We start from the raw sequence: 144,179 nt of genomic DNA on the forward strand, positions 1-144,179 counted from the left end.
AGCCGTAGGGTGAGACTAACAACATCTGAATAGCAACCACAAAAGGTGAACAAGTCATTGGCGATGGAGGAGCTCTCCGATAACAGAAAAACAAAAAACGAAACAAAAATGCAGTGGTTGTATCAGTGTTTTTAGAAAGTGACGTTTTATTTTTTATTTATCAATGTTGTTGCTGTCTTTTGCTTCAGTTATTCATGTATGTGAAATATCTTGTGCATTTCAGCTTTAAATCTTCTCTGGGTAATTTCACACATTGATGGTTTCCAATTGCAGGCAGAATGAAATGGCCTGATGATTGTCAGGATAGCAATGAAGTTCTTGTAAACCAAAGTCTTAAGCTGAACATCTGTGACACCCAGCTTGTATGGATGGAGGTGATGAGAATGTTTTTGGGAGTGAAGCAGTTTTCAGTTTCAACTTTTGCTTCATGTGCGGTGTGTCCTTTCAGATTAATGACTACATCCAAAGCCAAAATAAAACATCAAAATTGAAACAGTACACCAAAACAAGGCACTTTAAGCTCACTGGTTCAGTCCTGTAATTTATAACTTTATTGCCATATTTAAACTTTAAAAAAAATCCTATTGGGGAGCAAAGTACATGTATGTATATTCTTGTATATTAGAAACAACTATTATCTGTCCCAACTGAGACTGATTGGACTTTTCATTTATGCTTAATTAAAACTCAGTATTGTGCAGTTAGCTATGTGAATGGGATTATTTAAGTATATGAAATTATATCAACATTTATGTGACTTTTTGTTTGTTAGGAAGATTTTTTTTCTCAGTCATTGCACATAATGTCCAGCTGGCATAAAGAATATTTATGCTTATTTCTTCTCTGCAAGTCATCTGAGGTGAACTCACAAACCGCTAAAATCAAGTGTTTTCATTGTAGTCTGTTTGGACAGGTTGTTTCATGGAGGTCCTATTCTGACCTGAGGATTCATCCATTTGTGATGCATGTTGGATCTTCTCCACACAACCAACAATTCAAGAATTTCATATTGTGGGAGTCAAAGAAGGCCCAAATCTGATGCAATAGGCCAATTTTGACACCAACACATAAAGATTGTGGATGTATTGCCAGAAACTTTGACATCTTCCAAATGGCAGCATGACACTTGCCACAGTTTAGTTTGCTGGAAATATTTAGCATTAATATCCATGATATGGAGAAAAAACAGCGTGAAAGTTTGAGGTGAGATGTGCACATGCAAATGGTCTGAATGAGATTCTCGGGAAGAGTTCTCAAGGGATACAAGAAGTGCACAAGAATATGACACAGAAGTGGAAATTGGCCAAATTCAAATTAGATTATTATTATTTTTTTAAATAGGTGGATATATTTTAAGATCCTACCTTGTATGATGGAACATCTTTTCAAGCACTTTTTGATAAATACTATGACTTCTTTGATGAGTATTTATACAGACAAAGAGTGCTTTATGTGCTGGTTTGTTTTATACACAGACATCGAGCCCTGGTGACAGTGTGTTTAGTAGTTTTGGTGAAAAAAAAGACTTTCACTTTTCAGGTTGTTGGCATTTGTTGGACAATAATAACATGTTTTTGTTTTTTTGTTTTTTTGCTTTTTTCACCAAAAACATCCTAATGCGAAGTTATAGACAGCCTGTCATTTTCACGCAGCCATTCATTTTTCTGCCAGCTAACTCATGTTTGGCATGATAAAGCCAATATGGCAAAAATATTGTTTTTCATTTGACACATATAATCAGCATCTGCTACTGTGGAGATATATCAGGTTTTTTTCTTTTTTCTTTTAGCACCAGTGAAAGACAGAACAATAGCTTTTGTTTTAAACTACAGGAAGATCTTGTCAGGGAAGAACAGCAAAAAATCCTCTAGGAGAAGGCAGTACAGGATGTTTTTTTTTTTTCTTTCTGTAGACTTCCATGTACCTTTCAGAAGTCTTGACAACGACTGACTACAGGCACATTTTCTTTGGCTGTTAATTTTATTCTGCTTTTAACAAGATTTTAACAAGACTTAACAAGTTACTATGAAAAAGAAGAAAACAATTTGTCAATTTAGACACCGTTTTTATTTGTGTTGTTTTTTAATTAATATATAATAGTTTACAAGTCATGTATATGCCAAAAATATCACAAAAACTGTTGATGATAATATTGCGTTACTTACTGTTACTGTTTTGTGATGTTTGCTTATGTCTCGTTACTGAACATTATTATTTTCACAGCAGTGTTTCCAAATTCAGAGCGATTAAGCAAAGTAGCTTTTGTAAAGAAAAATATAAAATATGAAATACAGAATCAAATCTGTATTTCCCAGAGAAGTTCCAGTGAATTCACTTGTCTTTTAAATTTGATCAGTTTAAGTTAGTGGCCACTCATGTAGCTCCAAGTAGTTCAACCAGTACAATAATGTGATCCTATCTGAACACTTTCAAACTCAACTTTCTCTAAAAGCTTTGACAAGTAAATCAATTAATGATATGTGGGAACAAACAAATGTCCTATGGTTTGTACTGTTCAGTTTTTGTTTTTTAAAGTTAAAGGTCTTGAAATTAAAGCTAATGTATATTTATGTATATTTTGCCCTAGGTTAAGCTGAAGAGGCTCTGTGTATGAATAGTGTCTGGTCTGAGGTGAGCACAGTGGGGAACGATGCCATGCACTCTTGTATAAGTGTACAAATGTCTTGGAAGAATTTCTTCTGCTTGACATTATATACACACACACGTATGTATTACAATTTTAAATACCGCTACACTGTGTTGTCGTCAGGCCTCAGTCATTGTCAAGGCACACTGCCAACACTAAATCATTTTATGGCTATATTTTTGCTGAAATAACCAACTCTGCTTTCACACTTTCAATTCTGTCACCTCACTATCAGTACAGTATCACTTCCCCAAAAGCATCACCCTTTTCAGCCAGCTGATTGAAGTTTTCACACATTTGTCATTGCAATTTTAAATCACTAAACGTGATCTTCAACAAAGATCACGTTTAGTCGTCTCAATTCCCAGCACGAAAACGGTTTCCTCATCTGCAGCAGACGCAGCGAGAAGTGTAGCGGATAACGAGCAGAAAAAGAGAGATTGACAGCCTGTCCAATATAACTAATCACAGAGTTGGCTGGAAAACCTTGAAAGGATGGGCTTTGACACAAGCTGGAGAGAGATCTGTCCCATTCAGTTTGATTAAATTTATCCCTCTCTGGGCATAAAATAAACACTCACTGCTGTCAAGCCCTTGAACTCTCAGAGGACTTAGATTTGCACATTCAGTTCCAGAGGATGACACTTTGTACAAAACATGATCGATCAGAGTAAGAAGCAGCTGATCAAATATTAATATACCTCCCATGTTTGATGCAAATAATTTCTAAGATATTGAAATGAACCCTTTTTCTCCTGCTCTTAAGTCTGTGGCTATAGAAGTAAAGTTTCAATGCATCAGCGTTATCTGATATTGTATTTGCTTGAACAAAATCTGGTTCTACCCTTTTTATTTATCAGACATCAGCTGTCAAGCCTTTTAGTCCACCTGAATATGAACTATTTCAAGGTATCATGCTAGACAATGAATTGGATTCTGCAAATGCCGGGTGTATACAGTGACATATTGGGTCTGTCTACTCAACTTAGTCTTCATTGTCGGACAAAACTGATGACACTCCTGTCTCTATTCTTTCATCTATTTGACAGAAACAAAGTTCAGCATATTTGACATTTTGCTGCATGATAGCAGGCAGTGAGTGCTATTCCTTATTTTTATGTGAAAGCTAAAGAAACAAAAAATGCATCAAGTACCGAAATGATGATGAGAGATGGGATGCATAAATACTACAGTTTTACAGAATTTCTATTGAAAGTCCCAACAAAAGAGAAATATATAGCAGGATCATCCCTGCTTCTCACTGTCAGATACCTGAATTGACTTTTTGTTTAAAAATGCTCCCAAAATAAATGAAATGAAACTGTATGAAAAAGAAATATATAAAATGAAAAAGAAAGGGAAAGTAGTGATACACAACACAGCACAAAAAGGTAAAGGAGGCAATGTAAATTTAAAATCTGCTTTGTATATTAAGAAATCTCATTATCTGTTCACGTGTATCTGAACCGAAACAATAAATTGACTATAACATATAATTTCCTGTATGCTTTATTTGTGATGCAATCGTCACTTTTCTGTTTAGACACTGACATGGCGCGATGTTGCTTTACTTTGACTTGACATAAAACTTTAAAAGTTATGGCACAAACCCGCTGAGGTCCAATTTGGCAAAATGCAAAGTAAGAAGATTGTTTCCCCCCCTCAGGGCCACCCACAGCAAGAAATGTGTGCATTCAAATATGAGACTTTTTGTGGAGTACTAAATTGCAAAGAGGAAGTCATTTAAGTAAACTAATTATAAGTCCTTCAGAATTTTTGTGACTAAAGTTGACTTCCCCAAGAAAGTAAAAGGTTTGCGGCATAGGCGCTATAACACAGCAATAGGCCCCGGGGCAGAAATTTTTGGGGGGGCCATTACCACCATGTTGTACTTGAGCAAGAACAACATCTGACATTTTCATTCTCTATCTATCACTGTCTCTCTCTGACACACACATACAAATACACACTGGAAGTGAAAAATCATAGCTTATACCAATAATCAATAATACCAATAGCATCATTCTAGCTTTTGAGCAGCACCATGGACAACAACCTGCTCATCCTGCTTCATAGAGTATAGAGCAGGATAAGCAGCTTTCTTGAGCTTCTCTTTTTTTTCTTTTTCCTGCAAAACATAATTTAAAAAGCTGATGCTTCTACTGATGTTTTCATAGTTGATGTCAACAAGTTTGTCGACCTTTGCAGTACATCTTTTGCGTCCTTTATACTATTCAAAGAAATGTCTGGTTTTTAAGGTTGGGGAATCTTTTGTTTTCACTTGAAAACACTTTGGGGGTTTCTTCTAATTTTACTGTTGTGAAATTTCAAATTTTCAGTAGCATAGAGACCTGAGTCTGACTGCACAATCTGACCAACCATCCATTCTTTTCTGCTTATCAGGGTTGTGGATGGGCTGGAGCCCATCCAGCTATCATAGGGTGAGAGATAGGTAGACCCTGGACAGGTCACCAGTTTATCACAGGGCTAACACATAGTGAAAGACAACCATCTGCACTCACAGTCACAGCTATGGACAATTTCATCAATTAACCTAACCCCATTAATTGCCTGTCTTTGGACTGTGGGAGAAAGCCGGAGTACCCAAAGAGAACCCCCACACACACAGGGAGGGAACATGCAAACTCCACACAGAAAGGTTCCAGCCAGATGTTGGAGTCGAACTCAGGACCTTCTTGCTGTATGGCAACGCGGCTAACCACCGACTTTGAAGTGAATTTCCTGAGATGTCCACATTACACATAATAGTTTAATTTTCGTGTGACTCTATATACATATATGCATTTAATGAGATATCGAATCTGGTGCTCCAGGCAGGAGGATGAAGTGACAATTGGTGACAACAGAGGATGCTAGGGATAGGGTGAAACACATGATGTGTAGTAGAGGCTGCTAATGGGAGCAGCTGAAAGAAGAAGAAAATATTGTCTATATATTGCATCAGTGTATTTCACAGAAATGTATTTTACATAATGATAACAGATAATGTCATTAGGCCTGTCTCTTCCCTCCTTTACCTACACTGTCTGCTCTGATTAGAGCAGCTTTGCTAAAGTTGTAATCATGCAGTCGGGAAGATAACTGTAGTGTCCCACTCCGATGCAGGATTACCTTGTCAAATATCTTTTGGACCTTATTTATCAACTCAAAACAAAACCTCTCAAGTAGATCAGTCTGTGTAGCTGCATCTGTATATGCTTTCAGCAGACCATTTTATAAGATTAAAGCTCAATATACAACTGTGGTGGAAAGCCTCCACATTTACATTTAATCCAAGTAGAAAAATACAATTTAGCATACAATGGGCAATTACAGCGTGTCACATATCAAAATAATCAGGTTCATGGTGGTCATGTGTTATATGGGCTGTTCATGCTCTAAGTCTATACTTTAATTTTCTCACAGAAATAGTTTATGACAAAATTCTTAATATGATTTTTGGAGACTCAGTTCAGTTCAATTCAATTCAATTTTATTTATACAGTGCCAAATCACAACAACAGTCACCTCAAGGCACTTTATATTGTAAAGTGGACCCTACAATAATACATACAGAGAAAAACCCAACAATCATATGACCCCCTATAAGCAAGCACTTTGGTGAGAGAAGGAAGGAAAAACTCCCTTTTAGCAGGAAGAAACCTCCGGCAGAACCAGTGGTCATCTGCCGTGACCGGTTGGGGTGAGAGTGGGAACAACAATTAAGCCCACAGTGTGTACTCTAATGTGGTGATATGGTACTATAAGGTCATTAAAATAAGCTAGGGCCTCATTATTTAAGACCTTGTATGTGAGGAGCAGGATTTTGAATTCAATTCAAACAGATTTAACAGAATGGCATTAGATTGCTAGGAACATTAAATAAAAATGCATTCGCACCAGCAAAGGAAAGCATGACAATATACCTCGATGACAATATACCACTAGAAGAGAACCCAATACAATTGGGACTAAGACTTAATCAAATAGAATTTGTGTTTTTCTGATGGACTGTTGAGGTCTGGATGTTTTTCACAGCAACCTTATTTTAATTTATCTTCTAAAACCAAATTTAATTACCAAATTTCCCCTTGTGGGACAATTAAAGGATTATTCTATTTATTCTAAAAGTCTTCATGTAAGCAGAGATTCTTTTAAATTTTTTCAAAATCATAGGAAAGAAACATTAAACAGGCCTAAGGCCAGACAATGTTGGACCATGCAATTTTGACTGATTAACATTAGGAACACTGAAAAAATACATAGCTTCATCTCATGTCTCTCTGAAAACAGTTGCATGCATTAGTGTACATACAACTATTAGCAGATTACTTTCTATGAAATGTAATCCACTCACACCAACACTGCAGTGTGTCCTATTTGCTAAGTGTTGGTAAATGATCCTGTCTTCCTTATAAGTTGGAGCCGTCTAACTTTCAGCCATTTGTATAGTGTGTCACATTTTGAAAAACGGATTCTGTATGCCACATATGCAAAGCTAGAATAACACCCCAAAGTAGTTGGTTCCATCTGGAGCATAATGAATGTTGCACAGCAAACAGAAACGTGATCAGAGACCTTAAACCAGAAAGACCATAAACCAGAACACCTTTTGTCAAGCAAAAAGTCCTTTAGAAGAAGGTGACACAAAGAATTAAAAAAAAAAAGACAAAACCAAAAACCCCATGAACTGAGAAATATTATTTTCCATATTGTCGTCAGATTTCGTCAAGCTGGAGTGGGATTGAGACCGCAAATGAAATGAAACGTCTCTACAATTCATCATCATTATCTGCCTTTCTGCACCTGTGAATGTGTCCTATTAACTGTGAAATCTTTTTGTCCTTTCCTTTGCATCACCTTTTCTCATTTGTAAAAACAGTTGTACTTTCGATTCAGCAAGTTTTTATAGATATTTCTTTGAATAAATAATTCGATGGCATGTAATTTACTGATAAGCTTAGTTGTTAAAAAACTGCAAGTTGTGGATGTCTTCAGTATCTTTTTTTAATCAAGACTTGACTGATTTATTAAAAGTTGTGACATCAAGGGTTTCAAATTCCATAATGTTTTACAACTTATAACAACATAACTTTTCACTTTGTTGCCAGATTCATTTAATAAACATCATTTCACTTATAATTTAATTGCACCCTTTGTGAATTTTTATAAGCAAAAAGTTTCATTATTTTTACATTATCTCTCAGTGAGCGTTGACCCAGTGCCACAGGTCACTGTGAAAAGATAAATGTACACCTGAAAACTCTACAGACTGGCACAATCACGACCATTTAACTATCTCCTTTAGGATTTTGAAAGGACACTAAAATATTCATTTTCTACCTGTGTTTATGTTTTGTTATAGGAAGCAACCATAGTCATACATCTTATTGCAAAGGTAGAAATGATCTGTTGTCATAACACCAGAAAATCTAACAAACCACACTGTTACAAAAAACAAAGAAAATACCCTGGCCTTGACATGTCTGCCTGCAATATAATTATGCACCTTTCATTTTATTATAAACTTCGAAATAGTCGAAATAGTTTTCTGTGTATTTTTCCAATCCAATTTTAATTATAATGCACTTTTAAAAAGCACAAGTTTGACAAAGTGCTATTCAAAGCACCAAAACGCTGCACAATAACAAACATTGTTTTTCTTGTTTCTTTTTACTTCTATAGAACAAATCTTCATGAAGAAAAAGTAGAGAATTTCAAAGGTGTTGTTGTGATTTTATGGTATTGTAAACAATAATTGTGTTATAGTGTTGTTGATGATGTTCCACCTCTTCCTAAGACTGCTTGTTTTTATCCTCAGTGATTTCAGAGTCACGGAGAGAAAAAAAAACTGAAAAAAAGGAGAAACACTTACATACACACTGTGTGTGGACTAATCACTCTTTCTCCTCCCTTTAGTAGTGTGCTGGGACCTGGAAGGAGTTATTGTCCTATAAATAGCACGAATCCAATGAACCAGTCAGGAAAAACCAGAATGCAGGAACTTTAAACAGTGCGCACCCTGAGCCAGACAACAAATGTTTCGCAAATGGGTGCTAAGACTGAGCAAGCTGTGTGTGGACATTATCAGTTTGGGAGAACCCACAAACAGTGAGCATCCCATTCTCAGTCCGTGGGAAAGATGATGTAATGCATATAAAAGCTGGCTTGAACATGTATAGGAATTTCTTTTACTTATGTATTAATCACATTATTTTATTGTATAATGCCTTGGTGCCACTGGAGTTTAACATGTCAGACACTCATACAGTAAGACAAATGGTGGGGGTCTAGTAAGGAAGTTGGGGGAAGCAGACACTCCACAGGAAGAATCCTTTGCCTCTTTGAGGACTCTGGGAGGTAGCAAGGGAGTGTGAACCTTAAGGTGTGAAACAGCTGTGTACTGCCTTTTGTTCCTCAAGAAGGTATTTAACTGAGAGCCATGCTAGGCTCAGTGAGACTCTGCTGACCCTGCCCCGCGGTCATGCAGGCTCTCCACAAGCTTGGTTGTCTGTTCTTTGTGTGTTTTGATTAAAGAATGTTAGCTACCGCTCACCGCTCGTCTGCAGGCTTTATTTAATGGAAAACTTCCACAACAAACATCATGCTTTAATTAGTGCACTCATCACTGGAAGCTTCCACCAACCGAGCTTCACACATGTAGGGATGCTCAGTTGCATTTTATTACATCATACCGGTGTCTGCATTGTGCTATGTTGTGTAGCGCTTTCTAATCCTTATACCCATGTAATGTATACATCATCAAGAACAAAACAGCATCATCAAGAATGAATTGCCTTTACCTCAATCACACAAACAATCACCCTTTTCCCCCAGTAGTTCTCATTTAGCTATTGCCCATAGATACAATGTCCCAAACAATGTGTGACACCTTTTTGGAACAATTTTGCCTTTTTTTCACCTTACCTGAAGGATTGGTGCTGCTGGCAAAGATAATACATTTATGATACAAACAAAATATTTATTTTATTGTCCCCTTGGGGTAGATTTTCTCTACTCAACAGTTTTAATGATAACATCTCTTTGTTCCAGAACAATTATTTGAACACATACTGACCAGCAGCCTTGCAGACACTGAACAGATAAAACAAGCAGACCTCTAAACACAATAAAAAAAAATCAATAATAATAATAATTAACAACATAATAATAACAATAATATGTTTTAAATACCAAACTGCACCAGAATATATATTAATTTTACATACAGTCCCAATATAAAGTGCCACCAGTAGACTATACAGATGGATCTCAGAAGAGTGAAGCAAAATCAGTGCATTGACAACCTCCATTTCTTCTAAGGGCCAGGCACACTTGGGCCTTGGGCCCTATACCAAGAATCAAGTTCAACATATCTGGGGTATCTTTCCAGTATCTGGATTCATTTATCCTAACACTGGGGATCAGGATAAAGTACTATAACTCTTTAAGTTAACTCGGGGTTTCCTGTTTGTCCAGTTTTTTTTATTTATTCTCTGTGTCTTACTATTTATTTTTTATTCTTGCACAGTTGGTGTGGAGCACTCACAGTTTCATTGGACATGCACAATGACAATAAAGGGCTATTATATTCTAAAGTAGTTTATGCCCCTTAGGGTAATAAGTAAGCTGCACCCCTAGAGGTGCTTATGGCTCTTTTTGTCAATCTCCATCAACTCCTGCTTTGACAACAACAAACAAAAAAAAAATAGCTGAATACATGAATATGTAAATGAAGAGTGGGGTTTTTTTTACATCTTAATATTCATTCCTCATTGCTATGTTTATTTATGTTTATTTTATACATGTGCCTTTAAAATCCATAGCCTACACACAAAATGTCACCACCAAGACTGCTGGCTTTCTGGTGTGCTGGATCTGCAGCTAGAAACTGGCAACTAACAAAAATAGTAACACGGAAAGACATATCAAGAAAAAAAACTGCTGAAAAGTAGGCATCTGTGGAAAAAGCAAGAGCAGTTTGGGAAATTCTGCAGAAAGCACTGCAGAGCAAACGCGGTTTTAAGAACTGGATCACATCTGCACACTTCATAGTGCTGCTGGTTTTGTGGCAGGTCAAGAGAGAGCGAGGCAATAAGAGGAAGGTATTCATAAATATATATACTTATATAAATATATAAACTTATATAATATATAAACTTCTGTGTGGATAACACTGTACCTACCAGGACTGTACGGTGTTTCTCCAACAACAAACCTTGGATTACCCCAGAAATTAAAACCGTCCTCAAGCAGAAGAGGAGGGCCTTCAAATCCAGAGACAAAGAGGAGTTGAAAAGGGTGCAGAGAGAGCTGAGGGGACTGATAAGGAATGGGAAGGAGAGCTACAGGCAGAAGATGGAGAACCAGCTTCAACAAAACAACGTTGGTGAAGTCTGGAGAGGCCTCAGAACCATCTCGGGCCACAAACAGCAGAACTCTCTGCCTGGGAGGGATGTGAGATGGGCAAATGAACTGAATCATTTCTTCAACAGATTTGATTCAGCCATGAGGCAGTCTGCAACATCGGCTGCAGACTCACCCACCCCCACTGCTGCTGTTCCACCTCAGACACTTCACACCTCCTCTATTCACCCTGCTCACTCCCCCCCACCCCCAACTGCAGCATCCAATACACACTCAACACAAGGCTCCAGCCTGTCTCTCTCAACCACCCAGGTTAGGAGGGAACTGAGGAGGATTAATGGCAAGAAGGCAGCGGGTCCAGATGGCATCAGCTCGAGGGTCGTCAGGTCCTGCGCGGACCAACTGTGTGGGGTGATGGAGCACCTCTTCAACCTGAGCCTGAGGTTGGGAAGAGTCCCACAGCTCTGGAAAACCTCCTGTGTTGTACCAGTGCCAAAGACTTCACGCCCCAAGGACCTCAACAGCTACAGGCCGGTGGCTCTGACATCCCACCTGATGAAGACCCTGGAGCGGTTGGTCCTGGCTCAGCTTCGGCGCCTAATAAGTTCATCACTGGACCCACTTCAGTTTGCCTACCAGCCTGGGATTGGAGCGGATGATGCCGTCATTCACCTCCTACATCGTTCCCTCGCTCACCTGGAGACCGCTGGGAGCACTGTGAGAATCATGTTCTTTGATTTCTCCAGTGCCTTCAACACCATTCTTCCCTCGGTTCTAAAGGACAAGCTGGTGAACTCTGGAGTGGACCATCACCTCACTACCTGGATCCTGGACTACCTCACCGACCGACCACAGTATGTGAGGACTCAGGGCTGTGTGTCGGACAGGGTCGTCTGCAGTACGGGGGCCCCACAGGGAACGGTTCTGGCTCCGTTCCTCTTCACCATCTACACTGCAGACTTCTCCCACAATTCCACCCAGTGCTTCCTGCAGAAGTTCTCTGATGACTCTGCAATAGTCGGCCTCATCACTGATGGGGACGACAAGGAGTACAGAGGTCTGACCCAAGACTTTGTGGACTGGTGCCAGCTGAACTACCTCCAGATCAACGCCAGTAAAACCAAGGAACTGGTGGTAGACTTCCGCAGGCACAAGCATTCTCCACTGCAACCACTGAACATCCAAGGTATGGACATTGAGGCTGTGGACAGCTACAGGTACCTTGGTGTTCATCTGAACAATAGACTGGACTGGACTCATAACTCAGACGCCCTCTACAGGAAAGGGCAGAGCAGGCTGTACCTGCTGCGGAGACTCAGGTCGTTTGGAGTGGAGGGCCCACTCCTGAAGACCTTCTATGACTCTGTTGTGGCTTCTGCTATCTTTTATGGCGTGGTCTGCTGGGGCGGCAGCATCTCTGCTGGGGACAGGAAGAGACTGAACAGGGTGATCCGAAGGGCCAGCTCTGTTCTAGGATGCCCTCTGGACCCAGTGGAGGTGGTGAGTGACAGGAGAACGGCGGCTAAGCTGTCATCCCTGTTGGACAACATCTCCCACCCCATGCAGGAGACTCTGACAGCACTGAGCAGCTCCTTCAGTGGCAGGCTGCGGCACCCACGGTGTGGGACGGAGAGATTTCGCAGGTCTTTCCTCCCCACTGCTGTCAGACTCCATAATAAAGACTTTAACTGATCAAGCACACACATCCATACATATGCAATAATACTAAGTGCAATAATCCTTTCTGTCATCGTTGTATTTTTTACTCAGTTGTATATAGTATTTGTATTTGTATTCTATTTTTATCTTATTGTATATTTATTTTATTTTATTCTACTGTATATAGTATTTTATTCTATTCTGTACAGTTGTGTACTGTATTTATTCTTATTGTATTCTAATTTTTGCCTCATAACTTTTGCACTGTCCACTTCCTGCTGTGACAAAACAAATTTCCCACGTGTGGGACTAATAAAGGTTATCTTATCTTATCTTATCTTATAGATGGTGAATGACTCACAGAGGCTTCTTTTTTTTTAATTGTGACATTGATAGGCTCATTTATATTTTGGCTGGGTAACTGTCATTATAATTATCAGATATGTTCAATTAAAATTTCTCTAAAATTGCTTTTTTGATTGTCAGCGTTATGGACCCCTGCTTTAGCATGTATGGCAAAGTTGCAATAGATTTTATGAACTTGCAATAGATTTCTCAGCTAGAACCAGCAATTGCTCTGGATGTCTAGTTTCAAAAGAACAAGATGGCAACAAGAAAAAATGCTCAAGCCAAGCTTTAAAATGTGACTTTAAAACCCATGAAGTCATGTTTTCCAATGCCTACATCCTTCTTTTATATACTGTCTATACTCCCACCAATATAGCTTTTAACTGTTGCTGCTAACAACCTTAATGGAAACTGGAACAAATTTATACACATATATGAACTTTTTTTTCCTTTTCTTCCTTCCTATATTTCCTCCCCTCTATATAAAACTAACAAAAAGCAGCATTACTATCTCTGTGTCTTCTGGCTCACCTCTGTTTTGCAGAGCTATATGTATAAAGGCCTTTCACATGCACTAAATTTGACACCGGTGATTTGGTGATGTGAAAAGCAGGATCTGTATGGATTCTTCAAAGTAGGCCAGTTTAAACATTATTTAAGCATTATTCCCAAAAAAAAAAAACACATGTGCGAGGTCCTGATATTATCCTGGTGCATTTAAAATGCACATTGCTTTTGTGGTTTAAAATTGCAGTTTGTCACATTCTATTTATTTAGCAACTGTATGGTAGTCCAATAAAAAATGGTCGTTTAAAAGAAAAGCGTAACGTTTATTCCAAAAAATGTCAACATGCAAAGTCGAGAATTTTTGGCAGACTCCAACATCATGAAGCAGAATCCCAGATGAAAGTAGGAAATAGTGATTAAACCCCCTAGAGTCTCAAAGTTGGTTGTGGTGGAGCAGGGTAAGCAGATGGTTGAGAAAGATTTTGGATGAGATGCCCTGAACACCCTGGATGAGAGCTGCATAACAGACAGCCTTAAAGGGAAATTGACAGAGCACACTGAATTTAAAAGCTGGGGACTGAGGACTAGAGGCTGATTGAGGTGAATTTGAGAGTTACTGAACTTGGATAAAAGGAAGGCTTTCACATCTGTTTGATAAGTACTCCTACATTTTAACACAACAACATCATAAAAGAGGTCAAACATAATGCTTTTTTCCAATATTTTTGTGCTTTGTTTTTGTTTTAACATGCATGAAATATCTCAGTGGCAAACTTCTTAGAAGGCTGTGGAAGGAATGAAAAAGGTAAGGTGTCCTTGTGAGGTTGAACAAGGATTATCCACAACTAAATTTCACTAGCTGGGCCCACGTCCTCATTTTAGCTTTGACAGCATTTTAGTAGGAGAAGGTGAATGCTTGGACATGAATTGAGCTGCAGTTTAGGGAAAGCCTCGAAGGGCACTGGCGACAGCTCCTGCACTGAATAGAAGTAAAGAAGTTAAAGAATTGAAAACAAAGAGGGAGGGACGGTGGGGCACGTAAACGAGAATGAAAAGCTTGCAGACCTGGGTGAACCCATATAGATGACAACCAGAAGGAGCATGTTTGGAGGCGTGGTCCTACTCCTGAAATTCCAATACATAATCTCCAAGTAAATACATACAGTACCAGTCAAGAGTTTGGACACACCCGTTCATTTAATGGTTTTTCTTTATTTTCATGACTATTTACATTGTAGATTCTCACTGAAGGCATCAAAACTATCAATGAACACACTTGGAATTATGTAGTAAACAAAAAAGTAAAATAACTCAAAATGTGTTTTATATTTTAGATTCTTCGGAACAGTCACCGACACTCTTGGTATTTTCTCAATGAACTTCATGATCCTGAAATGGTTTTCCAACAGTCTTGAAGGAGTTCCCAGAGATGCTGACCACTTGTTGGCCCTTTTGCCTTTACTTTTTGGTCCATCTTATCCCAAACCATCTCGACTGGGTTTAGTTCAGGTGACCGTGGAGGCCAGGCCATCTGGCGCAGCACTCCATGACTCTCTGGCTTGGTCAAATATTTCTTACACAGCCTGGAGGTGTGCTTGGGGTCATTGTCTGGTTAAAAAATAAATGATGGTTGAACTAAACACACATGGGATTGCATGTCACTGCCGGATGCTGTGGTAGCCATGCTGGTTCAGTGAATCTTAAATTTTGAATAAGTCCTTAACACTGTCACCAGCAAAGCACCTCCACACCATTACTCCTCTTCCTCCGTGCTTCATGGTGGGAACCATGTATGTAGAGACCATCCGTTCACTTTTTCTGCATCACACAAAGACACGATAGGTGGAACCAAAGATCTCAAATTTGGACTAATCAAACCAAAGCATAGATTCCCACTGGTCTAATGTCCATTCCTTGTGTTTCTTGGCCAACAAATTCAAAAAAATCTCTTCTGCTTGTTGCTTTTCCTTGGTAGTGGTTTTTTAGCAGCTGCTGTTTTGCACAGTGTCTACTGAACACTTGATGCAGAGATGTGTCTGGTAATGGAACTCTTTCTGGCATTAATCTGGGTCTAATCTGAGGTGCTGTTAAGTTTCGATTTCAGAGGCTGGTGACTGGGATGAATTTATCCTCAACATTAGAAGTGACTCCTGGTCTTCCATTCCTGCAGCGGTCCTCATGTGAGCCAGTTTCATTGTAGCTCTTGATGGTTTTTGTGACTGCACTTTGGGCCACATTCAAAGTTCTAGCAATTTTCCAGACTGACTGACCTTCAGTTCTTAAAGTAGTGATGGACTGTTGTTTCTCTTTACTTAGCTGATTGGTTCTTTGCTGTAATATAATTCTAACAGCTGTCAGCTGTGTACCACTCGATTTCTGCACAACATACTGATTGTCCCAACCACATGAAAAAGGCAACAAATTCAACAAATGAACCCTGATAAGGCACACCTGTGAAGTGAAAACCATTTCAGGTGACTACATCATGAGGCTCAATGAGAGAAGGCCAAGGGTTTGCAACGCTGTCAACAAAGCAAAGCGTGACTACTTTGAGGAATCTGAAATATACGATATATTTAGAGTTGCTTATCACTGTTTTCTTGTCATCCTTATCTCACCCCAACCGGTCGCGGCATATGGCTGCCACTTCCTGAGCCTGGCTCTGCCGGGGGTTTCTTCCTGTTAAAAGGGATTTTTTCCTTCCCACTGTCGCCAAAGTGCTTGCTCATAGATGGTCATATGATTGTTGGGTTTTTCTCTGTATGCATTATTGTAGGGTAAACCTTACAATATAAAGTGCCTTGAGGCGACTGTTGTTCTGATTTGGTGCTGTATAAATAAAATTGAATTGAATACATAATTCCATATCTCTAGCTTTATATATTTGATATTTTTGGAATGTATCTACATTGTAGAAAGTAATAAAATTAAAGAAAAACATCAAATGAGAAGTTGTGTAAAACTTTTGACTGGTAGTGTATATTAGAGAAATATTGATTGATTACCCTTGTAAACAGCTTAGTAGTAATATGAAAAAAAAAAAGAAATATATGGTTGTCTTTCTGCATTTATAATGTCTCTTAGGTGTATGTAATTTAAAGAAGCCAAAATAAATCCCGGTATTTGCATCAACAGGAGGCACAAAGAATGCATGTCAAATAGTATTGTGAGGTAGATGGATTGAGTTCTGCTACTTCTATATGGCAAAGAGTAAATGCTCCTGGCAAACTAAATGGATTTACTTGACAAATACAGACTTAAATACCCTAAAAACCAAAAATATAAAATGAAATATATCTGCATCCTAAAAATAATATTACTGACAAACAGTCCATCTATCTTTTGGAAAAAGGCAAATTTGTTTAGAGCACATCTATTTCTGAATCAGCAAAAGCACAGGGTTATGTGTCTCAATCCTATTTATGATGATTCAGAAACTGTAGAGGCTGCAAAAAGAAATGCATATTTGCACAATTTCTCTATGAGCATTTATTTCAATTCTTTTTCTACAACATTAGTAGATACTTAGAGGCTAAACAGAAAATATGCAGTACTCTAAATAGAACTACTAAAGCAAGTAAAATATGATAATGTTGTATTTTAAATTTCCAAAAAAGCACAAGCAGTATTATGCCACTGCTGTTTCAACAATTTTATAATTTGCAGAAAAAGAAATGTTTTAGATACTTGGCTAGTTGGGTTTTTTTAGTTCCTGCTCCTCTCTTTCAAATATTATTCCATGGATTTTAATTTATTAAATAGAATTTTTAATATCTACCACAATTAAATGTAAACTATTAGGCTTACATAAAAAATAGATATAGCAAGACAGGACAAGATACACAAATTTACCATAACAATAAAACCACTTACCTAGTATTGTGTGATCGCATGGCATGAAGGCATGGCTTTGGAAGGCAGAATGTGCAAGAAAAGCCAGGAGCAACAACTCAAGCTCTACATTCTGTAGACAAGCATGGTGTGTTTGGAAGGGTTTCCAAACACACCATGCTTGATTTCTAAATGGAAAATAGCACGACTGCTTAGGTTTCCAAAGTTATTGGGAAAAAATCCTTTAGATAGATAAGATCAAAGTGGAGATGTTTGGTCACAGTGCAGTGCCATGTTTGGGCTTGTTTTACAGCTACCAGACCCAGGCACCTTGTAGTCTTTGAGTCAGCCATTAACTCCTCTTTATACAAGAGTTTTGAAGTGTGAAATGTGGAACTATCTGTCCATCTGTTTTTTGTTAAAACAAATAATAATACATTTGAATCTATGTTAGTTTGTTGTTGACCTGAGGTTGTATTTAACTCATTTTAGAGGCAGAATTCTTTTTTTTCTTTTTTTCTTTTTTGGGGGGGGGTTATAATTATACATAGAACCTTAGAATTGAAAAAAAAATACTGTGACTGAGCTACTACTTGCCAACTGGTTAACCATAGAGATGAGCACAACACAACTGCTGAAAAACAAAACCTTTAATTAAATCGCTAACACCTGCAAAGCACATGTCTAGTGTCATTTCTGTCACTTTTTTACTCTCTAGCATCTGCTGCCAACCCTCCAGTTTTTTTTTTAATTGGATGAATAAAATCAGCTCAGAAATTCTTTCAAAATGATGAATAACCAAAAACACAATATAACTGGCTCTATATGCAGCATGAGCAGTTTCAGATCTATGTGCAGGTTAGTATATATCAATTCATAAATCAGCAGAAATGTACAGCATGTTTAATCAGCATGTTGGATCAGAACAGCAACGTTATGCTAAACACAAACGATGTTTATAAATCTTGCTTTAATCACATAGTACTATTATTATTTATTTTATTGAGTATGAGTCAGTGAGGAAGTTTCATTGCAAAAACAAACATTTTTCAGTCACAACACTTTCCACTGTTTTTGAAGTAAATAGGGTGGCTGTTCATTTTGTCTTCAGGAATAAAGAAAGCAAAAACATTTCTTGACGGCTTCCACCAATTTGCAGTTTTGTAAAAGGTGACAGCATGAAATGAGATGGTTAGAAAAGCCATTTAAAGTGCAGCGTCAGCAGCATTCACTCCTGCTGGTGTGGCTTCTTATGTCTTTCTGCTTTGCATTTTAAAGGGCTGCATTTCCCTTCTTCCTAATGGTCAAGAATGCTGTTGGAAAAAGTGACCAGTGTCACCAAAGTTCAAAGAAAATATAACAGATTAGCCTTGTGATGCATGAAAGGGCTGTTAAGTTGAAACAGTTATAGTTTTTCAGTACATTGAATATCAGAGCCAACAGCAGTCCCCCTAACTCTGTTGTTTTATCATAATAATTATCAGAAAATGTCACCAGAGGTAGGAAATATGATTTTTTCTGCACTGCACAATATATACTTTTCTGTATATAGTTTATATACTTTTCTTTATTCCTTTATATAGAGATATCCCAGGGCTATGGGCTATGAGTACGTGTGAGCATTTTAGAACTGAAGCCATACTGGCTTAGCCATCTCCTGGATTAACAAGGCCAGCATCAGGTACATGGTGCATGGAACGCCATAACCAGGTGGCTGGTATAGTATACTGGAACATCTTTGTCAAGTGTGGCCAAAATGGGATACACTCACTGGGTGGCTCAGAATGATGGCGCCTGTGGGGCTTGCAGATACAGACAGACAAATTGATGATTTGTGGCTAACCAATAACACATGATAGTGATAGACAAGTAGAGGAAGTAGTGATAAATGTAGTCATACCAACTGGTAGCAACATTGGGAAGAAAGAGAGATTTGAGAAATATCAAGGGCTGAGAGAGAAACTTGATAAGATGTAGAGGGTTGGGGCAACAGTGCTTGCTGTGGTAATCAGAACTATCATTGTTGTGACACCCCTCAAATTGGGCAATTGGCTCCAGCTGATCCCAGGAACAACATCCAAGATCTCTGTCCAGAAAAGACCTGTCCTAGGAACACCAAAGGTAATGCGCCAGAACCTCAAGCAGGCCTAAACACCGACCACAGTGATGGATGGATGGATAAAGCTTTCTTTTTCAAATTAGGTTCTTGTGTTAAAAAAAATAATCCAGCAGTAGTGATTTAACACTGGTGGTGCCTTTCTAATTGTACAAACTTTCTGTTTTGATCTGTTTGACCACAGAACAGTTTTCTGTTTTGTCTCATTCCCTTAGCCCAGAGAGGACAGCTTCATTTCTGTATCATGTTGTGGAAGTTTTCCATTAAATAACGCCTGCAGACGAGCGGTGAGCGGTTACTAACATTCTTTAATCCAAACACACAAAGAACAGAAAACCAAGCTTGTGGAGAGCCTATATGACCGCGGGGCAGGTCAGCAGAGTCTCACTGAGCCTAGCATGGCTCTCAGTTAAATACCTTCTTCAGAAACAAAAGGCAGTACACAGCTGTTTCAGACCCTTGCTACCTCCCAGAGTCCTCGAAGAGACAAAAGACTCTTCCTGTGGAGTGTCTGCTCCCCCCAACTTCCTTACTACACCCCCACCATTTGTCTTACTGTATGAGTGTCAGACATGTTAAACTCCAGTGGCACCAAGGCATTATACAATAAAATAATGTGATTAATACATAAGTAAAAGAAATTCCTATACAATCATTTCCACACATGACTTCTTTGCATGACAGAATATTTGTAGGTGGTAGGTTGTGATTTCGATAACATCTTTTGTAATGCAGCGCAATCTTTGAGGACCCAAAGATCATGGTCATATTGATTTTCAAACTTGTCCCTTGCACACAGAGATTTGTCCAGATTCTTTGAATCTTTCAATAATATTATACATTGTAGATAATGAGATATTCAGTAAGTAGTTTTATATTGAGGAACATTATTCTGAAATTGTTCCCAATAAGAATGTAGACATGGTGTTCTGTATATTGGTGAAATAATATACAAAATATCAGAGCCATCTTTACTTCTGAGAATTTTTGCCTCTCTAAAGGGCTTTTTCTATACCTCCATAACAACATGTCATGTAACTGACATGTTGCTCCAACCTTTTTTTAGGCATGTTGCGATCATCAAATTCTAGATGACCCCATAAAGGAAATAATAAAATACCAGTTTGATGTTTTCTGTATTTGACTGTATTTTGAAATTTGCCAATCATTGTATTCTGTTTTTATTCACATTTACAGTGGTTCAGCTTTTTTGTTCCAGTTCGTTGTCCTTTGCATATTTCATTGTGGTTTTCTTTAGTTTACTGTAATATTGTGTCTCACACGGGGATAGTTTAGATCACACCACAGAGAAAAGCTGTGAAAAAGCTGGATAAGACTGCGATGTGCTATTGAAAGCCAAATGATTTACTATAGGTTTTTGATTTGAAGGATAAAGTCCTTCATATCCATTGCCTAAGGTTTTTTTGGGACTTAAAATTCTGTTGCTGGCTCAATGAGATTTCTTTAAGTGTAAAATTAAAAACAATACAAAAAACTAGTGATGAAGTTGTTAAAATGCAACATGCAATGATTATAAAACACTTGTTGCTTGTTGCACAGAATTTGTTTGATATTTTGACATTCCCTGAATAAGACCTAGGACTACCTGTACTTGGTGTCAACATCAAATCTCCAGTCTGACAGTTTCTTCTTTCAAGGACACTTCAGCGGGGAATGGCTGAGCCACATGAGCTTCAGTCTCCATCTTATATTTGAAGGATGACTTCATGGCACCCTGCTGTTTTTTTCACACTCACCATCTTTTTTTTCTCTGTTTTTCATTCAAACGTTTTGTTTCATATTTTTGAGCATACCAACCCAAGTGTATCAGCAATCTGTCACTGCATACAGGCTTCTCCTATGAAGACATTTTAAATTACTTTTAAAAATGTTATGAATGCTCTTGATGTGACTGTGTTTGTCTCTAAGTCCCATTTCACCCTCATGAATTTTAATAGTTTTTTTTTTCATTTAATGTAACATTTTGTGAAACTAAACTTTAGTGATTGAGATTTAGCATAATGAGATTTTTTCTTCTGCAAACATAGCTGCCTTCAATCTCAGGAATGTTTATGTAACAAACAATAAAATCTCCAATGAATGGTAACTTATTCAAACCTAGGCTTTTGCAAAGTGTATTATTTCCCATTTTTGATGTAGATGGGAAAAAACCCAATGAAAAATAAGAAGATGGCAGTTAGTCTTGTCTCTGGACTCATGCAAAGTGTTATATTGATGTCTTTGCTTTGAAATTATTGAATAGCTTAGAGAGAAAGTTGAGAAACTTTGTGAATTTTTTTTGGCATTAAAAATGTCAAAATATCAAAAATATAACAATATTTTAACACATTTTCAAAGTCTAAGACTTACTTATGTTTAGTTTGTATTAATAATGATGATCCAGTGGGAAGAGAACAGTGAACATTACACAGCCAATAACCATTTTTCACTGAACATCTTTCCAGTTGAATGCAAAAGAACGCACTTGGAGCTGATGTTAAAATAATAATTATAAACTATTAAGTTAATAAATCAGTAACATGTGCCAATGCCACAGTATAATACTGAAGGTGAAGGTTATGCTGTTTTCCCCATCGCATGTATTTTCTCTCTGCACCTCATTGCTTTCTACTGTTTTTTCAAGCGTCTTACATAACAAAAACTACTCAACAAGATTATTCTATCTGACTCTCAGTAAGACAGATGGAAACGTGTGGTCAAAGGTAACAATAATGGAGAACAGCAAGAGAGAGAGAAAGAAAGACTCTGCGAAGAAGGTGATAGGAAAACTTAAAAAAGAGAATTTTGCACATCAAAGACTCCCTGTTGAATATTAGGTAGAAAGTAGAAGAGTACACACTTGCATGTGTGGAATACTTATGACTTATCTCTGTGAATCTTGCAACGTCTTCAAAAGCAGGTATGCCAGTTTTTTATATATTTAAGAGTATCACTTCTGTTCTCTTACAAGTGATTAAAGTACACATCACTCACACATCGGGCACACTGATAAAACAGCAATTTTTTTTTTTTTTTAAAAAGTGTAAATTATGACATTGTGAAATGTAGAAAATGTCCTGTGATGGACTGCTTGTTGTAACCCACTCCTTGCCCAATGACAGCTGCAATATGCTCCAGCAACTAAATTGGTCTGTCTTATTGTCCTACTATCAAATAAGAGACGTTAATGATTTCTGGTTTTATAGTTTGGGTTTCTAAAATGGTAAAAAGTGGCATTTTAAGGGCACAGTCAGTGTCCTTGTGTTCACTTAAGATTAATTCCTATGCAGAAAAGTGGGCTGACGCTGTAACACAATGCTTTTAAGTGCACTGTTACTATTATGTCTCTTGTTTATAAGTTATAAATATTTTTAAATATGAAATGTGACTGTTTCTAAATTTCAATGGTTTCCAAGAAATGTAGTGCTGTCTAAACAAAAACAACAAAAGGCAACATCTTAGCTAAATATAATCATAAAGTAAAATATTTCTAGCAAAGCTACCATTAGCCATTTACCCTCTTAATAAGGACTTTGAGTTAGCAAGAGGGGGTATAATCATATAAGAGTGTCATATACTCTGCAAGATAGGTCATTCTCCAATTCTCTAAAGCTAGTTTATTATGCTAATATATCTTTACTTCATTCACTTTCATCTCTTTCTGAATCCTTAGTTTCTCAGCAGAAGGCTATGTGGTACTTTGCACTCATTAAGATAAGATTGTTCAAGAGCTTGTGTTCAGTTCTGGATTTACCAGGAAGAAAGCAGTCCTACATAATTGTTTAATATGCACATTGAAGGACATATCCTGGTTAAAGATTCCTCACAGTGTTACTTGAGGCCAAGGTAATGCAATTCAGATGTGGTTTGAAACCAATTTCTAAGATTTTTGGTCTGAATAAACTAACCTCAGTTTTAGCTGAATTGAGAAGCAGGGAATTAGAGGTCAACCAGGTCTTTTTTTCTGCAGACACGCCTGCAGTTCAACTAAAGTGACTAATCTTGAAACAATATTGATTTTGATGCTGAAGCATCATCAAGGCAATTATATCTGCAAACTGATATAATTAGTTATTTCTTGGTCAGCTCAGATAGATAGATAGATAGTAGGGGTGCAACGATACACAAAATTCACGGTTCGGTTCGATACTTTGGTGTCACGGTACAAAAAAATATTCATGCTTTTTTAATTTGTCATTTATTAAAATTCTAAATATATATTTTAACTCAAAAGTACAGTTTTTATATTTAATGTTGCTGAAACAACAAAGTAATAAAAAAATAAACCTATCTGATTGAGAATGGGTCTTTCCAAAATAAAAGCTATACTATACGCTTCTTCTGGGGTATACTCTCAGCAGCATATTAAACATATCAGGTCCCCATAAGGAGAATCATGTGCTAACGGCTGTCTAAATGACTCGGGTAAAGTTTGTAGCATGCGTGCTTGTTGTTTTTGTCTGCTTCCACTTGTCTTTGCACTAGGGTGATGTCGGAGTAAATGTGCAGTCATATTCGTTGTGTTCCCACTAGTGCTGTCAGCGTAAATCTGAAATAACGTTAACACCACAACACGGTAAATCTCCGTTAACGAGCTACATATATACATACTGTTTTACTTTTGTCCATGACGCGCTTACCTTCAGGGTCATACTTCACATGAAGACCAAAATAGTTCCAAAGGCCAGATCTGAATGAGGGTGGGGGAGGTTCAATTTGCCATGTTGCAACGAGCTTAGCTTCTGTCTTGCTAACTTGCGCTGCGCTCAGTGGATCTGCGCTCGACAGTGCAGCCTAGCCGGAGTAGTCAAACGCAGATCCACTGAGCTCTCAACACAGACAGCATCGTCAGAAGAGAAATTGATAAAATAAATTTAAAATTTTGTATTGTTCGATACATATGCGTACCGAACCGAAAGCACTGTATCGAACGGTTCAATATCGATACGAGTATTGTTGCACCCCAGATAGATAGATAGATAGATAGATATTGTTAATTCTTGTGATAACTCTTACAAGTGTGAAAGCTTATTCAGAGCTGCAAGACAGTAGATAAACTGCAGTGATTCAAATGTTTCACACTCACAGGCTCCAGTACAACTCTTGCTGCATGACAAATGCACCATCAGTATACATCAGTGGAGTTCTTTGGGTTTAACTGTTATCTACTGCAGGTCTTGATCATTAGTTCATTGGTGAGTAAGTGTTTTAGTTATTTAACAGAAACTATAATGAGAGGCATTCAGCCTATGTAAACAATGTAGTCAATAAGATACCAATGCTGTCAAATGTAAACTGTTATTGCATCATCATAAACATGTACATATGACATCCACAGCCCAATGATGATTTGGATGTGCAATTTGGAGTGTTCAATATGTCCAGTTAATTTGCCTAAATAGGGCAATTTGGCTTTCACGGTTGAGAAATAATTTGCAGTGGAGTCATTTACTCCCCTGCAGTTTGACTCATATTCTTCCATCATTAATAACCCAGAGGGGTGATTCTTTCTGTAGCATGCCACATAAAAACAAGTAAAATGGTATATAAATACGAGGTCACATAAAAAACAACAAAAAAAACATACCTTTCTTAAACCTGCTGTCAGGAAGTGCTGTTCTGATTGAATGTACTTTCAGATTAAATGTGGACAGTTTGGTTTAGTAATCCATGAGGCTGATCCAGTTCAACTAACTGTGTCCCAATTCATTCAATCTAATGTTTTATTTCTCAATTTATTGCAGATGTCTGTATTTTTACATGACAGGTCTCCGATCGACTGTGGCAATATTTATGACAATATTGATCCATACAAACCCATCTAGAAAATGTGAATATAACTGAGCTGCAGCAGGTCTTGATCAATACTGGTGATGATTTTCAGCCAGTTATCACTGATCAAATTATTAGATGTGGCAGCCAGCTGGAGCCATGCCAAGTCTAATTTCAGCAGAAGGCTACAGTAAGTTTTTTTCTTTGGCCATAATGTAGATTGTGTTTTTGTTTTTTTGAGTAAATGTGAGTATGTTGTGGTTAAAGACCTGTGTTTGTTACTATTATTATGATATTATGAGAAAACATAAAGCCTTTAAATGTGTTAAATGACTAACAAAGCCAGTTGTGTAATAGAAACCTTGCTCTCTTGAGGTGTTTTTCAGATTCTATTATATTAATCGCATCTTTGATGTCTTAGATTCTTGCCTTGATTTGGGGTTTTTTTTTTTGTTATTCTCAAAACCAAGTTTAATAACTTATGGGATTGTGGTGTCTTTGATTTCTAATTGTTCTAACAAGCTGTAATTGTTTTGCAAAACTATGTTCTGGTTAATGCTTCCATTGTTCTTTTAGTAGTTTGAGTTTGATTTATTTATAATCTAGTTATTGGGAAGGTTTGATGCTTGTTAAGATGGATTTCTGTTCTTGTGTTTTGTTTCTAGTTCTGACAGGGATGCCATACTGATCTGTTGTGGTGCAGAGAAAGCCAAGCATGAAAGTGAAGATGTTGAATTGACGGTCAGTATTTGTTCCTACCCTCACCTATGGTTGCAAGCTTGCGGATTCAAGCACCAGAAATATGTTTTCTTCTAAGTGTGGCTGGGCTTTCCCTCAGACATAGGGTGAGAAGCTTGGTCATTCAAGAGGTTCAAGTTTTTTTTTTTAGTTCAAGTTCTAAACTCTTGATTTCTATGTAGTTTCAGTTTGTGTTTAGTTCCTTTACTGTTTCCTGCATTGTTCTTTCCTTTGTCACATCGTCATGTTCAGTGAAAACCTGCTTGTCTCCTAGTTTAGATATTGTCTTTTGATTTATTACAGTTTACTTTGAAGGACGGTTTGCCTTCGTGCCATGTGTTAGTTTTACTTGCCATATTATGATTGTCCTGATTGTTGTCACTTCTGTAATCCTTTTCATACCCATACATCCTTCGCCACCTGTCTTCACTATCCTATTAACCCCTTAGCAGTCCTACAAATTTTGCCTAAAAGGGTTAGGAGTCGGACGTACCGTGGGCGGTACGTCCGACTGCTAAGGGGTTACACCCCCCATTTATACATACCTCGGGCTTCTCTTTGATCATATATTTCTTTTCCCTGTAGAGCAGCCTTTGTCCGTTAACTAGTCCTTGTGTTTTCATATGATTCACTTGCTTTTTTGGACTCCTGGGAAGTGTATACTACAAAATAAGTTCAATACAGCTTTCTGTGTCATAACTGGCTTGGATAAACCCAAAGGTTATTATCAACTTTCTTTTTTAACCACTGTTAAAAAGGGGCATTTCACATGTCATTTAAATTCTTGCACACAAAATGATCCCTGTGAGTGCAATCTAATCTAATCTAATCTAATCTAATCAGAGATGTTACCACGTAGTGATGATGATGATGTTGATGATAAAATTCTGATATTAATGCTGCAAAAAGATAAAACAGATATTCTTGGTGAGTGTTCTGTGTTCTGGTAGCTGCAGTTCTAGCACTGTAAAAAAAGACTTAACAATAGGTTAGAACCAATTATGACAACATAACTATATTTTCTGCACTTAGTTTGTGCTTAATTCAGTTGGTTTAGTAAGGTATGGTAAATAGGTTGCACAGAAAACATAGTCCCCCAGCAGAGAATCTATATTTCGCCTATAACACAACATTTGAAACACAAAACATAACAGCCTCCCAGCTATTCTCTGTGTTTAGCATAAGATACCATGTTGATAGCACCATGTTTTGTTTGGTGGGGTTTTTTTTGGTAGTCAAGTAATTATTTTATGCCATGTTTCTTTATGTCCTGCATTTGGGCCCTCCTCATAATACTCTTCATGACAAACTCAGACTTAGATGCGATGACTAACCACAAAGTAGTTCATTTTCTGTAGCAGATAACAGCATGAAAAATTCCGCAAAAGGGACCACCACACACATGTTTAAGAGGTCCTGTTTTATGGTGTAAAATTATGAAAAGAAAGCCATTGCATGTTTGTTATGAAGGGGTAAATAAGTTATTTTTGTATGAACATGCTTTAGTGTCTGTCATTATAACAATAGATATAATTTTTTCATCACTTTCTTGGCTGCTTCTTTAACTCATCAAGAACACTCATACTTATAGACTGATAGTAGTCTTGACCACATCATGGTTGAATGTGGTGAGAGATAAAGTATTTCAGTTTACATAAACAGCTGTCCTGACAAAAGAGCCAGAGCTGCAGCACAACTCCTTTTATGACTGTGTTAGTGTCGTACTGCATGTGTTTCTTCTGTATACCAAAACTGGATACTGCATGTTTATGCTGTAAAATGGATAAACTGTAACCTACTACTGTTTCTGAATTTCCAAGAGCAGGGAGTACTACAGTTTAAACAAAGATAACAAAAGACAAGGAACTTAAGTAAATATACACAAAAAAATGCGTTCATTTAAAGTTCAATACTTTAGTTGATTTGTTTTGTTTTGGGGATTTTTTTAGCTTCTTCTCCCAAGTTCTACCAAACAAATTAATAAGTATATTCAGACAACCTTGCTATCTTGTGATGACGGTTTTAGTGTGAGTAATATTCATGACAAGAATTAACAACAGAATTGGAAAGAAGAGACAACGCTAATACCAACAAGCGCCACAAAGTGCAGGTCACATAAGGCCAACCTCTAACACAAAACAAAGCTGCTGCTCGCTCAGCTCTTAAAATTATTTTAAATCTCACATTTTTTATGTGTCACTGGATTTCTTTTATACTTCAGTGTTTATCCAGGAAAAAGAATAACATGACATCTATCATGTATTAGCTATACTGACACCACACAGCTTTATCTAATCAGCCCGCTGGGTTTTGAAAATGATCTCTTCCTTCTCATTGAAATTAGTAATTCAATTTTCAGCCTGATGAACACTTCTTTGTTCTGTAGAAGATAACAACTTCAGTAATTTCTTTCATAGCAAGAATGACAATTTCAGTGTGCCAGAAATCTTCTCGGTGAAAAAAGGCATTCAAATTTCACAGATAAAGTTTTAAGGTCATTTTTGTGATACAGTACTTGTGCTCTATAATAACTATTTATCTTTTAATAGGCATTAGGGTCCAAACTCATTTTATACATATTATGGAATCATATTAATATTTTCCATATATTTATATATATTAATTAACTTTTACAATAAAGGAAAGTCACACTGTAGAGCGTTTTAAAGAACTGAGGTTTCAGTTTTTAATGCACTATCAAACGAACAGCATTCTGATTTAAAATGTCATGGTGATTTTCAGATATCTATCAGACCTTTACCTCTTTAAAATTGATACAGTGTCTATTTTTTATAAACATTCCACCAAATCAATACATGATAGCACAGGTCCACAACCTGTTCTAATGCTTTTTCTTTATATCTGTAATTAAAATCAAGCGCATTACATCAGCTATGAACATGCTAGAATTCAGGTTTGATAATAGAATAGAAACTTCCCTGGGTTGCTAAAACACTGCTCTTAAAGTCTAAAATTAATTCTAATTAAGTTAACACTAAGTGGGAAATAGTGACTTCCCATCTGTGAGAAAGTATACATGCCTCCCTTAATCCCCCTAAATCTAAATATGTAAAATCAGGGCTTATCATGCACCCACAAATAGCAACTAAGGGGAAATTTGCATACTAGCAAAGCATAAAAATAAATATGCAATTTCCTTTTCAAAGAACAGCGAAAAGATATGAAGATGAGTTCCTTGAGGAAGCCGTCAGTGGTGTAATGTAAGTAATTCACTGACTGCCAAAATATTATGTAATGCTGCAGCTTGCCAAGCACCCACAGGGCTTGTTTGTATCTGATCTTACAGTCTGAGGTTTGTTAGAAACCACAACACGGTTAAAAACAAAGATATTTAATGCTGTCAATGCTAAGTGTTGTGGTATTTTCTTTAACCTCCTAAGACCCAAACTCTTCCACAACATGCATTTTTAATTTCTCTTTGATTTCTGGGCATATTGGGGCCCAATGAATGTAAAAACAAAGAATTGCCAGATTTTTTGTTTTTACCTTATTTTTGTTTTTAAGAACAATAAGAGCCACATATGAGGATATTCGTTTAAAGTTTTGATAGAACAGCAGCAGTATAATGTCCTCGTAAGTGGATATCAGGCCCATGTAGAGCAAAATTGAGTATTTTGGTCTAAATAACCCAAAATGTGATGTCCCCATATGTGGACGACAGGTCCTAGGAGGTTAACAACCTCAATTTAAAAAAAAACCCTTAAAAGAATTCACCCTCCTGTTTTTAGAAGTACAGTAATGCTCAGCAATTCCAGTACACCATAGCAAATATTGTTTATTCTTTATTTTTCCTGTTTGATGAAGACTTCTTACTGAGGTCAGGGCTGGTTAGAGTTGGTAGGTGGCTTCTTCTGTCTTTTTTCCCCCAAACAGCAGCAATGATTGCTTAATCGTGCCTTTCTTTTTAATTATGTTTCTGAGTAGAGATGTAACAATCAATGTCAGCCTTTGGATCAATTAAAGTAACTATAATAGGTTTATTTAACAACTTAGGGACAGCAACAATGCTTCTAACAAACACAGTGCAACAATATCACCTATTTTGAGTCATGTTTCTGGTTGTGTGAAGTATACCATTGCGGTCATGCACTCATCATGGACTTGAATGTCATGATAATTTGGGGCTTTTAAAGATGTATTTGAACTTTCCTTTTGCCAGTGTGTAATGACTGTGCTGCGTAGCTCTTTAATGATTTAAACAAATAAATGAAGTGCACAAGTTTGATTTTGAAATTTTCTCTAATCCACACAGTTCAAATGTATATATGTAGGCTCAGGTTTATATATAAATACCCACTAATATTTGGTTAAATTAGCAAGTTACACCTTGACCACAGGTAGGTCAACAAGCTTTGGATATGATTCTGGCTGTATATTTGACTACTCCTTCTGGTAGAATTGGTAGATTTATTTATATTGGTTGGTTTCCTGGCATGGACCCAGATTTTAAGCACTGTCCACAAATTTTCAATAGGGTTGAGGTCAGGACTTTGGCTAGAAGGCCATTCTAGAAGCACAAGGTTAACCTTGTCTTGTCCATTCAGATAAAGCAGTTTTGATAATTGTCTTGTTGCAACACCCAAATATGTCCACATTTCAACTACCTAGTTGATTTCAGGTGAAGTTGAAAAACTTGGAGGTATTCCTTCTTCATTATTCTATCCACTTTGTGTAAATCAGTGACAGCACCACTGGCAGCAAAGCAGCCCCAGACCATGATGCTACCACCACATACTTGACAGTGTGTACAGTGTTCTTAGGTTAGAAAAACTCAACCAAGCATACACCTTATTATTGTGGCCAAGTAGCTCAATTGTCTCTTCTGACCATAAAATCTTTCTCTAATTTTTTTTATTGGTTTGTTCATGTGGAAAACTACAAATTTCAGTCAAGCTTGAAAGTGTCAATTTTGAAGCCTGTTTCAGTCCTGTCTTCATCTACTCCCCCCCCAAACAGCCGTGCCAGATGTCCACTCCTCCCTGAGCCTGGTTCTGCTAAAGCTTTCTTACTGTTTAAAGGGAGTTTTTCCTTCTCACTGCTGCCAGACTGCATAAGGGGTGATATAATTTGGGGGGGGGGGGGTTCTCTGTTTTCTTTGTTTTATTGAAGGGTCTTTGTAGGGTCTCTTACAATATAGAGACCCTACACTGAAGGCTGGACAGTCCTGCCTTGAGGCAACTTTGTTGTGATTCGGCACTATATGAGCTGTTAGGGTTAGGGCCTTGGAGACCCATCCACCGACCCATCCAAGGTGTACTCTTAGTGGCAGGAGAATAATATGAGTATAGCGCCACCATGGCTGGAGATTGAGCAACACTGGAAGAGCATATGGGAGAAGGACACAACTCAAAGGTAATGCTCAGTGGCTTCATAGTTGATCTAAGAACAGACCACAGCAACCTTACTGAACAGGACCCAGTAACCATCACAGCAGTAGACATCCAACAAAGTGTCTACAGTATGAAGAATTGTCACCAGGCCCTGACATGGCTCACACCTACTGGCTAAATGCACTTGGCGAGCATCTGGCAGCACAGATGAACCAGCTGCTATTTGATGAGGGACACCCGGAATGGCTAACTGAAGGCTGGACTGTCCTGATCCCCAAGGATCCCCAGAAGTGACTGCTCCCATACAAAGGAGGCTCCAACCAACCATGTGCTCAGTGAATACCTCAGACAGCAGAAACCCAAGAAAGAGCAGGAAAAGGAGCAACCATCATGGAAAGACAGGCCACGGCGCAGTATGTACCACCAGCAGACAAAGGAAGTGGCTGACATCCAGAAGATATTTCCTTTTGCTGAATATCAGCAAAAGGAAAAATAAATTCTTTTTTAAAAAAATCTGTATTAGCTTGTATTTTGACCCTGTTTGCATGAGAGACAATGCAAAATAAATTAAAACCGGTGCACCCAACCCTTGTTCCAATCCGTTTTTTTTTTTAAGCCACTGAAGATGTACACTGTGCAATCATTCCGAAGAACAAAGAAACCAGTAAAAAAGCAGTTACTGGTACATGGAATAATTATTAGAAAAGTCAGTAAAAAGTAAGCCCAAAATTACCATTACATTCATGCCCATGATGACTTCTGACTACAAGTAAGTCCAGGATTTCTTTTAGCTCAGGCTTTGGTCTCACAAAGTGCATAAAACTAAGACTCTTTAACAGCTGATCCATTACATTCAAGAGTGTCTGTTTGCCATCAGGCACCAGGCAAGCAGCATACAGTTGGTTCATTGGGGAGTTTATTAGATGAAAATAGCAGCTGTGTCTTGAAATAACACTAAAGTGAGAATGAATCGGAACAGCAAGTCACTACCTTTTAAAGCAAAAGAGTGAAGCATGCGGTGAAAGACAAAATGCAGCCTGCAGTGATAATATTCACAGGTTCTTATTCATTCATACATAATTTATATTGACTTGTTAAAACACACAGACATTAATATGTAAATCTACCCTACATATAATATCTTGTACATCTTTTACACTGGCTTTAACAAGCACTACTAAAAGTATACTTCAACTTACAAGCAAGCTGATGAGTTGTTGTTATTGTGTGACGAACGGCGTTAAAGCTAATAATTAAATCTGATATTTCAGATATTTGTTTTGTATCTAATTGCCGGTATTGATCATTCTTTCTCCTTGTCCAAACATACCAACTTTTTTTCTTTTTTTTTTAATTTCTATAATACAGGAAAATGTTTAATGTGTGTGTGTGTGTGGGGGGGTGATTCGGGGAAAATCGTGTGCGCTATCCCACACTCAGACGTTGTTTTCAGTGATCTCACATACACTCCTCTGATCCTACTAACACATGAATTGTCATTGAGGCTTTTGTAGACTCTGCAGGGTGCTGTGCTGCACAATTAAAGTTTAGCGCTCAGTACAAACACCTACTGATTACAAATTTGATCAGCGAAACTGATTATTGCTTTTGGACTTTAGCTGTTCCTCCTATTTCCTTTTCCACCTGCTGCCCTCAGGGAGAAGGTACAGGTCTATACAGGCCAGAACATCCAGACTGGCCAACAGCCTGTATCCACAGGCTGTGAGGCTCCTGAACTCTCTGCCCCCCTCTCACGGACAATAACCATATCCAACTTCTTAATAGCACTGAACTGGTCTGCATGGGTGCATCATATCTTTATTCTCTTTCCCCCTCCTGCCCCCCCTTTCTTAAATAGATAACTATCATATCTGACATCATATCTCACAGTACAATAATATTGAATGGGTTGCATTGTTGTACTTTGTCATGTTTCTCAGGTCTTTGTCTGAATTTCTTATGAACATTACTTGTCATGTTCTCATGTTGTTGCTAAGGATTGTCTTATTGCACTGGAGTCACACTGGGTTAAATATTTACACTTGGGTTTTAAGGGGTATTTATTATTTTCTTCATTATTTTATTTATGGGTTGTATGGAAGCCCCAAACGCAATTTCATTGTTTTCTGACAATGACAATAAATAAATACTTATACTTATACTTATTCAGAGACCCAGATTGCTCCCCCACCCCCTTTTCTCCTGCGAGCGCCCTCTGCGCGCTGCACCTGTACTGCTGCGGCTTGTGCGTCAGAAGATGGCAACTGATTCTTTAGACCCCTCTGCTAGTGGAGCTGGCTGCAGACCTAGTCGACTTTGCAAAGTGGCAACGGGTTCTTCTCTAGCTGCATCTGCATCGCACGCGTTTGACAGTACCTCGGTCCACGCGTTTATTACGTAACAGGAACGCAAGGGCAAACTTTTGGTGACATTTTTACGCACAGATTCCCAGTTTGCACAAGTAGACGACCATTGCGTTGCTCTCTTACTACTTCAACCGCGCGATATTCAGCAAAAGAAAAAAGAAAAAAAAAAACCAAAGCGCCACGATGCAAGTTTATATAGCTGTGGCATTCGCTTACGGAGTGTGGGGTAAGTTTAACAACTTCTTTCATCACGAAAATATGGGCTGGCTGTAGATAAGTTATCTTTTTTCAAGTGTTCCAAAATCTATTGTTTTTCACACCAATTTTAAAGGGAACATATTTTCTAATAATGCTTTTTAAGAAGTAGCCGCCGGGTAAATCCAAGTAAATATCTTTCACATAAGCACGGACAACAAAAAGGGTAGAGAGAGAGAGAGAATAGTGATTTCCAGGGTTTCTATCGAATGCATGACAGAAGATGTAGCAGGATAATTCTGTTGCTTTCACGATAGCTTGAATTGGTCGTATTTAAAATCGTTTTCGGTGCAATGGCTATTCCACCCACTAATAACCACCTCTAATATTATACAATTTAATCTTATCTAAATGTGGACGTAATTGTAATCAATAAACATGCCCAGTTAATGTCTTCAGTCCCATTTCATGTTATTATGCATGTGGGTCTGAGGATGTTTGTTTTGCATGTTTATTACATTTATTGGACTGCAGAGAATTCGCCATTTGTTAGATTTTTTTTTTTTGGAATTATCTTCGCTTTTCTTAATCTAAAGCAGTCATAATCTAATAAAACAGCAGTGCATTCACTACTGTATCGGTAACTCTCTGCTACTTGTGTGGCATCCTGTATTAAGGTTTAGAGCAGGGGGAAACCTAAAGGGAACACCGAGTTAAGTCTGCCAGTTGTTGTCGCTGAGTGTAGTCCAAGCGGAGCCACTGCAAAATGAAGTCACCGACCAAGAAAATGTTTGGGATATTAATATCTCCCTGAGATTTTAAACCTATTTAGTGCATTATTTGGACTGATCACACACCACTCCGTGTTCAGCTGTAGGTTTGAGAAGAAGCTTTTAAGACTGTCATACAGCTTATAAACTAATGACAGCAGGGCAGTGATAACCTGTCCCAGGATTTTCTTTGGGATAATTTTCATTCCTTTTTTTCCCCCATGACTGCTGTCTTTGGTTCCCTTTGTCTCTCTTAAGGTTTCTTTGCAATGACTTCTTGTTTGATTTTGATAACTTTCTGCGTTTTCTGTTGATTTTTGCCTCATTTGTGATCCTCTGTCCACACTCATTAATTTCACCTGCGTTCAATTAGCTCTCTGTGTATTTAGCCCTGTGCATCCTTTGTCAGTTGCAGACTTGTCTGTTTCCCTTCCGCCCCAGTGGTTCTGTCTCTGTGTGACTCCCCGAGGCTTTGTTTTCCTTTTTGATCCTTCCAAGTTATTAGTTAGACTTCATTTTGAGTATGGTGCTCACTCTACAGTGCCTTTTGGTGTGTAGAATTGATTACATTAATTAATGTCAGCTTTGTCTCCATCCTGTTTTCTTGTGTCTGCATTTGAATCACCTCTGAACTTTACGCTAAAACTAGTCATGGAAGAAATGAGCTGCATTTTCTTTGATTATCTTCTAGATACAACCATGCACTGGAAGACAAAATGTCTATACTGTGTGCTGTATTGTGAAAAATGGATCTGTCGCATCAGAAAACAGCCCATTAAGAGCATAGTTTGTATGTTGTCACAGTCAAACAGCTGATTGGCTTTATCCCAGAATCTCACAGAGCATTGCCACAAAGCTCTTTGGAACCATAATTCACAATCAGTCAGTAGAAACTGTTGGACCACATCTGTGGCAAACCATCTTCTCTGAGTTTTTGTCAGTGTGCTTACCTCTTTCCTTATCAGCTTTTGTGGGGCTGCAGCATGTTGAAACGATCCCAGAGACAGTCAATATAGTATAAGAGCTGTCTGAGTAGTTGCAGATCAATTTTAGAGCATATTTAATGAATTTTCTCACATTTCTTTCACTTGAGTCCATGTTTGAACTTGTTATTAAATGCATTATTATTTCATATGACATATATACAACATATAAGTAAACATATAAGACATCTATTTGCATAAATGTTGAATATTTGCAGCTGGTCTTTGATGCCAGCTGAAAAGTCAGGGATAGTTAGTTAGGAAAGTAGTGAAACTTCCCATTAAATTTTGGGGAATATGCATATTAAAGAGTTATTTCCTCCATTTTTTTCTTCATTATGCTGTAACCCTAACAGCAATTATCCGCCTGAAGGGTTTATGCTCAAAGTGTAAATAGCACACTTTTTTTAGATGAGCAGCTTATCTGTAATACAAATTGCACGCTCATTTAAGTGAATGTACTTGTGTCAGTCTAAATATTGAGGAACAGCATATTGTAACTGAACGGTTACGTGCAAATATTACAAATAAACAATGTTAGACAAACAACTGATGAAACGAGCTGATATAAGAGTGTACAATTAATAATAGAATAATTTTCACTGTTATTTGTGATATGCTTTATTATTCTTATACTGTGTAGTACAATCACTGTCCAGTCCTGAAGAGTGATTAATGGGATCATTGATTAGTTAATGTTAAATAAGAATATGAGTAAGTGAATGTAGAGAAACCTTATCTGATATGTGTCCTAGGAAAGTAAGCAACTGATTTTCAAATCAAGTTACAATTAGAGTAAAAAAACAAAAAAACCAAATAACTGTCATATTTATTGGTATTTATAATTGCTATAGACCTTTATAAAGAATTAACCATGTGAAAAGTTTTTATCTAGCTAAATATTACAGTTTGCTAATTACTTGGTACTTTTTTTTTAATTTTCAGCTTACTGAGGAAGTAAACTGAAAATGTAAAGTTCTGAAATGGCTTGTTGTGGCTGTTATTTGTGGATGTCACTTTTAACCAGACAAGTTATCACCAAGGAATTCATATATCATCGGCAGCCAAGTACGTTCAGAGTATTTAATTCTCTGTTCAGTTATTATGAACATCGGGCACTGGCAGAGGCACAACGATCACGTCCAGACACTATCAGCTGAAGTTTCTTTTTCTTGCGTGTTGCACACAAAACAAGGCAAGGACATGTTTTCGCTACAGTAAATAGTCTGGTTAAGGGGTGTCAACAGAGCTTGCAATAGGGGTTTGGCAGAGACAAGACCATTTAATATCCAGCAATGTGAGCTGAACGTTTGGCTTCACGTATACAATTCCATTGGCTAATAGCTAGAAACATTTAGGGATAAAGTGTGAAAAGTTTAGTCAGTAAATAATCTTAAATGGTAATGCAACAGAAGCATTCCTCCATGTGATTTCTAAAGGAATATTCCCTGCAAGTTATCAGAAAACTTATGTTGTGCTATATATTTTGATTGTATTTTATTTTCTATTTTAAAAAAATCGAATCTAATATATATTATTACAGTGCGTGATACTGTCATACTTTATAGCTCTCCACTGTTAAAGAGAGATTGTGTGCTATGTTTGAATAAAGTAGAAGTCATTAGACATTAGGGGATTAGGGGTTATGTGTTCAGATGCTGGTTTTCAAAGGAGAATTTAATCGTTTACTTTGCAGCCTTTATGCTGCAAGGCTAGCAAGTCTTCCTGTCTGTCTATAGCGAGTCTTTTAGAGTTAACCAGAAATGAATGTGTTTGATCACCCTAGTTTAACCTGATGCAGATGCTTATGTGACATATTCTGCCGTCGCAGAGGAAATAAATTCATGATGAGCAAGGAGAAAATCAGCTGTCACAGATGATGAGCTCAAATTAAATGAAAATATAAACCCTTCCCTGCACAAGTGTCTCAGAAGGCTTCTAGAAACCTAGGTTAAAAGACTAAAAGTGATAAATGAAATGTTAAACTACAAAACTGTTTATTCAATTCTGGAACAGTGGATTCAATTGAATCCAATGAATTAAATAAACTGCCTTTGCTACTCTGCTTTACAAGTTCAGCAGCAACTAAATATCTGATATAATTGCCTTTTACTTGAGCTTAAAAATAAAACTTGCTGATAAATTTTTCTCTAAACGGGGCTGCAGAGTGGCTCATGCTCATTGTCAAATTTGTGTAAATGCACTTCTTTTGAAAAGTTCATTTAAAATTACAGCCACTCATATTTCCTACACCTATTTAAGACTGTTGGCAGTTAGGTTAAGTGACAGCACGACCATCTACAGGCAAAAGCTAACGTCTAAGAATTGCTTTAATTTTCGTTCTTTGAGGAGGGAAAAAGCAAGAAGCCAAACATCGGAGATTTGGGTTATTCTTATTTATGTATTAGACTTTAAACACTGCCAGCATGCCATCTTATTGTGCTGCAGTGAGTAACTACTGATGTGTGAGATCTATGTTAGTATTCCCAAACTGATTTAAATTACAGATTGAACTATTTAAAAAACAATAATGGGGTTTTGAAAGCTAAATTTTAATATATTGTTCATAATCCATCTCTAACATGGTGATTTAGGAAGAATCAAGAAAAGACTGATAGTGTTAGAGAGTAATATGATGATTTTAACTGTTTTAAATATTAAGGGCATATGTTTATTTTATGATTGCAGGTGCTGCTAACCCTGCCTGGTATTAGCGCACTGGTGTTGTATTAGTTCCTTTCAGGAAAAACAAAAAGGAGGCAGAAATGTTGGGCACACCAGATGTTATCAAAATAAAAAAGAGATTAAAATGATTTCCCAGCACTTTCAGCATAATGAAACTGTCCAGCTTGATGTATAAAATTCAGTGACTTTTACTCGACAGAATCTAATTTCATGCCATCAGGTTTCAAGATGTGAAGCTGATATGGTTTTGTTTTGTTTTTTTCACAGAAAATAAAGTGTGAGGGGACTTTATTGTAAACATAATCAGAAATACGAGCATGTGCAGCATGCCATGAGTGAAACCTTTTGATTAGTTTCCACCTTCAGCTGTTCAACTTGTTTGATACCTCAAAGGTGCAATGTTTCAAGTCAGGAGCAGGTCTTTTAGGCCTGACAACATGAGGCATTGTTTATTATCCCAAAATATTATTTAAAGAACACACACAAACACATTATATAATACCAAATAAAGAACCTGCATTTACTTTACTTTAACAGTTTGCGCTAAGGGCAAGAGAAAGGATTGAAGAAAAGGAGTAGATTGTGATTATAATTGGGTGTCAGTCCAGGAATGCCAGTATAGGTTTAATCAGTGTTGGGAAGGTTACTTTTAAAATGTATTCCATTACAGATTACAGAATACATGCCCCAAAATGTATTCTGTAACGTATTCCGTTACGTTACTCAATGAGAGTAACGTATTCTGAATACTTTGGATTACTTAATATATTATCATGCTGTTTACAACAACATGAATGTACTATTGCTGTGATTTATTACTGTTACTGAAGGTCCGCGGCTCCGAAACGTAGTAAAGGGACCTCTGACTAATACGGTGGGTTCTGTGTCGGCTCGTAGCCGAAAACTAGCTTTACTTTGTTGTCTGGGTCAACTTTGCTAGCGAGAGACAGAGAGAGGCATTGAAAAGCTGCTCCAACGGAACTTATTGTTTTTGGAGGAAAACACGAACACTGTGTACAGTCGAGTCTTAATAGCTTACTTACAACTGGGCTGGTCAGGCACTCTTCTTGGCTGCAGTGGTTATTATTATATTTACATGCTTCCAGCTCCCGTTTTTGCTCGATGACAGCTCGTACTTTTCCTTTTTCTCCCTCCCTCGCTCACAGACACATAACGGGTATGGCAGTCCATTCTCCCTGCAGCACGGACTACACTGCCCATGATGCTACATTCTTTAGAGCTATACCGGTAGCATTCTGCCTATTAGCTTAGCACAACAGCAACAAAAAGGCGCTCTCTCACCCAGGAAACACGCAGAGAGAGAGAGTGTCACCCTGTAACCATGGCAACCGTAACGCTGCCGCCTGGAACGACAGAAGATAGCTGTCAAACAAAACCCAAACAGTCCTGACCCGCCACAATATGAAACAGGGAAATACCGCCGTGTAATCCATTTATTTCAACAAAGTAACTGTATTCTAAATACCACCTTTTTAAACGGTAACTGTAACGGAATACAGTTACTCATATTTTGTATTTTAAATACGTAACGGCGGTACATGTATTCCGTTACTCCCCAACACTGGGTTTAATGTATAACCTAAAGTTGGGCCCACATACTGTTTTTTGAACCAAAGGCAGACTCAGTATGTAATTTTAATAGTTAGAGTGCGAATGAAAGAATAGAGAAGACGTCCATGTTTCATAAAGCCCATTTTACATTTGATGCAGGCACCAGGTAATATATTTTGTTCTGTCTCTGAAGTACATCAGTTATTTAAGATTGCTTAATGAAGTACAGCAGCTCGTTATGGATTGCAGAAAGAACAGCAGCCTGGATGTTCAGGAGCTCACAAAAATATCAAGATGAGGTTGATAGATGTTACATTTTACTGACACATTTGACAGGAATAAAATAGAGTATCAGAAACTTTCTATTCAATCATATTGCTTTTCTGCTTTGTTTACAGCACTCAATATGACAGAGGAGAGGAGGACTTGCCCACTAGGATATTTCCCCTGTGGGAACCTGACCTTTTGTCTCCCTCAGCTCATGCACTGCAACGGTATCGATGACTGTGGAAATCAAGCAGATGAGGAGAACTGTGGTGAGTCATTGTTTCTACTTGAACACTTGTTAATAAACTCATATGCCCTGATGCATACATCTTCAAAATACCAGCTCCAGAAAGCCCTTAGGTAATGGCTGACACATACACAGTGTTTGAGATTTTCCTGGTTTATTGGTTCATGTGATAAATTACTGGTGTAGATGCTATAAACACACACACTCATACATACAAACACCCTTGCTTTTGAGTAATAACCACTGCTACTGTATTAGAGAACCTTGCTGATGCAAGCTGTGATTTGTAAATGTACAAACTTAGCTTTCCTTGTCACCTGCTGGTGGCATGGGCAGTGGTATTAATATGCATGCTGGCTGCTGTTTTTTAAAATATGTTAATTTACATCTATGATGTACCTTCGAGTCCTGCACTGGTAAAACTCAGTACTGAACTCAACCCGACCTGGACCCAGAAGCAAAGGTTCAGAGCTGGCTCGTGGCATAAGGACTATAAATACAGCTGATGGGTGTCAGGATACGGTAGGAATGAAGAATTTTGCTCAGAAATAATCATTATTCATAACACTAAATCATTTGCATTTTATGCACAGCTGTCATAGTAGCTCTTAAGCATTATATAATATAAAGTTTGAACTATAAGGCAGTTCGACAAATTAAATTACGATGATAACAAACCAAACTCCTCCAATGTTTTATTTTTAAGTGTGTTTCTCTTTTGCCTCACCCATTGATTTCCTCCTCTGTCCATTTTTTCTTTATTAACCTTGAAATTATATATACACTAAATACCAAGACACAAGTCGGGTTATTAAATTTGCTTTAAAAATCTGTGCTTATCTATTTATATCCTACACTGGAATTACATTACTCAAAGTGATTTTGCATCATAACTAACATTTATTGATAACAGAGTGAAAAGGTCCAAAGCACCATAAAGCATAGAAATGCAAACCTTTTAATGTTGGAACTTTCTCACGTGTGCTGATCTGCAGCTCAGATTGCTAGAGTAGGCTTATGTATGACTGATTTCAAGAATTAATCTTGAGGAGACAATCATCAATCATGACTCCTGTGGTGAAACAGGTGCAGCTTATAAACCAACTGTCACATTATAATGAATGACATTTTTTTTTCTTCATGACTTCCGTCCATTCCCCAAGCTTCGTTTCGTGATCCTGCAGGAAAAATTATGATGTGATTTCAGTTTTGTTTTCAGCAGGTGCTGGTGTGTAGAAGTTAAAACTATTTCACAGTATGCAATCACAGATTAGCACATTGCTAGATAACACAGTGGTACACTGTAGAAAGAATAGTCAGTTGGTTTGTTTTGTAATCCAGCACCTAACTGTTAAACATATAGTGTCCATAAGTATTTGGACACTGGCACAATTTATAAAAACTGTACAAATGAATCTAAATCATAAGCAAGATGTGATTGAAGTGTAGACTTTCAACTTTAATCCAAGAAGTTTAAAAAAAGTTTTAACTTTTTAGGATACTTTAATACATAATACATCAAATGCTGTGTTTGCTCCCTTGAGAAGCTCTGCTAGGCCTTTACTGCAGCCACCTTCAGCTGCTGCTTCATTGTGGGACTCTGTGGCATCTTTATCTTTAATAAAGCATGCTCTGTTGGGCTGAGATCAGGTGACTGACTTGGCCATTGAAGAATATCCAATATTTTTGCCTTGAGAAACTCTGGGGTTGCGTTTCCAGTTTCTTTGGGTCGTTATCTATCTGCACAGTGATGGATTCTATCTGCACTTTAGAATCCATCCGGCTATTTCTATCAGCAGTCACATCTTCAATAAACACTAGTGACACATTTCCGTTAGCAGCCATACGTGCCCCCGCCATAACATTGCCTCCGTGTTTAACAGATCATGTAGTATATTTGGGATCATGAGCTATTATTTTCATTCTAAATTTTTTGATCTTCTTAACTATGGTACAAGTTAATTTTCCTTTCACTTCCCCCCAATTTTATTTTTTAAATTTCAAACTGTGCACTTCTGGAGAAGTATTTTGGTGTTGCTGAGCTGGCCAGTGCATTACTTTTTGTTCGTTTGTTTGTTTTTATTTTTTCAGATATACCTGATGTTTGGCCATTGCTAAAGTTTTTGCTATCTGGTTTTTTGGGTTGTTTTTGTTTTGTTTTTTTTATTTTGGTTTTTCAGCCAAATGATTCCTCCCTCACTTGCAGTGACACCTCTTTGGACCTCATATTGACAATTCAAATTCTAGTAAACAGCTGTTAAATATAAATAATCAACACTATCTTTTTTCTGCTTCATTTGACATGGGATACCAAACAAACAATCCTCTCCTGGCAATGAATTATTAATAATAAGTTATTCAGTTACTTTTGAGCCTCTGAAAACAGGAGACTGTGAAAATGGCAGTTAATGCAATCTTGTTTTTAAAAAAGTCTTTAAAGATGGAAATCCAACACGTTGATCCACTTCTATCCAGGCAAATTTTTCGAATATATTTATTTGTACACTGTCAGTCAAATGTTTGGACACAACTTCTCATTTAATGTTTTTTCTTTATTTTTTTACTACTTTCTACTTTGTAGATACATGCTGAAGACATAAAATATATGAAGCTAGATATATGTGTGTATATATATGAATTATTAAATTATTAAAAACTCTAAATATGTTTTCATATTTTAGTTTCCTTAAAGTAGTCACACTTTGCTTTGTTGACAGCGCTGCAAACCCTTGGCTTTCTCTCAATGAGCTTCATGATGTAGTCACCTAAAATGTTTTTCACTTCACAGGTGTGCCTTGTCAGGGTTCATTTGTTAAATTTCTTGCCTTCTTAATGGGGTTGGGATTATAAGTTGTGTTGTGCAGGGGCTTGTACACAGCTGACAGCCTTATTTGACACCTGTTAGAATTCATATTATGGCAAGAACCAATCAGCTAAGTAAAGAGAAACGACAGTCCATCATTACTTTAAGAACTGAAAGTCAGTCAGTTCTTGCTAAAACTTTGAATGTGTCCCAAAGTGCAGTCGCAAAAGCCTTCAAGCACTACGATGAAAGTGAGGAGCGCCCCAGGAAAGGAAGACCAGGAGTCACCTCTGCCGCTGAGGATAAATTCATCCGAGTCACCAGCCCCTGAAATCGCAAGTTAACTGCACCTCACCTAACCCCTAATCCTGCTAAGAAACCACTACTCATGAGAAGCAGCAAGCAGAAGAGATTTGTTTGGGCCAAGAAACACAAGGAATGGATATTAGACCAGTGGAAATCTGTGCTTTGATTAGTCCAAATTTGATATCTTGGGTTCCACCTGTTGTGTCTTTGTGCAACACACAAAAGGTGAACAGATGGTCTCTACATGCATGGTTCCCACCATGAAGCATGGAGGAGCAGGTATGATGGTATGGGGGTGCTTTGCTGGTGACACTGTTAGGGTATTTATTCATAATTGAAGGCACACTGAATCAGCGTGGCTACCACAGCATCCTGCAGCGACATGCCATTCCATCCGGTTTGCGTTTAGTTCGACCATCATTTATTTTTCAACAGGACAATGACCCCAAACACACCTCCGAGCTGTGTAAGACGGAGAGTCATGAAGTGCAGCGCCAGATGGTGTGACCTCCACAGTCAGCTCACCAGAACCCAGCCGAGATGGTTTGGGATAAGTTGGACCACAGAGTGAAGACAAAAGCCCCAAAGATCTCTGAGAAACTCTTTCAAGACTGATGGAAAACCATTTTAGGTGATGACTTCATGAATGCCATGAATGGGTGCTAAGAGTGTGCAAAGCTGCAATCAAAGCAAAGGGCGACTGTTTTGTAGAATCTAAAATATAAAACATATACTCACTATGGAAATATGGAATATGCTCACAAATAAAAAATAGTTTTGATGCCTTCAGTGAGAATCTACAATGTAAATAGTCAAAAATTATGAAAAAACATTAAAAGGGCTCTCCTAACTTTACAGACTGCTCTATTAGTGGGTGTTCTGCCTTGCTGTCCATATTTTTGCTAGTCTGCAATGTTGGTCCTGATGGGACGTAAGCACAGATGTCACCAGATGGTCAACAGCTGCTTCTGACTCTTTTATTTCATCATCTGAAAGGCTGCCTCAAATTCATTGATCATTCAGTTCCATTTTTACTCTGATTCATGAAGTAACTAAAAAAAAAACTGTGATTTTCCATTTCACTGATACAACTGCACAATCAAAGGAAAACAAGCCTGGAAATGCCTCACTGTGCTGACTGTCTGATTAAAACATGTCCAAGGGAAAGTAACTGGCTTTGACACTGCCAATTGGGAAAGATTGTCCTTTTGTTTTGTCCACAGATGTAAAAACATAATGAGTGAATCCTAACTCTCTAAAACTGCACACTCACTACCACTAACTTCTTAAGGGAATATAGGTCTTGGAGATGATTGTAAAGGCGGCTGAGGAAACCTTTGCGGATAAAACCTGGTGGTGCCCAGGTATAAGGATAACAGGATTATCATTGCATTTGCTATGCAAAACCAAAACAAATACAAGCACCTTAACCAGTAATAAGGAGGAAACTTTATACTACATAGAAGCTAAACAAGGGCAAAAAACCACCGACACTTACATTTCCTGACATTTATCAATGCCTGTTTGTGGTGAGTACCAACATATCAAACTAATTAAAAATTATAAATCACTTCAAGCTTGCTTTCTGGCATGTTGGACTCTCGGCCACTGAGCTGTGGCTCTGTGATATATGGAGACAAAGATGTTTGTATAGTTTTTTGGGGTGTTTTACCTATTATTTAATGTTTTACTGGAACAATTTTTATGCTTTTTAATGATGTATTTCAGTTTTATATATTTTATTTTACATTATATCATATCACTGCATACAAACAGTACTATGATGTTTTACTTTGGTATTTAGTAATATAACATATAATATCATTGCCATCTATCCATCCGTTCGCTTCCGCTTATCCTTTTCAAGCTGCATTTTCAACAAAAGCATAAAGATTTTCTTTGATTTATTCACTCCAAGTTAAGTTAGTAACCCAGCAAGTTAACTGATTTATGTCAATGCTTTGAAAACTCAAACACAGAGTGCCCAAATAATAAATTGTTAGGGAAAATATTCTAAAACACTTCTTCAGTAAAGACTCAGAGAAGAGAAACACACAGAGTTCTTGCTAGCAAGGGCAGTCTCAGAGACTCGCGCTGAGCTTTGCCCTGGTCTTTATTTATACTTCAGTGGTGTGTGTGTGGTGTGTGTGTGTGTGTGTGTGTGTGTGTGTGTGTGTGGGTGTGTGTGTGTGTCTGTGTGTGTGTGTGTGCTGCTGATCAAAGGGTCATAAAAGCACAAAATAAATTGAAGGAAGACATGGATACGCCTCCCCAGACCATCACTGACCCATTGCCAGACCGGTCATGCTGAATGATCTTAAAGGCACCATAGTTCTCTGTCTGTCATGTGTTGGTGGTGGACCTGCTAATTCTGGTGTTCTATGGTAAATGCCTCCACTGTGCCGGGCTGTGAGCAAAAGGCCAGCTGGAGGATGTGGGGCTCACAGGCCACCTTCATGAAGTCTGTTTTTATTTGTTTGGTCAGAGACATTCAGTGGCCAAGCAGATGCCAATCCTGCTGATGAGTTAAGGATCTTGCATGGCCCTGTCCAACTCTCCTAGAGTAACTGTCTATCTCTTAGAACCTCCTCCATATTTTTGAGAATGTGCCGGAAGTCACAGTGGAAAAGGCACGTGTTGATGTGCAATAATGGAGGACTTAAGCTATTAGTAGTGGCACTGACCCTAGTCAAATACAAGGCAGGAAAAATTACATTTCTTTGTTACGAGTCGTCTCAGTGTTACACCTGTAGTGTACATGTTATTAATTTCAAATCAATTCAATTCAATTTTATTTATATAGCACCAACTCATAACAGCAGTCACCTCAAGGCACTTTATATTGTACAGTAGATCGTACAATAATTGATACAGAGAAAAACCCAACAATCATATGACCCCTTATGAGCAAGCACTTTGGCGACAGTAGGAAGGAAAAACTGCCTTTTAACAGGAAGAAACCTCCAGCAGAACCAGGCTCAGGGAGGGGCGGGGCCGTCTGCTGTGACTGGTTGGGGTGAGAGAAGGAAGACAGGATAAAGACATGCTGTGGAAGAGAGACAGAGATTAATAACAGATATGACTCAATGCAGAGAGGTCTATTAACACATAGTGAGTGAGAAAGGTGACTGGAAAGGAAAAACTCAATGCATCATGGGAATCCCCGGCAGCCTACGTCTATTGCAGCATAACTAAGGGAGGATTCAGGGTCACCTGGTCCAGCCCTAACTATATGCTTTAGCAAAAAGGAAAGTTTTAAGCCTAATCTTGAAAGTAGAGATAGTGTCTGTCTCCCGAATCCAAACTGGAAGCTGGTTCCACAGAAGAGGGGCCTGAAAACTGAAGGCTCTCCCTCCCATTCTACTTTTAAATACTCTAGGAACAACAAGTAGGCCTGCAGTGCGAGAGCGAAGTGCTCTAATAGGGTGATATGGTACTACAAGGTCATTAAGATAAGATGGGGCCTGATTATTTAAGACCTTGTATGTGAGGAGCAGGATTTTGAATTCAATTCTGGATTTAACAGGAAGCCAATGAAGGGAAGCCAAAACAGGAGAAATATGCTCTCTCTTTCTAGTCCCTGTCAGGACTCTTGCTGCAGCATTTTGGATTAGCTGAAGGCTTTTCAGGGAGTTTTTAGGACATCCTGATAATAATGAATTACAGTTGTCCAGCCTGGAAGTAATAAATGCATGAGCTAGTTATTTCAGATGCAGCTGAAACCGATTACGACCTCCCCTCCTACTTAAATGACCAATTCAATATTCCAGGAGTTGAATGTGATACTCTGATGTTTTTAGTTTGTTTTCCAAAATGTTTTTGAAGGTTCAGGATTTTCCTTCTTACAGCTGGTACCTAAGCTGGTACCTTTCATACATATAGTTTTCATACATTTTACAGCACAGCAGCTCACCACTCTAACGTCCACAATTCAACTTTAAGACCCCAAATTGATGTCTCCTCATCAATTCCATGTGTATTACTCTACAGAGTAGTATACATGCTGTATAGACCCACTACAACTATACACCTGATTAAAAACCTTTAAGGGTGAGTGACCTGAATCATTAAAAAAAGAACAGTGGTGTATTGCAATATAATTGATCTGAATAGAAACAGTGGTCAGATTCTTTTTTTTGTCTGTAGAATAACAGCATACAGCTGCCCCACTTGTTTTTATTTTTCCACACACGTGTCTTATTTCTTGCAGACCCGAGCTTAAAAGAGTTGAAAAATATTTACTTCAATCTGTGCATGTAACAATTTGCACCTTGGTTCCAGAAAGCAGACTCAGATAGCAAAAAAGCCAGAACACTGGCAGTTTCTTTTATTATTTCAACATGACAGGGTAGTTAAAAGGTTGGCAATCAGTTCTCAAAGTAAGTGATTGAAAGTGAAATATTTAGTTTTAGGAAGAGGTTCTCTTTTTACAAAGATGTCATTTACTTCCTTTTTTTTATCAATACACGTCTTAAATGTTATGCTGATAAGAAGCAAATGTTGTTCACCTTACTGTGAAAGATAAAATACTCTTGTAGTAGTTTGACTGTCTTTTTTTATTTTTTTACCAAGCATCGCCAACACCAGTTATGTGTTAAGGTCAATTGCATAAATGTCCTTAGAGATGAGGTGCACAACTGCAAAATTCCACCTGACAGAACTAAAACTCCTAAATGTAGAGAACTAAATGAGATAAATAAAGGTTGTTAAATTTGAATCCACCTGCCAGACAGACAGATAGACCAAATATAATTTGGCTTCGTTTTGAGTCAGCAGACTTTTAAAACATGTTGGAACATTAACCACAAACAACTCTGATTGTTTCTTTGTTCCATCATTTTGGAGGTGTTGGAGGAATTTAAATGGTGCGGTTATAGAAAACTGTCACACTCGGTCATAAACACCTGGTTAAAATAGCCACTATGATATGTGAAAAAAAACCCCACATAAATCTATGATGACATATATAACTGTAGTAAAGACTGAACCAGCATACCCATTGGTGCAGTAGGGGAATCTCTTCAGACTGAATTGCCATTTCATTATCTTCAGTACTCAGTGTGACACCTTTTAGCCATTTTCAGGGGGAAAGCGTTGATATCCTGCTGGTTTGATGTCACTTGCAGTCAAGGCTGATGATGTTGCCCCTCGTTTGCTCGCTTAACCATGTACACTTTATCACAGAGCAGAACAAGCTTAGAGAAAACAGCTGTCAGAAAGCAAAGTCCCAATGCCACTTTCAGGTCAGCGACTGTTCCGTTAGCTTCTGTGACTCTTTGCAAACAAATCTCATTTATGAGTCCTTCTGGGACATGAATACAATTTTTCTTGGCGTATCTGTTCATATTGTTTATTTTCTTTTTAAACTATTTGATACTGGGTTAAGTATTGTAGGACAAAAAACAAACAAACAAAAAGCTTGTCCTGTGTGGGCACAGCTGCCAAAGGGAGTTCTAATTTAAAGACTAAAGGGATGAGTTATAAAAAAAAATCATCCCCATATATTTGTTTTGAAGGGGCAAAGGAAATCAAAGTCAGGTCAACCTTCAGAGTGTCCAGTTTTTGGCACATCTGTGTTGTTTTAATTTTTCAGTTGGGTGGTGGTCAGGTGGTTTTGCCATCCCTAGTTCCTCCTGTCCATGTATCTAAGTATCATTTGGATGTTCAGATCAGGGATTTACTTTGGGTGAACATGAAGCCTCCCAAGTTATCAAAACCAGTTAAACCTGTACTTCTTTTGATATAATTAAGATCCTTGGATTACAGTTTGCTGTTTTTAATACAGTAATTATGATTGCTTTCATTACGGAAGATATTGAGACTTTTAAACTAATTAAGCAAAAGGCTCTAGTTATGATATTCAATATTATCTTCTAACTTTATTATTGCCTTTGTTCATCTGATTTCTCCTCCCACGTTTAAACAGCAAGCCAAAATATTGTTTTATTCATCTCCAAAAGTTGATTCTGTTCATCTGGACATAGCGTTTTGTGGGAGAAACGTTTCGTCACTCATCCAAGTGACTTCTTCAGTCTCATCTGAATACAGCCTCTGTCCGTGCGCCCCAGGGTGGCTGTGGCTACAATGTAGCTTGCCTTCACCAGTGTGTGAATATGTGTGTGAATGGGTGGATGGCTGAATATGTAAAGCGCTTTGGAGTCCTTAGGGACTAGTAAAGCGCTGTACAAATACAGGCCATTTACCATTTACAGGTTTCCCCAATCTTATAAACAGTACATTTGCATACTGACTGAACCCAGCCCACTGAAGGAACAATGGGCTGTGAGGTCAGTTCCTTAATCTTAATTATGCAAATTCTTATGGCCATTGATCAACAACCACTGACCAAATACCACTGATCAATGGCCATGAGTACCATTCACAGAGAGTTGGGGAATGGCTGCAATCACAGCATTGTAAGATGGTGAAAGATGTACCCTTAGACCCCCTCCTCAATTCAGAGATGGTCTTTCCCTTTTCACATAAATGGCCTCCTTGACTCCGCGCTCAAACCAGCGTTCCTCCCTGTCCAAGATGTGTACATCCTCATCCTTGAAAGAGTGTCCACTGGCCTGGCGCAGCATGTTTTGCGGTTTAAAAGCCACAGAGACGCAGTGTTTAGAAAAAATGCGTCTCAACTGCTCTGATACTTGAGTATGCGTTGAGACGCATTTTTTCTAAACACCAGGTCTCTGTGAATCAACTTTTGGAGATTTACTTACCTGGATGATTGAGCATGCATCAAGATTGTTTTATTAGTAAACAGACTGATGTAGTCCAACCACTTTTAGTCTCAGGAGCACACTGTACTTTTGTAGTTGTAATAATTCAAAGAATTGAACTCTAAGGTGTTTTTATACTGCCAAGAATGTCAGTATGGTTGAATAATATGCATATCGAAGTATGTATTTCTATAAGTTCAGGGACTTTTGAAATGTGCGCCTCCTACTGTGACTCTCAGCCTGGAAAGTTGACAAATATGTACTGTTTCAGCATTAAAATAGTGCTCACAAGATACTGAGTTAGAAGTTATCACTGCTGACAAAAGAGCAGTAATCCTAGTTGGCATCTTTTCAAAATAAGCTGAAAAAAAACACCACTTGCTTTAATAAATATAAAAATCGTTTCACAATTCAATGAAAAACCTTGTTTCCTCAAATCAGTAAAAACAGAATGCGTTGAGATTTAAAGCCCTTTAAAATCATATAAACTAACGAAATTGTTATTCTACCTTCTGCTTCTACTTTGCTCATAATCGAATCATCGTCTTGCTTCTTTCTGAGTTTTGCCAGCTGATAACTGAAAGACAAGGGATTAGAGAGCTTTTTCAGAGAGAATAGGAAGGAAAAAGAAGAGCCTGGGCTGTGACTGAAATGGCAAAGGAAAAAAAAGGCTTAACTCTGACTTTGGATTTTGAGAAATATCTCTAAATGTCACACACGTTAAAAGCAGCAGGGGCTTGAATGGTGAATGTCATTTTAAAGAAATGTATAATATGTGGCTTTGTCAGTATTCTCTGACAAAGAGTGTCTGTATTTGAAGTGATGTAGGCGGTTGATAATAAAAAGAGGTTGAGTATATAAGAGGATAAATAATGTTTCACAAGATAAAATGAGAGAGGAAAACTTCTAAGCAAAGTAATGAATTCAGGAAGACTTCTAAATAAAACTCTTGGATGTTTGGAAAGCATCCACACCAGCTCTGTGTGCACAGATTTCTAAACTGAGCCAAACTCTGTGAAAGGACTTGCAATGCATAATGCATAGCTTTGTGTGTATGTGAATTAAACTGGAATTACACAGTAGCAAACATCCATTTTGCCAAATCCTGAATCAAGTGTATAGATTATTAATCCATCCAGATGTTTTCAATGCATTTGTATGAACCTGATATTATAAAAGCTAAACATCAGCATGTTCGTATTGTACTTGTGGGCATTTAAAAGAACCGAAGTTACATCAAAGAATGGTTACACCATATACTTGAGTTTCACAGTGGCATTTTCAATGGATTTAGTAAACCAAAAAGTGGCACCAGCTTGTCACAAGTTCAATAAGATGGAGGCAGCTGCCAAAGTTTTGGAATGTGTGAGTGTGGAAAACTAGTGATGGCTGTGTGAGCTTGATGTGGTTGACAGAGTTGGTCAGAAAGGTGAATGAAGGCAAGCAGAGGAATGAAATAGAACTTGGCAGATCACCACAAGAGAAGAATGTTAGTATAAATACGGCTGTTCGATATAACGATATAAAAACGTCTATCGTTTCATTTTACGCTATCGTTTGTTTCGTGGTGTCGCAAAATAAACTGTTTAAGGCAATATTTTTTTCATCGTTTTGATGGTCACTGTAGTGGCTATATTAATTTCTTAAAGTTCTCTCTGTCTCTTATATTTAATATAACCACACTAGGGACGGACAAGCGCCTGTTTTTATGCATTGTTGTTAGCAACAACGACGGTAAAACCATTGCATGTCTGCTTGTTTATTTTCCACATAAACCTTTCACAATAAAGCTCAAGATCCTGTTGAGACTTTTCAAAATAAACTGAATCACATGAAAGAGCATGCAGAGTATTTACGGATGAGAAGCAAAAAAGAGCCGTCAGGTGCTAAAAAATAAACCTTAGACTCAAACGTTAGAACGGGCTTTTCCCCGCAGCACACCGTGTAATTAATACTTACATCGTTAAAACACTCGACTCCAGGTACACGACGCCCAGCTGGAAACATTTCATGCAAGTCGAGCTGCCCGAGACTCACAGAATTTATAGAAAATGTTAAATTTGTGATTTATATCGTTATCGGACGATACATATCTTATATCGGGATATGAGCTTTTCGTCATATCGCACAGCCCTAAGTATGAAGCAAAATCATAAGGCGGTAATCAGCCTGTGTGGGCACAGAGGCCTAAGTATAGCGACCATCGTTGCAAGCGGAACGAGACTGGCAGAGAAGTACTAAAAATCCGAGCCAGGTGTTAATGAACCACAGATCTGTATGTTCATGTGATCAAAGCAGAGCCTGAAAGAATAGAAGTGCCAAACTTGCAACATCATGTTAACTCTCCCTGCTTCTCTGGTCTTTCTATTCCTTTTTTCTTTTTGACATTTAACAGTGAACATTTATATGTATAACAAGTGATTACAAGACTCCAAATTCAAAACTGCTATGAGATTAAAGCCCCATCAAAGAAAGTCTTTTAGGATGTATTATATCCTAGGATATATCCATATTTCCTTTTTCTTACAATTATATTCTGTAGTCATGGTCAAAAGAAGGTATGCCCTGTTTAAATTCCAACATTTTTCTTGTCAGGATAAAGTGAAGGTAAACTGATCAGTTATTAAAATGTACTAAATATGACAGATACTGTCTCATTGTTAACTGAAAAAAAGGAAAATGTGTTTGTATAAAAAAAAAAAATAAATAAGTAGACCTTTACTGCTTCTGTAGGGAATTAAGAGGTTAATTGGGAGCCAGGAACTGCTAATTAAATGCATTCATATAGAAAAATTTGAGTGTGCCTCACATTTTATAAAAGCAGAAGTTTTGCCAGTTTGCTGGTCTAAAGCATTAGCAAGTGTGACACACTCGCAAGGAGGAAATGCATTACCAATGATTTTAAAGAAACAATTGCTGCTGCTCATCAAATAGGATAGGACAAATATCTCACGGTGACTATCAAGCATGGTGGTGGAGGCATGATGATATGCGTTTGTTTTGAAGTCACATGATATAGGCACCTTAACGTCATTGAGTCGATCATGAACTGTATAACAAAGTATTTTAGAGTTAAATGTGAGGCCTCTGTTCAACAGTTAAAGCATGTCCCAAGCTGGGTCACACAACAGGACAAAGCACAGAAGGAAATTTCCGGTATTTGTTACCATGGCCCATTCAAAGTCCACATGCACATGTGCATCAACGAATGTCTAAAAACCTCAGTGAACAATGTTTTTTTTAAAAAGTTATTGTTGAAGTTATTGCTGCACCTCAATCATTTCTAAAGGTTCTACTGTACAAGCTTTTGAAACACAGGATGTGCTTTATTATTCACACACACTGCTTCTGCATTCCAACTTACTTTTGTTAAATAAACAATTACAATGTGGAAAACATCAGAATCAGAATAGCTCATTAATCCTAAAGTTAAAGTAAGGAGAAAAAAGCTGGAAAAACCAAAACAGACTGCATGCCAGTTTATGCATGTGCACAGAGTTAACATCATGTGTTTATTATTATGTTCTGATATGTTAAATTTTAGAATTGGCACAATGTTCTTTCTTTTTACCAAGGCTTTACATGCCTCTTTCCATTCTCCCCACAAAATAAATGGATAGATTTAAAGTACTGGAAGCTCCTCAGTGATGACAAAATAGTTTCTGGGTCACAGAAGAGGACACAATAAAATATAAGTTAGCATAATCAAAAGCAAAAGAGAACAGACAGGACAACAAAACAAGCATATGACCCCTTTGGTTGGTTACTTAGCACAGGTTTATTTGAACTCCATTGTAGAGGAGATTTTCAATAAAAGACGATTTATCAGATTTGATGAAAAAGTCTAAACTACTGTATTTTTTGCACTATAAGGCACACTAAAAATCCTTTAAGGTTTTCAAAAATCAACAGTGCACCTTATAATCTGGTGCACCCTATGGTCTGAAATATACTGTAGTCTGTCCCTCAAAAAATGGCTCAAATGAATTTTGCTTTTGTATAAAAACAATAAACCTAATAAATGCATGACACACAATTCAAAATGTTACGTGCATGTGAGAATATTTCGCTTCACATGTGAGAAGCGAAATATTACAACAATCCATCACTTACTGTCATCTCTAAGAACATTTCCTGTCCTCGCTGTCATGTGTAGAATTAAATGACTTCCACATCCTGACATTCTGTGTGTCTGACGTCGTGAGAGCCATGCTGACTGAAAATATCCTGGTGCTGAGCAGCTCCAGACTGCCATGCACAATCACCTGCTCAAGAATTTCTGTCATTAATCTTTTAAGCAAGGTGAAGAGAAGTGAAAAGTTGCCACTGGTTACATTTTTGCTTTTTCCCTTCTAAGCCTTCACCGAACCAAAAGCCCTCTCTGCTGGCAGTTGATTCATGTCATCTTTCACAGGAATGGCTTTGCCTTCTTTCTCTGCTGCTAGCCAAAGTATCTTTCCAGTTGGGGCGATGGGGAAGGGTTACTATAATTTATAGGGTAGCAGCTGCTCAGTTGCTGAGATGTGCTGACATTTGGTTTTTTGCAGATATTATTTCCAGGAGTTTGCAAGATCTTTTTTTTTTTTTTAACCCACATGGACATTGGTGTAAAGTACTGTCTTACTGGGGGTTTTCTATTATTATTGTAGAAAGAGAATGAATATTTTTATCAGAACAACTTACTTTATATCATTTTACAAAATAGCAATTTGCTATTTTCTCATTCAGGGATGCTACTCATTCAAGATAATTCTCAGTATTTTCCTGTTTAAAAATCTATTTGAAATGATCAGAGTAGATGTGAAATATTAAAGTCTATAATCCTTCTTCTTTCACCCACCCATTGCCTCTGACTGCTCTTCCAGAGCAGTGGAGTTCCTGTAACACGATCATACTTACTTTACTTTTCTCCTTGATCACTGCCCCTGGCTGGTTAACTCTCCATCAGTCTCTCTGCTGGCACCTTTGGTTACAAAAGATAAGAAGTTATCATGGGTCTTTCTGATTTTTCATCCCTTAGGCTTGCAGCAGTAGGACAGAGAGGATGAACTGTCAGAGACATATCAGCTAAACAAAAACGTGACTTCAGGGCCAGACCTGAATTTATTCAGACATATACATCTAATGTAGTATAAAAGGCTTGGCCTGGCTGCCAGCTAGATGCTTCAATAGTGTGAACCTTTCTCTGGTACCTGTGTTAGTGTTAGTGTCTAGTCAATATGTTGCAGATCAATTCCTCTGCTTTGAAGTCTTGAAAAACACGTCTTTCCGGTAGAAGCACTGTATTTTCCAAAACTACACAATCTACCATCAATGCTTTAATTAAACAACATGTTATATCACACATATTTATTTGTTCATTTTGCCCTAGATTATCCAACATAATCACTATGTTCCTGTGAATTTCAATAGGGAGCAATGGATATTGTCACTGAATAAATTCCCATTTCAGTAGCCCATAGGCACATCAAAGCAGTGTACCCTGGTTTGTGAAAAAGCATCCTCAAATAGCATAGATCTAGACAATTATTGGCAAATTTAAAAAAAAAGAAGCTTTGGATTTCAGAAATCCAAAGCTTCTTATGGTAGGCCTGTCAGCAGTATTTTAACTGAAACCATTCGTACGAGGCTGTAACAGTGTCCGATGACATAAGGATAAGCATCATTAGGAAAGAAAATGCAAAGCTGGATCCACGTTTATGAAGCAGCTCAGAGGATTAAATTAGTCTAAAAGCCAATACTTTTAAGCCATGTTTTCTAAGCAACAGCTCTTTTACGGAAACAATATATCCACTTGACTTATCTGTCAAAGACTAGTCAGCTGAATAGAATGAGGTACTGTGACAAAAATTGTGACTTTAGGCTGAGACAAGAATCTATAGAGAAAAGCGTGACATCTGTTTTCTTATCCAGCAGTCAGGGTCGATAGGGACTGGAGATAAATACTCTAAGATTCTTATGGTTCATTTAAAATGATCAGTTAACCTAACTAGTATGTCTATGGACTATGGGAAGAAGCCAGAGTAGCCAGAGAGAACCCATGCAGGTGCATGCACCATTACTGCACCACTGCACTGGCCTTAACATCACGTGCTCCCTTAAATACCTTGACCCCAAGTCAATGGATTGAAGTGTTCTGTCACATATGTTACAATCCAGTGAGTGATTTATAGATCTTTGTCCACTTGTGGGCTTTTATTTGTTTTTGTAATTATCAAAGCAAACAAAACTTGCAGGCCAATGTAATTTACTAACATAAGAATAAGCATTTAATAAAATAAAAAATTAAAATAAAGCTGAACCTTTTTCTCTGAATAAAGCAGAAAAATTTGAATAATTAAAATAATTAATTAATTTAAAACAAATCACCCGACAATATTACATTCAAGGTAACCTACAGCCCTGATGAGACCCTAACCGTAAGGCCACAAGCTCTTTCACTTACCTTGGAATTTAGTCAATATCTTGGATTGGTCTCTGCTTTATATTTCATTTATCTTGTTACTAATGGAACATGTTTTGCCATCTAATGGTTATCAGTACAAAAGCAAAACAAAGGAGGAAAATGAAAGACAACATGCCATCCAGAGAATTGAATAAACACTATGCCATACTTTTCCAATTACACACGTTTTCATTTTCTCATTTTTAGACATTTGTCATTTTTGTTATAAGTTTGATGTCCAGTCCAGTAGTAACCAGTTGTTATTGTTACTGGTTTAGGTATCACAAGCACAGCCATATCCATATTTCGTCAACAACATCAAGGCACACTCAAAAACATGAAATTGGGTGGTTGTTACATGCACAAGATCTAAACTTGTCATTTGAACTAAATAATTCCATGTTTCTATGGTGAACGTAATTAAATCATGTAGCATCTGCATTAAATTCAGCAAATGAATTTGTTCTTGTTGAGATGACATCATACAATCTAGTAAGAGTGGTTAGTTGCCTGGATCCAGCCACTCTAACTGGATTGTATGATGTCATCTCAACAAGAACAAATTCATTTGCTGAATTTCATGCAGATGCTACATGATTTAATTACGTTCACCATAGAAACATGGAATTATTTAGTTCAAATGACAAGTTTGGATCTTGTGCATGTAACAACCACCCAATTTCATTTTTTTGAGTGTAGGCGAAGGTGACAATCAGATCTACAATAGGTTATAATCATTAACTTCCCTATAATGCATACAGAGTTACATGCGGAGACACTGATCATACATAAAGATGATAAACAAGCATTTAAGTGAGCTGCATTATGAGCTGTTTATTTCTGAAACAAAATATATACATTGAAAAACTAAATTAGAGACAACAAAAAGTTATCTGTTATTTGTAAAAATAAAAGATTAATTATTCAGGTTTTCTTCATTTCCTGAGATCAGTTCTACTGGATCACCTGAAGTCTTTCCTTGTATGACAATTCCTCTGCAACCTTCATTTCCACTGGAAATCCAAAATATGTGATCACACGGGAATAGTTTCAAAAGGAAAGAGCCTTTGCTCCAGTATAGGGTTTATATCTACAGCTAGCGCACAATGATAACTGTGCTGAACATGAAATAATTAAATTGACTGACTGATTGACTGCCTGAGGCTAAAAACAGATGGCAACAAAGCCAAAACTAAAAACATAAACTTTAGCATTCACCAAAATGTAAAGTCATGTAAAACACATATATGCCCCGTAATTTAAAATAAGCCCAGAAAGGACCTCTGACTGGTGAGTACAGAGTTGTTGATGAAAAACAGTTCTTTCTAAATAGAATTATGCTTTTGAGATACATTATTTTTTAATAAAAACTTTGAGTGTGAATGTGAGTGCGAATGGTTGCCTGCCTCTATGTGTTAGCCCTGTGACAGACTGGCAACATGTCCAGGGTGTATCCTGCCTCTCGTCCTAAGACAGCTGTGATAGGCTCCAGCCCTCCGCAGCCCTGACAAGGATAAGTGGAAGTGGATGGATCGATGGATGGATGGATGGATGGAGCAAGGTTTTACTTCCATGTTTGGTCTGTTGCAGAAAAAAGAAACATGCAACCAAGAACTGCTAAGTGAATAAAAATAAAAGTAAACCTTAGAAGGCCAGAAGATGCAGGATAAATTTTAAGACATGGACACAGATTTAAATGTATTTTGTGTGTGTAACTGGGTCCAAATATTATTGACTTGATTCTTTGTTCAGCAGTTAGCATGGTCACCTAACACCTAAATAGTCCGTTGTTTGAACAACGTGGTTGGCTGGGGCTTTTCTGTATGGAGTTTTCATGCTCCCCCTGTGCATGTGTGGGTTTCCTCTTCATACTCCAGCTTCCTCCCACAGACCAAAGACATTCATTATAGGTTAAATGCTAGGTCTAAATAGATAGCTAAAATGCTTAAGGTGTATAGAATACTGTATACATGTGTGGTTGAATTGGGCTTGTAATATAAAGTGCTTTGAGTTTTCAGAAAGGCTTTGTATAAATGGCAGTCCAAGACTTCATAACTTTCCTTTTAATTTTGTCTGTAATTATGGTTAATTATGACAAGTGAAGTCGATCCCTCTTCAAAACCAATAGCATCTAAAGAAGTGACATCAAGTATGACTGTTTCACTAGGTCCCTGAGTTATTAAAAATGTGTTTATGCATCCGTGTCTAAGTGCCTTACTTTGACTTGTCCTGTGCCTGCAATAAACAAGTGTTCACATACTTTTTTCAGTGTGACGCTGAATATTTGAATAATCCATAGGATCCATAACAGGATTTGTGTGCTGTTAGTTAAAATAGACCATTTTTCTTATTAATGGTGACTCAGATGATGCTCTCACTGTATTCCAAGAGATTTGTTTTACATTAATGCAGATAATCCCATAATGTTCCTTTTTGTTTTCTTTATTTTCTTTTATTTTCTTATATTAAAAATAAATCCTTCAGAGTCTTGTTTTATTATCTTCCACAAACAAATATGGTTCCTACTCCCAGAAGCAGGGCCATCTAATTCAATTTTAGAGCACAATGATACCCAAAGCAGACTCATTCTTTTCTTTATAATGTTGAAGACCACAGCATAGTTACTGTGTGTACCTAACTGACATAAGGAGTAAAATCATTGTAATCAATTTGATGGCATTTTCAATGAATTTGTGATTATGCTTTGCAGTGAATACACTGCAGTTTTCATCTACACTCATCCTTTCAGTATGGCCTTCAAGTGTTTTGGTAATGTTTTCTAAACATGATAAAAGAAAAAAGAGAGGGGTGTGTGCAAAAGGCTTTAGTTAGCTAGCAAGGTGCTGAACTATAATGAGCTACAAGAACAGCTTCAGTGAACTTTGGCATTTATTTCACTCTTTATTGTAATTTTAGGTTTGGGAACTCTGAACATTCTTCAAAACATATTCACTCATTTGTTGCTTTTATTTTGGTATCAAAAGTACTGCATTAACTGATCAGGAATCACAGGTATTTGTATATATAGTCCTTTATTTGTAGAAGCTCAAAACAATTGTCAAGCAGTTTCATGGACACAAAAGGTAACTGACTACATAAAAACAAGGAAATAAGAACTAGAAATGTAGATAACAAAACTCAGGTAGTAGGAAAATTAAACTCGAGACTAACTAATATAGAGCTTGAACATCAATTATTACATAACTCCAAGAGAATTCATGAATCCGAAATAAAACTCAAAATGCAGGATCCAAACCCAGCGATCCTAACAGTCTCAAGTCATTAACTGCAGACGACTTACATGGGAATTTTAAAAATAAACCTAACATTCAATATCATGTTAGTTTGTCCATTTGTGAGGCTCTGAAAATGAGGGACTTTTGATACAAATGGCTGTTATCATAAACTTCATTATATGGTATAGACTATTACTCTGAATTGTGCATTAACTTGCAGTGGCCCTTCCTTTGTCTGCTTGTCCCCATCTGAGGGGCCAGACTATGCAAAACAAATGCCACATTGTCTCTAAAGGGGTCAAGCATTAAGGCCTAGTTCTCTTAGTGCAACAAATGCACTCACCTAACCAGAAAATATGCAGGATGCCTTATCTGACCATGCTGCTTTTCTCTGCATGTCTACAGAGCTGTTAGGATAGCTCCTAGCTTAAAATAGGTGGCTTGAGGAAGAGATGAGGTGCAGACCAACCACATGTTTATTCGCCAACAGTAACAAATGCCAAAAACATAACACAAACTAAAACAATGTAGTCCAGTGGTGGGACATGGTCCCAGCAGCCTCTGACGTTTACTGGCGGCCTTTTATAGACTGCAGCTAATTAGTTCTCAAGCTACACCATTATCTGGGGTTACATGCTAAACTAAACTAACAACTAGACAGGCATCTTATCTAACCTTTGTTAACATCAAACCAATATTGTAAAAATACTGTCAATTATTAAATAAAATATTTTCCCACTAGGCCTACCACCTACAACCACAATGAAAACTAATCTATTCAATCCCCTCTTCAATCACTTGGTGCTATCACCTTTAAAAGGCACTTAGGAACCCTGGGGACTCTTGTGGCTGGCATGCCATTGGGGAAAAAACACAGTTAAGACACAATCTCATCATCAAAATATTTACTTAGGATATAAACGGTCTATCCAACCCATTAGGATACACATCAGGTAAAGGTTAAAGTAATATTTTCCACCAGCGTCACCACACTTTAGCAAATGAATTTCAGTTTCTGTTCCTAGGCAGACATTAAACAGTACCAGCTAATAGACAAATAACCTATTGACAAATAAGCAACAAAAACATAACTTTTTGTATGTGTGTCTTGTTTTACACAAATGTTAAACTTCCTCTCGTAATTTAATCTGGCTATGTAACAAAGGGTTTATCCCCTAAAGCCTTATAATCTCTGTCTCCATGTAATTGTAAACAAACTGCTCTTGCTGACACTGATCAAATCCTCTAGTTGCCTAAGGATGAGGTTTTTCTTTTCCTGCTGAAGGATCATAGACATCACAGTTGTGTGCTGTTGGCCACAGTTAACAGTTTTGGGAAAAGCCTGTTTCACTTTAATCACTTTTTTATAGATGCCAAGGGCAGGATTAGAAATGAGTCTAGTCCATCACCATATATATTTATGGTTTTTACTTAGTAAATGATTGGTATTGTAAGTTAAATGAACATTTACACATATGTATTGCTCTTAGACTCCTTGGTTATATTTGAGCTTTTATAGTGATAGTAATTTGGGGGGGGGGGGGGGGCAGGCTATCTATGTTTTAATCATTCTGATTAAACCTTATTTTGTGAGGTAAACTCAAAAGCTGCTTGTTCTGTCATTCGGCAAAAGATTTTATTTCATACACAACCAATTATAAAATAAGCAGTGACCTTCATGTTTGACTCCAGGCAACAAAGTAAATAACCACTTGTTGTAACTAAGGAAAAAATGTACAATAATAGAGAAAATGTTTAGTCTGATGAGTCTCAGTTTCTGGTGTGAAATTCAGATGTTAGGAACTGAATTTGGTGTAAACAACACAAAAGCATGGATCCATCTTGTCTGTATCAACAATTCAGTGCTGGCGATGTGATGGCATGTGGGAGGTTTTCTTAGTAGACTTTGGGCCTCTGAGTAACAACTGGGCGTCTTTCAAATACCACAACTGGAGACCATGTTCATTTTTTATGATCAGAGTAAACCCATCTTCTGATGGCTGCTTCCAGCAGGAGAGTGTGCCATGTCACAAAGCTCGGATCATCCCCTACTGGTTTCTCAAACATGTTAGTGAGTTCACTGCACTCAGTTTGCTCATGGATTTGTATCATGGATGTGCAACCAACATATGCGTAGCAACTGTATCATACTATCATGTTCCTATAGACTAAAACCTCTGAGGAGTGTTTTCAGTACGTTTTTGAATGTATGCCACAAATAATTCATGTACTTCTAGGTATCCAGCCCCAGTACTAGTATGGTGTGCCTAATAAATTGGCCTATGAGTGTAATTTAAAATGTAACACGAATAATAATAATAATAATAATATAAGAGCAATGAGAGAATAAAAGCTCAAGAATCAAAACCTTAACATAAATATTTTTCTTCCATCTGCTCTTAACAGTGCTGTTCGAAGCTCTCGGATGATGTATAAACAGTCTTCCACTTCTATTGTGGGCTTGAGAGGGTTTTTTAAACATTACGTCAGAGCTGTATGTCAGAGTTTGTGGAACATGAAAGCAAAAGATTCAGACATCTGAAAGAGGAGCGGTTGTTTTAACTCATGGGAGTGCAAAACGTAGCGGACACGGGCTCAAAGTGAGGAGGATAAAAATGGGTTACAATGTTTGTTTGGTTTTTTGGGGAGGGGGTTTGGTATATATTTCAGGAAAAGGCTCAGAGAAATGTCAGGTTGAGATTATCAGAGAAAACATTGTGTCATCAAAGGGCTCTAGGCTTGATTGCAACAACCTCTTCCCAGTCCCACATGAAAAAAAAAATTGTACCCATTTATAACTACTATCAGAACAATGTGCCATATATACAATATGACAAACATATCATCTGGAATACAGCTTACTCCATAAACAAATCAAGTTGTAAAGTGGTATTAGACTGTTATGTAACAAGCAGATGTGAAGCTGATTAATTGAAGGGTGCTGTTTTAGTAGGATTTGTTTTTTGTTACAGCCACAGTGAAATCCCCTGGAATGTAACATCATGAAGGTTCAAGGTTCAAGGTTCTTTATTTGTCACATGCATAGTTATACAAGTATAACACACAGTGAAATGTAGCCTGACACGCTCCTCGACATGTGAAAAAATTGGGGGGGGGGGGGTGTAGAGGAAGAACATTATATATATATATACAGACATATAGTATATACACTGGGTGAATGTGCAGTAGTAGCAGCAAGCAGGTGAATTCTGTACATTAATATGAATAGACATCTGACTATTTTACAGGATAGACAATATAAACATATTTAAAATTAAAGGAGTTGAAATGTACATTGTGCCTTGGTTTAGTGTCTGGAAGAGTCCTGACTCAGTCAATTATAGATGATGTGAGAGGGCGGGTGTGTGTGTGTTTAGGGCACGGATGGCTTGGGGATAGAAGCTCCTCTTGAGTCTCTCTGTCCTTGCCCGGAAGATGCGGAACCTTCTACCAGATTGCAGAAGTTGGAACAGTTTGTTGCCAGGATGGGACGGGTCCTTCAGTATCTTCGCTGCTCTAGTCCGGCGTCTCCTGGTGTAGGTGTCCTGAAGCGGGGGGAGAGCAATCCTGCAGCAGCGTTCTGCTGTACGGATCACTCTCTGGAGAGCTTTTTGGTCCTTCACACAGCTGTTCCCAAACCACGATGTCATGTTCTGTGTGAGGATGCTCTCCACAGCGCCTGTATAGAAAATCCTGAGGATCTTTGGAGAGACCCTGAACTTCCTCAGTTGTCGTAGGTGATACAGGCGCTGCCTAGCCTTTTTGGTCTGGACCTGAATGTGGGCAGCCCATGTCAGGTCTGAGGAGATGTGGACACCAAGATACTTGAAGGACTGCACCCTCTCCACTGGAGCTCCATTGATGATGATGGGCTTGTAGTCTCTGTGCTGACCCCTTCTGAAGTCCACCACCAGCTCCTTGGTCTTGCTGACGTTCAGCTGGAGGTGGTTGTCCTGGCACCACGATGCCAGATTCTTCACTTCATCCATGTAGGCCGCCTCATCGTTGTTGGAGATGGCACCCAACACCATGAAGGGTTTTAACTCGAGTAATTTTTGCCACTGCTAAATCAAGTGTCATTTTGTTCCCCCTAACTTTATTGCAAAACAATAAAAAGTAATTGGAGCAAACCAAAACAACTCTTACATTTCAGATTTAATTTCCATTAAACACTTAATACCCCAAGTTAATAAGAATGCGCAGTGTGTAATTGTGCTTGATGGCACCCTCTAACTAATGAATGTGCCTCAGTGTGATCTAACGAGTTGCTGTGAGATGGTGTTGTAAGTGCCAAATGAAGATCTGTACCAGCAGCAGTACACTGATGGATAAATAATAAATCATTTTAATTCCAAAAAGATGAAATATCTTGAAATAATTAACAACAGCAAAACTGATGGGCTATTGCTACAATGAAGCTCAGTGTACAGTTTGATGATGCTTCTGTTGCTTGTCCTTGGATATGTTTGTTAATCTTTTACCCAGTATTTAATTTCTTATTTAAGTTGGGGGCATCACAAGGAATGGAACTGTTAAAATAATTTTGATGCTCTGGGTTATAAATAAATTATAATAATATTTAGCTCATTACTTTTCTTATTTGTTTTTATTTTAATTACATTTTCAGAATAAAGTAGTTCTCCCCCAATAGCTTTTTTGGGGTGGATATTTGGAGGTTTTGCTCAGTTAATGTGAGGCAAATCATTACTTTGCTTTAATTTGAACAAACTGGCAATATAGTAAAGCCCTTGCCATCCTCTGTAATGTGATTAATTAACAACTGACTAATATTGACTCAAACATGTCGCTCTCAGCATGCATTGTCTTGTTAGTCATGATATGCACACTAACAATCCAATTGATAATTACTGACAAAGAACACACAGTAAGTAAGCTTGCTGACTAGTGAGTCAGCTGCATTGTAATAAATTCACCACTTCTCTAAGCCATTGCCAGCTTATCTTAGAATTTCTGTAATCATTTACCATCAGCATCTCCAGAGGGAGACATATTGGTTGGTGTGTACATGTACATCTCTCTTACATCAAAGGTCATTCTTTAGCACATGGTCGGATATATAATTACACCTTAAAGTGCAGTAGTTACATTGTTCAGTCACTTCCCCACTCAAAGTAACGATGCCAATGCAGTCACTGACCCCCGGTGTCTGAACCCACAATCTTATTTAAGTATTTGTATTTGTTTGGGCAGCAGTACAACTTAGCATTCAGTGCTGTGATGTGTTAACACTGTGTAATGTAACACTTTACCCACGAGGCAGCTAATGTTGCCAAGGGGTGCTTTGCTTTCTTTTACCATTATTTTTTTTTCCATATTTCTTTTTACTTCCTCTTTTTGCTGATAAAACCCTAAATTGGCAGTGAGGTGCAAAATATGTGTGATTAGCCATGGTGGATATTTGTCTTGCTTATGCCAAGCAAGACAAATACCCAATTTGAATTATATATTTTTTTTCTACTTTTGAATACTAGATGCTCATCAATGCAACAGGTATTTTAAGTGTGAGTAATTGAATTCAATCAATCAATCAATCAATCAATCAATCAAGGCTTTATTCGCCACGTGCAGGTTGCCCTGCAGTGAAATAGGACACCCCCCCCCCCCCCCCCCCCCCCGACCTTACACACACAACACAGACATCACATGGGGATACAGGTCGGAGATCGGTAGTGTTACAGGAAAAAAAACACTGAAATATACACTACAATGAGAAAGTACAAGAGGAAGAAAAAAAAAGAACTCTACTCATGCTGGGCTCCTGGGAGGACAGCATGAGAACAGGAAACAAAAAAAAACTCCTCTGCACAAAAAAGCACATAAATGTCCACAGCACAACAGTATGGAACACGTGACAAGCCACAGGGTCGGGTGGGGGGTGAGGAATAATCCGAAGCAAACACAGCAGCCATCCAGGCTCAGACCCGCCGTGTTCCCAGGAGGGAACAAGCATCGAAGGCGCTTGGAAAGGGAGGGGGGATGAGTGTATGTGTATGTGTGTGCGTGTCCAGAGTTCAGCTGAGACAGTGTCCTTCACCCTGCTAGGCTAGTAAACAGTCTTCCAGCCAACCCAGGTGACCTTGCATGGAATGGGAAGGAACAGACTAAACACAGTCGTTATCAGGGAGTTTTTGTTCGGCTCCAGCCTTGAGACCGCAGCTGGCTCCGAAAGGGTATCCACATGAAGTGATGGTGCTTTTTACTTTAGTGCGAACAGCTCATATGAATTTCCAAGCAGTTCTACAGTCCAACACTGGTCTCTCAATCTCCCGTTGGAGAGCCGCAAGTTATCCAGTCTGCACTCACAGATCTTATTCTGAGTATTCACGGCAGCTGTAGCCTTTCCAAGGTCTTATCCGTGCTGCACTCAATGAGCCCATTTTGAGAAACTCACGCCTCTTCCCATCATTCCAATCCCAGCGGGCAGCCTTGTGGGGGTTTGAACAGCCGGTTCCGCTTTCTTAATTCTTCGATAGGTCAGGGCCAAGCCAGCTCCGATCAGCCAGGACCCTGTTATCATGGTTCCGAATAGGTAGATATCTTCAGCACTCAGGCTCACCCAAGCCCAAACTTCTCGTTGAGAAAGGGGTGTCAATTGCATTTAGGGACCAGTTGATCAAATCCATAATTCCTCTTTTAGGTTTTAGAGAACAGACTGTGAGAGAGTGTTCCAGGGAAAAGTAATACAAAAAACACGAGACTAGACAAGGACATAAGAGGCTAAGCAGGGAAGCTAAGGGAGAGGAGGAGGAGGAGAGGAGAAAAGTGCGACCGCCTTCGTCAAGAGCAAGAGCAGAATTTAAGAGGACACTTGAAATTGGTGAAGTTCCACAGCTTATCCTTTTTAGCAACAGGTCCCAGAAATATTTTATCGCTTATTAGCTTCAGCTGAAACATCATCCTGAGGTGGATCATTTCAACATCATTTCTGGAAGGTGCCGCATGAAACAAAAGCCTGAGCTCTGTAAGTCTATCATTTAGACACATATTCGTCATTTGTTGCAAACTCCAAATTAATTTACATTTTTCTTTCGTTAAACCTTCATGCCAGTGCTCCAGTTTGCTGGTCTGATACCAGGTTAATCCTTCTTGAGAAGATCAGATTGAGTGTAATATGAGCAGGCAGACCGAATAGTGTTCACCCTATGGAACATCTGATTTTAGGCACGTCTTTGATACAATTTGATTGTAACACAGCGGATCAAAATGAATCAAAAGTTCCAGGTAGGATTAAAAGTGTCTTGAGTTATCAATGTCAGTGTCCCCACTCTCCTTGCTGAGAGATAGAACTTGCACAGATTCAGGTTTTTTTTTAACTGACTGTATTAACTGTCTGCTTCAAAGCATTATGCGTGTAGAATAACACTCTGCCCAATTAAGCATTTACGCATTTAAAAGCTGCATATATGCTCTGTTTATGCTGTAGCTCTCTTGAGATAGCCACAACTCTTCTAAAGATCCTATGATTTTTAAGTGTGCACAATTATAATAATGAATTGTTACGCATGTCCTCTGAATTAATTTTCAATCCCTGCCCATGCTACCATGCTGCGGAGCTAGTTCCTCTGTCCTACCAATTACCTAATTGCATGTGCTTGGCATCACAGGTAGCAAATAATTAGATGACTAGAATCAAAGCCACTAAAGACTCCATGTCGTGAGAACCTGAACTAAAGACTGAGAGCCACCACTTTACTGTGTAATTGTAATCCAGGGCCAATGCTGCATGCAGCAATGTAGGTCAGAACTGTTGTTTGAAATCATACTTCTGTACCTTTTGAAAGCTCTTGAACAAATTCATTTTAACACATTCAGTTGTAGTCTGTAGAGGAGCCTTTAAAGTAATTCTGCCTTCTTTGAGAGACTGACAGATGGTTGAAAAAAGGGGTCGTTATCAGTCAGATTTTTAATTTTTTTTCCTCTAAGTCCAGTGTTTGTATCTGCAGGGTGCCGCGTGTGTCCCTTTGAGTGACTTCAAATAGTGCTTTCACAGATTGCCTCTCCCTGCTTATTTCATATCATTGTGACTGTTCTCTGAACTGCAGTGGCTCCATTTGAATTATTGGTCTGATTGAGCATCAGTCTGTTTGTGCTTTTTAGCTTGTGTGTATCATCATGATCATATAATGAGTCACAAATTAATCTGTTTTTGAAGGCCAAGTTCAAAGTAACTCAGTCAATTTTTCCCAATTTCACTTCCATGGTTTATCAAATGTGGAAATTCATAATAATTCATACATCTATAGTTTTCTTCTAAGAACTGAAGTTTTGACTGAAGAAATATTGCAAACATAGTTTGGAGTGGATGCGGTATCAATGTTGTATTCTACAAATGGAAAATCTGATATTCATTTTTTTGATGGACGAATTTAAAGAAATTTGCAAACTTTCAACCAAGAAATGTAACCAGTTTTTATGGTACAGATATTACAAATTAAAACTTTTTCTAATGCAGAACCCAAACACAACTGTCCTGTCATTGAATGTTCTTGAGCGAACAACGTGAATCTGAAAAGAGAATCAAACAAAGGCATTGTAATGCTATGAAAACAGGTTCTAGTAATAAAAAATAATACCTGTGCATGCTTTAGCTACAGTAATATGTTTAAGGAACATGGTTTAATTAAAAAATAAATACATATTCACCTTTCTCTCAAGTTTCACTTGCACACACAGCATTTACATTTTCATTTGCTCAGTTAAACTGTGTATCACGCTACAAAGCTTGGCTAACATACCGATATATTATAGCAATCCCTCATTTTTTCTGCTTCTCCATTTCTGTTTATGTTCATGCACTTAACCATTTGGAATTCCATCAAGTTATAAAAAGAAATGCAAGAAATCAAGGTCATATACTTGTTTACCAGGTGTTCAGCCTCCACTAAGTTTAGGTATGTATAGCATGCTCCTTGTTGTATTATAAAGTATATATATTTTGGGAGGTTGCGAATTGTTTGGTTTGCAGGGTTTCATAAACACCTTGGTAATAAATTGATAGTTTTCAAGCTTATCTTTTTGCACAGCTTTCCAGAGACATTTTCATGTCATCAGGCACATTCTCTGCCTGATGGTGAAGTGTTCCAGTAACCCTCCATCTGTTTTTTCAGTGGGTGGTGAGAAAGAAAGAACTGTTTGGTATGTCACATTGCCCTTTGTGAACACCCCAAAAGACACTGTAATGCTTTTTCTGTCATCTTGTGTATACTTGATGCAAGTGTCCACTATGGATGGGAACTGATAAGGATTTAGCGATTCCAATTCCACTATCGATATCGCTTATCACTTCAATTCCTGGCAAATTCTCTTATTGATTCTTATTGGCTCTGTTTTGAGAGTCACCACTATTGCTAAGTGTTATGACCCGGCTCTGCTATATCTGAGTCACTATTTGTGCACAGTATTTGCATGCTGTATGGTCAAATGTTTGGGCACACCAGAGGTATTTCCCCCTTTTGTTCTGATCACTGTTGGGGTTGTAACTCAAAAAAAGTATTATACATATTACTCAGAACTCTTTTTTTTTTTAATTTTTAATTTTAAGTAATGCAGTACATGATTACGCCCATGAGAAAGTAACTTGTTTTACTACTCTCTACATTACTTTCATAATTCTCCATAAAGAAGTTCAGGGTCTGTTTGCTGGGCTGGGGTCAGCATTAACTCAGCTTTACCATCACTCTGGGTTCTTGGCTAGCTTAACTTTAGCATGCTGTCTGTGCAGATGCTTGCAAAGAGCTGAAGTTGTGTTAGCAGCATTATGTGGTTCTTTCTGTCCTGAAGTTTGCTTTTCCTTGTCGTGCTCTTGTACTTTTGTGCATTAGAAAAAGTAAAGCCCATATCCACTATGCAGACTGTGCCATTATTTTCCTCCTCTTCCACATAAACTAAAATCAGCTGATTGTAATGCAAGTTCAACTGGAACCAATAAGTGGAATCGATATGCCAGCTGACTAACAGTTCCAAGGAATTGAACTTAATTCACATCCTTAGTGTCTGCTGAGTTACTATTGTGAAAAAGGAAAAATATATTCTTCAGAGTCATGTTTTAGTAAACAAAAATATAACCCCAGTAACTCAGTACGTTTGCCAATCTGAATTTACTATATCTGAATATACAATCTGAATGTTGCTCAACTCAGTTAAAATGCAGGTAAGCATATCTGCTTTATGTTTGGTAACTGTAATCTTTAGACTGTAAACTTTAGAACAGATTGCCCAAAACTATGCATGCTTGAAAAGAGTTCCAGTCAACTACTGGCATTATGAAAATGACCTGACCCTGATGATGCACTGTGAAAAATGTGAGTTACTTTACTTGGGGCAGGGGTGGAGGAGGAGTGTCTCACGATTAGACAATTATATAAGACCTTAATAAATATTGTGGATCATTTTTAGTAAGAAACAATGATGTTTTAAGTGTGGCGATTATACTTATCACTCTGCTGTGAAATTTAAGCTTGCCCTATTTTATAGTTTATTTGCTGCTCTTTGTGCTTACTGGGTTAGTAGAAAGTCTGCTGTTTATTTAGCAAACTAAATTGTCTGTCATTTCTTTCTACATAACCAATACACACATGAACATTGCATTGACATTCTTCTGCAGGTGTCAGAACATAATGCTCTCTGGAGCCAAGGCTTAGAAAGGCGCTTCTTTGCAAGTGTCTGGTAGCTGGGCTTTATCCCATGCAGGTTAGGCTAAGTCTAAATGAGCCACATGTGTTCTCCTGTGGGTCCATCCCCCATGGGAGAAACATGGTTACATTTTGCATTGGGTCACAATCAAAGGCAGACGTCCCAGAACAAAATTTTTAAATTGTATTGTACTATCAGGTCTTCTGTCATATTGTATGTTTTGGACAAGGTGACAGCTTTTGACCACCTGTTAGCAGGAAAGGAAGCTGTCAACCTGATGTGCCAAAGCATGTAGTTCAGGTGTGTGAAGCCCTAGTTTTGGAGGTCTTCAACTCTTACCTCTAACACAGCTTCAACAGCATTATGACGGATGCTGCTAACATTGAATATAAGTGGACCATGTTACGCATCTCCATTGCTTAGACCAGTGTTGGGTAAGTTACTTTTAAAAAGTAATTAATTACTAATTACTTAATCAATATTGTATTTAAAATACTTATAATTACTGTGTCTGAAAAAGTAACTTAATTACTAAATAAGTAATTTAACTAAATACTTTTTAAAATCCCTATAAACCTTGAGTGGACAGACAATAGAAATTAAACTCTTTAAATAATAAATAATTTTTTAAAAAAACGGAGACTCTACAGTAGGCAGTGGTAGCATCTCTTCCACAATGTAGCCTGCAATCATTTTTTAAGCTCACCTTCAGACGCTTTCTGTGCTGCTGAAGTAAAATCAAGTTTTGCCTGCTTAGCAGGAGTTGCCGCGGTGTTATCCATGGATGATGAACAACGATCATCATCAGTAGATTCGTGCTATTAACAATGGCCGATAGTTTTTTCTCCCCAGGACATAGCTTACATATTACTGTAATGTTCTTGTCTGCTTGTTTCAGAAGTAAGACGGACGCCATGGCCAAGACCAAAGAGCTTTCGAACGACACCAGGAAAAGTATTGTAGACCTGCACCAGACTGGGAAGAGTGAATCTACAATAGGCAAGCAGCTTGGTGTGAAAAAATCAACTGTGGGAGCAATCATCAGAAAATGGAAGACATACAAGACCACTGATAATCTCCCTCGATCTGGGGCTCCACGCAAGATCTCATCCCGTGGGGTCAAAATGATCATGAGAACGGTGAGCAAAGATCCCAGAACCACACGGGGGGACCTGGTGAATGACCTGCAGAGAGCTGGGACCAAAGTAACAAAGGTCACCATCAGTAACACACTACAACGGCAGGGAATCAAATCCCGCAGTGCCAGACGTGTTCCGCTGCTGAAGCCAGTGCATGTCCAGGCCCGTCTGAAGTTTGCCAGAGAGCACATGGATGATACAGCAGAGGATTGGGAGATGTCATGTGGTCAGATGAAACCAAAGTAGAACTTTTTGGTATAAACTCAACTCGTCGTGTTTGGAGGAAGAAGAATACTGAGTTGCATCCCAAGAACACCATACCTACTGTGAAGCATGGGGGTGGAAACATCATGCTATGGGGCTGTTTTTCTGCCAAGGGGACAGGACGACTGATCCGTGTTAAGGACAGAATGAATGGGGCCATGTATCGTGAGATTTTGAGCCAAAACCTCCTTCCATCAGTGAGAACTTTGAAGATGAAACGAGGCTGGGTCTTCCAACATGACAATGCCAAAACACACCGCCCGGGCAACAAAGGAGTGGCTCCGTAAGAAGCATTTGAAAGTCCTGGAGTGGCCTAGCCAGTCTCCAGACCTCAACCCCATAGAAAATCTGTGGCGGGAGTTGAAAGTCCGTGTTACTCGGCGACAGCCCCAAAACATCACTGCTCTCGAGAAGATCTGCATGGAGGAATGGGCCAAAATACCAGCTACTGTGTGTGCAAACCTGGTAAAGACCTATAGTAAACGTTTGACCTCTGTTATTGCCAACCATCTCGGCCACCATTTGGGCCAGCTCCTTCCCTGTCTGGCCCAGTCCTGGGTCTGCCGTGCTCCTGTCCTGGGTTTCGGCACCACTGTATTAACTCCACGGCAGACCCATCCACACATTCATGCTTTTCAGCATCTTGTTTTTATTTACCAGTACACACGTGACCATGCCGTGCCACATATATCAATATATACACTTAAGAATCTTGTGTTTGAACCAAATGGTGGACAACAGAGTTGTTGGGAGATTGCTTCGCTTGTGGGACTGGTAACTGGTACTAGCAGGCCAAGCAGAGTACAGCTCTCACGATGGCTGAATCAAAAACTTGAATGTGGTTTGACCAGGATGCTTCCTGGTCACCTCCTGGTGAGGTATTCTCGACATGTCGGACAAGAACAAGGCCCTGGGGCAGACCCAGGAGAGGGTGGAGAAATAAATTGTTTCTCAGCTGGATTGGGAACATGTTTGTCCAGAAGATGTGGGAGCTCATCAGCTATGAAGAAGAAAGTCTGAGCATATCATCTTAGACAAAAACCAGGATCCAGATAAGGGATGGATGGAGTAACTATTTAGTAGTCCATTTAACTAATTTATCTGTATTTGTCCAGAGTAAAATTACTACGTTGATGGAACAGAATACAATATAAACACAAAGAAATACCAAAATAGTCTTACAAAATAAACTTACTCTCAAAGTATAAATATTATTTTGCATAATTTGCATAGCTGTGCAGAATTCACTGTTTTCTACCCCAACAGGGCAGATTAAAGAAATGATGCAATGTTGTAGAAGCTCAAATTATGCTCAGCGACTTGTGGGTTTACATCATGTTGTAAACAGCCCTTTAAAGGATTAAATAGAAACATTCACATTGCCTTTTGTACTGATTTAGCTTTTCTGAGCTTGGAGTGTTCATGGACACTGAACTCTAGTTACAAAACACTTTATAATCTGACTGAGCTAGAATACAAGAGATAAAACACAAGTCAGTGGCTGATAGAGCTGAAGTGGATAGCTTCTCCGAAGGGATAACAAGGATAATTTTATCTTTCAACTTGAATAACCTGCTGACCATCTGGGTATTTGGCATCCCTTGGCTTCAAGCTCAAAGCTGCTTTCTCTACGTACAATAACTGACAACTTGTAACTGAAATTAACACATGAAGAGTCATGTGTGGCCAGGATTTAGGCTGAAGAAAGTCGATTCCGGAGGCTGCCTCAGGCACCCTAAGGCACAAGCTTAAACTAGAAGACGTCTGCAGTAAATGCATGATTATATAGCTTTACTGATTTTTTTTAATTATTATTTTTTACAATGCATTGTAATTTTGACTATTTAATTTAATTAATAATCATTGCAAATAAATAAATAAATAACTGACATTTTAAAACTTTAAAATTATGCTTTTTTGTTGGACATTTCTTTGTAAATGTGATAGTGTTTAATGCCTAAATCTGGTCTTTTTGAAAATGCTGCACTACTCTAATTTATTTGTCATAATCCTTTTGCCATATTTGAGCTCTTACAGTGCTTGAGGATCCATCAAGCAGTTTCTAGTTGAACTTTGCTTAATGCAGCATTATAATGAAGACAGAGATAAATGAAGAGCTGATAATGAGAGCAATCAATATGAAAATCAATACTGGTTTGAGTTAGCAGTCTTATCTTGATCAAAAATGAACAAATCGTTAGAGGAAATTGTGCTTCAAAGGCATCTTTAATCATCAGGAAATAGATTCGTCCAATAATAGTCTAAGTTTTACAAAGTTTTACAAAATCTTACACAAAACAAAAACCAACTCAACAGGTGAGTAAAAATACCAAACAGGTAACAGGATATCACCAATTAAAACCATAAGTCACTTCAGAATCACATGCCAGTTATGGAGTCATGCCATCTGGTTTCACAGTTCTCACCTTATCAAAAATTATTGCCCTTCAAAAGACAGCACAATCTGCACTTGTAACAAATGTCATTATAACTTTGTCCTCTTCAGATTGTGAGACTATGTTATGAGTAGTGCAGTGCTGTCTGCCTTTACCTTTTGTAATTAAAGTGTCTTTCAGCTGTCACAGAAGCCACTGATAGGCTGTGGCATCAATTTTCTGCAGCAGCTGTATAATGTTGAGTGGCGAGCTGCAGCACAAGTGGCAAATTAGCTCATTAATCTAATCTCAAGCCGGAAACTCATATCCACAGCGCCATAGTGCGTGATTATATGCACTGTGGCGCTTTAAATTATCCCTATAGAGCTCTTCGCTCTCAGATGGGGGCTTACTTCCTGAGAGTTACCAGTGGGAGGTAAACTAAAGCTATCAGGCTCGTCTTCTGTGGTGCCTGCTCCTAATTTTGGTTTTGGAGACAAACATACTCTTGACTTTTAAGATTAGGCTTTAAACTATCAGGTGGCTCCTTAATTATGCTGCTATAAGTATACACAGACTACTTCTGTTCCATGCTTTTTTTGTGTGTTATTCCCCATGTATTTAAATGTCACTACTGCAGAGAAAAAGTAAAATATTTTCAGTCTTTTGAACAGAATATCAGTCTTCGCTCCAAGGCAAGATTAAAATGTCTTTTTTTTGTCCCTTGATTTCTCTCTCACTCTGATCCATAGCAAGAATGACCCAGAAAGTCATTAAGTGATTTCTGCTTGCTGGTAATCCTATTATCAATGTCAAGCAGAGTGGCTTTCTCCTGCATCTGTACAGATAACTTATTATCTGATCATTGTTTGTCCTGAAATTTAAATTCTTTTTTGGCACTTCCTTGAAAGTATAGTATACTGCCATGTTCAGCGACATTTCTCTCAGTGGCTGTGAGTTGGGTTTACACTTGCACCAGAATATTTAATCAGAAGAATTACCATTTTATCAGCAGATACCATATCTTTATGGTACAGTTGACAGTAGTCACTTTATATTCTTTAAGAGTTTGTATTGAAAACAAACTCTCTGCAGAGTTCCCTTCAGCTTGGAAGCCATTATTCTTTGGAAGTGCATATTAGCATATTTACATCAAGACAAAGAGCATAAACAAAAATATTGCAATCAGAAAATTTGATCAAATTGTTTACATGTTAAAAAGCTTCTGTAGTTTAGTTCATAAATAGTTTCAATGGAACCTTTTTATTCTGTGTGGGCTTTTCACATGCTTTCAAATCCCTCTGTTGTTAAGTGTTCAAAGATGAATAGGTAGCACTTGCAAAAGACTTTGCTCAACTACTTCCCTGAAGTTTTGTGCAACTGCTACCTGTTTATATTTAGAAACCCAAATTGGAGTCATATATTTGTTTATAATCACGGATGAATGTACTAGGAAAGAGCATCTTCTTCACAGACTAAATTAGTGCTCTGAAATTATGTTGACATGTACAATCCATCAAAACTTCGTTGCAGACAATACAGTATATGTCAGTATCATTTGTCTACAGCTGCAGCCTGCAGTAATCCTGCCAGAACCCCAAAACTGCTCAGGAAGTACTTGAAACGAATGACAAAATACCACAAGACACTGAATTTGCCTCCAGACTTCCCGTATTTCAAGCCAATTCATCCTCATTCTGTCTTTCAAATGGTTTTCAATGTTTGCTTCATGGAACAGCCTAAAACCCAGACATTTTCAAATAATCTATTTTTAAAATGCATTTTAGAGCCCCTCGCATTATGTAGCTCAGGTGCTTCAAAATCTTGATTCCATATAACTTACTGTGACAAATACAGCAGATGGCAAAGTGTAGCAATTAGCAAAAATAATTACCAATAAATAATATGGTAATCTAACTAATTTCTTTTGTGAGAAAATGTCAAAATGCACAGCCAGTAATCACAAGAAATAAAAAACAGATGAGATTAGAAACCTCTAAGAAAAACAAAAGGTCTCATGTTGGTGGTTTTTTCTCTGAATCCCTCGGTATGTGATTATTACTAAATCCCTTCCAACCCTGGCCAGTAAGTAGACAATCAACCCAATTATTATGAATGTTTTAATAAATTGTTGTTGTTGTTGTTGTTTTAATCATATACCTGACTTTTATCGCATTTAAGTTATATGAGATACATTCAACAGAGAGGGGAGGCTCTTTTACCTGCCATAATTTGTTCTTCTGGTTCACTAATCTCTGCAGTTAAATATTAATACATTTTATGTGGTAAATAAAATACTTTTGCATGCTGATTGAAATTTTTACCACACACACGACAACAAACAGCCATTGTTACATTTGGAACCATAGCATAACCGGCTTAACTGTTGTCTCTAATAGAGACAGGAAGGCAGAGGATGCCATCTAAAATGAGCGGATCATAATCCTCACAGGTTATGTAGACCTGTATAAATGGTGCGCTGCATTTGAAAAGTGTCTGTAAATAATATGCTGTTATCTAGTGTTTTGTGTCACTTTACTCTCGACATCCTTTCCTTTGCTCATTATTTGGATTTTGTAAGTTTTGTATCCAAACACACATGTGCTAAAGCTTCTCAATTAGAGAACTCTTCTTTTATTGTAGCTGCTTTTATTATAGCTCATGGACGAGTCACATCAACTGCTCTTTGTGAAATTTGCACTTCACACAAAAACTGCTGTGAATATGTGTGGACCTCCTACCTGCTTTGAAGTGTTGCTGCCCACTGAATTGTAACATGCTAAACATAAATCTTAATGGCACAGTGTGGAGAGGTTTCACTGCCCCAGTACTGTCTGCTGTTGCTTTGATCAGAAACCTCAGTGAGCTCTTTAGCACTGCTGCCTAATCCCGGTAGGTTTCTTCTGTAAATACTGACTAAGAAGGCAAGCAAGAACATGTTTATCAATTTATTTAATTGTGTAAATATATTTATTCTTGGGAAAATTTGTTTTTTTAGAGGGCTCCCTACTCTTCAAAAATGATGGCTCAAGTTCCAAATACTGTCACATTTCAAAGAAACATATTTAATAATCTCTTACTATTGCAGAGCATAGTATAGACCAGGGGTCGGCAACCTGCGGCTCCGGAGCCGCATGCGGCTCTTTAGTCCTTTTAGTGCGGCTCCGCGTGGTTTGGGAAAATAAATTATTTTTTTAAGTAATTAGCTGAAGTATATTTTATTTATGTTAGTTCTTTTTTAACTTGTAGTTCTAAATTGGAAGATTATTGTGATATTGAAATATAAATATAAAATTATATTCTATTAGTTTTTGATCGCTCAAAATAAGTGTCACACTCGCGGAAGCCGGTATACCCGCCGAAACGCCGTGCATTTATCGAGACTTTCAACCCCAGGTAGGGGGTCTTCGGATCCACATTATGTCAGCAGCTATTCTCCACCGTGAACTATGTTAAAAACAAACACCACTCACGCCTCACAGATGACAGCTTACAGACCTGCGTAAAGATGAAAGTGACTTCGTACAGCCCCGATTTGCAGACGCTGTGCACAGAGGTTCAGGAGCAGAAGTCCCATATCACGGCAGACCCGACGATGTTTGCATGAACAAGCTTTTCAGCATCTCTTTATTGACCACTTTTCACACACGGTTGCTGCGCGTATACAGCCGGTGTTAAAGCTCACAGCCCGACACACCAACACAACAGCATAGATAGCACAGACGTTAAGGCGGCGAGGTGTGATTGCGGGTGCCGCTCAGGTGCATCCGCGTCCCCTGCAGCGGTGCTGCAGACCACGCCCCGCCACACGCATTAACCAGGTTAAATACATATTTAGGCAGAATTTTGCAAATATCTATTTTTCATTTTTTAGCAGCATAGTGCTTTTTTTCCCAATTATTTTTTAAAAGTCAGGTCAAAGCTCCAAAAGCCCAAAGGCGATATATCTGTGGTGGCTCACAACAGTTTTTGTTTGCTACATGGATCATTTTAGTTCAGCTGGGTGTCTTTCCTTTTGTTATATTTCTTTAAGAGTTCAAAAGGAATATAAAAGAAATGTGTTAATTACATAAATAAAATGTAATTTTCTCTGTAGCACTTCCTGGATTTAAGCAACACACCTTAGTTGTTCACACAAAGCATAAAGGTAAAAAAACAAACAAACAATATATACAGTGTTATCTTCATTTTAGATGTCAAAAAGTATTTGCGGCTCCCAGTGATTTCTTTTGCATGGAAATCACGTCCAAATGGCTCTTTGGGTGAAAAAGGTTGCTGACCCCTGGTATAGACTCAAGGTGTAAATCACAAGTTACTGATTTTAGTCAATGCTTTGCAACAACTGTGGCTTTGTATACAATCACACAGGTGTCAGTGATATGTTATGAGATTTCATAGAAGATTCATTTGGATAAAAACATTTACTGTATGTCTCAAACACAATATATAACCATTGAACTGTGCGATAAAAGAGGCAGCAAACATTCGGAGAGCACGTTAACACCAAATTTAGATCCTCGTGATAACTAGTATTTGTAAGGAACTGTGCCTTTACAAATAATAGGAAAATATTCACCTGTTATTGAATTTCATATGTTATTGAAGTGTCTAAACTAAAGATATTTCACAATATATGCAGTCTTAATGCAGAGAAAAAACATTAACAGTCAAATACTGATTGATGTAAAATACATATCCTTAGCTTGTGAAGATTATTTGATTTATACAGGAAGGAACTGGATGGATGGATGTTTTACTATGACCACTAAAACTGAATGTTTACAGGATAACATTTAAAGGGATTTATGTGGGGGTATATCTTCAAGATAGTCTGAATACCTTACCACTGTAGTTGTGAAGTTATTCAAATAAAACTTTGTGGTAGTTATTCTGAGCAGAACTTGATAAAGTATTATATCAGGGGGGATGGTGGAAGCCCAACTCAATCAGACGTAACAGCGGGGCTCGCTGGTGTGTTTAGGGAACAGACCCAAAAGCAGACATGGAAGAAAGGAAGTGACAATAAACAAAAAGCGAGCCTTTATTACGGGGGATACAAAACAGAAAAATGGGGCAAAGCGGAAAACTAAAACCTCGACTGGGAAAACTAATACTAACTATGAAAACGATGACAAAAGACAAGAACATGAAACTGAACGGGAACATGCGAAAACGTAAATGTGAAATAATCCCAACATGAGCATTAATATGTACCTGAATAGTAGAAAGCAGAAACTCTGTGACATAATGAGACTTGACATAAGGACAAACAGACGACCCAATGCTGAACAGAGGAAGACAAGACAGACGACTTAAATACACAGTAATAAGAAGAAACACCTGGGGAGACACAGCTGACACAAATGAACCTGATGCCACAGGGAAAAGTAAAACTAAACACGCTGGACATGGAAAGACCAGACTCTTCAAAATAAGATAGGAAACATGGAGAGACGTGGACATGACAACACAGGCAAGAAACACATGACAGCCTGGGGACATGAAAGCACAGGCATAACTGAAAGTAAAACAGAGGACAAGACAGACTTACACAGAAGACAGGAAAGACACGTAAACAGGAGACATGGACAAACCAAAAACTAGAATAAAACTAATAAATAAATAAAATAAGATTAGCAAAAGAAGTAGTGAGTATCAGGTCTCTGTAATTACTAAATTGGTCATTCTTACTTGTGGTCCGAGGGCAGGAAGTGAGGAGGTCAGTCTGCTGGCAGACACACTTCCAGAGTAGGAATAAGAAGTACAGCAGAGAGTGGGTGGGCAGATGCAAGTCCAGAAGGTATGGAGTTTCAGGAGCACCGTAAGGCAATTGTAAGCACCTTAGGGCAACTGTTGTGATTTTGCATTACTGAATTGAAAAAGAAGCCAGGAATTAGGACTGGTTGAGAGCTGAAGAATCCACGGGATTAAACTGGAGAGTCTTCTGATGGGTGAGAAGATTGTAGGTCTGGGATTCTAAACAGGATGTGAGAAGCAGGAGTTAGAACAAAGCAGGTTAAGGAAACCAAAGACAAAGAATGGGGCCAAATAGTACAGCCTATTGAGGAATCAGATATTACTGCACAGCCACCTTGTCTGCCCTGAATCCTGACAAATATTTAATAGAGAAAATATGCAGTGGTTGATATCAGTATTTATGGATACTCTGTTTTTTCCTGCTTATCCCTGAATAAGCAGGAAAAAGATGAGGATGGATGGATGTTTTTTTAAGTAGCCAAAAAAGTTGTAAGGTGATTTCAAATGAATTTTTAATAGCTTTCTTTTGTCACAACAGCCTGTGTCAGTTGTACTATGTAGTGGTTGTGGGTTTTGTTTTTTTGTTTTTTGTTTTTTTTGGGGGGGGGTTGCCTCCAGCCTGTTGGCTGCTTGTTTGTGCAGTCACATTGCAGTTTTTTTTCTGTTTTTTACACTTCCAGCTGTGGTTAACTCTGTTCTTAGAGCCATTTCTTTATTTGTACCCATTGACCTTGGGTCTGTACAATGAAACAACTGAAGGATACCCAGAAAAAAAAATCTGAACTTGTGAAATCTGAACACCTTCAAGAACGTTCAGAAGAAGATAAATAATGCAGGAACAAACATCCTGCTTTGTAATATAGACCACTGGTATGGACAAGGATGTGCAGATGTTTCCCAGAATGACACCCTGAAGTGATGAATTAATTCAAATTGTATGTCAAATAGCACACTAACTATAATTACAAATAGTGCAACCACTTATGTGTATTTATGTGATCTATTCATGACCAAAAGGTAGCTATAAGAAAGTGAGGATGGGGTGGAGTTACGTAATTGAGGGATGCTGTAATTCTGTAATTGTATGCCATCTTGTCAATGTATTGGCTTTTCCACCTCTTTAGCAATTTGTGGCTTAAAAGGAAACTGCAAAGGGTTGGCAGAGTTGATGTGATAAAAGCATCACGTTGGCAGAGTATAAAGAAAAACTCTAGGTTTAGCTCCAAACCAGCCAAAGGTGCATGCAACTAAAAGGAACACCTAGAAGCACAGTGCTTGTGTTCAAAATAAATATTAATGACATCACAAAGAGGGAACAAGGAACATAGTAGATAGGAATTGCACCAAAAAAACCAAACAAAAGAAACCCCTATACCTTCACAAAAAACAATATGAGATAAACTGTTTTACATTTATTGACCCAAAAAAATCACACAGGGACAATAATGTGGTACGAGGAGAACGCTGCAGTATCACTGAATAATCTGGAACAGGTGATTATTATTCTGACTTCCAAAAAACACATATTTCACAAATGTACGCAGTCAAACTGGTGGTTGTATAACAAGACTGCTCGAAGCATGCTCAAGGCCTTTTATATCTCGTGTAGGCTTTTGTATCTCATAGCATCAATGGTGGGAAAAAATTTTGCCTTTTGTGAATCTGAAATACTTGATTTACCTCAAATTACACGTTTGGTTTTTGAAGGTCAAGAGATGACTCATAACTTTCTGGTGTGTCTGTCATATACTAATTTACAGGAGATAATAATGGATGGCCCCATCTTTTTGACAAGTATTTTGGAATGCCGAGTCATAACGCCAGGACCAAGTCCAATGTATGCTGTGAGTACCTTCATTTTAAATGTTAGAACTTTGTCCTTAAATCGATTATTTGTTTTTCACAATGTTTTATAGCAAATAGTTATTAATATATCAGATGTGCTTTCATGACAGTATTTACTTTCTGCTTTCGCTTGAAATTAAAACAGTAGACATTCCCTCATTACCGCATTGCAGGAATATCCTATCCTGCGTGTCCTCGTTTGCCACTGAAATGTTTACATTATGTTTTGTTACTGTGATAAAATAGTAAAAGAGATGGAGTTCAAGGCAAACATGTTTAATGTTGCAAACTCTACAATAGGGCTGCCATGATTAGTCGACTGGTCACGATTACGTTGACTATTAAAATTGTCGACGACGAATTTAATAGTCGATGCCTCGTTTGAAGCTTTGTAAGATCCCAAAAGACGCAGGAATAAGTAGTAGGATTGAATAGTGTAATAACGGACTGAAACAGAAGATGGCAGCACTGCATGTACAAGGATGCCTGCTGCCGTTAAACCCTGAAGAAGTAGTAGTGTCCAGTATCATAGCTGTGTCCAAATTCAGGAACCGCATCCTCCTGTGCCCGCATTTGTAGGGCGATTACGTTACAGCGACACGGCAAAGACTGTCCAAATTCGAAGACTCCGACAAATGCAGCCAACAAATGCTGGGACACATTTTGTGGGATTGACCGATTTACATAGTATGGCCAATAAAATGTGTATACCAGACTTATTTGAGTGTTGGTTTGATATAGCTTTTTTATTCTATTTTGCTGATGTCTTTTCATCCCTTTCCGTTTCATACATGTAAAAAAGGAATTTTATGCATCATGACAGCTGCAATTTTAGTCTATTGTTGGTTTTGTCAAAATCTTTCTGTTTAACGATCAATCATGCATGCATGACCAATCTGTTTATGTAATTATTCTTTTAACTTGCCATCCATACTATAAGTAACAAAGGCTTAAGCATGACAGTCTTAAGAAGATGAAATCAAATTGTCAAGCTTCGATTTTAGTCATCCAGTTTGGATTTTTCTTTTCCCATTATATGCACCTCTTTCAGTTCATGCTTTTTAATCTGCCAGTTGTTTGAAAGCTATCTATTATCCACACTGTGCTCACTGACAAGCAGTGTATTTTCTATTCTACATAGAATAGAAAATAAAGACTAGATGCATAACTTTGTGTCCCCAAAAATGAAGCCTTGCAGGCTAAGTTCCTTTTGAGAATGAGAATCAGTAGGATGATACCTAACATGACAGCTAATTAGAGATGCACTACTGCACTGACCGGTGACCGCCAGTCAACCTCCCAGATGACTCCCATATGGGCATGTGTTACGCACGCACAGCAGTGCAGGCAAATAGTCACATATATATTTTTTGTCATAACACATTGATGTCAGGATCTGAAAGCAGAAGGCTCTGCCTCCCATACTACTATTAAACATCCTAGGAACCACAAGTAAGCCTGCTGTCTGAGAGCAAATTACTCTATAGGGGTGATAAAGTACTGTGAGGTCTTTAAGACTACATGGGGCCTGATTGTTCAATATCTTGTATGTGAGGGGAAGGATTTTAAATTTAGTTCTGAATTTAATAGGGAACCAATGTAGAGTAGACAATATGGAAGAAATACCCTTCTCTTTCTAGTCCCTGTTGCTACTCTTTTTTTTTTTTTTTCCTAAATGCTACTGCCCTGTTGCTACTCTTGCTCAATCAACTCAAGGCTTTTCAGGGAGTTTTTACAACAACCTGATAATAGTGAATTACAATAATCCAGTCTAAGTAATAAATGCATGAACAACCCTTTCAGCATCCCTCTGAGACAGGATGTTTCCAATTATTGAACAAATGGAATAACAATGTCCTATATATGTATTTAATGTGCAAACTACAGTACTACTATAGCATACAGTACTATGCTATAGTACATAGTCAAAAATTACTCCAAATTTCATCACAGTGTTACAAAAGCCAAGGTAATACCACCCAGAATAAGTATCTGGTTAGAAACCATATTTCTAAGACTTTTAAGGCCGAGTACAACAACTTCAGTTTTCTAAATTTAAAAGCAGGAAATTGGAGGCCTTCCAGGTCTTTATGTTTTTAAGACATTCCTGCAGTTTAACTCATTCATATGTCTCACCTGTTTTCATAGAGAGATAAATGCATAGCTGTAAAAATGTATTCTATGCTAATGATACTGCCAAAGGGAAGCATGTCTAATGTAAACAGAATTGGTCCTAGCACGGAACCCTGTGGAACTCCATAATTAACCTTAGTGCATGAACATGAACAAACTGGAGTCTATTAGATACATATGATTTAAGCCACTACAGTGCAGTACCTATAATACCCACAACATGCTCTGTGATAAAATATTATGGTCAACAGTATCAAACGCTGCACTGAGGTCTAGTAGAACAAGCACAGAGATGAGTCCACTGTCAGCGGTCATAAGAAGATCATTTGTGACTTCACTAATGCAGTTTCTCTACTGATGAGCTCTACTGTTTTACAACTACTTTTTCAAGAATTTTGAGATAAAAGGAAGGTTAGAGAATTGCCTATAATTTTCATGTGTTGGTGTCTGTGGCTTCTATACTTTAAGCAGTCACTGACAGCAAATGATTTTCATTGAAGCATTAAAAAGTATCCTCATGTTTAAAATGTTTGTATGTGCCTTTGTGTATTTAATTTTGAGTGTCTGAAAATAGAGGACTATTTATAAAAATGACTGTAAACAGTTAGTGCATTTTTTGTAAAACCCCTTTAATTAAAGCTGAACTTTATTTTTCTTTATTATTTAAAATCCACTGCTGCAAAGCTTTAAAAAAAGGTGCCCAACAAATTATGTATCTAATTGTAGAATGCAGCACAATAACAAGTCTTTTTTTTCAGCTGCATAATAATTTAACTAACCTCTTTTGAACAATTATTTAGATCAGATTTGCCACTCTGTTTCCCCATCTGCTTAGTCCAGGGAGCACTGTTTCAGGATTGTGATCAGTGTGACCAAACGGCTTGTGAATATCATCACATAAATCTGATGTTTCAACCCAGAACATTGCTTCAAGTGTTAGTAATACAGCTAGCAATGAGCTTAACCAGCAATACAATCTGTTGTTGAACTAGCACATAGCTACATTAAAATAATGATAGTGTGGTTCACAATTTTTATCAGTTATTATAATTTCTTCTTGAATAATTTGCAGAGCCATTTGCAAGGTATCATAGGGATATGGGGGACCATAATTAGACTAATTGTTTTCAAAGACGTTGTCACAATTACTGCAATTATAAAGCAGAAGTAAACAAATTACTCTTGTTGGGTTTTCTTTGAAATTAGCTGTTTACTGATAAAAAAAAAATAATCAAAATGTTACAGAAATGTGAGGAAACGGCTGTATGGAATGAGTCGTGACCTGCATAAAGACTAACAGTAAATATCAACTGATGGTTCATTTCTACTGAAGTAACAAAAACCAGAACAAAACATTATCTGTGTGGAGACTGTATTACCTGAAACAGATATAAACACGCCTGGATGTCATATTTCTCACAGTTTTTCACAGTTAGAGACTTGACACCCTCTGTGAATTTGCATCTCTTAATTTCCTCACTTCCTTTACTTTGTGATTTACGGAGAAGACAAATATGTTTTATATAAATGTTGGGCATACAGTAGCTACTGTGACCTCATCTACTGGTTTATGGATTGATAAACCCATGGATTATTTTAGATTATTTGATGGATAACTTGATAAAATTGTTCCATATTGCACAAACACCAATAAAGAAGGTTCAGCGTTCGATGGTTCAAATTAATTAAGGTGCCTCTTAGCTGACTCTTAGGTGCCGGCATCTACATGCAAGTGTTACTCAAAGATGTCAAACCTGCATGCTAATACATCAGCCCATCTGTGGTTATCTCAAGGGGGACAGTTAGCTGTCTAGACCAAAACAATTTGTAGCAGGATGTAAACATGTTTATTTCTGGAGTGGATCTGAACATTGGGTCCCAAATGGCCACTTGAGGAACTGCAACTTAGGCCACTTTTGCTTTGGCTTAATTATTCAGCCCTTAAGGCTGCGACTTCTACAGAATCCATTTCAAAATTTTCTCTCACCATCTCTCTGGTTGAAAATGTGTTTTCTCTCACAGGCAAGCTTTTCATTGACTTCCTTTTATGGCTCATTTTGACACGTCCTCAAAATATAATTTAAATTCATTGGAGCCGGTAAAGTCTGGTTAGACAATTTTATCTGCTTCATTTAATCACATCTTTCATATTCAAACTGGAATTTAATCACAGGTAATCACAGCTGGCTTATCCTGGGAATATTTAGTAAGTCTTTTATTAATGATTGCCCACCTGTTCATCCCAAAAGTCACTTTTAATAAATTCTGCTTTCATTTTCTTTTTCTCTCCTGCTTAAACGCCATGGCTTACATAGTCCTCCAGCAGGATTGTGTTGTTGTTCTTCAAAACAGCTCCACTATTGACACTTTTAACCATTTGTTTATCCTTCCCTTGTCTCCTCCATTGCTCTAGTGCTTGGTGTGGTTCCTGAGCTCTGCCTGTGCCGGGACCTGGAGCTCGACTGTGACGGGGCTCATCTTCAAGATATCCCAGTGGTAGCAATGAATGTCACTATGATGTGAGTAGAAAATAACCCCTGTTTTTCTTCAATACTTTCAAACTCAAGCAATGTCCAGAAAGACAGTCATCAGCAGCGATTACTGTCACAACTTGCGAGAATTTTTGTAGCAGACATTTGCCACTTCAAACATCACTTGCCACTGTGAATACCTGTCATTGCCACAACTTGAAAGGTAAAAAGTGAAAATTATTGCCTGAGACATGGCACTCAAAGAACTCAAATCTGTTGGACAATTCTCCGAGAGCAAAGATGGTGGTAGAACTAATCATTTTCTGGGCAAAAAAAGTCTTTTAAATTTTTTTTTCTTTTAATTTATTCTTTACATGAAAGTTAAGTTCAGTAATATACCACTTTAAACAAAATGCATGGATATATTTCAACAAGACCACTCAGTGTTGAGACTTACTGTTAAAAGCTATAAAAGCTAGCCCGTACTCATTTAAAATATGGCCTTTTTGATCAGTACAATGTACAACATCCAGAATCAGATCAACTATGCTACCGTAAGCCCAACACCTATGTTACAAATTTAGCCTTGAAAATGTGACATTAAGACAACTATAATGTATGTGGAATAAATAATAAAAGGCTCATTAATCACATGTCCTCACAGACTGACTGGATGCGTCGCAAGCACACTCATTTATAAAATTCCCTGTTCAACAGTTGGACCAGCTTCTAAATATATGACACATACAGCACATCTTAAGGTGTGAGTGTATATTCTGAGCATATTACCAGTAAACATGTTGCAATGATTTACAAATGTCAGAAGGTACAGAAAGTACAAAAATGTTAATAATTTAATACTAGTAATATTTCCATAATGTGGAGGGGCCCTTTTGCCAGATCTCAGCCCAAAAGAGCATCTTTGGGTTGTAGTGATCCTGGAGTTATACATTATGGAAGTGCAATCAATACGTCTTTAGCAGCTGCTAAATGATGATGCTGTCAAAGTCTCTCATAACTAAAATCTCAGAAGAGTATTTCCAGCAATTCCTTGAATCTATTCAATGAAGAAAAAGCAATTTTAAAGGCAAAGTAAGGCCCAACCCTGTTAGTAATCAAGTAATTTTGTAATTTTGTTTAGTTTTGTTTTCATTTCTTTTAATGGATTGTCAGTTCAAATAAATAACACTGACTTTTTGTTCTAATGAATCATCACCTCGCTTCCTTTCATGAGCCCATTATAATTATCTTGCCCACTACAGGGCTATGAAACAATCTAACTAGGAGTCATAATTAACTGCTTGCACAAAGAGCCTCTGGGAGAAGACGGTCTCTACTTGCCAGCTATCCAAGAAAAACAAAGTTAAAGTAAACAAAGTTAGAGAATGGTGCACCAAAGGGGATTGCGTTAATAGTAAGACGTTTTCCCAAATGTGAAAAAACTGACTACTTCTGCTTGATAGAATAGTGCGTGAGAAGATGAGCTTTTAATCATCCTTTAATCCTTTAAAAGGCTTGGAATCAGCAGCTGAATCAGTTGGTCAGTTCAGGGTCTCTTGACCCTGATATGGTCTCTTGGCAGAATTTAAAAGACCACTAAGCTGTAGCTTGTAATGTTTACAGATTAATGTTTCTGGTAACTGGCTTAGTCAGAAAAAGTAAGTTGGACATTATAGGAAGTTTTTGTCTTTTTATATGTATTTTATGTGGATAATCCAGTTAAGATATTAACATATTAAAATATTAAAATCTGTATATCAAAAATCTTCTTTGAGTAAATCAAAATGCCTGCTATGTAATAAATAAATAGAATCAGCGTAGTGATGTTATGTTTCATTTTAAATCGTTTTTAAGATTCACAGCCACAAAATCCCATTAATCATAGTCAGAAGAAACATGCTGTCCAAGTGTCCAAAGGTGAGTGTTGCTTTTGGTTTCAAGCAATAAACATGTAAATGTCCCTGTCTCTCAGGTCCCTACAAAGGAATGGGCTTCAGAAACTTAGAGCGAACATATTCTTTAAGTACCAGAGCCTGCAGAAACTGTGAGTGTTCCATTAATTGTGGATTACATGCTATTTATGTTCTTTTATTGCATTTGTAGTCTTATTGTCTTTCTACAATATTCTTTTCTGTTTTTTATATTGTTTGTTTTTTTCTTTAAAAAATAAAAAAAAGCTCCACACACAATAGATCAGGTGCTATAACCCTACCCTATTCATTGAGTAAAGCATCTTCACTCTACCTTGACCTGGCAAATGCAACAAATAAGCATCACATCTATAAAGCTGGTATGTGTAAGCTAAGAGGACTGCTGGGAACGTTGACAGATTTGTTCTGCTTTGCATACAAATTCATTCATTGTCCACTTGTGTTGTTTATCAGCCTCACACAGTCACACTGACAATGGCAACATGAGAATAGGTCTTATCCTTCGCCAGAAACTATTTGGTAGCTTTTGCTGGACTGAAAACTTCCCTGAGATGTGTATAAACAAACATTAGAATGAATTGCCATGTGTGAAAACACAAGACAAAACACAACTGTCAGCAGGGGTTTGTCGAGCACGTAGTGTGCAATATAGAGGAGTATTCTTGGAAGAGATTATCATTATTTGATGTGAACGATTTCATTTACACAAAAGTTGCACTTGAGCAAAGGCATTCGGGCTTTATGGCTTAGTATGTCTCTTTTTTTTTTCATCTTATAGCTATCAAGTAAAAATAAAGAAAATATTTTGTGCTTTATGTATGGATAGATATCTCCAGCACAACAAGATTCAAGATGTGAGTCCTGATGCATTTAGAGGGCTGTATAACCTGACAAGACTGTAAGTTTGTTACATTTTTGCTTTACGTGTAATTTGATAATACACACTCTGAGTTGCATTGGTTTCTTATCTGTTCTTAAAATGCAGAAAAGCATTAGTTCACTTGCAGTAGTTACTTTTGGCAACCTAGCACATCCTGCTTCTTGACATTAACAAGGTATGCTTGTATATGAACATTCACTTTAAGAGGATAGATTATATAAACTGACCAATGATGAACTGCTTTTGGAAGGTCAACACCACTTACAAATTGTTATCAGCATCCGGTGCAGGTAACCTTCCATTGTCTTTCTGTATGTAGATATCTGAGCAACAACAGGATATCGGTTTTAATGCCTTGGGTGTTCAGGGATCTGCACAAACTGGAGTGGTTGTATGTATCCAGCTTTTATAACATATATCACCTTTTATTTCTTCTTCTTGCTTTGTGTTTTTTTTTTTTATTACTTTCAGGTATGCACGTCAGTGAATGCAGTTTTGTATTGTGAAAAACTATATTCTATTTTTGATGTATTTGTTTTTACTCTAGGATTCTTGAAAATAACAACATCCATCAAATATCCCCCACGACCTTTTCAGGACTGAACTCCCTTGTTCTATTGTGAGTCATTATTTTGACTTTTTTGTGCTGCAAAGGCTTTCAGATCATCGAAAGTGGTGCTATTAAGAGTGCTTGGCAGCTACGAGCAAATGAGTGTTCTTTCTTTGAACTTTAAGAGAAAAGCCTTTCACCTTCTTTCATTTTGTCTTGCTGATTGACAGGGTTTTGCTGAACAACTCTTTGACAAAGCTGGATGACATCTGTCGAGAAATGCCCAGATTAAATTGGTTGTAAGTAGAATGTCAAAAAAAAATCTAAACTTCTCCTAACATACAAGTGCCAATTTGCGATCAATCTGTTCTTTGTGAGCAGTTTGGGTGCATTTGTCTGTGTTCATTTGATAATATGTTGTTGCAGGGACCTGGAAGGAAATCTCATTGAAGTGATTGGCAATGCCTCATTCAGCTCATGCACCATGCTGACAGTTCTGTAAGTATAAATCTACATAATTTATTACATGGCTGAGGTGCAGTCTTTGCATTTACATTTTTTCTTTTGCTGCAGTTCCTGTTAGAGGATTGCAAATCAACCTTAGTTTCATACAAATTGATGAACTGTACTATCCTATGTGTGGGATCAATTCTGGCAGTTCATTAAATGGGATTAAGGTAGGAAAAATAGTCATATAATTCTTTCTGTGTCTGTTGCCTGTCTCCAGGGTTCTGCAGCGAAATAGGATCAGCTACATACATGAACAGGCTTTCTCAGTCCTGCAAAAGCTTGGAGAATTGTAAGTAAAAATATTTTGCACAAACAAACTTAAAAAAACAAAACAAAACTCTCTGGATTGTGCCAAAAAAAAGCTGAATTGAAGCCATGTAAGATGTGGATTTTGAAGATTCATTGTGATTAATGACTCAAGAAGTTCCAAAAGAACAGAAGGAAACGACAGCATTTAAAAACACTATAAATGCTCTGTTCTATTAAAAAAAGCACTGAAATAGCCAGATCTATGCTTTAATTGCTTCCAAAGATTATCCTAGACGTCATTAAAACCGTCTGTAACACCTAAGATACAGCAGCTTCCTGTCTAAGAAGGACAAACATCAAACACTGCTCAGTGCAATAACCGACATCATTTAAGGACGTGTCTAATAAAGTAACATTTAGCTCAAGGGTTTGTAGAAAACCCCTGTGGAAAGGCAGGGTGCACCCGGGACAGGTTATCAGTCTCACAGAGACAAACAACCATTCAAGATAATATTCACTCCTGTAGCCAGTTTACAATCATCAGTTAATTACAATCAGCAGTCCTTGCTGCTCCATCTACTTGACTAACATCTGTATAGACCACTTCAGGTCTCACTTGTATTCTGATACGTTATGGAATTTGCACAGGTGTCACATGAATAGAACTGAGTGATTTAGAAGGAAATTTGATTGAGATCAGCGGTTATAATTGAGCATTTTATAGTCATGTTGATGATCCATGAACTTCACATTTTTATTGTGTCTGTGCTTTAATTCTAACAAGCAACAGTCAGTGGCTTTAAATGTGGAACTTCTTAATACTTTTTGACAATGGCAATTTGATCTATATAGCACATTTAATTATATGTAAAGTTCAGAAGATATAAACCCAGTGTAGGTTTTATATGACTTAATGCAGTTAAAACAGCAAAATAAAGCCCCCACACCAATGTCAAAATCATGAATAATCAAAATCACTGACTTTTATCTGGTATTGTTATAGTAGCAGTGTGGGTAGAAAGAGTTAATCCATGACTGGGAAACCTCCTGTGTACGGTTAACATCAGTTAGTCTTTAATTCTCTTCAAAAACTGTGAGTTCAAACATCCAGTCATCCACCCATTCACTCACTGGTGATGGCAAGCTACATTGTAGCCACAGCCACCCGGGGGCGCACTGACAGAGGCGAGGCTGCCGGACACTGGCGCCACCGGGCCCTCTGACCACCACCAGTAGGCAATGGGTCAAGTGTCTTGCACAAGGACACAACGATCAAGACTGTCGGAGCTGGGGCTCGAACCGGCAACCTTCCAATTACAAGGCGAACTCCCAACTCTTGAGCCACATAAGAAACCACTTGGACAAAGACATTTATATTTAATGATGAAGAGGGATAGTAGGTTAAATATATAATGCATTAAAGCCATACAACCACAACATTCACAGTGCTGCAGTTGGTAACACTGAATCTTCAAAATAGGGTAACTGTGAATGTATTATATTAATGCAGTCTGGGAAACCTGCTGTGGATGGTCACTAATGAAAAACGTGGCTACAACAACCCACCATAAGCATAGTGTCAGTATTCAAAGGACTTTACATTTTTTGTTATTGCTGTTTTTCAGCTTGCCTGTCATTCTATCCACCCCCTCTCCCCTAACAGAGTTACTGAGGGTGGATCTTCCTTTGAAGATCTGTATGCATCCATCAAATGCCCAGTGTTGTACATCAATATTTATTCATTGTTCTTTATTTTTGGAGAACTGATGTGGATTTGTCTGTGCACACAGGGATCTATCCAGAAACAGACTGGCAGGAATCCCTCCGAATCTCTTTGTCTTACTTGAGGATTTGCTCCAGCTGTGAGTTCTCTTTATACAAATACCCACAGACACATAGTTCTGTATGCAGATACCTTTCCCATAGCCTTCTCTATGGCTATTTATATCTTTGTAGTCATCGAGAATGACAGCAGACTGACAGTTTGTCATTTTGCAAAAACTAGACATAGTTTCATGTTTTCAATGAAAAGTGTGTATACAGACTTTGACTAAACTGTAGTAAATTTTGCTGGGGGTTTTGTACTACCTTTTAATTTTTAGAACTTATGTAATGATGAAAAATTGCAAATTGCAAAAATAATATATGATTGTATCAGTTTTAAATTAATGTTCTGTGAAGGGGTTATGTACGGCTGGTTAGTTTAATATACAATGACAAGTCATAATTTATTGAGCAAGTACATGTTATGTAAGCATTAATTTTATGAAGAGTTATTAGAAGCTGAAGCTATGAAACACATGAAAGAGTGAAGTATTTACCTTCTTTTAATTGAAAAATGATAAAATGGTAATAACTAAATTGCTCAACGAATGCAAAAGACAATTCCCTTATAATAAATTATAAATAGCAAGGATAATATCATTGTGATATTATTGTGTTTAACATTGTTATACAGAATAATTGTAGATTAAATACAGAAAATACTACAAAAATAGTGTCAAACTGTGGTATAGCATCTTCCTAGGGATTATAAATTTTAAGCAGAAGACAGTCAATACACTGATTCCCTAACCACTAATAAATATGCTGGTGGGAGGATAACAAGATAGAAAATGAACAGAGGAAGGACACACCTTTAAGATGTGAAGCAGGAGGTAATGTGACAGTATGACAGGAAGATAAACATGTGGGAGGCAGCTGACATGCATAAAATGCTTCTAGACATATTTAAATGTCACTAGTGTTCTATTTGTTTTCATGAAACTGCATCACTGAAGATTGCTGTGCTTTGTTTCCGTCCTCCCATGCATAATGTACAGTGAACTGTAATTTCATTAATCATTTATATGTGTGTGCTGTTCATTGTTGCTTATTTTCCCCTTTTTTCTGCAGAAATATATCATACAATCCTATCATGGAGCTGCAAGTTGACCACTTTGATAAGTTACATAAGTTAAAATCATTGTAAGTATTTGATGATGCATCCCTCATAACTTTAAAATTAAAAATAAATCAATGTTTAGCATTAAATAAAACTGAGTTAATCAATAAATTGATATCAAGTAACCACACAAACTCGGTTTACAATCAACCTTTTATGTAAATATACTGGTTTTTTATTCTAATTCATTATTTTTTTACTATATCATATTTATTTTACTTTCATATTGATCTTATCTTATTGATCTTATCTTTCATGTTGGTGCCTGTCCAATTACTTTGGTCAGCTCCAGTTTTTGATTTGATTAGTTTGACTAGTTTGAAGAAGGTTATCATTTTTTAACGTTTTTCCATTTTTGAGAACCTCAGTATATTCTGCATATTGCTGTTTGAGACATTCCGGCAAGTGATTGTCATACTTTTTCTTCATACGCACAAGCTTGAATTCACAAAAGTCAAAATCTAAATAAACAGAAGACTAAAAATGTCTCTTTCTAGTAGAAATGTCCCCCATTTAGGCCTTGAAAGGCCATTTACCAAGAAGAAGATTTGGTGAAAACACGTTTTCACGTTTTTGTGTACAAAACAAATCAGCATACTGTATTGTGTGTGGCATCAAACTAAGACAAAATCATCTTTATATTTGTTAGGAGCATAGAAGGAATAGAAATTGGAAACATTCAGCGAAGGATGTTTGAACCTCTCAAATACTTGACTCATATGTAAGTACTCCATTGTGATGGTCTATGTTTAAACAGTAAATCCTTATTGTTCAGTCTGGACTGTCATAGAGACAATGTGTTACTCACACATAGAAATATTATCCTAGTAATGAGCTTTGAGCTAGCCTTATTGAGACTGTCAGACTCCTCTTCCAACCAGGAGATGATTAAGTCAAGCTTAGTGTAATCCTTCTTTTCTGTTGCTAAAACAACTCAAGATACATCCATGTAAGTCCTGAAGAGATGCAACAAGACAGAGAACATGATAAGATGAATGCCTCTTCACCCTTGGATACAGTCACAGAGATTCTTTAACGTTCCCTTTGTAATAGTGCTTCATACAAGTTTTAGTAAGTGTCAGCTGCATTCAAATCTATCTTATTTTGCAGAAGTAAAATGCATTTTAAAGCAGCAGTGCTCAAGCTACTTCATTCATAAATATTTTGATATATGCCAGCACCCTACCTTAGACATGAATGGAATAGCATTTTTATTTCACAAAGCAATTTAAAAAATAAATTTAAAGTTGCATCTCTATTTGAAGAAATTGTTGCACCTATTATTCAGAAAACTCCAGAAGTAAAGCAGTGAACTGTTTTCAAAGGGATTGTTTCTTTATAAGAGTGCATTTCCATAAAACATGTGCATTAACTAAAGGGACTTAAAAAAAAAAAACATAGTTAATTTTTGAACATCATGATTTGATCGCAATTTAATTGTCCTAAAAAGGTCATTCCGCTTTGGTTTTGAAGAGCAAGCACCAGCATGTGTTTGACATTTGAGAAATGTGAAATAAATATTGGCCAATTATTAATTTTGCACTCAATTCATATTTTCCTGGATGAATTCTAATAGCACTGAGGATGCTCTGACTTTCCAAATAGAGACTACTGTCAATACTCTGTAAATTATTGCCATTCCTTTAATACTATAGCAATAAAATAACTGATTAACATATAGTAAGCAAATTAACATTGTAAGGACAGTAGCATGTTCACTTTGACATTTAGCTATGGGCAATATTGGAAGCTGGAAAATAGTTTGATTTGTTGAAATGTCATTTTTAATTACTGTAAGGACTAGAGCAGGGCAATATGACCAAAAATATTTATCACGATATACATTTGAAAATTTATAATGATATAACTGACAATATAATTGACACTAGACAAAATACTTTACAACTCCACAACTTTATTAGTGGAAAAAAAAATCAATGTATTTTCACTTAAACAAGCAGCAGTTTTTTATGTGCATTAAAGTTATATAAAAATTTAACAGTGCAAATGCAAATTCCTTGCTGATATTATGTTGAAGCACAGTACGTATCACTCCGCGAGGCTCCTGCCTACGATAGCCGCAATGCTCCGACAATCCATCAAGCGGTGCGGGTTCGTAGCTTAGCAAAGTCGTACTAAAACATTTGACAGATTTTCGAGCGCCGTGTAGCACATAAAGTCGTTTCGAGGTCAGTAAACACAACCAGAATTCATACATAAGGCACACGGGATTATAAGGGGCACTGTCGATTTTCAGAAACATCAAAGAATTGATTTTAAGTGTGCCGTATTTTCCAAAATACGGCCGTCGCTAGCATGCGCTACCAAAAATAGTGCTTTATTGTGTATCTGATGGACGAAAGCTAAACCAGTTCCACACCACTGAAGTTGCAGCATTTTTACAAACCAGTTCTGGTTCATCTGTTTCATTCAACGATCCGCTTTCGCCTTTCTCAGTTTCCGTCGCCAGCACGCTTTTTCCGCCATGTGTGTATGAAAACAAAGGCACTGCGCATTCGCATTTTACCCATATTCTATCGCGATATTTCATTTTCTTATCTTTGCCCAACATTACACCGGTATTACCGTGAACGGTATGATATGGCCCAGCCCTAGTAAGGACCATAAATGACATGTCAATTTCTATACAGGGGTTGATGGTGGGAGATGGGCAGATAATTCAGCTGAATAAACCCTTTAATTCTTTCTTTGGATAAAATGATTACTGTTAAACTTTTGCAGGTCTCCACCTGGGTAGAAAGACAAAAGACAAAAGCACTCATTTTAATTTAAGTTGGCTTCTTGATTAGGTTCACCACCTTTAGAGTTTCACAGCTTTGGGTGCTATTATTTCCATATAAAATTGGCACTTCAAATCACCAGAATACCCCTTCTTGCTTTATTCCTGTCTCTTATTTCTGCACCTGCCAGTATGTATAAAAAGAAAAGACATTTACAGTGTGATATTTTCCTGTTGCCTTGATTGACCCGGAACCTTTTTGGTTCAAATAAACAATCTCCTTTTGTCTGTTGCTTAACCTTACACTTTTTTTTGCGTGATTACAGCTACTTCAAGAAATTCCAGTACTGTGGCTATGCTCCTCATGTGCGTAGTTGTAAGCCCAACACTGATGGAATCTCATCCTTTGAGAACCTACTGGCCAATATTGTACTGAGGGTCTTCGTCTGGGTTGTGTCTGCTACCACCTGCTTCGGCAATATCTTCGTCATCTGCATGCGGTCGTACATTCGCTCAGAGAACAAACTACATGCCATGTGCATCATCTCCCTCTGCTGTAAGTCACGTTATTACATTTAAAGTGGAAAACTCGTATAACTTTTAGGATATAACTTTTACTGGCTACAAAGATTTTATTGTTTGCTGTTGCAGTTTCTAGATTACAACTGACATATTCTTCCAACACTGTGTCCTTCTGATAGCCTTGAATGTCAAAGACAGCACAAAGCATGAAATTAGTTTCCACCGTGCCTATCACCATGTTTCAATAATAAAGGTTTAATATTAAATACACTGGCAATCCTCATGAATACTACTAAATGCAAAAAGCTGGCAGTTGATTAGATAAGATATTCTCATCATCCAAAGAAATAAAAAGTCATTAAGATAAGACATGATTAACATGATATGTAAAAATAGTAAATATATATTCAAACTTAACTCTTGTCATAAAACTGCTTTTATATATGATGCATACTAAGTGGCAAAAAGCAGTTTTGACTGAGATACAGCTGAACTACACTCGCCAGTCACTTTGATGGGTTCAGCTATTCAGCTGCTTGTTAACACAAATCAACCAATCACACTGCAGCAGCTCAAGGCATGTAGACAGGTTGACTCAAATAGACATTCGCTATAACCAAGGTATCTAGACGTGCATTTCTAAGTGCACAACAAATCACAAATCATTGTTGCTGATCATGCCGACCCGTTTATGATCACAGTTTAGCATTTTCTTTTATCTACTCACAAAAGGATAACAGTCCATGACACACTATGTCACAAAGCTCAAAACATCTCAAACTGGTTTCTTGAACATGACAGTAAGTTCACTTGTTCTCAAATGGCCTCTACAGTTACCTGATCTCAGTCTGTTAGAGCACCTTGGGATTGGAATGGGGAAACCGCATCATGTATGTGCAGCCAACAAATCAGCAGCAGATCTGGTATGATGCTATCATGTTGGTACAGCCTAAACTCTGAAGAATGTTTCCAGCATCATGTTGAGTTTGTGCCACAACAAAGTAAAGCAGTTCTGGAGGCTAAAGAGGATCCGACTTGGTTTAAATTAGATTTAAATCTTTCTTTTTGATAAAGCATATAGTAAGGGCTGGATCAGGTGACATGTAATCTTTAGTTATTATTAATCTTTGGCTTTCTCCCACAGCATGTCTTTGTCCTATCTTCCTCCCCTTACCGGTAACCGGTCGCAACTGATGTCCTGAGCCAGAGCCAGAGCTGTTAGTTAAAAGCTGTTCACGTGTTTTGTGGTTTCAAACACAGTGGAAAAGTAAATCCAGTCTTTTTGTGGAGTGCACTGGTGTGTGAATGTGATATGAGAACTGTTTTCATTAGCAAGTAGATTTTTGGCCAAAGGAAGCCAAAAATGAAGCTTATGATGATGAGAAAAGTAAAGCATTTTAAATATGACTTATTCTTTGCTACTTTAGCTGAAGAGTTTAAAAAGAGTATCTTAATACAAGCAGGATGTGTTTGCATATTGCTTTTAATATGGCTATTAAAGGAGCGGAAAGAGTCAAGGAAGAAATGAACCAATAACAAAGTACAAACATGAAAGTGTTGAGTCATCCGTACTTAGAACTGGAACAAGACTTGACATGAATTAATTATGCTTGTATCAGCCATTGCCTTTTCCTAAGAAAGCCAAAGTATTCATGATCTTTAAGTGACTATATAGGAGCCCCATCACACAGTCGGCAAGTTTAATTTTTGTACCCTTACAATCTTTCTATGACACATTATAACATAAAAAAAAACCCAAAACATACAAAAGAAAACTTAAAAGCAGTGTTTAGTTATTTTATTCCAGGTCCACAATTAATGCCTTCTAAAGAGCTTTGGTCTGATTCAGCATCAAAAGAATTACTAACAGGACTAAGGAGGAGGATTTGAGTAATGAATTCACCAAACTATCAAAGAAATAAACATTAATCCATGACTGATGGCAGTGGGCAATTCATCAGAGGGTATAAGTTGTGAATTAAATCACAAATTTAAGAAAAAAACATTGTGATAACTTTGCAAACAGAATTGAAAGTAGGTATAAAAGAAAATAACAGATGGGGCTGGTAGTTATCTTTTAGTTTCAGTTCTTTTTCTCTCCAAGAGTTTCAAGCATGAAACAATGGTTGGTGTACGATGCATAGTCATGTTTTGTATATCAAATTCCAATTATTCCAAGAGATGGAGATTGCGCATTGAACAGTCTTTTAAGACAGATGTATAACGTCTCAGCTTGCTTTTTGAACTTCTAACCTTTTGTTAGTCAAAGGAGCTTGCAAAGAAAAGCGTCTGGACTTCTTTAAGTTGCTTGAAGACGTTTCACCTCTCATCCGAGAAGCTTCTTCAGTTCTAAGGTCAAATGGTGGGGAGTCCCAGATTTAAACCTAGTGGGAGTATCCCCCCACAGAGGGACAAAAGGACCCCCTGATGATCTCTAATCGCCTGAGCCAAGGTGTGAAACTGGGTGTGGGTCCCAATCAGCCAGGGTTTCGGGTGAGCTCATTGTGAACTGGCCCCACCTTATCATGCGAATTCCTGAGGTCAGATGGCCCAGGATGTGAGTGGGCGTTAAGGCGTCTGGGGAGGGAATTCAAAACTGGATTATAGATGGCAAACAGTTGGTGTCGTAAACCCCCGCCTCTGTTCAAAGATGGTCGCTCACAGTGGACATAGATGGCTTCTTTCACTCCTCTTTCAAACCATCTGTCCTCTCCGTCCAAAATGTGAACATTGGCATCCTCGAAAGAGTGTCCTTTGTCCTTTAGATGCAGATGGACTGCTGAGTCTTGTCCTGTGGAGGTGGCTCTTCTGTGTTGTGCCATGCGCTTGTGAAGTGGCTGTTTGGTCTCTCCAATGTAGAGGTCTGCGCATTCCTCACTACACTGTACAGCATACACCACATTGTTAAGTCTGTGTTTAGGAGTTTTGTCTTTTGGGTGAACCAGTTTTTGTCTGAGCGTGTTGCTGGGTCTGAAATGCACCGGGATGTCATGCTTGGAGAAAACCCTCCTGAGTTTTTCTGATACACCGGCTACATAGGGGATGACAATGTTGTTGCGTCTGTCCTTCTTATCCTCCCTCGCTGGTGTCTGATCTTCTTTTCTGTGCATCTTTGCTGACTTTATAAACGCCCAATTAGGATAACCGCATGTTTTGAGTGCTTCCTTTACATGTGTGTGTTCCTTCTTTTTCCCTTCAGGCTTAGAGGGAACATGTTCTGCCCGGTGGTGTAGGGTCCTAATTACTCCAAGTTTGTGTTCCAGAGGGTGATGGGAGTCAAAGAGGAGGTACTGGTCCGTGTGTGTGGGCTTCCGGTAAACTTTGATGTTGAGGTTGCCGTTCTCTTCAATGTGCACAGCGCAGTCCAGGAAAGGCAAGCTCCTTTGACTAAGATGACCTGGATGACTGAGAACCTTCACAGACATAACCTTTTGTTAGTTTGTTAGTTTTGAAGAGAAAGTTACATGCTCTCAAGAATTTCTGCCCGAGGGGGTACGCACAAGTTTTTGAATGCATTGTCCTCCTCACCTTACTTGCAGCAAGCTGTAATCGGCTCATTACAGCAACCTAACAAAGAGACCCACTGCTTCTTGAGTGAAGGCTGTGAAGTGCATTTTTCGTCAGTTGTCGCAAGGGGTGACAATCAAATTCCACACTGAAAAACTAACTTAACTAAGCAACACAAATTTGAGGTTTGGGCTTTAAATGTTGCTTTTTCTAACGTTTATATAAAGAAAAATGATGTACAGTAGGGGTCAAAGTCTTAACAAGAAGGGCACCTCAGTGTCAACTAATTTATTTGTGTAATATACTGGGATGTTTATAATTTGAGCTATTTGCATGAGAGGTATTTTGTTTTGTTTTATAATATTGTAATATAGATTGTAGTAATTACTTTAGTTTATTTAGTTACTGTTCTTACTGTCTTGGAGCAACTGTGACCACATAATTTCGTCTGGGATTAACAAAGTATTCTGATTCTGATTCAGAAACTCTAGTAGGTCTAGTGATGATACCTATAGTTTGTATTTGTTTAGACTTTTTATCATAAAAAATATTGGCTCCGGAGCTTATATTTACATTTGTAATCACATGAATATTTCGAACCCTGGAATCTACAGGTTTGTACAAAACTTCATATCCCATATTATACCATCTCACAACATCCCCAAAAAGTTTCTTGTTTTATCGAGAAAGTTTTCTTAGTCTTCAAATGCCCCCACAAACGTTCCATGGGGATGAAGGTGGGTGGCTTATAGAGCAAAATCAGTGACAGTTGATGTTTCTTCTTTCGTAGCTCTCGGAAAGCTTGTATTGTGGTCATTATTCTGCTGCTATATAAATTATTTTCTAAAAACAGGAAAACCAAAAGATGTCTCTGATAAATGAAGTGTTGCTGTTGCAAATAGAACACTTTTTCCAATCAGAGAAATGCTGGTGAATGTTAATATATCCTCCAACTGTTATAGGAACTAATACTAATGCACTTGTGCTGATTGGAGTCTTGCTTTTTCTTCTATAGCAAAATCTGTATGTGTTCATTTTTTTTTCCCAACTCTCAGTCTACTGAGCCTTATTATTGATCTTCTTATAGTCCGGTCACTCTAATTCCATTTGATCATGCTTTGAATGTAAATAAGCAGTTTTACCAGTGCATGTAAAATGTCATAACCTCTTCAAAGGTTTTACTCTAATCATCATTTCACACAGAAAAAGCCCTTCTTTACTTTGGATAAAATCTGTTTGACTTTGGACACCTCCATTTGTTTATACTGTGTTTCATTCTATTAAAATGTTGCTCACTGATACTTGCAGTGTGCTTACTTGTGTTTTGCTGGAAATCTTGAGCAATGTCTGCAAGTTCATTTATTTGAAAAGGTTTCTCATGAATAGACCAAATCCACTTGTATTACATATGAATGTTTTTTTAATGGAACAGATACTGTCATGGTCACTGTGCTTCTGCCTTGTTTGACCGCCATGTCATCAGCCAAAATAAAGGCTCGCTTTTCGTTTGAACTCCGTTTCGTGTCTTCGCCTGTGTCTGAGTCCTCCACACACTCTCCACTCGGTCTGCCACTGCGGATCGTGACAAGATACAACTGAAAGAAATGAACCTTTTTTTAACATGAATAACATGACCTATTTTTTTCAAATTAGACTGAGAGACCCAAGAATACTCTGCAATATTAAATATTTCCCCATTTTACATGTCAGAATTTAGATTGCATTTAAATGTTAATCCTCAAACTCCTTGAACATTTCTTGGTTTAGATAAGATGTTTAAAAGTTTTGAAATTCAAGTGTAAAACTCAGCTGTTTCATTTTTGTTCAGAATCTATAAATATGCAGCACTGTTGTATGCTCCATCACGCCTGTGACCCTAAACTGCGGTTAACAGGATGGATGGATGAATGGGTATCCCTTACATGTTCTTTAATAATACGCAACATTTAAAGTGTATGTCGATTTCTTCAAAACTGGCTTCTAACTAGCTGTGATATCATAAATCATTCTCCCCTCAAGTAAAATTTAACTCGGAAGAACCTTCCTCTTTGAGTAGAAGAACATCAAATCAGCATTCTAGTTTAAAACACTGAACATACATTATTCTGTTTCTCTTTCATTAGTTTTGCCTTGAGTTCTCTAGTTAATGTGTCAGTTTTGTTTCCCTTGAACAGAACAGAGCTAGTTTTTTTTTCCTATTCAAAGTCTTAATGCTAAGTTAAAACGAGCCCAGCCGCTACTCCTTTTCCTCAAGAGTTTCAGCAAGAATGCTAATGGGTATATTTTTGCACCATTTCAAACTGATCATATCATTCATTTCCTTTTCATAACAGTTTAGACCGCATGAAAGACTGATGTTAGCCTATAGTATCCCTGGTTCCTCTTAATATGCATGGATTTCCGAGGTTGAGTGGCTGCTGTCAGCATGTCATCATTAATCTCCTTCTTACAGATTCAATCCTTTCATGTTGACCAATTTTTGAACTTGTCTTTTTTTTCAGAGCACTGCAGTGTTTATTTGGTGTTAAAATAAGTCCAACTGACATTGTGCTCACATTTCTTAATTAATCTAAAGTAATGAAACTAAATTTTCTGAAGCAAAGCAGCCCAAATACATCGTTATAGCTATATGTTCAGCCAAATACTCCAGAAATATCAGGATGTAATCTTATACCAAAATCTCATAAGTAATTTGTAAATCAGCTGCTTTTTCTTCGCAGGTGCAGATGGGTTGATGGGCATCTACCTCTTCATGATCGGTGCATATGACCTAAAGTTTCGAGGCGAGTACAACCGGCACGCCCAGGCGTGGATGGATAGCAGCCAGTGTCAGGTCATTGGATCTTTGGCCATGCTGTCCACTGAAGTATCTGTCCTGCTCCTCACATATCTAACGCTGGAGAAATACATCTGCATAGTCTACCCTTTCCAGTACTTGACTCCTGGCTGGCGACGAACTGTCACCATCCTTTTTGGGATATGGGTGTTTGGTTTTATTATTGCCTTCCTCCCATTAGTTTGCAAGGGGCTGTTTCGCAACTTTTACGGGACCAATGGTGTCTGCTTTCCACTGCACTCTGAGCAACCAGAGACTCTATGGGCTCACGTTTACTCCGTCGTTATTTTCCTGGGTGAGGATTTGTTCTTGAAACAGTGCTTTGAAGATTTTTGTTCATGTTTTCACTTGTTTTTTTTTTTGTTTTTACTTCTTCTCCAAAGGTAACTGTAAAAGTACAGGTTCTGTATTTAGTATATGTGTTTTATATGTGGGGGGTTTTGCATTTATTTATTTGCTCTGGATGCAAAGATTTATTATACATGTACATTCAAGTACTGCAAATTTAAACTTGTTTGTATGAAATCTTTCCATAGGTCTTAACCTGGTGGCATTCCTCATCATTGTCCTCTCCTATGCAAGTATGTTTTATAACATCCAGAGAACAGGCACTCAGACCACTAAATATAGCAACCACATCAAAAAAGAGGTGACCATTGCCAAAAGATTCTTCTCTATCGTCATTACTGACTCCCTCTGCTGGATCCCCATTTTCATCCTCAAGATCCTCTCGCTGCTGCAGGTGGAGATTCCCGGTACAGTAAAAGAATGACAAGCATTTAAACAAACACTTTGATGAAAAAGAGCATTTTGAGTAAAATACTACCTAATTAGCCTCACAGTTTGCCTCTACAACATTTTTGGCCTCTTAACTCAGCTGTGTCTGCTGCAACTCACTAAAAGAAGCAGATGATTTGATGAATGCAGGCAGGTCTTTATAAGGGTTCAGCAGAATGTAGCTGCTAGACTTTTAACTAATGCCACATGGATACGATGATGGATGTGACTGATTACCTGTGTATAGATTTTATTATTTTTAATGATTTTTTTACATTTTTATATCCTACTGTTTTACTGATTTTTGCTTTAAGATTATTCATGACAGGCTTCATTTTATTATTCATTATTCATTTGATTTTTTTTAGTGACATCATCATTGACCAGGTCATTAGCAGTTTGTAATCACATGTCTTTGGCAAAAGAAAGTGATAATGTGTTGCTGATTTGTGTGAGATGAAGTTACTGTTTTTTGGGGGGGAGACGTGGGTTAAGAATACATTTAAATGCCACGTGATGTGTTTTAGATGATTTTTGAAATTGATTACAGTGAATCAGAGCTGGCTACAGATACATTCTCTTGCAAAGCATCAGGTTGTAAAGTCCTGCCTTTTAAGGTCAAACGGAGCAAAGTGCTCCCAATATGGATTCATTCTGTGTTTTCTTAAAGTGTTTCCCATAAGTTTTACTACTGCATAAGAATACCATTATGCATTAGATTATGCATGATGACAATTTATTTTGAGGTTAAGGATAGTATTTGTATATCATTTTTAATTTGTGATGTCAGTAGTTGTTAAATGTAACAATCTAGACAGACTAAGTAATTAACACTGTAATTCTATTTCTTTCTCTGTTCTCTGACAGGTACCATCAGCTCCTGGGTAGTCATATTTATTCTCCCCATCAACAGCGCACTTAACCCCATCCTTTACACACTAACAACACGGCCTTTCAAAGAGACTATTGTGCAGGTGTGGGCTAACTACAGGCAGAGGAGGCCCCTCCTTAGCAGACACCCAGCTCATCATCCATCGCTCACTTGGCAGGAAATGTGGCCCCTGCAGGAAAACAGCCATAGTGTCAGCGTGGGGCAGGAATTTGAAGCAAATGGCACAAAGCCCAAGCTCACGCCTGTGGAAAATACTAATGAGGGGTACAATGACATTAAAGCATCAACCAGAAAGCAGGAAACACAACATACAGTGCTGTCAGTATGTTCTAAGACTGAAACACCACCACATACACACATTCACACAGGCACACAAACAAATTAACTTATGTAACTGTCTAATGGTAGAGGTACATGTACATGTTTGTATTGTCAACAAAACCTCACCTCAGTCAACTCAGTTTCATTTAAGTTCATTCATCTCAGCAGTTCATATTTACCCTCAGTTTAGTCACTTGTTAGTGCCTACATTCTTTGCAGTTTAAAAGGATTAGTTCTGGTATTTTTATTTTTTTTTTGTCTTTTTCCCTCAAAATGTAACAGTGCATGTGTGCATGACCGGCAATGGTAACAGCCATCACAGCAGATAGGGGGACATACTTCATAAAAGAATTTCTTAAATTAAGAAAACATGCTCCCTTTGAATCCTGTTAAAGCCAGGCAAGTAAAATCTGGAGAACCGAATCTGTTATCAGTGACAAAAAGCTAATAATGATAATAACAATGGATTAATATGCAAACTGAATGATTCCCATCAATGACTTGACTGAAGCTCTATTCAATGGGTGAGACACATTGAATATCCCATAGGATTAAAAAGAGTAGGATATAAACATTTAGGACATTAATAGATAGGGCAATGAAGGGCCTCATAATTATGACCTAGTGGCAGAGGCTGGAAAAACAAGGGGGTGATTGGTACAGTTAGACAGACATAAATCTTAGATAATGGTATTTGACTGATTCTTATATAGCACTTTTCTACTCTCCCAGAGTACTCAAAGCACTCTATACAACATGACACATTCAACCAATCTACAAGCACTTTCTCTAAACTGAGTGCTTTCTAACTACATTCACACTCTGACAGATGCATTGGAGAGCAACTTGGGCAATTGATACTTGGCATGCAGACTGGAGGAGCCAGGGATTGAACCACCAACCTTCCGATCAATAGGCGACCTGCTCTACCCACTGAGCTACCGCCACCCATTTGAATTTGACTTTATTTTTATTATTTTATTTAATTTAATTATGTGACATATTCGTAACATCCCAAACAAGGGTAGTTGAGAGAATCAGGAAATGCACAGGATGACATTAAGGAAAAGAATGGGCTTGGGATTTCAGCCGCTCAGGGCCATTGAGATCCAATTGTTTGACTAGGATGGCTTTTTTTTTTTTTTTTTTTTAAATATGTAGGTGAGTATCTACTGAAACAGTGTGCATTTGACAGAAAAAAAACTTTACTTACTATTTTACTTTCCTCACTGTTGCTCAGCAGTGATTTTTATTGTCAGGAACTCCACAACAAAAGAGACTGTTAAGACAAAAAAAACAGTATTGCACGACTATTAGAATAAAAGGCTTTCTATACCTCATTTCCATTGGTACACTAATTGACATTTATAAACAAATAACTGTCACCAGCTTACCTGTATACACTTATTTGTCATCTGTATGGCTACAACAGCTCTCTGCCATTCAAAAAAAATATGCCCAGCTGGAAATTATTAAAACTTTTATTAAAAACTATTTACAAACTTTAGCTTCCGGAAATCTGAAAAGAACAGAGAGATATTTTAACACATTGGTTATCCTGATCGTGTCCTTGGAGTAATAAAAGCTTATAGCACTTTTCTTTCCCTAAAGCAAATTTTTTTTTTTATTGGAGGGGTGAAAAGATAAGGAACTATACATACAGTATAGTACAGTATATGTCTGTCACATTATGTCCACACTGCTTGATGCTGCTGCGCTTAGAATTGCAGTTGGTCACATTTATTACATTGCTTACTATCTGCCTCGTTCAAGATTTATCTTGGTTAAGACCCATTGGCATGCCACACATTTCTAAAGTGTAGCTAGGTCGTCGTTATTATGTGTCTCGATACCTTTTCCCTTCAGGTCTAAGGTGCCAGTGACAACTAAGAAAGATACTGCATACTCCACAAGTTTTTTCAGAGTTGCATCCACCTTTGAGCCATCTCTTGTGATGAGGATCTGTTGGACTGCAAATAAATGAGATGAAAATAAACCTGCATCCTTGTTTTGCTCAGATGAAACAGGAGATGAGTATTCCAAGCATATTCACTGAGTGTTGCAGTCCTTTTGTTATTTTCTTGGCTCAAGTAGGCCACTCATGCAGCGATGAGTGGTTTGTGATGCAATGTGAATTTGATAGTCCCCATACGTGTATGATATATTTAAAACTAGCTGGGTCCCCATGAGTCTGTCACACATTTCTTAGGTTTAGTCGGCTCCTCATTATTATGTGTCCCAGTGTCTTTTTCCCTGGGATGTGCCATCAAAATAAAGAGAAATCCCCAATTTCATTCTGTACATGCCCTCACTTATACCACAGTGATTGTGATTTTACACTTAGTCTCTGAGAGATTTGGTATTTGTTATTGTATGAACTGAAGAGTTGCCTATATTTTTATTCATTGGCTTTTGACACAGTTTGACCCTGGTTTTACTGCTTTAATTCGATCTAAGGTGCTGATTTTATTGTTTTAATTTAATTTATTTTAATGTGCTTTTCGTTTTTCATGTTAGGTGTACGACACTTTGTTTTCAGCTGGGAGTTGTCTGAAAGTGCTATATAAATAAATTGCTTGCTTGCTTGAAGCAAACCTTTCAGGTTTGCATTAACAAGTTAAGCTTGTAACAGTCAGAAAGCTGGAAATGAGATTGATCAGGTCAAAATAAGATGAAATAGAGACAAAAACAACTCACTAAACTTCTACTTTCTGATATAAAGAAGCACGTATCTGTGCTGCAGTTATGCCATTTTAAATCTACAAGCAAAATAAAACCCTGGACTGCTTGGTTTTGTTTGGGGTTATTTGTATTTACATCATTACAGTTACATCATGGGTTGGAGGCTGCCAATGTTTCTTGGTCAAGACTCCAGTTTATTGGTACATCACTCAGAGTGAGAAATGGGTTATGTACAGACATTGATGTGTTCAGAGGACAATACTGGTGTCCACCCTAAATGTAAATAAACAGAAAAGGTTTCACTGACATCACAAACTGAATTCACATGTTCCAAAATAACTGCCCCCACTAAGTCCTGGACTTTTCAGGATGGCTGCCAGGATGGCACAACACTTGCTTCTAGAAGAAATATGCTGCTGATTAGGAATCTTAGCTCACAGTGGCTCAAGATAGAGAAATGCGACAACAATAAGCTACTTTTATTGGAGTACTTGTTCAGTTTGTTTAGTTTTTTATGCTTCCTTGTACCCCTGGAAACCTTGTGGAGCATAACTGTATGTTGTTAACTATGGATAATTCCTTTAAGGCAAAGCAGAGCCTTCATGCTAATCCCAGTGTAGAAAACGTGGCTGCAATCCCACCAAGGCTGCATCTGGAAGTATTTGCAAGATAGCTCACAATGAACAGGAACAAATGGAGCTACAGACCTAAAATAATTATTTGCACTTTCCTTTAGACAAAAACTGCATATTTATTTAAACAGAGGCCACCGCAGTGAATCATCTGCCTCCTATTACACTGTCCTCTGTCACACCAACCTCATCCTTCCTCATCCAGTACATCCATGAAACTCCTCTGTGGAGTGGACTTCCTCTTTTGTTCCTCCCTAGTAGCTTCATACTTCATACTGTTCAACATATTCACTATTTCTACTCTGCCTTGCCTCTCTATCTTGGTCTCCAAAACTCTTAGCTTGACCCGTCCCTTCACTGTACTCATTTCTAACCCCGTCCATCCAAAATTAAAGACTCTACATCTTTAACTCTGAAACTCTAGCTCAACCTCTTATTTTTTGTTAGTACATCACAGCAGTTCCACAGGGAGGCTATAAGCCTGTGTGCTCCTAGGGTTTCATCAGAAATAGCATCAAGTGTAAAATCTTTTCTAAATCAATTGTGCAGATTGAGAAATGTTCTACTGCTGCTTGTTTCATGTGTGAAATCAAAATGACACGTGCTGTAAAGTAGCTGAAGGTGTCTGTCCCTCTTAAAAAGGTATTTTACAACAATAAAAATTCAAAATCAAAAGCAATAATCTCTATTGTCTCTAGCACATTCTGTGTTAACTCTTATGACTATTTCTGGAAGACGTGATTTGCCAGGGAGACAGCCTAAGAGTGAGGTGTGGGAGCACAATTCTGTGAAGCTGTGATGTGGACACTGGCACTGAGGCTGAGAATACTAATATTGTGATTCTCCAGCACTACTGCCAAATTGCCTTTTTTTTTCTTAATCAAACATCGCACATCATATTGTTAGCAAGTTAGCATGTTGACATGATGCATTTAAGACAAAAAGCACCACTGTGCCTAAATAAAGCCTAACGTTAGGCGTTAACATTGCTGTGGTGTTGGCCTGTGAGCATGCATTTTCAAGTGTGCAACTTAAAACTTGCAATAGATCTGTGATTTGAACTTGTGCATATTTCCTGCTAAAGATGATTGCTCGAGGGCGGTCCAAGTGCAGCAACAAATATTTTCTTTGCGTCTAGGAGCCATTATATATATCTCTAGATTGGCTGCTAATCATTTTCTTTCCTGTAGCTTGGGCAGACTGGCATGCTTAAAGCTCTTCTTAAAATAACGGCACAGCTCCCCTTACGCAGAATTTAAAACTAGCTAGAGATATCTGCGCAAGTTCCCTTTAGTGTTGCAAATTGTAATCAAGTATTTTTGTTGACTGACAATAATGCATTCTGAAAATGTCAATTCCAGTCATTTCAAAGCATTCTATTTAATAAATAATACAATTTGCTATTGTTTATTCATTGCAGTCTACAAGAAGCTTTATTGTTTCATGGGTAGTGTATGAATGTTTGTGTGTTTAGTTATAGCTATTACATGTTTACTGTAGCCAGTGGTTTCCTGCAAAATTTACTGAGTATATTGTGGCAGCTGACTGTAATGCAAATGCTGTAATAACATTGTCATATAGTTTTATAAATACGTGTTTGATACATTTCTTACTGTAAAATTAGCCATTTTGTTGATAACAATGTACCACCCAAAACTTTGGTACAGAGGTGTGGACTCGAGTCACATGACTTGGACTCGAGTCAGACTCGAGTCATTAATTTTATGACTTTAGACTTGACTTGAAAAAAATGTTCTAAGACTTGTGACTTGACTTGGACTTTTACACCAATGACCTGGGACTTGAATTGGACTTGAACCGGTTTACTTGAAAAGACTTGATATTTCATCCCAAATATAAAATTTAACATGCATATTATATAGAGATTGAAAATGTGACGTCATTCAGGGGTAAACCGCAAAGGATTCTGGGAACTCGTGGCAAGCGGTACTAGCGCACGCAGGCTTTCAATTGAAATCAGTCACACAGCGATAAAAAGAAACACAAAAATGTCAAGAAGCCGTTGTATTATTAACTGCAATAGCCGGTCGCATGACAGCCACGGGAAGCCGACGGGTAAAGAGATCGGTTGTTATCGGATTACGTCGTTGAAGAGAAATTGTTCAGCCATGTTTCCGAAGTAACAAAGACGCGACTGGATTGCAGCCATTCAAAGACCAAATATAACGTCCCAGAACACTCCAGCTCACAGGTTAGTCTGCTCCAAGCATTTACACGAAGGTCAGTCTGCTGTTGTAGTTAATACGTCATTTTTCTTAACATAATTGGTGATATAGGTTACAAGCAAGTCTGGCGCTGAACAGAAATTGTCGCGCTATGCTCCTTTATTTATTGTGCATAAATAGTGAATTGTCCTGACACAATATTGCGTTTCGCTTCTGTTATTATGGTACATTGACAAAAACATATACTTTTATTCACAGGATAAAACAGTTGTTTTGTATCACTAATTGCCCAGTACGATTACAGCATACAATATTATTGTCACTGCTACATTTCTGTAACACGGACCAGAAATTATTTCCACTACTAATTAATTACCATTGAGCTCAAAGGTCCTATTAATAAACGGTTAACGAATGTGTATTTATGACGACGATTTGTGAGACTGGTAAACTTATGATATGTACGATGGTCTTTCGTTCTACACGGTGCATTTCAAGGTCCTGTACCCATCCGTCGGTAAACTGTACCTGGGCTTGTTGCAGTGACCTGAAGTTACTAAACTTCATGAGTGTATGCACTCACTCCAAGAACCGTATGATTATAAATATGCATATAAATATGCTACGATGAGATAGCTGACTTCATCTAACTAGCAAATGTTTTCCAGGCTATGTTGGTGATGCAGTTTTTTTTAATATGTATGATATTTTTGTCATGCGATTTTAAAGCCGGTCCTACAACCGCATCCAAGAATAACATGCAGCTTATCTCAGAACTGTCAGTGAAAATTATTCTTGGAGCTAGGTTTAATTGAGCTGCATTTTAAAGAGGTGCAATTTCACAATTTGTGTATATTTTCTAAGTTCACTATTTTGTCATGTGTTGAGAAAAACACAGATTTAAAAATTACATGGTCTAATATTTACATTTAGCATATAACTGCAACATGCTTTTTTCGTTTGTTTTTTTTAAAGACTCGAAAGGACTTGAAATTCAAAATTTCAGACTTGTGACTTTACTCGGACTTTTACACCAGTGACTTGAGACTCGACTCTGACTTGCCTGACATTACTTGAGACTTGAGGATAAAGACTTGAGACTTACTTGAGACTTGCAAAACAATGACTTGGTCCCACCTCTGCTTTGGTATCACGATGACCACAAGTTGCATTCATTCTTTTGTCAATTGCAAATGCCAGGTTCAGTGCTCTTTAGGGGAAATGTTCATGTTTCGTATTGTATTGTAATAAAAATGTCCTCCAGTTTTCAAGAGTGATACGTTATAGTTCATTTTGTGTTTTGCTGTTTGTTTGGGGGGTTTTGTTTTGTCCTTGTGTGTTTTCTCTGTCACATAAAATAATTTTAGGAAAATATTGAATGTAATATACTGTATTATATAGTTTCTTTGCAGTATGTTCAACAAAGAATGTATTTAATTTGTATATTTGTGAGCGGGATGCAGCCTCACAGGGAGTAGTGGTAAGTCATCTTTTCTGCATATTGTCTAGAAATTCCCCAGCTGGTCTGGGAGTTTGAACTTTGAACCGTCTCCACAAACCCTACATCATTTTTTTACACTGTGATCTATAAATATATTTGTACAGTGATGAATATGATACAATGAGTGATACAGTCATAAATTCTTCTGTGCATACTTTGTTCAGTGCAGTGTGGATTCTTATAAAACGGACTTATTTGTAGTAAATAAATAGTAAGCAAACCTATGACTGTATGATATAAACATAATACATCATAACAATTACTTGTGGATACATTGTATAGGCCAATTTCTATTTACATTGCACAATGACTGTGTCTTACAATAAAATTAGTTATGAAGTTGCCTTTGTGGTTTCATTTTTCTTAAATTAGGTCTAAAATTGGACCTAATTTAAGACTGGACTGGACTACTGTAATTCATTATTATCAAGATGTCCTAAAAACTCGCTGAGAAGCCTTCAGCTAATCCAAAATGCTGCAGCAAGAGTCTTGACAGGGACTAGAAAGAGGGAGCATATTTCTCCTGTTTTTGCTTCCCTTCATTGGCTTCCTGTTAAATCCAGAATTCAAAATCCTGCTCCTCACATACAAGGTCTTAAATAATCATCTTATCTACCATAAGTACCATATCACCCTATTAGAGCACTTCGCTCTCGCACTGCAGGCCTACTTGTTGTTCCTAGAATATTTAAAAGTAGAATGGGAGGCAGAGCCTTCAGTTTTCAGGCCCCTCTTCTGTGGAACCAGCTTCCAGTTTGGATTCGGGAGACAGACACTATCTCTACTTTCAAGATTAGGCTTAAAACTTTCCTTTATGCTAAAGCATATAGTTAGGGCTGGACCAGGTGACCCTGAATCCTCCCTTAGTTATGCTGCAATAGACGTAGGCTGCCGGGGATTCCCATGATGCATTGAGTTTTTCTTTCCAGTCACCTTCCTCGATCACTATGTGTTAACAGACTTCTCTGCATTGAATCATATATGTTATTAACCTCTGTCTCTCTTCCACAGCATGTCTTTTATCCTGTCTTCCTTCTCTCACCCCAACCGGTCGCAGCAGATGGTCCCGCCCCTCCCTGAGCCTGGTTCTGCCGGAGGTTTCTTCCTGTTAAAAGGCAGTTTTTCCTTCCCACTGTCGCCAAAGTGCTTATAGACCTTGTTTGGGCAAATAAATAAACTAAGACTGACATTTATAAGTGATGAAATGGCAAAGATGAAGAAAGTGGAAGAAGATTTGGAGGAGATTAAGCATTCATTTAACTCGCTGACGTCTGAAATTGAAAAAGTAAATAAGCAACAAGGAATACTAATGTCGATGATGGACCAAATCAAAGAACTAAAAAACCTGATTAAGGAGAAAGACAAGACAAACCCGTTTTTGGAAAGGAAGGTGGACGATCTAGAACAGCAGGCTCGACTTGAGGAAGTAATTATTACGGGTCTGGAAACTAAACACAGGAGTTATGCGAGAGTCACCAAGTCTGGGACCGGTGCAAAAAGAGGAGAAGACGAGCCCCCGACGGAGGAGCTACAGTCATTGGAACGGCAGGTTGTGGAATTCTTTTCGAATAAAAAAACTTCCCCTGCATAGAATAATATATCTGCATGCTATACCCTTCCTAGAAGGCACACTAATGCTCCTCCAGCAATTGTAGTGAGATTTGTAAACCGTAAACACAAAGTTGACTTGCTGAGGCGGTCCAGCCTTTTGAGAGGAAGCGGAGTATATTTGAACGTCTTACAAAAAGAAATGCAGATATTGCTAGACAAGCTCGCATATTAAGGAAGGAGAAAAAGATTCAAGCAACCTGGACCAGGAACTGTAAAGTGATGATTAAACTTAATGGAACACCAGAAGAACCCAAGGTTATAACGATTAAGGATCTTGAGGAATTGGACATTTATACGAGATAACATTACCAAGATAGGCAGACGGTTACGACCATGGCTATGAGCTTGAAAACAATTAGTTCATCCTTTACAAGAACAGATGCTACTTCGGGTGGAAAAGGACAAGAGGAAGTTGTAAATTGGACATGGAAGAAGATAAGATCAACAGACTTTAAAATATGTCGATAAATAAATGTGCAATTGTTAAGGATCCCTTTCTTTTTTGAGGTCAATAGATATTCTTAGAATAATTATGGATAATGCTCGACGACTCCAATCATAAACCATATGATTTTGAAGCAGGTATTGACCCTGAAAGGATGTCACATGTGAATATTATACAGAGGAGCAATTCAGGGATAAGGTTGCAATAGCTAATACATTTTCATTAATTCATATTAATTGCAGAAGTCTTTATAGAAGTTTTGCTTCGATTAAAGATTTTCTGTATAGTTTGAGAGGCAAGTTCCAAATAATTGCTCTGTCTGAAACATGGTTAGATGAGACTAGGGGTTGTCATTTTTGTATGGAAGGGTACGATTTATACTTTGTAAATAGAACTAAGAAGAAGGCAGGAGGGGTGGCACTTTTTGTTAATTGTGATTTGAAATGTAAAAAAGTTGAATATATGTCTGTGGCTATAGACGATTTAATGGAGTCTGTGAGAGTGGAATTGGACATAGAAAGAAGAAGTAATATAATTGTAACGTGTATATATAGGAAACCGGGGTCACAGATTGAGTTATTTATAGAGGTAGTAGAAGACTTATTGAGTAAGGCTAAGGGAAATAAGACTTTATGTTTGTGTGGCGATTACAATATTGATCTTTGTAAAGAGGCAAATGAGAAGGCTGCGTCACATTTTTTTTTAATTATTATTTGGAAAAGGATTTTATCCTTTAAATATAAAGCCGAGTAGAATAATGGATAAATCAGAAACACTAATTGATCATATTTTCATTAATAGCTTGGAGAGTAATATTATGAGTGGCCTCATCATAAATGATATAAGCGATCATCTACCAGTCTTTTTTACTTTTGATTTAAATATGAAAAGAAAGGAAGAAGTTGGTTTCGTGAGTCATAGAAGGTTAAGAAATAATGAGGTAATTAACAAGTTTAGACAAGATCTCATGGAAGTGGACTGGAAGGAGGTTTATGTTTGATGTAAATAAATTATCTTTGAATCTGACAAAAACGAAATTCATGATATTTGGCAATCGTGTCAAGGAGGAAGACGTCATTATGTCCATTAATGGAGAATTGATTGAAAGAGTTACAGAATTTCGCTTTTTGGGTGTAATAGTAGATGAAAATTTGACGTGGAAATCACATATTGAGTATATTAGAAAGAAGATGGTTAAAAACATTTATATTTTGGGAAATGTAAGAGATTTATTAGACTACAAAACAATGCGCATTTTATATTTTTCATTGTTTTTCTCATACTTTAGTTACTGTGTCGAAGTTTGGGGGACTACATATGAGAATACTATAAAACCTCTAAACTTATTACAGAAGAAAGTGATACGAATGATTCATAACATTAAATATAGAGAACATACAAATAAATTATTTAAAAAAATCTAAATTTTTAAAATTAGGAGATTTAGTGAAACTACAGACACTATTAATTATGTTTAAGGCTAAAAATAATATTTTGCCTTTTAAGTTAGAAAGAGCATTTTTAATGTGTTCGGGGGGAGAAGACAGCAGAAGAAATTTTTATTTTAAGCATCAGCTAGCTAGGACTACACAAAGATTAATGAGTCCAACGGTTAGGGGTATACGACTGTGGAACTCTCTTCGTTATAATTTAAAGAATTGTAAAAATTTACATTGTCTTAAAAAGTGTTACATGTCTAAAACAATAACTCAATATGAAGAATGTGAACGAAATTGGAGTTAATTGAAAAAGGATCCATTATTTTTTTGCCTCATTTATTTTATTTACTTATCTTTTCTCCTTGTTACTATGCGGAGTGGTATATTCTGATTGTAAATTTGTTGTTTGGTTTGAGTTAGGACCGGAGATAAATGTTAATGTTAGTTTGTTCCTTGATTTTTGGTGCCCACTTGCAATATAAGTTGGATTGTAAATAGGGGGCAGGGTTTAATAAGAATATTTTCTTCTTCCTGCTCCTTTTCACGCATGGTTGCAGTGCTTTACTGATAGAAAGTGTGGTTGGTTTGTCTGAAAGAACTAACTGTGGAAACTGTTGTACCAAGTGTGAAATAAATAAATAAATGAAATGAAATGAAAGATGGAGTTACAAGTTGAAAAAAAAATCTGTGAAAATGGAACCAATTAAAGCGTGGCATATTCAAACCTAGTGGTTACACAACAATAAAAAACTGATTAGATTAAACATGGAATTAGATTAGCACAAGTTTCAACAGGCCCAAAAAGGTTTTTTTTCTATTTGACAAATCAATTTATGTCCTTTTTTTTTTGTTAAGGAGATATAACATCTACAAATGTACTGAGTGTGCTGAGAAGATGGAAAGAATACTTTGAGAAAAAGAAGAGGCCAGCTGGAGGACAGTTAATGAATCAGGAAGCACAGAGGATTTGTAAGGAGAGGGATAAAGCTGATGATACGAAGATATGGGAAAAGCTAGGTTAAGAGGAGAGATGATGATGATCAGTGAGTAGCAGTATGACTTCATGCTAAGAAAAAGTGCTACAGATGTGATGTTTGCTCTGAGAATTGACATGGAAATTATGCAGGTCTGTTTCACTGTGTCTTTGTGGATCTAGAGAAAGCATGCAATAGGTTGCCAAGAGAAGATCTGTGATACTGCAGAGAGGAAGTTGGAGTAGCAAAAAAGTATGTGAGTGGGATTGGGATTATCATGGATCTGCTCTGAGCGCCTTTTTTATTGCAGTGGTGATGGGAGACTTTGACAGATGACAACAGGCAAGAGCCTCTATGGAGTATGATGTTCAGAGAGTAGGGCTGCCACAAACAATTATTTTGATAGTCGACTAGTCACCGATTATTTTTGCGATTAGTCGACTAATCAGATCATGCATCCATTGGACGTCAAACATACAGCTTATTGCACCAGCATGCATCTGCTCTTAAATAACTATCATTAGCTTACAGCTTTAAGTGTTTAAGGTATGTGCTAACTAAAAATAAAGACAAGATGATAGTTTATTAAATTTTAATGAAATTTACAGATTGTTTCAGTGAAGTTTACTAAACTCCTTGCTATCTAAAATATAACGGGACACCGGAGTATATTCTCAAGCGTCTCACACTTCTGATAATCAGTTGTCTGCTTGACGTTTATTCAGCTGTGTAAAAACTATAACTTTAATCTCAGCCAAACCGATTTACTCAGGAACAAATAAAATACAAAAAAAGCCAAACAATATCATTTTTAAGTTATCTAAGTGACTTATGTATGTTTAACCTGAGTAGCGAAAGACAGCGGTGGGTTTGAAAACGATTTGCCGGGAGTCCGGTGTTCTCACGGCGCTAGTGACCTTGCCCCCGGCTAGCTATCGAGCTAGTGGGTAACAGACGTCTCCGAAAACGTCGGAGCGCTTTTGAAAGTATGTGGTGTCTTGATAAACTGAGCAGATATTTGAGGTTTACACAGTTACATTCTCGCCTGAAAATATGTTAAACGTTTATTTTGTGACCCAGAAAGAATAATAACAGTAATATTAAAACTAACTAGCTGCCACCATTGTTGGAAACTGAGCTGGGCTGCGCTATGAATTCTGGGACAGCTTCTTCTTCTTCGGGGTTTAACGGCAGCTGGCATCCTTGTACATGCAGTGCTGCCCTCTTCTGTTTCAGTCCGTTATTACACTCTTAAATCCTACTACTTATTCCTGCATCTTTTGTGATCTTACAAAGCTTCAAACAACTCGTCGACTATTAAATCAGTCGTCGACGATTTTGATAGTCGACGTAATCGTGACTAGTCGACTAATCGTGGCAGCCCTATCAGAGAGCAAGTAAAAGAGAGCATGGAGAGGTGGAGGTCTCTCTGGAGAGAAGATGAACGAAAGTTTAATGCAAGACGTGTTAATGAGCGGTAGACAGGTGTAACAGTGACGATCCAAGGAGTTGAGATAGTGAAGGTAGATGAGTTTAAATACCAGTTGAGTTTAAATATCAGTTCAACGATCCAAAGCCACAGACAGCACACAGGAGAGAGAACGAAAAGAGTAAAGAAACTGTGCATCTGTTGAATGAGATCTTAATGTTTGTTGTACTCATAACGCAAATTCATTTGTATTTTAGGAGCAATGAGGATAGGCAGTCCTCACTGAGAAAAGTTGTAGCATGTTTTTCTAACCATTTCCTCTTAAACTTCAGTGTTTTAAGGTGTAAAACTGCATATCTCAGATGAAATATGAAGAGGTAGCTAAGAGTAATTTGAGCTAGCCATAAAACCTTTAAGCCTCAAAATGTTGATTATAGCACTACAATTTCACTACAATTTAATTAAATACATTTAAGCAAAATAAATTAGAGTCACAAATTGGAGTGACAAACTCATTGAAAATGAAATGAAAAATGAAAATATTAAAAAATATATATTTTTTAAAGAATATATGTGAGTTTTTAACAAACCCAATGACAATAAGGAAAGCTACTGAATAAAAATGAAGAGAAATGAAGAGATTCATCTCCTAGGAGCGAAAAAAAAAACAAGGCAAAGTTGAGTGAAACAACTAATGACCAAATAATATTAAATAACTAAATTGTCTTACTTGTCTTATTTCTTTTGTTTACTTTGGAATTTAACATTAGTTAGCTTAGCAGCAAAGCAGCATAGTGTGTCCCACTCTGTTGGTTGTGATGTGATGGGGTCAAGTGCAATACATATATTTTTTTTAGTTAGTGTCAGATTATTTACAACATAATGGTAAGGAATGCTGGTTGGAGGGCTCCCCTGTGAATTTTTGCCTAGGGCTCCAACAGACTCTAGAATAGCCACTACATGAATATATCAACAATAGGCATAACAACTCTGTGATATGCAGTACATTGGTATACATAGGGGTTGTTTTTATTCCCAAAACATAAAGGTGTAGATACACATCATTCCTGACAGTGGACCATGTATTCTCAGACCAACTGCATCACTGTGGTATCTCATGAATTCTACAATGCCATCAGCAGGTGTTCTTTGGGTTTTGCTAACCAGGCTGTCAAAAGGTATCCACAAACTATCTGTTGACTCATTTGCTTTGGCTCCTCCTGCTGATGACTCCTGGGGTTTATGGGAGTTTGCAGGACAGTTCTACACCTGTCAATCAAACCTAAGACAGAAGGTAAGCCATTTGTCCAAACTGGAATTAAATGGTCATGTGTTTTGAAAGTTCACACTGGCTAAAAAGGCTAATGTTTAAGCCATGTGTGCTGGGTTAAAATTACTCCCAGCAGTTTTGGCTCTCCATTCATCGGCAGCTATGGATTAACTAAATTGTATCAGATAAGATGATGATATTCCAAGGGGAGTTGTGGCTCAGACTGGTTTAACTTAGACACGTACGTGCCAATAAAAACTAAACCAGCTGGACATTGGCCTGAGGACACACCTTTAAATAATGCCCGACTCACACGTTACAATCTCATAACACTGCTCTGACAGAGGGCGAGTTGCGTAGTTGTGGCTGTCTTAAGTAAGCGGCGCCGCTGCAAGAGCAGCGCAGTTTTTGACGCTCCTGAATGTATCGGTGTTATGAGAGCCCTTTTGTAAGCTACATACCTCACTGGTAGTTCGCGTAGCAGGTGTGCGGGTTTCATAAGCGTTTAAACTGGCAGCAAAGTAAGGACGTAATAGCTTCTCTTCAGGCTGTATTTTTTTTTTTCAAAAGACAACCCGCTGATCTGCTTGTGAGTTTGCACTGGCAGACACACAATGTTTCCAGCTAGCAGATACTCATGCCAAGGTACGTCAGCTAATAGCCGGTTAGCTAACACATTTCGAGCTTGCACTGTTTGACGTTAGATACCGCTGTTGGATTTCACCAGCATTTTTTTTTTTACTCTAGCATTTAGTACGTAATTAAGTCGTGAATATGTTTTCCTTGTTGTTAAATGCGTTTAGCAATTATTTTTACAAATGCTAAGCTTAGCATTAGCCCAAACAGCCTAGCACCCTCTCCTGTGTTAGCGTAAAGCTAATAAGTAGGTTAAAGTTGAACTAGTAAATAGGTCAGTTGAAATGAGTCCTAGGCCTAAGAAACATTCACTGTTACGAGCCAGAGGTTTAGGTACTTATTTTAAGGTCCCGTCATTGTTTTGAAACTTAACAAGCTATTTATTAACGGGAGACCGATGATAAATCGCAGTCTATCTTTGCAGCAGTTAAAGAGTAGCTCTGCAAGCTTGGCACTTAGAAGTGCAGCAGTTGCGCAGGGTAATTACTTCATGATCTAATTGTTGACGTGTTTTGTTTCACAAGTCCTATGACTACATAAGAGGACTTATGAACCTGCCTAAACCCATAGGCTTTGACTATTTGTGCTGGTTGAAAGTCTTTTAATTTGTGTCTTTTCTTTTTTAACCCACGCAGGCTGAAAGCAGTCAAGTTAGAACAGTATTTTTGTTCACGTTACCACCAGCCGAAACTGGTCTTGACTGGCAGCTGTTTTCTGTCTTGCAGCCCACAGATGTGCCAGGTTATTACAGAAAATAAAAACAGAGCATGCTACCCCTCAGCTCTACACAGCACTACACAGAAGGGCATGCTCTACAGTGTCAACACCCCGCATTACCACACACTACACCATCCATCCTCGAGATAAAGATCCAAGATGGGAAGGTAAGTAACTTTGTTATAAGTTAATTAAGAAGTTAGAATCATGTGATTAATTAATTATTTACATAATTATTTTTTAAACACCTTCTGCCCGCTGTATGGAGTCTGGTTTTTGCAAGAGTCACAGAATTGTGCCTGCCCCCAACCCCCAAGCTAAATGCTATTGAGTTATATGCTGATAAATCATTATTTTCAATCCATGTATTCAATACGTTCAATCCACTGTACCCTCATCCTACCTTTTGACACAAATAAAGACTGAAATACTGGGTAGAAATCTTTTGTACAGCTTTCAAATGAAACTGTATACGTACTTGTCAAAATCCATTTTCAGCTTTTTCTCCTAGTGTGTTTCCGCATCGGCAATCAGTTTTAGAAGCATTTTTTTTTTAATAGCCCTTTTCCACTAGTACCTACTAGAGATGGACCGATCCGATATTATGTATCGGTACTGATACTGACCTAAATTATGATACTGACCTAAATTACTGGATCGGATATTGGAGAGAAATAAAAAATGTAATCCGATTCATTAAGTATCACGAAAGCACCTCACAAAACTTGCGACATGGCGTAACTCAACTCATAACCTTAGCACGTAGGAGCAGTATGCGTAACGTGATAGAGCGGCTGTGGCGTGCGTGACCTCTCTGCGGTCTGGTTGAGCATTTGCAGCTTCGCTACCAAACCAGCATTTCATCTCAGAGAAAGTTATCCCAGAGAGAAGTAAAGCAAGTATGTAAGTTCATCTCTGAATGTTTGTAAAGCATTCCCATGTTAAGCTTAACAACCGATATATGGAGCGACTGCCTCTTCTCTCTCCCTCCCTCTTCTGTTGCTACTTCAATCATGAAACTGATCAATAATCGGCTGATCGGCTTTTCTGTCGCAACTCTCGTCTCTCTTGTTTGTTTTTGGCCCGCTTTTTTTTTTTTCACACTGCATCAAATTAAAGTTGATTACGTCGATTAAGCATCATGAGGTGGAGGGTGGGGGTGGTTCCCTATTTTTCATTTATTTTTTTATTTATTTTTTTGCTGGGGGTTGGCAACCCTATTAGTTAGGTTGCTTAATATTTCCGCTTAGTACTCTTTAAAATACCAGAATAGGGAGGATGGTGTAGGTTTAAATTTATTAGATTGATCAGTATTGCTGAACTATGAAATATTTTGGGTGCAGTGTATTTTTTGCATACAGGTATAACAGAATAGCTTGAGTGTTTTGTTTTGTTTTTTTAACTTGAGTATGAAATTATACAAAATGCAGCAAGATATTAAAAAAACAGTATTATTGATTAAAAAATACACTATATCGGATTCATATCGGTATCTGACATAAAAAAGTGGTATCGTGCCATCTCTAGTACCTACTGGAATCGGATTGGCTCAACTCGACTCAATTTTTAGACTTTTCAATTAGGTGGTACTCAGTTGTAATAGAAAACAACTGAAACCGCAGGTAGTGAAAAGGGGCTCTTCTTGTCATCAGTTTCTCTCAGCATTTCATCACACCTCTTGCACTCGGTCTTTCTGACACACACTTGAAAAGCAGTTTGGCAGACTTCAGTTAGGTTAATGTTTTCATGGATTTTGTGGCACACTATATTTGTATATCTTCTAATTAGTTAAAGCAAATTTTCCAGAGGCAGCTGTATTTGAGGAATCATTGGAGTCTGGTGCTGAGTGCACAAAGTCTTAGTCAACTGCATGCAGCAATCATAAAAAGAAATCAAGCTGAGTACACTCAAAGAGAAATTGCAGTGTGGATTTGGTATGCTTGTCAACTCTTAAGCATGAATAAAACAATAAAATTATTTTTGTTTTTTGTGAAGTCTTATCGTTGTTCTAATGTCAATCCAAATTTAAAGTTCACTGTGTTCATTTATTGCCATTCAGTAAATAGTTTTGTTGCTTTTTTCACTTTTAGTGTTTTCTGTAGCTACATTGATTCCAAAAATTCTCAATTTTTGGTTTGGGGTGGCATTACTTTGGCTTTAACCAAAGTAAGACCATCTGGGCACACAGAGTTGCTGTTTTCATCCTAGATATTTAAAACTAGCTAAGTACTGAGCGGCGTTCTCTTCCACATGAGTAATCATTGGAGTCTGGTCTGAGTATCTCTTCCATATTTAATGTTCTTCATGCAGGTGTCGAAATGGAGAGGTTTGCAGATGAGGCAGATGTGGTGATAGTTGGTGGAGGTCCTGCTGGTCTTGCAGCAGCTATTCGTCTGAAACAGCTAGCCAACAAACATGAAAAGGAGCTGCGAGTGTGCCTTGTGGAGAAAGCCCCTCAGATTGGAGCACACACTCTGTCAGGAGCCTGTCTGGAGCCCAGTGCCCTTACTGAGCTCATTCCTGATTGGAAGGAGCGCGGGGTAGGTGACTTAAAAAACATGTGATTGATGTATAGATGTTTTGTAGATTGTGTAATGCATCTGACATGATTGCATGTAAGGAACGCTGTATTTAAAAAAGCCAACATATTGTGCATATTATCACATACAGTACTCTGCAGGTGTCGGGAGCCACCCCTTATTTCTTTATATTTTTCTAGGAAAACAGGAAATATGAGCAGCAGCTTATTAAATGTGCAAACATGGAAATACATGGAATACTGGAAAATACAGTATATGAGACAGAAACAGAATTTGTGCAATTCTGTGAAGCTTGAAAAATTGTTTGGTATGTTAGAGTACAGTACAGGTATAAGAATGTAATTTTTTAATATTAGAAATTGTTATAATTATAATTGTTTTATTATATTGTTATTATAGTTTATATTATTAGAAATCCTTTGGAAGTCAAACCATCAATAATAATGTTTGTACTACAGGCACCATTGAACACACCGGTGACTGAAGATGTATTCAGCATTTTAACAGAGAAATACAGAATCCCTGTTCCCATACTGCCAGGTAAAAGCCGCACGTATTAATTTTTAATAAAAATGTTATAACACTGTCTTATGCTATATGTTTCAATAGAGTACTGGCAAAGGGATATTTTAGTTAGGGTTACGTTTTAGGTTGAAGGCAGAAATTGGAATTGCACAAATTGGTAAATTCAGGGACTTTCTTGATTACACTCTATTTTCACCAAAAATCTTCATGTAGTCAATAACAGACTGATTCGTTAATTGTATATTTGTGTATATTCATGTTCATAGATTCTTAATGTTTTTTTTAATTATTTGTTTTTTGTTTGTTTTCTGTTTGTTTGTTTTGCCGCTTCATATAGAAATGTGAAAATATTTTTTTTAATCAAGTATCCGGTCTTTAAGTCTGAAGTCATAAGCTGTTTCCGGGTCCAAACTCCACTTCAGGTCCCAAAGACAAACAAGCACTGCATCATCACTGAGAGTTACAAATTATCTAAATTCTTTCATCTCTAATAAAATGACCAGTATGGCTGCTCTACCAGGTTTAACATGCAGGCATCCACAAAAACAGAATTGATGAAGTTGTGACAAATGCAATTGCATGACAGGATGCTGTAAATGGACCAAACTTCAGTCAGGGAAACAACTGAGATAATCCATCCACAATACGAGTTTAGTCATTAATATACTGCTGCATGGGCTGAGCTGTAATTCCATCGTAAGGTTTTAAAAACTGAGCTTTAAAATGTGCTGCAAATGAATATTGGCAATAACACCGAGAGACTCCAACAGTGATCACTGACTTTTTTTCAGGGGGCTTGTTTAGATTAAATAGAACAAGATACAAAGAATTAAAACATAAAAACACAACATCCTTAATAAATGCAGAGTAGTTTGGACTCTGAAGCAGGGTTTATACGTCATCACTTAAAAACCAGATTATATCATTCCAAATCTTATATCTTTAGGGTGTCTACATGCCCTTTTACAATAAATGTAATAAAAGACCTTAAAAAGTATAATAAACTAGACTCCTGATCTCTACCTGTTTAGAAGTGTTTTAAATGGTTTTAGGGCACGTCACTGCAGAAAGTTTCATGGTAGGCTCACGATGTGCATGAGCAAACTTGCCTAAAAGAAAGCAATTGCACTATAAATATAAGGTGTGGTTCCAAAAGTCTAGCTGAGACAGTAGAATGGTTGGAACCCTAATGGTATGAGCCAGCCTGTTTGTTAGTCTTAAGGTTAAAGGTTAATTTTAAAGGGTCTTAAAATGGACTTTGACCAAAATATCTTCACAAAAAGACACAGAGGTTTACATTTGATATGGTTGTTTTTGTTTTGTTTTTTTATTTTGCACTGAGATTGTCAAGTCCAAAGACTCAAAAATCTGTAATTCAGCTTATTGATAAAACTCTGGAGAATCCAAGGTGCTCACTTAATCTGTGGATGACCTTTCTTACCGTTCATAGGCCTGCCCATGCAGAATCATGGTAACTATATTGTCAGGATGGGGAACCTTGTGCGCTGGCTGGGGGAACAGGCTGAGGAGCTTGGTGTTGAGCTGTACCCTGGTTATGCTGCAGCTGAGGTAAGATGGTCTTTGATTTTTCATTGATGTACTATATGTCATTGGTATTCAAAACTTTGTGTGATTGATGTCTTGTTCACGAGACACGGTATCTGAATTACCAGTTGTAAGATATTTACGAAACTTGGTGAGTGCCTTGCTGATCTTGTTTATTCTCTTGAAATTGTTTGTTTGGCTTCTATGAGGCTATCAAACTTAATTAAAACTTACTATTATTGCTTACACTACTGGTCTGGTTTTATGAGTTATAAAAGAATAACAAGAGACTGACATCACAAACCTTGTATGTCTTACTTTACATGATAGGCTTAAAGGTGGTAGGAATTTACAGAATTAGGAATGTATAGACATCCAGTTTTCAACCATCTTAATTAATTGAACATGTAGTGATTAGTGCTCTCTCAGTGTGTAAAGTGTTCATTGTTAACTCTGTTATGTTAAGGTTTTATTTCATGAAGATGGAAGTGTAAAAGGAATTGCCACCAATGATGTAGGCATTGCCAAGGATGGATCACCAAAGGTAATGTTCTGTGAAAAGTTCATTTAATAATACTGTTCCACTCTTGTCTTTGGTGTGTTAGCTTAATGAAAATTAGAACCTTTAGGGAGTTTCTTGTAATCTACACATGAATAGCTTTGATTTATCAGGTCTTTATGTTAGATATATAAAACAAACTGAACCATCAGGCATAAAAATATGCCGTTTCTTTATTTATACCTGGGGAAAAGGTCTACAAAACAGTATAGAGCATTATATATGTTGTTTTTGTTTCATACGCTTCATGTAGAAAATCATATTTGGCTCTGAGAGTGTAGGGTTTGATCTATTTCAAGGGTTTTTTCCCCCCATTGTGCATCATTAGTGTATACAAAAAAAGCAATTCAATGTTTGTCACCAGGACAACCTAACTATTCTCTGTAATCTATTCAGTTACTTGTCTTTCATCTACGAATCCTCCTCCTCTCTTGCATCAGGATATTTTTGAGAGGGGAATGGAGCTCCATGCTAAAGTCACGTTGTTTGGTGAGGGATGTCACGGCCACTTAGCCAAGCAGCTGTACAACAAATTCAACCTGCGTGAAAACTGTGAACCCCAAACCTATGCCATTGGCCTGAAGGAGGTAAATACCATACACTGTCTTTATCAGCTTAGTATTTCAAGATTGGATGACATTGTGGTTCTATAAACATAAATAAGAAGTCACTATAAGCTTCAGGCTTCATCGGGCTTGCTCTAAATGCTTAGTTTCAGGGTTTGTTTTTTTTTCTTTTCTTGTCTGTTTATGATTCTCTTGATATGGTCATCACAGGAACATAGCGCTGGCTCTAGCCACAAACCTTTTGTTTTCGAGACATTGTCAATCAGAATAAAGCCATTGTTATAGGTGGCTTCAGCTTGCAACAAAAGACGGAGTCCACTCAAGTTTACTGGGGTTTAACTGGTTTATTTACAAAGGAAAATGCAATGAGTTGTTTGATGTGTGTGCTTACCTGAGTGAATGGTGAGTCTGTGTCCATCAGCCTAGAAGTATCACTGCCATATTGAGGAGAGGTCACAGTCTAGGATACAATCAGTCCCTGACAATATAAAGCTGGGTTAGGCCTCCTTAGCTCCACCCGGGGTCATATGACTTACAAAAGCAAACTGACAGGAGGATGATGACTGTTGACTTTAAAGGAAGAAGTGCTAAAACAGAAAATGGATGAACTGAGGCTCTTTACTAAGGCCTAGGATAAGATAAATAATTACCATTTTCAACTTTGAGTTATGCAGAGTTACTAAAGGTTATAATATGGCACTATAATACTAAAGGAATAATATAGTAAAGATGCATCACGATTTGTAACATCTCATTTGTCTTTGTTTTTGTGTCTTTTGTCGTTAGCTGTGGATGATTGATGAGAAGAAGTGGAGGCCAGGCAGAGTGGAGCATTCTGTGGGTTGGCCCCTGGACAGAAACACGTATGGAGGATCCTTTCTGTATCATCTAAATGAAGGAGAGCCTCTAGTGGCCTTGGGCTTTGTTGTGAGTGGTTTTGTGCACATTTTACCAATCCATACATGATAGCTGGATGTTCCATGCAGTAAAAAAATGTCAGGATATTGTTTGAGCTTTTCGATAAAGGCTTTGGCATTTTACATTATTATTTTTTTATTATTCAGTCTGTAGAGTATGAATAAATAAAAGCAATTCATTCTCAACATTCATTCTTCCAACTAGATCATATGTGTTGTAGGATTACATATTATGTCTGTGTGCTGTATCTGATGTAGAGATAATTCGAAATTTAAATTGCGCATGTATCATGCTTTTAGCAATAAACTAAGAAAAAAAAAGGTCTCAAAGCAACCCTGATGTGATCACAGCTTCTGCACACATGCACTGAGACAGTTGATATCACTGGGTTTTGGGGTTTTTTTTGCAAATATTCTCCAACTCTGTCAGACTGGATTATGAAGCTCTCCACTGGTCATTAATTGAGTTCATTTTGCATTTCATTTTACCACCAAAAGACACACGCACACAGTCTTGCTTGAGGCTGATCTCATATTTTGTCCTGATTGCATGATGCCATTTTGAGTTGTTAACTGGATATTCAGAGCTACTGCCATAAATGCCAGGCAGGTTTCACATCTATGACCAATGCCTTTCATGTGCAGTCAGTGAATGTGGCCACACATCAAGCACAGAGGAGTCTGTTTCCATATTTGCCACTCTTTAAACTTTAGCCTCATCCTTCTTCAGACAACTCAACACAAGGTGACCTTGTGTTGCGTTATAGAGGACATTAGAAGTCCTGGTATTTTTTTGCTTCAATGTCCAATGTGAGCTTTCATACCCAAAAAACTTCCTCCCATAGTTTCACTCTGGAACTTTCAAAAAAGTTCAGTATAAGGTTCAGAGTGATCTGAACAGGTACAAAAATAAGTAGGGTCTCTATTTTAAGTTTAAATGATCTGGCAGGCATAGATTGGTGGCAGAAAATGTTTTCAGCCTGCATTTGTCTTCAATGATTATTATTTTATTTTTTTCAGTCTGTTGAAGTTACAATTTCTCTCACGTCAGATCGGTCTAGACTACACTAATCCTTACCTGAGCCCATTCAGAGAGTTCCAACGCTGGAAGCACCATCCCTTTGTAGCTCCAACACTGGAGGGAGGCCAGAGGATTGCATATGGAGCCAGGGCCCTGAATGAGGGAGGATGTCAGGTGTGTTTGTACTCTGCGTAATTGCATAATGAATGTCCAAAGAGTGAGTACAGCTCATCACAAGATGTACATCACAACTTAGGTTTACTCTAAGGACTGTTTTAATCTATTAATTAAAGTCATGAGCAATCAAGAGTAAACAAATTAAAGTTGTTAACTCCATATTAACAGCAAACAACAACAAAGAATTGATTACAATATTGTGTGTTTGGTTATTAATTGTATAAAGCATTTGCATTTGTGAGTCTGTAAAGTGGTTGTCCTGATTTTTCTGTTTATGATTCCTTCCTGGTCAATTAGAATTTTAGTATTAGTGTATTTTAATAATAAAAGGTCTGAAAAGAGATTAGGTAATATCACTTGAGCCATCAGAGATGGAGAGGACAAAAGTAGAATATTAATAATATAAACACAGCTTTTTAATTAGTAATAATTGTCATTTGTTTTCCATGGGGCAGGGGTTTTGAGCCACATGCAGCTCTTTTGTCCATTTTCCATGGCACCCTCTGGCTTTTAACATAAACACTAGATGGCTAAGTTGTTACCCTTGGTAACTGCCTTAACTGTGTGCGGACCAGTTGTGCTTAATGTGTTTAAAAAATGTTCAACATTACTATATTGACCAAGCATTACATTCTACTTGTACAAGTGCTGAACAAGGTGGAAAGTTAACACTGCTCTCTAATCCATATGGACAGCAAAAGTGATCACCTGGGGTGGCAGGAAAAAAAAAAAGTAAAAATATATATATAATATATAATATACTGCTCAGCCACTCCTCATTCACATAGACAGGAAAGCTGGGGCCTTTGCTCATCCCTGAGGGGGTTTTACATAAATAGATGCCTGAATATTAATTAAGTCTTACTTTGTCATGGGCCAGAAATTTGTTTAGACATAGTGACACATTTTCCCAGGTTACATCTGATTAAATGGCCAAATTCAAAAAATCCAATTAAAAGTTTACTTAAAAGTAGAACAGAAGAAAGTTAAACATGAACTACTTCCTGTTTCTTTTCAGTCCATCCCAAAGTTGACTTTCCCTGGAGGACTGCTGATCGGCTGCAGCCCCGGTTTCATGAATGTGCCAAAGATCAAAGGCACCCACACAGCAATGAAGAGTGGCATGCTGGCTGCTGAAGCCATTTTCCCCAAACTCACAGCAGAGACTCTGGACTCGGAGACAGCAGGTACAGAGTTTAAGACCTAGCAATGGTCATGGTAGCTACAGCACCTGTATGTATTACATTTACTCAGTCATGGGATGTTGAGGATTCTACCTCTCTAAATCAAATTCTGAAACAACATAGGGGAGACCCTACAAACCTGGGTTGCACAAGATTGAATGGCAGGTAGCAATTCTGAAAGGTTGAAAAGGTCAGGCAATAAAGGCTTATGAGTTTTCAATACACAATGAGAAAACTTCTTTCCTAAGGGGCCATCATCTTTGTGCTCAAACTGAAGGTGCATCAATCAGGGAACTGCAGTATCAATAAAAATGTCAAGTGTAAGCAGTTTCAAGGATCATAACTCACTTTCTGAAAGGACAGAATTCATTGACAACGATTTATCACAGGTTCAACATAACCAAAAGGGAAATAATATACACTTGCCTAAAAAAAACCTTCATAGGCAACAAAATGGAACTCATGAGTACAGTGCTTACTCAGTTAATAAAGGTTATGTTTCAAATCTTGTACTCTGGAAAGAAACATTTTTTTTTTAAATGGTTAGTTAACCAAATTGCTTTTTTACACCTAATGGTAGTGCCCATTTGAGATGGTTTCAGATTTACATGCAAGGGTTTGGTGTAACATTGTTTTTTCCACTTTCATTCATATTCATTCAGCCTAAAGTCCTCAAATTTGTTATTGTTAACTATCATTTCTATTTTATTATTTCTCCTCATTAGGGCTTCATGTACCTGAGTATGCTGAGAACCTAAAGAATTCTTGGGTGTGGAAGGAGCTGTACGCAGTAAGAAATATTAGGCCATCATTCCACAATTACTTTGGCCTCTACGGTGGTATGATCTACACTGGCATTTTCTATTGGATCTTTAGAGGAAAAGAGCCTTGGACCTTAAAACACTGTGGTGAGTATTGCAGAACAGATTCTTTATTTTAGGGCTGCAGCAATTCATCGAGTAATTTGATAATAAAAAATTCTTGACACATTTTTTTGCTTAGATGCTTCGATTACCACGTGGCTCTGTAGCGCATCATTGTCACCATGAAAACGCGAGCGTTCTAAACAATTATAAGATCTCTTTTCAGCAGCACAGAAACTTTGCATCAAAGCATGGGGCAAACTTCAGATATGCTCGCTTTTCTTCATTTTAGCCACTACATTCTCCTTTAAAGGCGTAAAGACAAACACTCTTCGCTTGTCTTCTTCACACTTACACACAAGCACAAAAACACATGAACCTGAACACACAACAAATCTACCTCGTCAGAGAGTACTTGAGAGTATTTATATATATTTTTTCCATCCATCCATTCTTTTCCACAGGGGAGCTGAGCTACCATAGGGTGAGAGGCAGTGCAATGTTTTAAAATTTTAAAACATTACAATTACTAAAATAGAAAACCAATGAGCAGTTCATTTAGAAAGACCTGTGCTTTTTCTCTTTTGAGTATTTATTATTGCTCATTAATAAGACAAAAGTATTTCTTATCCAATTATGTGATTAATTGATAGATTACTCAATCACTAAAATAATCGGTGGCTGCAGCTCTACTTTAACCCTTTGCCAGGCTGTAAAAAGTCTGTACTGCCAGTGACCTTGACTTAATGTGCAAAGATTGCAAAGTGGACTACTGTAGGTTTTCCACTGTGTTCAAGTTTGTTGCTGCAGAACGGCAGAAACCGCAAAATACCAGTGGTTTGTCTTTACCTGAGGTCTGAGGTTATCTTATCCTAGCGGATAAATCAGCATTTTGTGACCAACTCTGCAAAATCTTTCTCAGGTACTGATGCAAACCAGCTGAAACCAGCTAAGGAATGTACACCGATTGAGTACCCCAAGCCTGACGGCAAGATAAGCTTTGACCTGCTCTCCTCTGTGGCGTTGAGTGGGACCAACCATGAGGGGGACCAGCCCCCACATCTTACCTTAAAAGATGACAGCATCCCGGTCGCCAGGAACTTGGGTATTTATGATGGACCCGAGCAACGTTTCTGCCCCGCAGGTAACGCCACTACAGTCCCTAAAGAGAATTGCAACATGTTTTCCACATAGTAAAGTAAGAAGGTGAAAACTGAGTTCTTGCATACATATCCACATCAAATTAAACAGGGCATGTTAACATTGGTAACACAGAAGCAATGTGCTTAGAGGGCAGAGTTACATAATCTAATCATTGTAGTTTAAACATAATAGTCACCTTGACATTCAGTCTGTTCAGAAAAGCAAAGCAAACACTTGTACCTGAAAACTGGAACCAGCAATGATTTAGTTCTTTTATGTGTTAAATGGTCAATGCTTTATCAGAATTGCTCTCATTTAGTGTTCTCTTAAACCAGTTATGTGTAGTTGTTTCACCAAACATGGAGCACACATGTACTAGTTAGCATTGTTACCTCACTAGATTGAAACGTCCAGTTTGGTTGGGGGCTTTTGAGAGTTTTTATGTTCTCCTGTAAGTTTTTGTTGGTTTCGCTCCTGTTACATTAATTCAAAGATGATGTGAATGTCTCTCTGTATTAGCCGTGCCTTTCACTTGACTTAAGCAGGCATAAGCTTCAGCCCCACTAGAACCTCTTTCTTTGAATTATTAACAATGGAGACCTCTAAATAAGGGATTCCGGCCCCTCTTTTACCCTCCAAGGAAGAGTCTCTCCTAATCAATAAAACATTGTTCTGAATTTATCACCTTTGTCTTAAAGTAAAACATCTCTATCCTGGTTTTACTAGTCTGAAAATTATGTGACTATTCCTGTGAGCATCCTACTCAATAGATTTTGAACACAGTTGAATACCTTTAGGAGATTTTGGACCGGTGAATTATGAAGCACTACCCACAATGATTAAAACAGCAAATGAAGCAAAGTCTGGTTGTACATCACTGCAATATAGTTCATGAGAGTTGTACATTCAATTCCAAGGCTCATTGAAGATGTTCTGATGGGTTAATGTCTTATTGAGAACTTAAGCTATTTTGACATATGCAGGCTTTAATGTCACAAATGTTGGGTGCAGTAAGCTCAGATATTAGGTGAATGCCTGTGTGGTATCACATTGCGGTGATGTGCAAAAGTAGCAGCTAATATTATGTCCTCTTGTTTGCTGCTTCTTACAATTTCTTTCCAGGAAACTTCCACACCTTAACCATAGGATTTAAAAAAAAAAAAAAAACACCCAAGTTTACCAATTCCTTCTGCGTGCTACATGTGGAAAAAGGAGGCTGTCAAAAATCTTGTATCCTGATTTTCTTTTTCTTCCCCAAAAATATTTTAAGGTCATTTGCAAAAACTGACAGACTGTAAATTTCTATAGGTACAGTAGGTTTTGCATGCACACCAGGCAATGTTGCAAGCAAGCTAAGTATTTTAAAAAAAGAGAGCGAGTTGAGGCCAGCATTCCTGGGTGTCTCTGTGGTAATGAGTAACATTTTCTTGTTTTTAAAAGCTTCAGCCTCCATTTAAAACCAAATCTCACAACAAATGTAATGACATTATTATCAGTAGGTTTAGGGTATGAGTGAGTTTGTTTAAGCCAGGTAGACAGGCTCAGGTTCTTTGTGTTTATCTCTATTTGAGTTAAGCTAAACTCATTATTCTGTCTCTCAGACTGTGGCTCCATTTGAATTCTCTGGAAACTGAAACTTAATGATGTGAGGTCTACGAGAAGCAAAATGCAGCACAAGTTGAGACCCACAGACGCAAGCCCTAAAGAGCATGGGAGAAAGGCCAGCAGTTACATTAATACCCCTGTACACAGTGCAGCTTTAGGTCAGCAAGGTCCAAATGCTTTTTTTAATAGTTATGGGAATACCAGGGTTGGCTGGCGAAAAGCAGCAGAGAACTAACACAGCTTAAATCTATTACTTGCCTCCAACCTTACAGCCTATAAACTATCCTTGAGGTTGTGTTGTTTTTTTGTATTTTTTTTTAATCACAACTATGTTTGGAGTATAATCAGTCAGCCTTACACTGTTCCATATATTAAGGCCACAAAATCTAGAACCTGCTACATGTTTAAAATTTAAAATGTAGTTACAGAAGCACTGTTAGGTTTTGCCCTGCACTCATCATTACCAGTTTCAGGCTGTTGTTTGGAGGCTTAAATTATTATATTTACCACAGCCTACATTCATCTGGGCACAAACACTCATTAACCATGATTAGTCTAACTAATTTTGCAAGCACGCATTAGGAATATGGTTTTTAAAAAAATCTATAACTTTACCATCACTGTGTGCACCTTTGGTCTTTATCATCCACCCATCCATCATCTTCCACGTCTTCAGAGTAGAAGTGGGGCTGGAGTCTATCACTGGGCTTTATAGGGTTTGGTAATAGTTAGGTCTATGTGCTATTAAAATTAAAGCAGGGAGCAGTAATGTAACTAGGAGATGGGGAAAATTAGATGAAAAGCTGATTAAACTATCAACTTTTACTCTCATTATTTCATCTTGTTAACCTTTGTGGTAGAAACAAAACATTCTTTTAATGAGTGGAAAAAAACCGACCAATTTTAGCTAATGGTTCTTCCTACATTAAAAAGATTTATAATTTATGAAAACTTATGAAAATAAAAACCCACAACATTAAGACATTTTGCCTGCAGGTGGGGCAACCATTAAAAGAAAGACCTGAAGCAGACATAATGACTCGACTATTTTCAGAAAGCAACTTTAAACTGACCCGTGAGTCATTCGTGCAAACTCAAGGGATGAACTTAAATGCCAAATAGTGCGCTCTTTGCTATCATCCAACTACACTTCCACAGTCCAAATGATGTATGCTGTAGGCTGCCGCCGTAGTGTAGATCAGTTACTCCCACACTCAACAATCCTTTCTTCTATCGCATTTGGGGTGACGAGATCTCCCCCTTTGACCTGTCGGCCTGGCTCCCCCTTGCCGTAGCACTCTGGATCCTCATATTTATCTCACTCATGTCTGGGGTGGGGGATCTAGGACTACTGGATACAGACACCCCCAGGTGGGAATCAAACTCCCACTCCCAAACCCAAGGCATGTAGTCTCATCACTACGCTATCCAGCTGCTACAATACCTAGCATAATGGATAATGGCTGGTCTTACTTAGGCTAAAATAAAAAAAAGCATAAAAACAGTCTCACTGTAAAAACATACTGAACTAGTCATTGCCCATAAATAGTTTATAATTGACCTCATCACATTCACTGAATGGACACATTTTAGGAAAAGTCATAAAATATAAGTGTTGGTGTTTTATTTCAACTTTCACAAGATTTTTAAAATGCAAGGGGGCTAAAGCAGTTCTAGTGTTAAGAAATAGGAAATAATATGCAGACCTGAAAGACACATCTGGTCCTTCAGTTTATCCATGGACTGTTTGCTGAAGCCTTAGTAGAAGAAAAGGCTGAAAGATGCCGGATTACACAAACACTGGATTAAAAAAATTAGTGGCAACCAGTCTTAATGATTGTCAATATATACAGGGGAGGTCAGGAGAGAGTACAACAGTGTCTAGAGCCATCTGTCACATTTGGGGATCCTTTCAAAACTGATGAAATTATGAATGCAGACATGTACCGTCAGATTTTGATCCTCCATCTGGAAAGAATGTAACAACGGCTTCTTTATTCAGAATGACAGTGATCCCAAACATGCTGTCAGAGGGGTAAAAGCAAGCACCTAGACAGATAGAAAACTATCAGTGCAGCAACCGTAACAGAAACTATAAAAGGAAGAACTCCTCAGTATCCATGTAAGGATTTGATATAAAAAGTATCTCACATAGATAATCATGTCATTACGTCATTCAAGCAGCTTTTCTTCTGGGTCTGTTTTCTAACTCGTTTACTCTCTCACCCACAAACACTCAGGTGTGTACGAGTATGTTCCCCTGGACACAGGTGATGGGATGAGGTTGCAGATTAATGCTCAGAACTGTGTCCACTGTAAGACCTGTGACATCAAGGACCCGAGCCAGAACATCAACTGGGTTGTGCCCGAGGGTGGTGGCGGACCAGCCTACAATGGAATGTGACCATCTTGGGTGTTTTTCTGCTTTTTGTGTTGAAAGATTACTTGAGTATGGAAAATGTGCCTGAGTATATAGAGCTGAAGTAACTATGTAGTTATTTGAGGGTACAAAAAAGGACAAAGGATGTTTAAAAACTTGGTGTTGGAGAAATTGTTTTGCAAGGCCGTGTAAAACTGAAGTCAGAATTTGCAGTTTTTGCTGCTTTGGAGGCATTTTAAAGTGTTTTGTTTTTAAGAAGTACTTGACCAATTGTAATAGTGTATATATGATCACCTCAGGTTCATATCAGCACTACTGGTGGTATATACAGTATTGTATATATTATGATAATGTCCCAGTACTAATAAAGAAACTTGACGGTTGTCCCTTTTGTTTTATTGACCTCAGTTTAAAAAAATAAACACAAAAAACAACATAAATAAACACAAATGGATATCCTGCTTGTAGCCAAGAGCACTCTTAAAATTCCTACCATGGAATAACACACACACAAAATTGCTTTGCTAATCTTCAAACCACCTGGTTTTCCAGCACCGTGCAATCAGACCGATGTTCACGAGATTCATTACAGTAAAGGCAGGTCCAAGCTTACAGACATTAAGAAATGTGCATGGTGTAAAAACATGAGAGGACCCATGAAATGAAAATACTGAACATTTTCACCTGGATACACTCCTTATCTGTGGGTACAGCTTCCACTGTAAATAATGACAGCCAATTGCATCATGAGGTCAGATAGTTTAGGCAAACATTTTGGCATAGATTTTCTTCTCTCTCTCTTTCTCCTCCTGGATTTTAAGATGGACTTTCTTCAATTCATTGGTGATTGCTGTGAAAAAGAAGAGATTTGAAATTTTATAGATCGGTTCTAGTTTCTATTAACATTTCCCCTCAAATATCCAGTTTTCAGAGCAAGTTTTAGTTCCCATACATCCACTTTTTGCCCGGCTAGTGAGTTTAAAAAGACAGCCTGCTCCTAAAGGCACAGAGAGAGCATGAAGCACACTGATAGCTCTTATCTTCTAGCCTGCAGCCAATGAACTGAAGCTTAACATATCAAAAGGGCTATGAAACACTGTCAAAAAGCTGCAGTTTTGCAGTGAGCCTGATGCACCCAGGACACTTAAACGTACATAGTGAGGATGTGGTTCCTTGAACACTCCCTCCTCCCTCTTACAGCATCCTATTTTCCTACTAGCTATGCAAAATCCAACCATTAAAGAAACTGATTCATTGGTGTGTTGTAGTTGACCTTTCAGGGGACCATACTTTTTCATTTTCTGCAAAAAGTCCAATTAAGAGGAACAGAAATCTTTTGGGGAAAAACTACTGTCTTTCTCCAGCAGGACTATGACCTCTTTGCTAAGTTTGAATAACACGAATATATATTGAAAAATAAAACATAAACTTAGTGTCCCAAAAGTTCGATTCTGTTCATCCGGACGTAGCGTTTTCAGTGGGAGAAACGTTCCTGCTGCTACTACTGCACATTCACCCAATGTGTATACTATACACACATATATATATATATATATATATATATATATATATATATATATATATATATATATATAATGTTCTTCCTCTACACCCCCCCCATTTTTGCACATGTCGAGGAGCGTGTCAGGTTACATTTCAATGTGTGTTATACTTGTATAACTATGCATGTGACGAATAAAGAACCTTGAACCTTCTTCAGACTCAGCTGACTTGCAGGTTTCCCCAATCTTATAAACAGTACATTGCACAGTGACTGGAACTAGCCCACTGAATGAACAATGGGCTGTGAGGTCAGTTCCTTGATCACTAATATGCAAATTCCCATGACCACTGACCAACAACTATTGATCAAAAACCACTGATCATAAACTTGGTGTATTCTTGCTATGAGGACAAAATCAAACCAAGACTTTAGTTAAAACAAAACCACTGCAGACCTTACCTTTATCCTCTGGAGCAGTTTCCTGAGCTTTCTTCAGATCAGACTATCGAGTTAGAAGCACAATAAAAATAATTAGTTAAAATCAGTTCTGCTCATTGATTTAAAATATTTTTAATGTTAATGCCAAATTGCGAAATGCTAAACTTCATATTTAATTTTCACTGCAATTGTTTACAGGAGAATCTACTAGATAACTGACATATAAAAGGCAGTGTGTTCATGTTGTGCTGCTGGGTTGTACAGTCTCTAACACAAGAGGCTGTTCTGTAGACATTACCATGGCTTTGTTATATTCCTTTAACCCCTGCCAGGCCTGAGCCCTGCGGAAAAGTGCCTTAGTGTTTCCTTCACTCAGCTCCAGAGCCTGTAAGACAAGAAAAATGATTCTTTGGATGATTTGATAAAATTTTAAGGTCACATTTCACAGAATCTAAAAGATTTCCACATGATTTTTTGAAGTAGACAGAAATAAAACATCAAAGAGACTAAATAGACACTTTTTTCCCCTAAAATGCATGTAATCTACAAGGAATATATAATCGGTTTGACAAATTCTTTTATTTCCTTTGTAACTCCAGACTGATGACAAGTGCCCAAAGTTTGTTAAAGGTGCTGGTAGACAGATTTTAGCCTCTGTAGACAGAATCAGGCTAAGCACTCGTGGGTGCTATCTTCAGCAACAGAAACTGGGTACTGATTGATATCTTAGGTAAGAGGACATAAGCTTAGCATGTGAAGCCTGATAAGTTCACCAGCGGTAAACCCTAACAGCCACACAGGAGCACTCGGCTGAATCTGTGATATGTGCTACAGTCTGCCTTGTTCCAGCTCATGTCACCTGATTGCAGCTGTCCAGAGCTTCCTGCCACAGCTGCATCTTCAGTTTGCAGGCTGCTGTGTTGAGATAGCAGCTGAGGGCTGTGGGCTCCAGCTTCTTCTGTGCCTCCTCTTCCACTTGTTCTCCACACACCTCCAAGTACCTATGAACATAAAAAGATCATTTGTTAGCTTTTGGAATTATTCTTTGCTACTGTTTCCTTTGTTTGAAAATCAGGCTTATACACCACAACAATCCTCACAGAGCACTTTGACAGATGAAAATCATCTCTGGGTTACTGGGAGTAATATTTAATTCCTGTGGAATATCTTTTCAAAGTGACTTCTCTTTAAGTCAAGGTGATTATGACTGCAAGTAAATCAAAACCACCTTACCTGAGAGCTTTACTATATTTTTTGACTGCGCCTTTCCAGTCTTGAGACTTAAAAAGGTTGTTTCCAATATTCTTCACATCTTCAGCAACAGACAGAACTTTCTCCATCTGAAAAGAAGCACAGGTCAAAGTGAAACTGGAACCTTTGATCTTAATTTGCAGTTTTTGCCATCATTCCTCTTGCTTATGTAAGAACAAGGAGAAGGAGACATTGCTAACATTACAAACACAAAGTCTAACCTCCAGAATTTCTAAACTACTTTATTTCAAAGTAAAATTGATAACATGCACAACAATGACCTCAGTAATAATCTGACTCATTATTACTGGGAACACTTTTCCCCCTGCTTCCATTATTTACCCGACTAAACGTGACCTTGTGATATTGATTTTTTTTTTAATCCACACTCTCATTTGGCTTTGGATGAGCCAGCAAACAAGCATATTAAAAAAAATGCCACAGTGCTCCTTGCAGAGCAGTTATCTGCCAACCTGAGTCCTTGAAGATCAAAGACAGCGCTGATACTTACATCTTTAAAGTCGATGTCGGAGTCCTCGGGGAAGTCTGGGTGGGCATCTGTTCCATCACTTGGTGCAGCGCCCCAGCTGTCCCCATCCTTATGCTCACCACAGTCAGCTATGATACATGGCTGCAAATGCAGATGATAGCAGAAACTTTAAGATAGCTTAACAGACCAAATGTGTTTTGGCCTTAACACGAAAGAAAAATAATGAGCAGATTGGTGTCATTAACTTCTAAGAGCAGGTGTTATCTTGGTTAAATAGTAAATGTCAGTAAAGACTCATTTACCTTCACAGGGGCATCATCTGTAGTATCAATGCACTCCAGCATTTTTACCACTCCGATCCCTTTCAACACTTGTCCAAAGACCACATGCTTTCCGTCTAAGTGCGGCGTGGGGACAGTTGTGATGAAGAACTGCGAGCCGTTGGTGTTTGGCCCTGCGTTAGCCATGCTCAGAAGACCCACTTTGCTATGCTACATGGAGAAAGAAAATAGGTTGGATAAAGCAGCTGGAACATCAAACATGAGCCATAAACATAGCCATCGTTTCTGAGTAACTTTGAATTTCTTTGCTTTGCTTCAGTAGATAATGGAGGCAAAAGAAAGACAAGAAGCACTAAGGGCACAAATATCCAAGCCAAGCATTTCATTTTTAAAATGATAAAACTTCACAAATCAACGTGGCGCATGAGGAAATTCAGCTAACTCTTTAAAATCGCCTGATGTAGAATCATAAGCCATTCTCACACATGAGCATCCGACAATTTCAAGAGAATCAGGTTCGGATTATTTCCACTGTTCTCCTTTCTCACGTGTGGCACGAGGAGGGGTTAAAGCAGGCCGGAAACGATCTGGAACGGCATTTCGGCACCTTCGCTTCACAAGTAATTAAACCTGCATTACTGTTGGCATTACTGCTGAATGAGGTCATTTTTCGTGTGCTGTAGCCTGGCGTTGCTTCACTTGCTCAAACATAACGACATCCCACATAGCCCTTACATACCCTGTGACGCATGCATGAAGTAGATGTAAATAAAAATAAATAAATAAAACTGCAGTCACTATTCAACATCTAATTAGCTACAAGAGACGAGAAATATAAAGTAACATTTAGATGTTTTTAGGTGGGAGGTCATTACAAGTACACAAAGTGTTTCTGTGATCTCATCTGTGATTTCCCAGGAAGAGAAAAAATGTTTATGTGGAACACTCAGAGATGTGTAAAGATGTAAAACGAGAGAGCAGGAGGGGAAGATAAGATTATTTTTAAAGGTAAGAATTGTTCAACAAGTTGGAAATTTGATCTACTACATGTGACCTCCTAGAGCTTTTAAATCAGATATGGGATCTATACGTCATGTGTTGCTCAACCATGTTTTTTTTTAAAGTCTTGCAAAACAAGCTAACTTTGTGTTATTCAAATTGCATAAAAATACCGCACTGGGCAGTTTGCCACAATGTGGTGAAGTTTACAGTAATACATGTTATGTCACAATGGTACGGGTTAAGTTACACTAAAGGTAGCGGATATTAATTTCAATTTAAGCTAGAGATGCTGATTAAATCCAGTCAATGAATTTTACCTTTTCTACCAGCTTTATACTATGTATTTATACTATGCTTTATACTATGTATAAAGCAACATTTACTTATGTCTTGCTGAATTCAGGTGGCTAAATGCCAGGAAATAGTGCGCAGGAGGCAACACACACTCAACACACTCAAGGACAGCTTTTACAACAGGCCAATAGCCCTGATCAATGCAAAAAATAATAATATTTATATTTATAACAAGGAGCAATAATAATTAATGTGCAATAATAACAGTGTGCAATACAAATACACTTATTCTTCTTTTTTATTACTAAGTTATTATACTGTGTTGTGTTGTTTGTGTTGCGTTGTGATGTGTCGTATCGTGTTGTGTTACATGTAGTGCCGACGTAGGACAGTTTTCCAATTTTATTGTACTACTGTACTATGTATGACTGTGCAATGACAATAAAGAGTTATCTTATCTTATCTTATCTTATCTTATCTTATGTCTATTTGTCCTTTGCTGCAATCCAACATTACACATACTCTGTAACTGAGAGCTGGCAGGTTAAAGACTGGATAATGTTCTCTCATGCACTTCTGTTGGGTAAGTCCTAGAAAAGTTTGGAGCTGCAGTGCATGTGTGAAAATGGCTACAAATTTGCAGTCCTGGTGATAGGTCGTGTACCTTGTAGTGGAAGTTTTCATCCTCAAACTTCTCCCCATAGATGCTTTCACCCCCTGTGCCATTATGGTTTGAGAAGTCGCCTCCTTGGATCATAAACTTCTTGATGACTGGCAAGAATAAATTTACAGCCACGTTACTTTTCCTATAATAAACAAACTTAATATTAACACTGTTCCAGACTTCTTATTATTAAAATTGAACTCTCAAGGGCTCAACAATCCCAAAAGAATCCAGGTACTTACTCTGCATATTAAATGCTTTGTCGCACAACTATTAAGAGAGATCATTTGTGTGAGCAAAAAACAATTCATTTACACTTTGTGTAAATTTGTAAACTGTAGGCATTAACATTATATATTTATTATCTCTTACTTGTCTATATTAAATTTAGCCATGCAAGCAGTATTATTTAAACTCAGTTTTAAAAAAAAAAATAGTACTCATAGACCTAGTTTCCAAGCCACTGATTATGCCAAGACTTGGGATTTTCTCCTAGGAAATGTACTGAATATTCAATAAACGATATATTCTCCAAATGCTTCGCTACCCTGGATGTCCTTTCAACTACTCAGCTATTCATCTTCAAACTCTCCTTCCAAAGTTAAGAAGTCTATTTACTTCTATGAAACGGGCATCCTTTGAAGTGCAGTGGTTTCCCAGTCGATTTGCCAGTGCCCTTTTCTCCAGTGCACAGAGCCCGGAAGTTTTCAGCAGTCTTTGGGGTTATGTCAGCAAACAGCTCGAGAACAATTCGGCCAGCTGAGGACAGAAAGCAGCTCGGTTTAATCAGTTACAACACCAATGATATTAATCTGGACTATGTTATCAAGCGTCAGTTTCTATATTGAAAAATCATCATTGTTTAGGTAAATTGAAATAATAAGATTGAAAACATTTTAAGTGACCCAAACTTATAATTATAATACAATAGACTGTGTACTCGTTCCTCTTTTAACCTTTCATGTTTCACTTATAAGAATATGGTAACACTCGACAAAAGCACACGTGGTGCATACACTCACAAAACTGGCTCACAAAACGTTTTAATTTGCCTTAATGCTCTTAAATGGACAAACACGTGTAATTTACAGCTTGGTTTATTTCTAGTTGATAGCGTCTTTGGCATGTGGTATATAAATCAGTTTCTAGAAGTCACTAGAACGTGCCAGGATGGTGCTAAGCTAACAAAGCTAAGGCTTAAAGTGGCGCAAATAGATGTTAAACAACAGTCGATTTCAGATGTCCTGACCTCTCTCCCCATCAATGTCTACGTCCAAGAAGACGCGGGGGTTTTCTGGGTTTGAAGGCTTGTCGGATGGTGTTGGGTAAGACATGTTTTAATAAAAAATCAACACTAAGTCTAGCGATGCTAGCTAAATCCGACCGGTGCACTGGAGCAGGTTGAACGGGATGAATGGGAAAGACTTACGACTTCCGATGACTAAATTCAAAATAAAAGCCGGCTGATTACGGTCTATGTTAACAGTATACTCTCACTTAATTTCTAGTGACTCTCACGCGGTTTTAAAAACAAACAATGTTTATCTAATTATGACTGGCAAAACAAAAATAACAGATACAAAATAATAGATACAAAGGTAGAAGTAGAACAGAAGATCAGTGAGTATGACTGTACGCGTATTCCGGTTGCGATTTCCAAAGTAAAACACCAAAAAGACGAGATCACCGGTCTCCGCTGTTGTGTGTTGTGCTGCACATGGATTCAGCACTCAGAGATAAAAGTATACATGTGTAGTTAGACCACTGACACCAACAGTTGGCTTAATTTAAAGCCAATCTTAACTATAACCATGCATATGACCAACAACAAATGCATAAATAAAGCACCACAAAGACCATGTATAAGCATATCTTTGGTTTATTAAGAATAAAAGTGGCTAACACCTGAAAAACTCAGGGAGATGAGACTCAGAGGGAGGATGCTGTCTCACTGCAGTGACTCTTTGAGCTGCATCCTCCTGTGGTTCCTGTACTGAGAGGGAAAAGAATCAGAAGAGAGAAGACAGGAAGTTAGAAATGACTGTGCAACCATTTTTAAGTATCTAATTTAAATTATGGAAATTAAGTATTAGTATTACAATACATCGTTTATGTTAAAGAAAGTGTGACAAGTTTCATTGTTATTATGAATTTCTGTAAAGAGGACTAGTACTCTAATACATTATTAAAGTGATAACATATAATGGCATGTACTTAGTATAATTTCTCATTTAGCCTTACATTTAGTCATAGTCAGACATTTAATGATTTCTTTCCACTGTTCCTTTTCCTGGAATGATTGTACAGCATACATCTCTGATCATTTAAAAAACAAACAAACAGGAAATGGGTATTAACGTTTGAATTTACTCTGAATTTTCCACACAGGGTCTAGATTACAGTCTCAAATATACACTAAAATTTGATTAAATGTCCTTTAGCAAGTTTCATCTCAACTGCTTGCTTTCAGTAGCCAACA

The 144,179-nt window shown here is 37.7% G+C and overlaps 4 protein-coding genes across 5 annotated transcripts in view; 2 read left to right on the forward strand and 2 right to left on the reverse strand.

Annotated features, from left to right (window-relative positions):
- Window positions 1–33,573: 33,573 nt before the first annotated feature.
- On the forward strand, window positions 33,574–106,371 carry rxfp1 (relaxin family peptide receptor 1). The gene is made up of 18 exons (XM_040010098.1): window positions 33,574–33,928; window positions 40,306–40,443; window positions 81,882–81,965; window positions 86,513–86,618; window positions 88,543–88,614; window positions 89,328–89,399; window positions 89,701–89,772; window positions 89,929–90,000; window positions 90,162–90,230; window positions 90,358–90,429; window positions 90,659–90,730; window positions 92,481–92,552; window positions 93,586–93,657; window positions 94,284–94,355; window positions 96,701–96,930; window positions 103,124–103,534; window positions 103,776–103,994; window positions 104,884–106,371. Exons 1-18 carry the CDS (start codon window positions 33,886–33,888, stop codon window positions 105,291–105,293), a joined length of 2,358 nt encoding a protein of 785 aa, XP_039866032.1. The 5' UTR covers window positions 33,574–33,885; the 3' UTR covers window positions 105,294–106,371.
- Window positions 106,372–119,402: 13,031 nt separating this feature from the next.
- Window positions 119,403–136,159, forward strand: etfdh (electron transfer flavoprotein dehydrogenase). 2 transcript variants are annotated; one of them, XM_040010100.1, is made up of 13 exons: window positions 119,403–119,422; window positions 120,760–120,918; window positions 123,062–123,291; window positions 123,750–123,831; window positions 125,267–125,385; window positions 125,828–125,905; window positions 126,361–126,507; window positions 127,273–127,413; window positions 128,455–128,598; window positions 129,620–129,788; window positions 130,511–130,693; window positions 131,571–131,792; window positions 135,637–136,159. In XM_040010100.1, the coding sequence occupies exons 3-13, from the start codon at window positions 123,070–123,072 to the stop codon at window positions 135,798–135,800; spliced, it is 1,671 nt and encodes a 556-aa protein (XP_039866034.1). In that variant the 5' UTR covers window positions 119,403–119,422; window positions 120,760–120,918; window positions 123,062–123,069; the 3' UTR covers window positions 135,801–136,159. The 2 variants fall into 2 exon arrangements, with proteins under 2 accessions (XP_039866034.1, XP_039866035.1); XM_040010101.1 differs by lacking the exon at window positions 119,403–119,422 and adding an exon at window positions 119,691–120,043.
- ppid (peptidylprolyl isomerase D) lies at window positions 136,156–143,135 on the reverse strand. The gene is made up of 10 exons (XM_040010102.1): window positions 142,950–143,135; window positions 142,319–142,459; window positions 141,701–141,807; window positions 139,762–139,950; window positions 139,481–139,600; window positions 138,952–139,058; window positions 138,578–138,719; window positions 138,017–138,103; window positions 137,740–137,782; window positions 136,156–136,626 (listed from the first exon to the last, which is right to left on the reverse strand). The coding sequence occupies exons 1-10, from the start codon at window positions 143,032–143,034 to the stop codon at window positions 136,538–136,540; spliced, it is 1,110 nt and encodes a 369-aa protein (XP_039866036.1). The 5' UTR covers window positions 143,035–143,135; the 3' UTR covers window positions 136,156–136,537.
- A 340-nt stretch (window positions 143,136–143,475) lies between these two features.
- Window positions 143,476–144,179, reverse strand: part of LOC120720428 (uncharacterized protein C4orf45) — a 16,556-nt gene continuing 15,852 nt past the window's right edge. The window contains exon 5 of the mRNA XM_040010105.1: window positions 143,476–143,693. Coding sequence (XP_039866039.1) covers window positions 143,630–143,693 — 64 coding nt within the window. The 3' untranslated portion in view covers window positions 143,476–143,629. The remainder of the gene's footprint in view (window positions 143,694–144,179) is intronic.

The sequence above is a fragment of the Simochromis diagramma genome, unplaced genomic scaffold, assembly GCF_900408965.1.
Source record: "Simochromis diagramma unplaced genomic scaffold, fSimDia1.1 OVJJ01000585.1, whole genome shotgun sequence".
NCBI lineage: Eukaryota > Metazoa > Chordata > Actinopteri > Cichliformes > Cichlidae > Simochromis > Simochromis diagramma.

Coding starts and splice junctions, on each gene's coding strand:
- etfdh (XM_040010101.1), top strand. CDS start 120,013: ATGTTTCCAGCTAGCAGATACTCATGCCAAG. Junction 123,292..123,749: donor CTGATTGGAAGGAGCGCGGG/GTAGGTGACTTA, acceptor TTTGTACTACAG/GCACCATTGAACACACCGGT. Junction 129,789..130,510: donor TCTGGACTCGGAGACAGCAG/GTACAGAGTTTA, acceptor TCTCCTCATTAG/GGCTTCATGTACCTGAGTAT.
- rxfp1 (XM_040010098.1), top strand. CDS start 33,886: ATGCAAGTTTATATAGCTGTGGCATTCGCTTACGGAGTGTGGG. Junction 88,615..89,327: donor TACCAGAGCCTGCAGAAACT/GTGAGTGTTCCA, acceptor ATGTATGGATAG/ATATCTCCAGCACAACAAGA. Junction 96,931..103,123: donor GTGCATCATCTCCCTCTGCT/GTAAGTCACGTT, acceptor TTTTCTTCGCAG/GTGCAGATGGGTTGATGGGC.
- ppid (XM_040010102.1), bottom strand. CDS start 143,034: ATGTCTTACCCAACACCATCCGACAAGCCTTCAAACCCAGAAAACCCC. Junction 138,720..138,951: donor AAATATAGTAAAGCTCTCAG/GTAAGGTGGTTT, acceptor TTATGTTCATAG/GTACTTGGAGGTGTGTGGAG. Junction 136,627..137,739: donor AACTGCTCCAGAGGATAAAG/GTAAGGTCTGCA, acceptor TCTTTTTCACAG/CAATCACCAATGAATTGAAG.